A 111,174-nucleotide genomic window follows, 5' to 3' on the forward strand; every position below is an offset into this window, starting at 1 on the left:
TGCCCAACATAGCATTTACCACAAGTGCAGTTAATCCAATACACACCTTCTGTTGATAGCTTCAGTAATACATATATTTTTTTACCAGATATTCATGTCTGTTTTGTATGTACCGTGCCAAATCTGACTCGGATGTTTTGTTTTTCCAAACATCTGGCGAGTTTTTCTGCCATTCGTTTGAAACCATTCCTCTCAAAGGGCCACTGATTATTACTGACACCACTTTTAATTTGGGATTTAAGAGTTTATTCGTGGTTTGTGTTTTCTTTGGATTTCTGCCGGTATTTCTAATTGTTGACAAAGTGCAGTACAGTATATCTACCAATAACACAAATGTACAGCCTTTGGCGGTGAGATGTTGTCTCCCTCGCCTAGTGTGCAGGAGGCCGTGGATTCGATCTCAACCCTAACGATGCCTGCGCGTTTGGAATTCGCGTGTTCTCTCTCTCCCCGTGGTCGAGTTGATTTTTTTCTGGGTCCTCCGATATTTCCATGAACATTATTTGGCTCCTATAACTTCCCAGATATACGCCACTTCATATGTGGCTACGGCACCGCTTAAAATGAGCAGTGGCCTTTGAAAAAAAAGTTTATATTCGTAAATCCACTGCTGGATGCGGGCCTGCCTATACCATGCGGTGGGTAGTTTTTTTGACCATACTTCACCACGCTGGTCACTGCGTATTGAAGGTAGGCAGCAGAGATTTGGCAGCATGGCACAGTACAGCCAGAGACGTCCCTAGAGTACGGCGCACCAGGGCGACCGTCCCGGGCCCCGCGCTTTGGGTGGGGGGGGGGGGTAGGGGCCCAGCGCTTCCACATCACGTTGTTCGATGTAATACTTCTGATTTAGCTTGAAGGCGTCGGGGGAGGTCCACACAGTGGGATTTGCCCAGGGCACCGCACCCCACTATTGAGTTTGTGCCACTACCACCACTACAGTAACATCGCATTCGTCCCCCACCAACACTGCGCTTATAGCCGTCGGGCTATCGCGCATGTAAAATCCACCGGTGCAACTGCGAAGTCCAGCTAATATAACCCAGCGAGCAGCACAAGTAAAGAGTTTATCCTTGCACAGCGCTGCTCGTTATTTGTTGGGGTCACATCTGTGACGGGGGAAAGGTCACCCAAGCTAGCTATGTCCTCGACTCTAACGAGAGTCTTCCACAAGTGCATTATTCGGTCGGCGTATCAATGGCATTAAAGAACCCTGCACAGAAGTGGTTAAAATTAGTTTCGTAAATTTAGTATTTTTTTTAAAGTGAAAAAAAATATCGTGGGTAGTTTTTTTTTTCAAAACTTCGCTTCGCATTTTTTTAAATAATCGAGTGACGCGAAAATCGTCCCTTCCCGCGACCTGTACCTCGTGCATGCCGGACGTGACGTCACATTCCTCCCCTCCTCTCCCCCCTAAATTAGCCAGATGTCTGCACGTACACCACAGCCGCCGCCATCTTACGTAGGGAGGTGGGGTCCCGGGAGGGGAGGGGGAGCCTCGGGCCCGCTAGGCCGCTCCCGCGCATCGATACACGGGGGGGGTGCCCTCCCTACCTAAGATGGCGGGTTCTGCGTCACGTGCTGCAGAGACTCCCCCCGCCCTCGCGCGTCACTCGCTGTGGTGACCCCCCCCCCCCACACGGTGCGGACGCAGCAGCAGAGGAAGACGTCGAGGAGAAGAACGACTCCACACACACAGCACCGTGCCGACGAAACCTCGCCATGGCCTCCAGGCTGCTTCTACGAGCGTCCCTCAACGCCGGCCGTCGTGTCGCGGCCGTCGGGAGCGTGAGACCGGCGATGCGAGCCATGGCGAGCGGAGGTTGGTGCGATGTGTGGAGGACGCGGGGCGAGGACGCGGGCTTTGGCCTGCGGCGCTAGGCCGCGCCAAGGACATTGGCGCTCAGAGTGTCGGAGTCTGCTCGGTCTCGCACATTGGAGATCTTTCCCCCCCTACGTCAACTGGGGCAGGGTTAGCTGTGGGTTCGCCGAGCTCGTGGTTGTTGCTTGGGGGAGCGAGGCTTGCTGGCCGTGCAGGGAGGAGAGAGAGAGAGGCCCTGAGCGACTGGGCCCTCTGTACGGGGAGGTGACCTCTGAGTGATGTTGGCCCCCTGCATTGTGAGCGGGGTAACAGCGCGGTTGGGTTTTATTTGACTGAGAAAGGTTTAGTGGGACACTTGGTAGCGCGCCGTTGTCACTTTGTGTTGTTTTGTATTCAATTACGAGTCGGTAATAGGTATTTATTGTGAAAGTGTCGTCGATTGCCAGGAAGACCCTCAACCAGAAGTGGAATCACCATGGATGGTGGCTATTACTCATTGTTTATGTCTCCGTATTTGTAATTTATCGTGAACGACCAGCTATATATTACCCAGTATTATAACATTTATCAGTTATCATACATCAATTTATCCATTCTATCAATTCGTTTTGTCAATTTTCAATCCCGAGCCAAGCCCCTGCTGATGGTTATATGAGTTTGACCATACTTCACCACGCCGGTCAATGCGGGTAGTAAGTTGATGTATGGAAGGTCGTTCCATGTGCCACGTGCCACTGATGACCGCAGTGCCCTAATCGCGGCGCCACCGCTCCAGTAATATTTGTTTTCTATCACTCCACCTCCGATGAGCACGGTTGGCTACGTACGGTGCGAAAAAAGTTCAACATTCACAACGTACGTACACATTCGGTACAGTGGAAGGCGTGTCAAGCGAGTCGAGAGTATTTGGCTGCTCCACGTCATAAGCCACCTGGTAAAAAATAAAATAAAAACATGTCAACCCATTCGATTTACCCCGTATTCTTGTAAGGGAAATTAAGTTTGCAGGTCACAGTCTTTGTGTTTGTGTTTCTCCCTTGTGATGGGACTTTGTAGGATGAACGTTGGGATTTATAAGGGCACGGGGTGACCAATAATGTCTGAATTGGTCTGTAATAAGGTATGGCACTGACAAGGGGTTGACATGCACGGGATGTGACCACGTTGCATGGCAGTGATAGTCCACGTTACCCTTCGGCCGCCTGCCATTTTTCTTTATACACGTATTCGATAGTGTTTGGTGACGGCAATGCTAAAGTGTGTTTGAAACGTGGTGTGAATATATCCGCACACGGTGCACGCCGAGACATCGCCGCCGCCGCCCTCCATCTTCTGTGCCGCAGTGAGCGCGCGCGGTCATCGTCTGCGCAGACAAGGAAATGAAGCTGAACATTGTTGTTCAAGTGCCCACCCATTACAATGGTAGCAGGGATGCTTGCTTGCTTGCTGCAGTCGCCACCACGGTGGTTCATAGTTGGCAATCCAGTATGGGCTTACTGCACTTGCGATCTAGAGGTCGCCGGTTCGGATTCGATCACCCGGCGCGGAAGTTCAAACAAATGGGGCAAATTTATTAAATCCCAGATCACCGCCTCCCGCCGACTCAGCCTCCTGCTATCCAGCAATATAGATGAGTAACACCAATCGATATGCGGGTGGTGGGGTAAAGTGTGGGTACTCCTATCCCTTTCATGATTTCCGGCCAGCGTGGAAAAGTCGAGTAGTGGAGGTCCTTCCACCATAAGTGGCTTGAGCAAGAAATCTGCAATGGAAATGCCATTGCATGATGGGCTGTAGATGTACATCATATCCTCGTTTTTGGCACTGTATTATAATATACAGTATTGGAGCAATGTTTCTGGCAGCTGCTCAAGGTGATGTGTATTTTTGGTTTGTGCTTGTACTGCCACTGGCACATTAAATGCTATTGTAATGAATGGCTTCGGTTAGGGTATTCACAGACATGTCAATCTACTGCTGGATAGAGATAACTCGACTGCCGTGGACGTCTTGGGGTTTATTTGTTAATATTCAACCACACTAGTCAGTGATGGTTGTTGAAGCTGGGGAGCACGGACGAGATAGTGCAACTACCCTCTCCACTACAATTCTGCAGCCTATTGACATGTTATATGCATGGTGGTCACCGATCCAAATACTGAGATCTGAAACGATCGAGCGCGTTGCAGATTATTGTGCGTCTCCACGGTGGCGAGATGTTAACTACCTCCCCTGGTATGGAGGTCGTGCATTTCATCCCGAACCTGTCACCTGTATATTTAGAGTCTGTGTTCTCTCCGTGGTCGTGTGGATTTTTCTCTGGGTAAAGAAAAAGATGTATAGCTCAGTGGGTCTTACTGGTAAAATGAAAGTGTTTTGGTCATTGGCTCGGTTGGGGCATAATTGGTCTAAAATATGAAGAAACTGATAATTGAGAGAAAACGAGAGCATGGTTGCAGTCGACCTAATATTTCCATGCTGGCTGCTGCTTGTGCATTACCAAGGTGACTTGCAGTTTTTTTTACTATCCATGAATGAAACTTAGACTGATGAAGCATGTGGCGAATTACAGTAAGCAGCAGAGATTAACTCGTGTTGCTCATTTCACCATAGGTGGCATCCCCACTGATGAAGAACAGGCCACGGGCTTGGAGAGGTTGACCATGGAGGCTAAGAAAAAAGGCACTGTAAGTAACCATATAGCACCATTGCATTGTAGCTTACACCCAATTTTAATCACTTAATACAATTTTCGACATTACACAAAAAAATTAAGCTAAATTAATAAGCTGATTTGTCATCTTAAGTTTAGAGATAATAATTTTACATGCTCATTTATTAATATTAGGCAAAAACTAATTTAAAATTGTATTCGGCAGCTGTGACAATCTGCTAAATGTGATGTCATCTTGCGCTTATAGCAGTTCAACAATGCTAGTTTTAGTATGAGCAATATATTTATAGCATGTTGTCATACTGGCTATTAACTGTGCAAAAATGTATCTTTAAAAATGGACACCCTGGTGTGTGCAAGAAATTGCTATAAACCTTTTAGATGTTGCATTCTTTAATCACCCCACAAACACTTGAGCAATGATGGCTGCTTGCAATACAGGACCCCTGGAGCATTGAGCCACCCAAGACTTACGCAGGAACCAAGGAAGACCCACACATTGTGCCGTCCATTGGTGAAAAGCGGCTGATCGGCTGCATCTGTGAGTTTTAAGGCTATAAAATGTACACATTTCTTGTAATACCAAAATTACAATTAGTGTCTGTACAGCCATTGTCAGTTCAGGGTTTAAAATGGATGCCGCAGTTTGTTTTACTTCGTCTGTAATCATATAGCTGCATGGAAACCTCCATTGTGTATTTGTCAATTAAGAGTAGTTGAATGAATGTGGGAAAGATGCCAAGAATGGAGCTACCCATTCCCGGTTTGAGGTCGGTTTAACTTGGCTATGAATGCCCGACTGTGCATTTTTTTAAACCTCTTGTAACACATCGATATGGCATGCAAAATAGCACAGCTTTGGGTCCATTTGGTTCCCCTAGGCAAGATTATGTCTTGATTCCTGGCATAATTGAATCAACTAGGATAGTAAATCATACATCACTGGTGAACACAAATGGATCTCTTGCCATGTAGGCACACTTTAAACTGCCATGCTAAGGTAGTCGCCAAGCTTCAGATAGTTATTAAATGGTGCTTTCATTACAAACAGATAAAGTAATTGAACGTTTCTGTTTCATTGGAATAATTAAGTTAGGGCGACATTGTCAAGTCTTTCGTGCAATTTTTCCAAGCACTTTAATGTGGGTGTTTGGCATGGCCTGTGTTTCTGCAGGTGAGGAGGACAACACAGCTGTGGTGTGGTTCTGGCTGCACAAGGGTGACTGCCAGCGCTGCCCTTCTTGTGGTGCCTCCTACAAGCTCGTTCCCCACGAGCTGCCGCACTGAAAACTTCTGCGTCCCCCCACACAATCTACTCTCGCGTTGGTCACCGCCTCAATTTCATGGGCCGTCCCTATTTTGGCGTGGTGCCCTCCACAGCGATTGCCGCTAGTGTTGGTGTACACTTAAAACGGATGTATGTTTTGTCACTGTGACGTGAATTAAAAACAAATGTAATGTCACTCTCCTTTTGTGGCTCTTAGTGGTTTTTTTGAGGACCGGTTCATTTTGGATTGTGTTCAGGGAGGTGTTAAACATCCCACAGCTGTGGCTCCTGTTGGATTGCCACCACAAGAACAGTAGGCAAAGCATTTGCTGCATTGTACATTTCCACAGAGTTGGTTTCTTGTTCAGGTCAAACTGGCGTTTCACACATGCAGTCTTAACAGTTCAACAATATACTGTCAAGTAAAATACTGATACTGGTAGGAACCTCTTGGTTACACCAGCCCACAGGGGATATTGTCCATCGTGCAGAGGGGTGGAGGGGCTGGGTGGAGAGGCTGGGTGAGGAGAGGCTGGTCACCTCGTGGTGCCCTTATAAAACTCAACGTTTAACCGACTCACGCCGGCTTGTGCCCGCCCTCAAAGTCGGGCATATTTGCGGAATACACCACGCCGCCATTGACTGAGCAACCCAACGTTCCTATCAGCTCCCTCCGCAGGAATGTGTTTTCTTGGAAATCTAACAATAAACTTAATGACAAGATGACCACATTATTATTGGCGTTTCAAAAAATTTAACATTTATTTTAAAAAACCTTTACATTAAGTATCTTTAAACTTAAATGAAGTAAGATGGTAATGTTGCAGTATGACCAATAGTTGCTAAATAGATTGTTTGAGCTGTAAACAATTTACAATTGTACAATATTTTAAAGATACACTACAAGCAGGAAGTCCTTAAATCAGAAGACTAACACTAGCAGGAAAATAAATTAACTACTTTTATTCAATTCCATTCATCACAGTACTTTGAAACTGGCTGACCAAAAACACCATGATCGGTTTGTATTCCAAGAATACTGTGGAAGCTTGTATTGAAACAAATGCAATGGAATCGTTGAAATGAAATAGCGAATGCTTGTTAGGTTCGGACATGCACACCATATACACAATCCTATTTTAACACTAGAAAAGTTAAGCAAGGTGGTGCCCATCGGAGCCATTTATAGGGCAACAACATCTCGATTGAACAATGGTACGAACCACAGCAAGATTAGGAAAATAAGTGTTTAACCATAGCTCCTGTTCACAGAATTATATCAGAGGAATGATGTCAGCCATGTACATTGAAATCTATAGATAAACCTTTGATCAGTTACAGTATCATGGTTATTTTATTCAGCAGAATATGCAGTTCATAGCAAATTAAGTTTTGTTAGTATGCTCTACAGATTCAGCTATAGGGTGTGTTATGCATACATGAATATTCACCTTAAGGTTAAAACCCAGCCAATGTGAAGCTTGCATTGCCCCTTCACTGAAGGCACTATTCTCAACTACGCATAGCACATAGTGTTTGGTTAAATCTTTTGTATGTTAGGGCACATTTTCATACAGTAATTAAGGTAACTGGTCAAATGCTTGTCCAATTTGAAAGCAGTCAACCAGTCCAAATTACATTCTGTGTGCATATGTTTAAAACGCAGTGACCTGTCATGTTGCAGTCTTATAAATGTGCACTTATTTGTGGTTATTGCTTACTTATGAGAAAAGCTTAAGAGACTGATGCCTGGGGTAACCCGAACATAACTACGTGACCAAAATAGCCATTAATCTAATATTACATTAACAGTTGCAGCATGTTCAGGAATTAAAGCTTACAATCAGTTTAGATGGATGGTAATTTAATCCACAAGCCCTGCATTGCCCTTAAAGAATCCCAATTTGCTATGTCGCCATTTGGCTGTCAGGCCCCTCTCTATAAGTGAACTTCTATTTTTGGGGAATGCTTCATAAAAGTGAACCACATCCCAAGCACAGTGATATGCAGTGCAACAGCATTGTGTTTTAAGTACAAGAGCTTACGTGAGACAAAGAAAATATCCCAAATGTGTGCACATTAGGATGACCTTGGCTGCTCATACTTGTACATTTCCAGAAGGGGGGGCTAATTCAATGCAATTCATAGCGTGGGGGTGGAACATAACACAATGACGTACATGTGGGTATACTGGTATGCAACCGGAAGAAGGGGAAGCTAACGTTATGCTGCGACTTCTTGCTCATAGCTTGACGTTAAGGCTGGCAGTCACTTGCATGCACATACAATCAATACATGCGAACAGGAACCAGGGCTAGAGGGGCGAGTATTATGAAGAGCTGCAGACATTGTTATATTTGTGGGAACTGCATAAAATTAACTGGCATCAATCAAGTACAGCTGGTAAAATGCTTAATTACAACACGACAGCCGTGGCTCGCTGCAGTCCACAATAAACCTTGCGCTGGTGCCGCTTTGCTGCTGCGGTTCAGGAGGTACACACACGTTAACTCCAAATATGCTTTTCTCCAAATCATTTCAAATCCACCTTGAAACAGCCACAACATCGAGACTACACGCACATGGCGTCTGCAAGCATGAGGTCTATTGAATTGCCTCTTGTCTCCCGAATTCGATCTAAGCTTCAGCGTATGGTGCTGGCTAGACAAAGCAATACTGTTCCAAACCTTGCAGACAGCACAGACTTGACATTGGATTTGTTTTGGCAAGAACACGTTGTAGAGTTCTTGAGGTTAGCACGTTTAGTCGTTTGTTAGGCTAAGCTGAATCACATTCAGTAACTGCGTTTGAGCTCTTGTTCTTTTAAACCTGGTATCCTCAGGCTCAACTGCACATCTCGCTTGAGAATTGCACAACATTAAAGACTCAAAATAGTCTCCACAGGGTCCAGTGCGTCTGTCCGTGCTTACGCCAGGCTGAATCCCTGGTAATGCGTGATGGACTGAAGTAGTTTTTCCCTGAGCTGCGCTTTGCCGGAGAACTTGGGCAAGTCCAGAAGATTAAAACAGGTGTGAGCCACGGGTAGAAACTGCTCCCCACCACCTGTCGGCTGAATCACAATCTTGAGGCTCTTCATACCGAGGATGGGAATGCGATCGCTTCCAGTCAGGAACACTGCAAGCCATAAACAAGAGCAGGAATCAAACCAGGCATATAAAAAAACGACACATCCGTAAATAAATGGGACCAAATACAACAGGTGATATTTTAGGCAATAGATAGATGATCATTGCTACGAAGATATCTCCTACTATGAAGATCATCTCCCTGGCTATGATGTAGGGGCATTCATAATATTTGCTATGACAGAGTGATTGTCCAAAATGTTTACCACTAAAACACATGGATCGTGTTGCATCAACATTCTCAATATACCCTTAGAATTAGCTTTTGGATGGAAAAAAGGACCACAAATACGTACAGAGAAACTTCTTCTTGAGCTCCAGGTCCAGGTCATGGAACACCTCCCAAAAGGATTTGATTGTGGGGTGCCCAGCCCAGTACTCGCCCTTATATTCCGTGTTCTGAACAATAGACGAGGCGGGGGGGGGGGCGTTGTTACGAATATAAAACACTTGTGTACACAGTACATTCTGTATTTATGTAAATGTTGGTGTGAGCCACCTCCAGAAATTCTGTAAATGAGAACTGGATGTCGTAGTATTAAAGAGGTTAAAATTCAATTGCAGATTTAAATCGAGCACAATCCGAAACAAGATCTTCCATTCACTGCTGACGAACGCGTGTAGTTTGATTATTACACTTATTGGTAACTGGACTACGACCAATACAAAAAAATATCCATTTAAAGCCGTGATACACAGCAGCAGGTTTAGGACAATCATTGACAGCAATTGGTAATGGCTGTCGCGTATATTTTAACTGTAAAAAATATATCAGTTGCCTAAAGCTAAAGAAATCTCATCTGCACTCATTGTGGGAAACTGAGATTGTAATGTCCAAACACACCACTGACAGGTCACATGACTGCAAAGGTTACGCACTCTGTGGACAAATTTCTCAACAAACACACTTAAGCCTGTTTTCATCGGCTAGACAGGACTATGTCAATCATTCTAAACGTGTTACTGGTGGCAACCACTGGTGATAACCATCTGAATATAATCCTTGTGCGTCATGGCCTCTGATGCACCTCCAATTAGCAGAGTTGGCTACGTATGGTGCGAAAGAAGGTCAACATACATACACACTGCTACATCTATATTTGTTTTGAGCACTGAAAGTGGAATTCACAAAGTCAAACGCTCCGACCTTTTCCAGCTCAGCCCAGTCGTAGTCGGTGTTGCCGATCACCATAGCCATGAGCTCGCTCGGCTGGAAGAGCTGCAGCACCTTGCCGCCGCACACCTTGTGAAAGCCCGTGTGGAACGCCTCGAACAGCTGCTGCACCGACTTGTTAAAAATGTAGTCGACATAGGCGTTCACAAAGTCCTGCCTGCGATGCGACACGTCCACACGATCAACAGGAAAGCGTTTAACAATCCGCACTCTGAATTCAACATACCAACCTGTCATATAAGCATTTCTCATCCACCAGCGAGTCAGACGGTCGCGGTTACACCGTGTTACCTGAGCAATCTGTGTCTCTAAATTAGCTAAATAGAGAGTGTATGTGGCATCATTCCCGTCTCTGGGATTACACAGCTAAATTAATCTCACCGACACAAACAACTATGGAGAAGATATACTCGCTGTATAAGCTGCAACTGTGTCAGGCTCAGAGCCATTCGCCTGCTAAATACACCCCTGTTGATGGACGATTCAATTATGTTTCAAATCGTCGTCTGTCAATATGAGCCGTAATCACTGGGTAGGTCAGTAGGTATTATCCCTGGTGTCAGTCTCCAGCTGTAGGCTCAGCTCTGTCAACAGCCCAGAATTTGAGATGGCACAGGTCTTTGCCCTTGGCAGCACAATCATTATAATTTTTAACTCTGTTTTGTTTCTACTTTTCGCGTTTTAATCATTTCGTTGTATATGTTTTTTTCTCACTCTTGCATTTTGGTGCTGTCTGCACCTGAAATTAGTTCCTGACAAAGCTTGGGGGCGAGGCTCACCGTAAGAATAAACGTTTAGTCGTAATAATTGTAATGCCCTTCATTCGCCCTATCCAGGTGAATTCTACACTGGAATCTTGTCAATTCCATAAATGGGAGGAAACCAGAGATAGCAAGTACATGAAAGAGTAACAAAGCTTCACACCGATTGATTCAAGAATAAACTGCTCTACTGCTATCTCCTGAACCACTTTGCAGCTCAAACCGACACACCTGACATTCCCCATCAGTCTCCACCATCTAAGTGCGAGCCACTCAACTGCACGGTTTCCGAGATCTCATGAGGTCGGGAAAATTCTAAGTGATTTGGTAATGGGCCCCGCCATAGATTGTATGTATGTTGAACTTCTTTTGCACTGTACGTAGCCAAGCGTGCTAATCAGAGGTGCGGGGGAAGGACAACAAACTAAACACAAAAAGCACTTCGAAAGAAATTCATTTTCAATCTAGGATTTGCAAGTGCACAGCTCCAGTGGCTTCCAATTATCGGAAGGAAAGCGTTCCAGACGGCCGCAGAAGCGCAACTGAAAACGCGCGATGCTGTTAATGTGCAGGGTGCAGAGTAAAACGTTTTGAAGACGTTGCCCAAACGTTTCCATAAACACGTTGTCATGGCAGTGCAGTGACTGTACAGACCTGTTGGCATTGTTCACCACCATGTCCGACCCTCCAGGCACCAGTTCCTTTACTTCCATCGCTCCGAAGTTCTCAAAGGCCACCTGTCACAGCAACACATACGTGAATTACTGCCAATGAGCAAAATGTTCAATCGAGTACCTTTAAAATGAATAACCTCCTGCTTGAAAACATCTGGAATTGTCTAAATATATTTTTACCTGTTGAAACAAAAAATGGTTTCAAATGTTCTGTACTTCTCCAGATCAGCTTGAGAATTGCTTTGAGCCAGATCCTGATGAACACATCCAGGAAAACCCTGACTCACAGGACCCCGGCTACCCAGAATATGTACTTAGCCGGACTCGATTGGCTAGTTAAAATATATAAGTAAAATGTATATAAAATGCTAAAATATATAAAATGTAATAGGAAAAAAGCATGCTACATTATTTCGCATGTTACGTGATAACATAGAATGAAATGCACAAGAATGTGTAAAAGTTTGTGCTCAAAGCGGCCTGCTACACATATGCTATGGGGTTACCGAGTGGAATATACTCCGTGCTGGAGCAGACAAAGTGAGTCCAGGCCATCAGAAATCAAAGCCATCCAATAAACAAGGAGCATCTCAATGCCACCACCACACAGGCTCAAACCCAGAAAACCTCTGGCAATATGCAAAGAATCTCCATGAGGACGACAAGACCACCGAAGCACGATGGAGGGAAGCCTGGGCAAACACCAACCTGCTACAGAAAACCATCGTCAGCGATCCCACAATTCTCTAACCAGGATCTGACCTACTGAGGAAGATCTGGTCCTCCTTAAATTGGATCCGGAGACTCCATGGAAGATGTGGGGACACTTTCTCCACGAATAAAAAATTAACGATATCCAGTTTAACACGTAGGCTTTCGCGACCAATATTGTTCATAATCAACGATTTTTGGGTTTAGATCGCGTTATTTATAAATGTGCCGCAACCCTCCACCACCCGACACGGCCAATCAGTAAAAAAAGTGTCACGTTGACAAAAGACAAATAGTTCACTGCTTTAGCCCACCGGTGTGTTGAAGCGTGAAACCACAACATTTACAATTTGAGTACGACGTTTCGCTGGTAATTGCATCCAGCATCATCGGGCAATTCGCCAGAATGGTGAGGCTCTGCTGTGTCTCCCGTTCTTATATAGAGCAGCAGCAGGGTGACGTCATCATTAACTCATCAGGTGCAAAGATTTGAGGGGGGGGGTTATTGTAATTATATACTTGATTAGTAATAAGGCTATTGTTACGATGCGAGTTGTAGATTAGTAATCATTTGGAATGTGTTCTATTGTGATTATGCTACATTAATAATCAGTTAGTGCTTGTTTCCCTTATAAGGAATTGTAATGCATCTTATTTAATAATACGCTTCCAGGCCACACTAAGCCTGTAGCTGTCTGAGCGATTAAAGTTATTTCTGTTTCTCTCAATCTCAATGGATTCTCTAATTAGTCTTTGCCAGTAGTAACTAGTTTTACACAACACTTCAACGTTGTCAAAATCAATTGAGTGTCCCTGTTGGCAAGCATGTTCTGCCACTGCCGACAGTTGTGTTTGCGATAGTTTAATATTTCTCTGGTGTTCTTTTAGTCTTACACTAACGTTACGCCCTGTCTGTCCAATATAGCATCTGCCACATACACAATTAATCCGATATACACCTTCTGTTGATAATTTAGGTAATTCGTCTTTAGTGCACGTTACTAGTTGTTGAATTTTGTGTACTGTACCAAATCTTACTGTAATGTTTTGCTTTTGCAAAACACGGGCTAATTTGTCAGTTACTCCTGAGATAAATGGTATTTTTATTGTTTTAATAATCTGATCGCTTTCAGCAGTGTTGCTTTGCGATCGTGATTTGGCATTTAGTGCTCTGTTAATTTGAGCATTATTGTAGCCATTCTGTCTTAGTGCTTCTTTAACATGTTTAATCTCTCTCACTAGACTTTCATCATCTGACACTGTTTTAGCCCGATGTATGAGCGTCTTGATTAGAGAGGATTTCTGAGCTGGGTGATGATGCTTAAATAAGATGCATTACAATTCCTTATAAGGGAAACAAGCACTAACTGATTATTAATGTAGCATAATCACAATAGAACACATTCCAAATGATTACTAATCTACAACTCGCATCGTAACAATAGCCTTATTACTAATCAAGTATATAATTACAATAACCCCCCCCCCTCAAATCTTTGCACCTGATGAGTTAATGATGACGTCACCCTGCTGCTGCTCTATATAAGAACGGGAGACACAGCAGAGCCTCACCATTCTGGCGAATTGCCCGATGATGCTGGATGCAATTACCAGCGAAATGTCGTACTCAAATTGTAAATGTTGTGGTTTCACGCTTCAACACACCGGTGGGCTAAAGCAGTGAACTATTTGTCTTTTGTCAACGTGACACTTTTTTTACTGATTGGCCGTGTCGGGTGGTGGAGGGTTACGACACATTTATAAATAACGCGATCTAAACCCAAAAATCGTTGATTATGAATAACGATATCCAGTTTGCGACTGTGGTGCGACATCTCAGACCGCGCAACATCTCGTGAACGACTGCCCAATTGAATCATTCAACGGCGATCCGAAACAAAACCACGTGGCTACTTGTGAAGCAGCCGAATGAATAGCAAATGTCGACATCAGTTTGTAATCTGTTGCAATCCCCAAAAATTCCATACGAAGGAAGAGAAGACTAGAATGTGTTATATTGCATGTAACATAATATACGTAGCATGACATTTTAGTTACTCTCAAATGTTAGTCGATTGACATAAATATTATATAGGACATACAAACTTTAGATTTGTTCTTCTGGACAATAATATACAGATACACTACCACACTAATTCATTCACAGTATTAGATATACACATATACCATACAGTACACAGGGTTGCGGTTTCATCTTCACCGAGCATGGTCTTAGTCATCGATGCTCCAGTAAGACAAAACAAGATAACCTAAATCATGGGTGACTGGCAACCCAGACTCATCGCTCTGAGACTGTCCAAGTCGACCTGTTGTCCCCCCAGCCACCTATTTATTAATTCCTGCACACCTTTAACAGCAATTGGGGTGCGGGGCGCAACAGCCCCTCGATGGACTTGATGCTCAAACGCTGTAGCCCTCGCATCGGTGTGGGGGGCTGACGGAGAGGATGCACTCACCGTGAAGTTGAGGCAGAAGGTTTCCTCGACGTCATCGTCGGGGTAGTCTAGGAGTTGCTGCAGACTCCTGTGAGCAAGCACACGACAACACAAAAGGCCATCAGCCGTTGCTCACACCTAAGCAGCTTCTTGTGGGAGTGCCAGTGGAAGGTATGTTTTGTTGTCCTTCCCCCGCACCTCTGATTAGCATGCTTGTGGCTAGGCACGGTGTGATAGAAGTTCAACATGCATACATACATGTTATACAGCCACACACATCACGGCTGCCAGAGGCTCTCATTACAACTAAGGGTAAAATTGCTCTTAGTTTCACATTTATGTAACTGAAAATATGTAATGCCGTAAAGTCCTTTACCATGGAAAGTCTTAACGTTTCAAAACTTTTTAAAGGAGGATCATGTTTGGGATGTTGGTCAAATTCAATTTGGGCATAAAAAAAAAGATCTGATAAGAAATTATTCGTGTTATCTTTAATAAAAAAAGTATGGTGAAACCATAAAAGATGCATGTGCTCAATATTAGTTCCAATGTACCAGCCCGGTGATGTGAATACTACCATGCGAATGTGCCAGCCAGGTGATATGAATGATGCTGTCACATGCCGGCCTGATACAAATTGTGCCACGTCAATGTGCCCTGGGGGGTTGGGGCAGCCCCACCTGCCCACGTCGGGCATGAGCTCCTTGAGGTCTTCCAGCGTGGGCTCCACCTTGAGCAGCTTTTTGTAGAGTGCCAGTGGAAAGTTGAGGTCCACAATGGTGGAGTTGTAGATGGCCAGGCCACAGATAAGGCCAATTAAGTTGAACAGGTTGCTGTCCTCAAACGTCTGCACCACAGAGGACGGACAAACGAGGCGGCGGGTTGTGCGATTAAGTATTGACAGATGCGTGCGCGCGTACGTGTGACGACCTGAAGAGCGGCGAGAGACGCGTGAGAAAACACAGAAGAATATCCTGACTACCGTGACGCGAACGACGAGCGAGCGAGCGAGCTGGGCTCGGCCATGGATAGTCATTTTGTTGGTAAAATGGGCATCACATGGGTGAATGGCACCCGACAGTACTTGTAGCAGCCTCAGTACCCATCAGGGGAGGTAAGTATGGGGCAAGGCAGCCAATTTAGAAACAGCCAAAATCGGCAGCAGTTGGGGCCACACTCAAGTGAAGGTCATGATTGCTCGGGGGGGGGATATGAAAATACAGCAGAACCAAGGAACCAGCAAAGACAGTGAGCTCTGCATTGCTTATTGGAGTCGCTGCTGACCGATCTTCCCTTGCTCTGCTGGCCGTTCAACTGGATTATTTCTCAACAGAAAGCCACGCAGGATGCAAGTTTTAATCGTGTAAAAAAATAGCGAGCTAAAAAAAAGACTGGACATGCAGAGGAAAACGTCACATGTGGGGGTATGAGATCGCAAGCGGAAGCACGTGATTAAATTTTGCAAGCTAGGGGAAGCCTTAACCATACAGTATTGTAAACAGGTATAACCCGTAAAAACAAAGTTTTTCACTATAAATCCTTTATATGCGTGGCGGCTAGAGTCCTCTCGTCCTCTGGCTTGAGATGGCTGCAATTGGTAATTAAATATATTTTTGTCCTAAAAAGTGTAAAATTTAGGAAAAAATTTTCACGAACATATATTGTCACGCACAACGAGTCTGTGTGGAACATGTCAGCTCGATTGGATCACGGGAAATGGGTTAAAAAACGACCGAAAGATTTGCACGGTCCTAAGCAAGCAAGCAAACTTAATATAAAGTATTTAAAAATGGCATGTTGTTTTATAACCTGACAGGAGGGCATGACCTCTGACACGATGGGGATAGCAAGATTTGGATGCGAAGAGAATTGGGAAACATTTCTGCCCGGTGCCGTAGTTGCGAGCGCACCTGCTGTGAGAACCAGATGAGTCGCGACTCCTCATAGTACTTGAAGAGCCCATACTTGGGGTCCAGGAGGTCCTTCATGATGAGTAGGAAGAACTCCTTCCTCACTCCTCCCGCATCCACGGCATCCTCCCCATAGAAGATCACCTGGAGGGAGGGGGGGGGGAGGAAGGTGAACATCATTACGATGGTGATGACAACAACGATAATGATGAAGACGCGGACAGACCGCGCTCTGAGTGGTCACCCAAGGAATGTGCCGCTAACCTTCAGAGGCTTCTTGAAGTCAAGGTTCTTCGCCTGCTTGCGAAGCATCTCCAGCGTGTCGCCCACGATGTTATCCCTGCGCACCATGAGCACCAGGCAGGGGTTCTCGGGGTCGATGGGCATGAACATGCTGGAGAAGTTGCGGCGTGTCGCCTCATCCACGGCGACCTGCAAGCACGGAGATGGGGGGGGGGGAGTAGATGAGAGTGAGAAAAAAAATCACAACGTAGGTGTGCATTGGTGAGAAGCAGGCGCAAACGGGGGGGGGGGGTGGGAAGGCGCCACAGTTGGAGGGATGTTAGCTACCTCGCTCGGTATACAGGAGGTCGTGGGCTCGATCCTGACCTTGATGCCTGTATATTTAGAGTCTGCGTGTTCTCCCTGTGGTCACGTAGATTTTTCCTTGGGTTCTCTGTTTTTTTCTCCTCCACATTTAGAAACATGCGTTTTGAGTATTTGGCTGCTATAAATTTCTACATGGTAAGCTGCTTCATGGAGCTATCATTTATGGCTGGGTCACTTCTGAAAAAGAGCTACATAATTCAGTGCGCCATACCTGGTAGTTTAAGTTGAAAGATATTAATAAGTGGGCTAGTGACTGTGGCAGCTATACGTCAACGTAAAAGGGAGCCACACCACCCTGCAATGTGATTGGTTGGAAAGTGAGGCAGGTAATTTCGCAGTCAAGCCGGTGAAGAAGCGTGCACAAGCTAAGGCACAGGTAGACGTAGATGAGAAAGGCTAGAACAGGGGCCCCTACTGAAAGAGCTTCGACATTATTGTGTATCCCTAATGACAAACCAGTGACCCACAAAAACAGTAGGCCGATTCGCAAGTTACTTGTTTAATGTGTGTAAGGATTTGTTAAATTAACTGATGTTTCTTCAAGACAAACATGAGAAACTGTGGAACTTTATAAAAACAAAACTTAAACCATTTATTCAATAAATGTCCAATTCCTATAATTTTTATGTCATAAACATATGAAGAATGAAATCATGATCGTGAGCAACTAATCAAAAGGTACCTGCCATGAGTAACTGTGACAAGATTGGTTTAAATTTCCCCATAAATACCAATATATCTCTCACTCCTGTCGGGAAACAGCTATATGCTGCATGCATGTTAAAAGCTTCACATATCTGTGATGACCTTACTGACCACTCCAATACAGATATCAAACGAGTGGTAAAGAACATCACCATATTAAATAACTGAAGTGTGCATATCCATTTTACAGATGGCTGCACAAACATAGACAAGAACATGGAGCGTTCTCAATTACTGTGCGGACACAATAAGTGTCAAGTGCTCTATATATATATGGCATCTACCAATGTGAATGCCGACAGAGTGATACAGAATAAAGTAAACAAATAATTATTTACACAAATAACCAAATCTCAAGTCTGTTTTGGGAGAACCTTGCAAAAAATATTAGGCTACATCCTTGGGTATTTATGAACGTATTTTTCTATGGATGTGAATCCACATCTCCAGGCAAATGCCAAGAGAGGAGTGAAATCTACGTCACTGCGCTGCCTCCTAATCCTCGTTACCTTACAGACGGGTGCCTCGCAACATGGTGGTTCCATCTCACGAATCCCAAAGACTCCAGGCATATAGCAACATGTCTGTGCCTACGTTCAAATCACCCAGAATGTGCCCGATCTCATCAGATGTCGTAAGCTTGAGGCTGGATAGTGCATAGACAGGCAACCGCCAACAGAGGGCAGTGCATAAAAAAAAAACTCAATAGGTGCACTGTACTTTTATGCTCCCCACCTTCACCAGCCCACACGGGCCAGCGTATGGAAGTACAGTATGGCCAAATAACCCCGACGACCCACACAGCGTGGGGAAGCCCTCACCCAGCAGTGGACCGACAAAAGGGCCGGTAACATTTACAAGTAGCGCCATGCTGTGTACACGACCTCCAATTAACACGGTTGGCTACGTACGGTGCACAAGAGGTTCAACATACATACACGCAAGCCAGGCTGGAGTGGAGCACACGTGTAAAGCGTGCAGTGCGAGTTCTCAGGGCGTAGACAAACCTGCATCTGCAGGATGGCATCTGTCTGCAGAAGCGTGGTCTTGGCCTGTGCGTCGAACACAAACGGGAAGCTGCACAGCGTCACCGGCACCTCCTGCACGTGGGCCGACATCAACACGGGCGTTACAAGTTGCAGGGCAGCACAACTCAACAGCCACGCACTGCAAAACTTGAGATGAACACGTGTGTGCTACAGCAATGCCATTCAGCTAGCTGGTCAGCACCACTGCAGTCACACAGCCAGGTACAGCATCCTCTGGAGCAGACCAGCAGGAGCTTCACATCAGGGCAATGTAGATCATTCATAGATTGGTATTTTATGGACTCGTGATACTACAGCAATGCTGTGCAGTGGTCAGTGCGACAGCCAGGCATGGTGTAATTCAATGTGCTATGCAGCAGACAAAACACCTCAAACCTAACCTGGTGGGCACAAGCAGCTGGAGAGATGCTAACCTATAACCCCGTCATATATAAACATCTGCTTTTGTCTTTGGCTTCTATCCCTTTTGCCGCAGTACTACACACGTCACCCTCGTCAAAGAACAGTATCCCTTTTTGAAAATCACTTGAGTAGAAGAAGGGTATCACGCTGGCAGGGATCACCCTGAACCCAAGATGCCTCACGATTCATTCAGTGACTGTCTCTTGCCTCTCCTAGGGAGTTTGATTAACATTGCTTACCAACTGGCCTTTACAAAAAAAGCAATAAACATTTTAAATGACCAAGTAAACAAAGTACAAAACGTCATGCATACATAAGGATACCATAACACTTTCAAGATGCTTTGTCCTTGGAAGTAATACATTCGCAATGAGAACGGGAGCACACGCATCAGGCGTGCAGGAAGCAGTATGTTCATGGCTTGTATAGTGGTCAACCCAGGAGGGCATTCATTGGCCAGCAGTCACAGTACTGACGTTACATCTTTTCGTGCTGTTTTTTTCAAAATTTTAGACCCCCCCCCCCACCTTTCATTATTTGATCCGCTTTTCAAATCGGGTAAGTCCCGCATCGCAACACAAATGAACATGTTGGCCGTGTTCATATTGGATCATCTTTTCGACAGTTGCCATCATGCTCTCCCCGCCTTAATGAGGAAAAAAAAATGGACGAACATAGAGACAGAGGTACTGCATGAACTCTTTAGCTTTAGCTGGAAAGTGATAATTTCTTTTTTTTACAAACTTCTGAATACATTTACAGGTGAGATATTTAAAAAGAGTAGAGTTTTTGAGATGAAAGGGTGCTTGAAATGCAGCTGTCCAGCTAACATGAAGGGCTCTTGAAACACTACAAGCGAAAAGTATATATGCACCCAACCTAAAACCATGAGGAAATAGCAAAAGACCAATTGCATGAAAACTATAACCAAGTTTCAAATGAGGCCAAAAATACACCATCATAACGGGACACTTCAACACAAAGGTCTGTACAAGGCACAGAGATAAGAGGATGACTGGTGAGTGCACATGGCATATGACTGAGCAATGAGAGAGAAGAGTTTGCAGCCAGCAAAGACATTAAGATGATATGCCCTTTTAAAAAAGAAAAGTCTACAAAATGGATGGGGAGTCGAAATGAAGACATTAAATTGACTTAATTCTCTCAGGAAAATCCCAGTCAGGGAAGTGTGATGTGATACAAGTTACACTTGACCATCACCAACAAGGGGAGAAACTTAATTACAGGCAAAAGAAAGAGTTGATGTGAAAATTATCGTATGGAAGCTGGAATTTAGACTGATTATAAACAATAGCTTAGCATCCCGTGTGAAACAAATGATGAAATGCACGCGAGGATAAATCACGTATGGATCAGAATAACATGGCCAAAGAGGACCACCACAGAGATGTAGCAATGAGCATAGCAAGAAGCTCATGTGCAGTAGGGGAGATAGGATTGTGGCATCATGGGACCGTGTGAGATTTGCATAGTGTGGGCGCCGACATCCATCAGTGGAATGACCATGGCTGCTGATGATGATGATGATGACTAAAAATACGACAAACTAATTATTGTGTTGGATTCAGGCAGGGGAATCCAATGTGGATGGATTGCAGAATTTAATTACCCACATGGCTTCTGTCTCAATAATCCTTACCACACATTTCGTGCACCATGTTCTACTCTAAGCAGAGCTTGTGCGAGGATTGGTTCTAAAAGTCAGCGAAAAGTCAAAAAGACGAGTAGGCGAGCCAGCCACTTCTTGCAAATTAAGAGTGCAGCATTTAAGAACGATGTAGCTGAACCTTACGTACAGATAGGAGGGCATAGGACAGAGGCAACGGATGGCAGTACGCCCAAGCTACAAGTAGAGTTGTTTTAATTATTGAGTAGCAAACAATGATCTATTTTATTATTATTGTGTGGCCACTGTAAACCAGCACATATCCTAAGAAGCATAAATTGTCCATTATCTGGGAGAAGAAAACATGATATCCAATTGGTATGTTTGCACAATCCAAGTCAAAGGTCATAAAACAAGAAAAGTTATTTAATCCTTGCAGCTACCAACTCACTTTTCATGGTTTCACTGCTGTCGAGACCAAATAAGTGCTGGTTATTCCTTGGGTGCAAACTACAATTCATCCCTTGACCATTTCCCCCATCAGAAGAAAACAAAAACTTAAATGCTTTTTAAATGAACAGAACAAAAAAAATCTAACCAACCAATACGTTCATGAGCCAACATGCTTCCAGCCACATTAATCGGCAGGCATTCACAAGACTGTACGTGCGCGCGCAACCTCGTAGGTAATGAGCATTAGGATGTCATCTCGTGTTCCACTCATGTTCGTAAGGCCTTACAGAAAGGCCTGGCCATTGCTTACCTCAGCTACAGCAGTCAATTAACAACAGTACACCTGGGAAATTATAGTCTGGAACACCATTGGACCACACCTATTATTTAAACAAGAGAAAGCGGTAAGGGCCTTAATATGTACCAATGGGTTCGGAGCTATTTAATATTGGGCTCATAAGATAAGGGGGTTTTGCTGAACTGGTGAGCAACAACCAGGACGTTAAACTAGGAAGGACTTACCTCTGCCATCGCAGAGTTAACATCCTGTTAGAAACAGTGCAAGCAAGACACCGTCACGTGGAAGGGGAAACAAACAGTTAGATCAACAATTAGGTAGACAGCACGTTTTATAGATTACTGCAAGCAGCATTTCAGCAACCCGATTCACATGCAGCTGTTTAGTGGTTAACATTCAACAGCAGTCACCAGCAGGAGCAGTTAAGAATCGACAAACCAATCAGAGCCACGGTGAAAACAAGATTGTTGATCTGAGGTATAGCCAGCAAAGTGATGTTTTTGGATTAATATATCTTTTCTCTTGATCTCAATTAAAAATGACACAATAATTACATGGTTTAGTTGAGAAGAATGTCAGTGTTGATCGTAAATAATAGCTAGCACCAGATATTTTAATTGGACATTTTAACCAGTTGTCGATAGCAACATGAATGGATATACACTTATGAAAAACATTTCAAGTGCGCTGAAGTCCTTCAGAACCAACAACCTACATCACATTTTTTTATTAAGAAATTGAAGGACATGGCATAAGGAAGCGGTCAATCATTGTGCAGACTGACGTCTTCTTATACAAATCCATTGTTTGCAATGTGGTTTACATTATTTAAATACTTTTTTTTGCATTGCACCAGTTGAGAGATGTTTTTTTGCAGAAATCTCGGAATTCCTGGGCTAGGCTGATGGGTTAATCCAGTGTGGAGTTTTAACCTCGGCGTGCCACGCACCAAGCCGGCTTCCCAAGACAACAAATCGGTTATCTGAAGCTCGAAAGAGAAAGCGTACAAAGGATTTGACGAGTCAAAAAACACAGTACTGTATGTGGAGGAAAATAAAACCTATTATGTTGGCCAATAAATACTTTCAAGAGCTGCTAAGGTTATATTACAAACTTACATACGTGAGTTAAATATTGGAAAATTTCCATCGTGATGAAAAAAATTATATTCTCAACAGGCACAGAAAAACTGAGTAAAACCAAATAGCCTAAGAATGCATAACGGGTTTTTTTTCCCACCAGTGCAACTATTGCTGCGGGCTTTGGCTCAACTTCTACCTGCTACCATCTGAATTCACCTGCTGCCCATGCAGAGCTGCAGCCCGGCATTGTCCTCCTGTATCCACCTTCTCTGCACCGTGCCCTGCACTTGCCTGCCACTTCATTCCCGCTGTCTGCTGCTGTGAGCCGCACTGAAACTGCTGCCACCACCCGCTCGCTGCTGAGCTCTGCACTCGAGTGCCACCTCCATTTCACGCACTGTTCCTTGTCCCACGTGAATGCCATCCCACTTCCTTTTCCGTACCCTCATCCTTTCCACATTTCTTAGCATGTATTTTATTAACCTGAATTGCACACTTTTGAGTATCATTAGTTGATGATGATGCTGACAATTCGTAGATTAAGTCAATATTTGTCATAAGCAGTTATGGTAAACAGTGAACATATTTATTAGGTCAAGTACTAGGCATGTAGCAATGCATCAATTAAAACTGATGCTTTCGTTCATGAGGCAAGCATTGTTTCATGTGAACAAGAAGCGATTATTTAGGATTCATTAAAACTATATACAATGCTACTTGAGGATAACGTGATAAACAAAAACTGTACAAGCAAAATAAAACTAATGAGAAACAATACAAAATGGAGTTATACACACTAGACAAAGTTAATTATTTTATGAAATTGTGACCGAAAAATTCATAGAACTGCAGTGACAGGTGAATGACCACATGCCGATCAAGTACACCGTGAGGGTCAAGTTGAACGTAACAGCTGAAACAATGGAGTGAAATGGGCCCCCCGCTGTGAGGGATGCGAGCGGCGGTGTCCTGTAGCAACCTTACCACTCTGTAGGCCTGCTGCTGTATCCACGCGATGTAGTCTCTCCTGATGTCCACCAGATCGCAGATCTCCCCGATGTAAAACTTGTCGTACTGGATCACCGACGTCCGTGTGTTGGCCTGCCACAGTGAACGCCATGCATTTGCGCCTACGTCCTCTTACCATGTTAAATAGACGGAGGTTATTAGCGCGAGTAATCGGTGTAAGTATTAAGTCACGTGGTTTAAACAAGCCACATGATGACATTCTTAATTGTATTCTCTTGCAAGCCTGACGTAAACTGTGATGCTATTTATACCAATATAATATTGCATACAGATAATTTTTGTTCATAACAAACTCATAAATTGGAACTCAGGAGTGCACCACTTTTAGATATTAAAGTCACTCCCATATGGCAGAGCCTTGTAGAGCGACGGCCAGCTTGAGGAAGAAAGGGTGTCGTCAAGGCACTGTACGTATAAGTGAGGTAACTGGATTGCTGCAAAGACGCTCATAATGTGCATATACTCGACAACGAGGATGTAGTAAATCATGCTGAATGAAGGTCTCCCCAAGCCATCGCCATCTCTCATACTCCCTGGATCTAATCATTCACATTGCATCTGCACATGAGCGGATTTCATCACTCCATCCCCTCAATGCATGTACACTCTGGGTGCATTCTCTCCCCGGAATTCTTGTTTTTTATTTAAGGATGCTTAAATGCATGTCGGGCAACCTCGCAACAGAAAATATAGATGCTTCGTAAAGTACTAGATAAATGCAAACTGAAATCGTAGCTTTTCATAGCGAAATACTAGGATCCATATTTGTGTTACAGTTAGGCCAAATTTATTGTAATTAACCCTCCACCCCCCAAACAAGATTGTGACGTTCATAAAGATACCATTATAAGTTCCGATGTGTTGAGGAAATTCTGACCAATGAAGCTCCTCCTCACCGGTGGCTAAAAGACTTCTCATGACTGAATTAAACATCAACATATATACGACGACGTTTCGCTAAAGCTGCTTTGAGCATTTGAACCTTACGGCGGGACCCCGGGGTCCCGAATAAACGGAAGTCAAAATCGCAATTAATTAATTTATTTTTGGCGACTCCGTCCCACCGCGCACATAAACGCCGCAACCCACCTGGCGCGGATAATTCTGTTGTCATGTCATCCAAGCACAGCGAGGACGAATGCGCAACAGAAACAAAACTTTAAAACTTTGATTAGCGCACCGTCTAGAGCTCGTCGAGAGAAATAGATTGCTGAATCATTCGCCTTCAGACATAAAATGATGTCGCAACGCAGTTTATGCGATAGCCGGAGGCTTATGGGACCCCGGGGTCCCGCCATAAGGTTCATTTGTCGGTCAGCGAACTCGGAAATGGAGAGAAGCTGCTTCAGCTGACACCAACTGCCAAAGAATGGCCGCCCCGGCCTCTCTCGCGCTGCCCACAGGGCAGGCGTTCCTCACCCGGTGCAGGATCTGCAGAACGACGAGGGCGGAGCGCAGCGAGGCCTGGAAGATTGGCTCTTCGGCAGGAGGAACGCCCATCTTGTGCAGCTTGAGGAGGAACACCACCACGGCCTTGTAGAGCTCCACCAGCTTGAGGAAGAAGGGTGGCGTCAGCATGCTCCACCAGTTCTCTGCATCGGCAGCGCACGCAGACACAATCGGAATTGGAATGTTTATTTATTCTGGAGGAATCCCATGAGCTACAGAGTTCTCTTTCACAGATGTCCAGACACATGAGTGAGTCCTGCCCTCGCGTTCGTGGGGGTCTTACCGGCTGCTACCATCCATTATCCATGTCACGATTGGCGGTGCTTGTAGAAATTTAAATAGCGGCGCCGTTATGCCAGACGTGCTGTAGATAATTGTTTCTAACAATAATAGCTATACTGTTTTCTTTGATTGTCTAGTGACTGTGGCATAGTGGTGCTTTTAAGTTGGTTATTACCTTGAAATTGCAAATAATGAGCACTACTTTGCAGAATTTGGTCATATATAAATGTTTATTAACTTGGTCAAATTGAAAATAATGGGTGTCAGATTATATTACAATTAACAGGAGCCCACAAAGCATGCTTAAAGCAAATGACCAAACACAATGAGGAGAAATAAAATCACACACATTCATGTAATATCCCACAACATTGAAGGACAGGAGGATAAGGTGGCAATGCACATATGCCCGGGACTGCTGACATCTGATGAAATATGGGCTTCATGGCTATGTGAAACCACAAAGCAGAATATCCAAAGCCATGCAAGACTTGCTCATGGTTTAAAAGGCTCATCACTATACATCGCACCTGAAACAACGATTAGGCAATGTGGTCACCCATCTAAGACATATGTAGGCCCAACTTTGCTTAGCTTCCGAGATTTTACGAGATCGGCTGCATTCCAAGTACTTTAGTCAAAAGCTACGTTATGGGCAGTGCAGATAATATCAGTTTCAGTTTCATTTATTTGGTATAGCCCTGTGAGCCATTCGGCTCTTGAATCATATACATAGTCGTACTGTACGTCTATGCTTTCGTGTATATACTCCCCGCATTTACCAACCCAGATGAACCAGCATGTTCAAGTACAGTAAAATAATCCCCACAGACCCTACACGTTTTATGGAGAGGGCCCCCCCCATCCAGGTGGAAGGGCAGGCAAGGCCGGCGAGGTGAGGCGAGGCAGACTCACCGAGCACCTTGGCGGGCGTGGGGCCCAGCTTGGTAATGGCCATGGCGAAGGAGATGGCGAGCGTGGAGAAGTTACGCTCGTCATGCATCAGCGGGAACTCGGGCAGCACCAGGTAGAGCCGCATGGCCTCCACGTCCGGAGGGGCCGTGCTCAGCTGGGGGATCAGGTTCTTCTCCAGGCTGGCTGCCATCTGCAGGCATTAGCATTGCTCCATGTTACATCAAAGAGAATCAACCTTTGCTCGGATTGCCGAGTGGCTCAGGAGGCTAATTCCCGAGTTAGACGGTGAGCAAGCACCGCTGAGATTCTGGATTTAAGGCCCAAAGGCTGCCGGATGTCAAATCACGGTTGTATTATGTCGAGATCTTCACAGATTCAGCCCAGTCTCCAATGACAGTACAAAAAAAACATTCATACGCATAAAATATTTGCGCTTCTCCATACTATGCCAGGGGTCATGGCGGTAAACGGCGCTGCTGTCACCACACCTTACCATCACATTTTCCTTCCTTCCGCTAAATTCTACAGTTGTTGCATTAATTCTTCTAGGGCTGACACTTGAAGAACGGTTCACTTACAGTATCATCAGCACCATCTGGCTTTATATGCCTTCCCATGGTCGCTGACCTCTGCTCATCTGCTCTCCTCCATCCTGCACATGTCTCCAACCAATCAGTTTTCTTTTTCTGATTACTTCTAACAATGTTGCCATGTTATTTTCGAAACTTTTGAGTTGTTCATCCTTTCCGTCTATGAAATGCTCAGTATCTCCCACATACACCTGTAGAGTAAACACACAATCCTCTGTTCTAGTTTATTTGTTTTCCATCCACCTCTGATCCAACTGTAACACAGTTAAAGGCCAAGAGTGTGGACATTAGGAGTATAACGGCACAAATTGCACAATTCAACAATATATTTGGTTTTGATTTCCCAAAATGTTTTTTTATTGTGCAATGTTTCATTTCTTGAAATTAAGAAAGCATTCAGAAATCTTGCAGGGCATGAACACCATGTTACAGAAGAGAGTTTCAGAGGGTGTCTGAAAAGTCCGCAACGTGGCCTTCAGTTCTTGATAAAGTAGGAGCATTAACACACACACTCTTCTACGAGATGTCAAACCAATATGTTTATTCTCAGGGCTGTAATTTAGCTAAATTAAGTGAAAAATCTCATTTTAAATTACGTTTTTTTTTGCGTGCAGTTAATGGTGACCGGCCAAGACTACCAACTCTCTGGATACGTGAACCCCCTTTAAACATTGATGCCTTAACCAGGGATTCAAACAGAGCTTCTCAATAGTGCCAGCTCGGCACACCTCAAGATCAATTCCTAAGTTCATGTATCCATGCATAAAATTGGCTGTGTAAAAATACATAGTATTATTATTACTAAACATTGTATGCATTGGGCTCACATGACCCCTTGCATCCACTCAGCTACTCATGGTTGCTATATTAACCATGATGTTAACAAAGGAATCTGTTTTGAAACAAATCACATTCGGGAACCACAAATTGCTGGGGTGGATGAATCATTAGACCACGAGTGGACAAAGAGTAAGCCACTCATTTTTTTCCAGCTGGAGGGAGTTTATCCCTGTCGTTGTTGTAAGAGCTCTTCTGAAAGGATAGCATAGGTTGTTTTCTCGTCTCGTGTGGGAATATTATCCAATATGGTTTCATGATCCGTTGTCTGCAAGTAGCTATGTGGTAAATAAGAAAATCTCTCTAAATGGTGACATTGTAGCGCATCTTAATGTTAATGATTATAAGTACACTGCCCAAACAAGCATTTATCATCATTATACTAATATAAGCCAAGAATGTGTGTGTGTCCCGCACGTGACGTCACTCCACATGAGCCCCCCCCCGTCATTAATAATCATGAGCGGATGACGACGTGAGGCACCCCCCCCCCCCGCCATTAATAATCATTAGCGGGTGACGTCACTCCCCCCCTCATTAATAATCATGAGCCGGTCATTATTTTCGATTTCATATTTCAGATTAACTGCAATACACCCATCCTTGGACGGGCTATAGGCTACTCATAAATAAACATCATTACCATTTGCAGTCGTTGTTCCTAAGTGACATGCCGAGCTTTATTCACAATTAGACACTTCTTGGTCCGAATTTCACTTGAGCCTTGCTGACAAAGCAACCATTTAGAATATAATAAGAGTCAGGGAGCCTCTTATAGTAGAGTCAGGGAATTTATACCGAGGGCACAATAACCCATCAACTATCCTGACTCTTGGCACATAAACATTAATTTAATCTGGAAGAACGATTACTTCGTACCACTCTGTGCTGGCATCAACATTTGTTGATGGTCAATGTATAAACTGAACACTGCCAAAGAAATGTGGAATTTCCTCCACTGGCTCTGTACTGCTGATTTTGATGAGAACCGTATAATGTTGATTATAGTTTCGAGCTACAAATCTGATTCAAAGCTGTTTACAAATACATGTTTTTGGCAGAATGTTTCTATTAATAAGCACAAGAATAAAACAAAAACATCAGCACCTGCCAAGCAAACCTGACGATCTGTTTTGAGTGGTGAACATGCAACGTCTCTCCATGGGTATCCTACCCAACTCCCACGCTGTGATTAATAAAATATTCATCCAGTAGGGAGGCCTGATGTGGTTTCAAAAGAAATGCGTGCATAGGTGATGAAGCTCCTACCAGGTTTTTGCAACATGCGGCTGCTACCTGTTAAGAGGTGTCTACGACACAAGCAGCGCAAAAACACATTCAACATTTCCTGCAAAGGTTACACTCCCATTCACCGCTGTCTCTAAGCTCGTGTGTGCGCAAGTTGTTTTAAATGCATGAGTATCACTACTTCCAAGATAGATGTAACAAACGTATGACATTCTATTGCAATTAAGCTCGGTCTCTTAACTGCTTTTCATGAATACGCAAGCCAAATGAATATGTGCTGCTTCATTACCTTATTTCACATGTTGAATTTATATATTAATACCAGCATTGTGTTCCGTTGGTAATATATTACTCACATTAACTTTCAATTCATTAAATGTTAATGGAGGGAAGCAATTCTCTATTTCAAAGAATACCCACTATTTAATAATGAGAAATATATTGCTACTTGCATGAATGGCTGTTTAAAGCCAACATGGATTTATTCCACACGGCTATGCTGACAAAACTTTACGAGGTGCTTAATATAGAATAAGAAAAGATAAAGGTGCAGCCCTGCCATTTGCCTTTCATACCAGTCTGGCAGAAGGGCCTCAGCTCGAAAGAGTTTAGCCTACTCTTCCATGCTGCTCAGCCATCTTGGAAGAGGTGTGAGTACCCACACTGTACCCCACCACACGTGACCTGCTAGTCAACTAACCGCGGTGGACCCATTCATACTGCTGGTTGGACAGAGGCAGAATGGATCTAAGAATAGTTGCCCATTATTTCAACTGCCGCCCCGGGAAATCGAACTGGCGACCTCTGGATCAAAAGTCTGGTGTGCTCACCAGTGCAGCCACGGCGGCCATCCCCGATATAAAGTGCTCAACTACTAAAAACAAAACGTGGATTCATTAATGGTCACACATATTTCAATAAATGTACGGCGACAATGAAGATGTAACCGCAGCAGATGGCACCAGGGAGAAGGCGTCTCACCTGCTGCAGAACCTGCGTGCATGGGCTCTGCAGGAGCTTGTTGAAGGCACGGCGCATGGCATTCATGTCCAAACCCGCCACCTTCCCACTCGTTCTGTAGTGCTCGTCTGATCTGCAGCACAAGACAAAGATTTCCCTCATATAGCCTTGACAGGCTGCTGGGGCAAGTGCAGTTCGCGAGCACCTATGAAGGCCGGCACGGCAAACGAGATGAGGGGATGGGTGGCCAACACCACGCCGGACCACCTTTGTCTCCCCAGTGGCGATGTTTACACATGACACCAGGTAATAATTTGAGGCCGAGTCGACTTAGGGGAGGCCCAGGACCGGTTAGGATAATCGTCACTGGTGTCGACCATGAGCGGGAATCGAACCCAGGGTGCTAAGTTCGTAAAGCAGCGCGCTAACCGCTAGGCCACCGCTCCCCACAGCACACACACACACACACGTACGCACGCACGTAAGTGTAAATGCACACAGCCAAATTTAAAAGAACATCACCGCCTACTCGGCTTAACAAGAACAAAGATCCAACACACAGAGATCGATCAATCAACATCCCTTTCAAGCAGGAGACAGGCGATTAAGAAAACATTACCATTTTACAGGAGATGCCGACGAAAACCAAAGGCTGATGTAACAGACGATGTGATGACAGCGTGCATGTAAATATTAGGATACTAATTACGTGCTGTTACAGTAAAACAATAATATAAAAATGTAAATAAATAAAAGGCACAATGATGAATTACAAGGTGTGACGTTAAACACATTACCCTAATAATAAATTACATTAATTATGTATTCGCATGCAAAATTGCAATGCAAGGAAAACATTCTTTGAAAATAGCCAGCAAAAATATAGCGCTATATATAGAAACTATCACGCTTTCAATTTTCAATACAAGATGCAGTTTTAAAACAGGCATTAGCTTTAATAGCTTTTGTGCAAATTATCTATCCAATTCAATTGACTTCTGACACACATATATGTGAAAATGCCCTTTGGAGCTGCTTTGTTATCTCTAGAGAATCATGGGGATTAAAGGTGGGCTCAGTTTAATTTTATGCATTGGCAAATTAAAACACTGAGCATTCATGAGCTATACCAAAACACAAATGAGGGAGTCTGAGCTGGATATGTTGGCAAGCCATGTTTTACTCAGCGAGTCCTGGCATGTTTAAGCTAGCCAATCAACCAATATTTAATTTGCACACTGTTGCTGTTTAAAAAAATTGTTGTACATTACCCATAGGCCAAGAAGCTTCCGTTGATACAGCTTGGAGAGGAGAATATCATGTCTATCTCACTGCACAAAACAAGACATTGAATGCAAATGGGATGGTTAGTCATGTCACAAAAAATATATCAGCTATTCATCAGTTGTTTGGTGCACAGCTCATATTTTAGGCCATCAAAGAACAAGACAAAACAGACAGATTGCAGCTTAGCCTCCACCGTATTCATTTCTACATTTAGGAAAGTAAGTGACAAATCACAAGGAATTGTAAATGCATACAGTACAGTCAAATTCAAGCTTTCAGTTTGGTGTGAAGCAATGCAAGCAATTGACTGTACATGCCACTGCGGCTACATTGTCAACATTCAAATGAGATTGCTTGAATCAATTTTAAATCTGTTGCGATATCACCACCATGAGACAAAAGCAGTGTTTTGTGTCCCACACGGCAAAAACCTTGCAAGAATTTTTTAAAGATATTTAGTTCACATCATATAAACGACCACTTCATTATTTTATATTTTTGAAAAAACAAATTTAGACTGTGTCACTCTCACCAATGTGCTAAGTGAGTGGGCTAAATAAAGAAACCTTCACGTTCTTGCAATTCTCACGCTCACACTAGAGTGCTGAACCCAGTGCTGAACACAGCCACGCATGGCATTTTAAAAAGTGTCTTGTCATTTGTTACCCACGATCAACTCATCCATTACCTCAATACAGTCGCATAAGCATGGAAAAAATATGTATATTTGACATCTACAAAGCTAGAAACCAATTAATCAAAGGCAAGAGGGGCACCTTGAGACACATGTAAGTGTACATCTGCTTTATGTGCACACAGACCATGAAATTCTGCACATAGGAATTGGTAAATACATAAAATCAAATCTATTAACTATTAAATACCCTCTCATCGTATGAGAATAGGTTTTCCCCTTTTATCTGGCAACAAAACAGGTGTTAAGATGTTAAAACACCAAACTGAAACCTTTTATAAGGAATCATGTCTGCATTAACCACAATACTTGTGGCCAGAATGCAAACAAAAAACACTGATAATACATGCATGTCTTTGAAACTGATTGGTCCACACCAGAGACATATTTCTTTTGAGCCTCGTCTCAAACGGTGTTAGACCAGAGGACGCCAAAAGGTGTACAGCCACCCTCTCATCCTTAGAGAGCCATTTGGACACTGCTTTGAATATATAAGAGGTAGAACATAGATTAAAACAAATTTGCTGATTTTGTAGTTGCAGATGACATGGCCACATTAATTCATCTACACACCACATCACGTACGGACATATGAAACCCACACAGAATATGCTCTGCAATTGGCACATGCTAATTAGTCATAAAAATAAATTACAATTCGTGTGAATGGAGTTCACCAATGTAAAAAAAAAAATCAAAGGTAGTGCTGTTCTATTCAATGATGATAAAAAAAAACATTTTAAAATTTGTGTTGACGTGTTTCTCTTTCTCACACAAAACAACTTCTTACAGACTTTAACACAAATGTACATTTTAACAATTGTGTAAAACATTTCATTTGAACCCGAGCAGCTCCACGTACACTGCGCGAGAGGGCCTTACTTGACAACGTCGGATGGCAGCCGTCCGCTGGGCAGAGAGGCCCACTTCTCCAGCAGAGGGCCAGACAGCACACACACCTGCATATGGGGCTCCGCTTGCCGGAAGTCATCTGGCTCCACAGAGTCCTGCACACAACACCAGCAGCGTGCCACCGGGGGAGCTGAATAAGCAACATGCTCGCGTGTTTAGCCAGATTCTCGAAATAATAAGTTTAGTATCCGAGGTTTGGAAAAAAAAGTGAAACGCCGCTCAAATGCGACTGTGGTGTCACATAACAAATCGGTGGGACACAACATGGCTGAAAATCTGAACAACAAAAAAAATGATACAAGACCCTCCTTTAAAAGATGAAACTTAACGCTTCCTCCCTGGATGAACAAACGAAAGTGTAAAACTAAAACACAAGCAATGGCGTTTGCCCCCACTGAAATCTCTTGTAACATGAAAGGCGTGTGCGTGCCATGTTGATTTAGTGAGCCTGATTGGAATTCCCCTCAATGCAATCCAATGCAAAACAAAGCGTTACAGCGCTTGAATGTTAATCAATTGCATTCACCGAAATAGCTGTAAATCTACACTACTTGAGATTCTATAGATTCACACCACGAAACATATAGCTTCTCACACCACTCCACATTAGCTTCATACCACAAAACGCATACACACCAACAGACACAAACTCGCAAGTATATACACACTCACAAACTCCATTACATAAACATACTTGTATATACCAATAGAGCTACACCATTGTGTACATTTGTGTAAACCAATATATACACTGGTGTACACAAATAATTAATCACAAACAAACCAAATTATTTCCTTGTTCTTAGCTTAGACAAGGCCCAAAAGTGGTCCACACAGGAGCACGTGTCAAGTTCATTCCAAAGAGAACTGATATTTTCTGATGTCAAACACGAAATAAAACAAATCATAATTCTAAGCACAGGAACTATATTAACCAATTATTTAATGGAACTTTCACAAATTGATTTGGGAACATTCCAAAGAGCCTTATAGAGCAAAAGGACGTTGACATTTATGCGCCATTTAGTTTTTTATTCCAACCATTTTGTAGGATGGTGTTTGATTTACTCTTCCGTTTATTGAATTTAAGTCATTACAGAACGTTCAATCGTTCCATTCTCCATTTCGTTCTCCTTTCCGTGCATTGTAACAACCTCTGAAACCATGATGGTTGAAGTTGTAATACAATACATGGGTAATACTGTTGTTTTGATGAAGTTTTTCATTATGAAGCAAATGTTTACACCGTCTTATGTCACTCTCTCATCGCCTTTTGTACGTTTCCCCTTCAGGAACTGAAATTTACATGAACAAGCTCTACCGTTACCTCTGGAGGAAAGTAATGCGCGAAACTTTGATCTCCTCCGGCAAATATTCTCTTTACAATGCAGCACTCTTCTTTTTCTGAAAACAAAAATACGCAAGTCTTTCAAAAATGTGGAATGCTCCCGATGAGAGCTTTTACTCTTCAAGAAGAGGACAATAAAGATTTCATGACATGCCAACAAGCTGGCAGACATCTGGGCAGAAGGTATAATGAATGCTCGTTCGAAAAGCAACAAATAAAACATGGTAAACAAGCCAATTATCCTCCTGCTGTTTCAGTACCTTCTAATACAAGACTTCACGGGAGATCAAAACTTATTAAAATCAAACATTCATAACGGTATCCTTTGGTCCAAAAAATGTTTGCCGTTAAGAATTGAAATAAGACAAAATAAAATTTTCGCAAAGCAATGAAGTGCCCATTGCAGTATCTCGCACATACATGTCATGTCATCGCAGGACACGTGGTATCCCAATCCCCAGGGAGAGTCAGCCTAATCTTCCATGCTGATCAGATATGTTATTTGGATTACACATACCCACACTTTTCCCCAAAAGAAGCACTGAAAACAACCTCACTGCTGTATATGGGTGAAAGAATGCATCAATTCATCGATTAACTTTGATGCTGAATCTCACATACAATACATGCAACGGATGTCATTTGTAGAAATTGATCCTTTATGATTAGTACTTGTTGCACATAAAGGGCTTATTGTCATCTGTGTAGCTACTCGAGGCCGTTACTGACTGCAGTGTTAGAAATGTAACTCGTTGTTGAACAGTTGTGACTTGGAATAACGGCAATTCACTAAATCAATAGGTGGGTGATATGGGTGCGTGGAAATAAACGGACTATTTGCTTTAGGTAAAAAAAATTGACCCTTTCCAAGATATGAACTCAGACTCTGGACTGCGAGTTCATACTCACCTCTACAGCAGCCATTGAACAAATACAAACAGATGAACAAGACATTGGTGGTAATGGCATGCTTATCCTTTTTCAATTGAATAATAAAAACACATCACTTATCCCCTCAAGGTGCTTTTACGCACAGGCCACATGCTACCCTTACAGATCCTGTCGTTAGAAACCGCTAAGCAATTCTCACTTTGAGACAATCCTGACAAGCTGAAAAGGGATCTGGCCCCGAGTTTGAGAGTTCAGCACACAAAACCGGAAGCTCTGGGATGAAGTGAAATGCGGACTTGTGCGTGCCCTGCGAGCCCATACCAACGTTGGAGGGGCAAGGCCCGTTGTGTGGCATCCAGGCGCCCTGCACCGTGAACGGGCTCTTGCGATTGCTGGTGGAGCCTGTTCCCAGCTGACCATTCCCTCCCAGGCCGAAGGAGTAGATCCTCCCCGAGGATGGCACGAACGCCAGCGTGTGCTGCCTGCCAGCACAGTGCCCAGCTCGTTACGTCACTTTGCCGGGTGTTATCGTTGCCTCTCTCGTGTGTCACACAAGTCAGACGTCAGACGATGACAACAAAAAAACAATGCGGCAATGTAGCCTGTGCAGCACTGAATGCGTGATTCCAGCAGCTGTCCTTTCGTTCCTGCGGACAGCTGTGTCAATGTCTCATAAATGTATGATAAAAGACCAAAGACGGTCATTCACAAAAAAATATGCCATCCCATGATGGTGTCTTAACCAAATCAAATAAATGAAAATTACCCACTACAAAATTTAATTTCAAAAACTAACAATAGTAGAAATGTAATTGTTATTTTAAGGCTGGTGGCAATATTGGACTGCTATACTCCACTTAAGCTTGAATACAATATTTTGTCGCTTTACAGCCCTTCTACAACCCCAGTAAACATGGAACATTGGACCAATGTTGGTCCAACTTTGCATGTTTACTGGGACATTGATAAATGTACATAAGTTAGCAAAGATGGTCTATATTTTTAATGCAAGCACACACACATTTAATATACGACTGATATTTTCATTAATATCCTATAATTTAGTTTTACTTGGGAGGCAGTAGAAGGTGTACTTTTAATACAGCACTGCCCTCTGATTAATCCCTCGGTGATTAATGTTATACTAATTTACTGAACAGCTGATATCTCAGTTGGTAACGCACACACAATCAGGCCATGTTCCATGGGGTCAACAGTTCAGTGATCCTGTGGGACTTCCACAAAGGGACACCATCTGCTCTGCAGAAGTTGTCAAAAACCCTTTACCAGCACCGTCAGGAATGAGATCAAGTGTGAAGCAGAACTTACACCAGCTCTCTCACTCCCTCATCCCCCTTTTACTCTACACTCAACAGCAGCAGGGAGTCGAGCAGCCATCATATAACGAGAGTGGAGAGAGAGCACAGCAGCCGCCCCGTACCTGCCGCACGCAATCTGCGTGACGATGCTGCCCATGAGCTCAAACACCTTGCGTGGGTTGACCTCGTGGTTGGTGGAGTTGTGGCCCAGCTGCCCATAGCCGCCCGCGCCAAACGTGAACACCCCGCCCTCCTGCCCGCGGCACAGCGCGCATGTATTGTTAACGCGTGCAATCAATCGTACGTGAATACACGCCAATTAAATTCACCTGTGCATGCATTCACACGCGTGCGACTCCAGGCACGTGAACAGAGACGATAGAAAGCACAACATTAAGTGCTACTTGTTGACGTTTTGATTTGAAATCGTTCTACATGGAAGGTCACGAGGTGTCAATCATAAAGATAGAGGCTGCTGCCAATTTATGTTGGAAGATACTGGCATTCATGTTTGTATTATTATCAAGTTTGTGCTTGCATGTGGACATTTTTTCTCTCTATCTATTCATTATGAATTCGTGAAATAATTTTTTTGTCTTCATGCATTTTAGCCCCACAATTTATATTTTTAAAAAACGTCCTTGCATGCAAGGGACAACGATAATTAAATACAGGTGCAGAGCAGACGTTTACCCATTCAACTCATGACAGGTGATGATTTCAGTTACTATTAATGCTCACTGAACCAGCGTTGAGATTGAGGTTTGACTAAACTCCGCTGTGATCCGATGTGATCATGCACCTCGTGCTGCTTCTGTCTTATGGCTTCTGAAAATGTATTGGGCTTGAACACAATGACGAAGGAAAATTACATCAAATTGTGCATGGTTGCAGATGAATATAAACATCATTAACACTTCAACTTAAAGCTTTCATGACTGAAGGGATTCATGAATATGAATCCTTAACACTGCGATTAGTGTCGGAAAAGCAATAACATAGGGAGGATCTTAGACAAATTTTTATTTAAAGCTTTCGTGACTGCAGGGATTCATATTCTTGGTTCTTTCGGTAAAGTCACGTAGAAGGGAAATAATAAAATAATATAAATATAAAACAATAAAAATTCTCACGACGTTTCGACTGCAACAGAAGCAATCATCATCATGATTGCAATCATCATCAGGTGTGGAATCCACAGCAAGAAAATTTTCTTGCTGTGGATTTCACACCTGATGATGATTCCTTGTGTTGCAGTCGAAACGTCGTGAGAATTTTTATTGTTTTATATTTATATTATTTTATTATTTCCCTTCTACGTGACTTTACCGAAAGAACCAAGAATAAGTATCTTAGACAGTTTTGGTGTAATATTTACCCAGTTCAAAATCAGGTCACTATGCAATGCTGTGGCTACCTGCTTAACGTCTACTAATCAATTTTAAAATGGATATTTAGACAAGTGTCCCAGATCCACATGCAATGGTCTGCTGCTAGCTGCTCTTCCTTGACTCAATACATTCATTGCTTATAGGCAGACACAGGCTCAACACAGTAAACATCAGTAGATTACTTTTTCATGCCCACACACTTACAAAACAGTCAATCTTAAAACCCACTCAAAAAACACTCCAACCTAACATTTAAAAAATCCACGAGAACGTCCGTATAAAAAGCCTTGGCCATGTGCCAATGTTAATAAAGACTCCATCAATTCAAATCGTATCAAATAAAAGTTAGTTATTAAACACGCAACACTGTTCTTCCGTGCAGAATGCAGAGCATGCTGCCTGGGTTTTAACAGATTTCTACAGGGCCACTTGATATGCATAAGCACCAACAACACAAGATACCAAAATGTGGAAATCTGCGACTTGATTGGAGACTAAGTGGATCCCACAGTGAATGTTTTTTTTATATTATTTAACCAGCACCATCAAGATGTTTCCCAAGATTAAAACCCGGTGGTTCTGCAATGTGATTCACCTAGGGAGCTGCATCGCACAACCACAAAACCTATGCAGTCGGATCAAAACCAGGATATTCAGTGGAGCAAGTTTGATGGTTTCAGCCAGATCACCATTACCTGAGCTAACCCGCTATCATAGCATTAAGGAGTTATTTACAAATCATTTAACTTTAAACGGATATCCGAGTTAAAGTTTAAATATATTGTCCGAATCAGATTTCCCTTCAACAGAATGAAGAAGACCAATGCAATGATTGAGAGCCCTTTTGAAATTACATTGACTACGATTCTTTAGTGTCAACTTGCAAGGCCATTTCCCTTGCATGACTTTATGCTGACAATATTCATTCCACAAATAGACATCTATACTGACTACCCAATTGCACCATAACCCATCACCAGCATACTTCTTAATGGGGTGCAAAACTGGTGATATATTCACCTTGTGACACAGATGGCTATGTGGGCTGACGTCCACTCACAGAACATTGCCAAGTAAATGTTTTCTTGTGCATCTGCTGCTCTAACGCTGTGAAAGTTACACGTGAAAGAATTCACGATATATAAATACGGTCGGTGGTCCACCAACACACCGACCCTCACAGATGGCAGGAGATTCTCCAGTCTTCTGAAAATCTTTCCTATCACATGGTGCCAGCCTTCACAGATGCCCTCAAAAGACATCTTCTACAAGCTCGGCTCGGCATTTTGAATATTTCGGATGCATCTTCTGGAAAATCAATCTCTCGATGGAAGCATCGTCTCAGTAGACAGCCTGGATTCCTGGCAAAAAGGGTAGGTCGCTACACCCTTCTTCAAACAACAACTTTAATCATGGCCTTGAGGAGTGCGGTTGTCTCCACTCAGATGGAGAAATCAGGGCTCGTCTGTGATTGTCAACACTTATGCCATTGGGCTATATACGCTTAGCATACCTTAGTAAGAATAGCGGTATGGTCCTCTCCACAGCAGATATAAACAACTTTCTGTGTGCGGAGGGACTTCAGTAGAGCAGGGTAGCACTTGTCTGCAATGTGCACATACAGACAGACACATCCCCATAAGAATTCACAGACTGGTGCAACTGTTTTTAGCAAGCGCCTATTACAGCCAAAATGGTGCATACAATGGGTTGGTTTGGTCAAAAACCAATGCTGAAGTGCTGTGCCACTTTCCTTTGCCGCATAAGAAAAATAATAAAAAATGTCTTAAAATTTCCCAAATAGCCATATATTGTACTACGCTAGTGTCACAAAAAATATCAACACAATTAGTGTCAAGCAGTCACTGATTATATGTGACTTCACTGCATTGAACACAATAAGAAAAAATAGATTGTACTTTAATTTTTTTAACTCAGCTCAGTGAAGCTACATTACCACAATTATTAAATGGAAAACAATAGTCTGTAGTTATCCTATATAAATAAGTGTTCTGCTGCTTTCAGTCTGTAGGTATCCTGTATAAGTGTAATATTGCTTTCAGATAATGCACAGTGTATAACAGATTAGAAAAACGGGCTCCTAATAGTCACTGAGGGGCTATACTTTTACATTTTGTGTCATATTTTACACCGTAACATTTTAAAGGCCAGTTGGCTGAAATTTCAAGATTGTTCTTCCCTCTCTGTCAGTGACAAACTGTTGACATTCTGAATTAACCGGTGAGGTTTTACATAGTTTCATAGACATATGAATGTGTCACCACCATAATTATCCATGGTAAACCGACTGCTGAATGAAGACATCCCCAAAGCCACCGCCACCACCTCCGCTGATTCCGCCAAGTAATAACAATCCGCCTAGCAGCCGCACACGAACCGATTTCCCTTTAGCCAACCCCACGAAGCAGAACCCGCGACAAGCGCTGCCACCCACCGATCTCATCGCTGAGACCCAGCTGCCCGAAGTTGTTTCGTCCCCAGGCGAAGACGGCGCCGGAGCAAGTGAGCGCCAGGCTGTGGGCCTTGCCGGCGGCCAGGCGCGCCAGCGGCACACCCTGTAGGGTGTGCACGAGCTGCGCAGTCCGCTGGCTGCCCCCGAAGCTGCCCACGCCGAGCTGCCCATAGCGGTTGCTGCCCCACGTGAAGAGGCGACCATCTGTACCCCACCCCCCACCACACAACCAAGCAGACGTCAAGTCTTAAACGATGCCGAGCGATATCACACATTGCCACCACGTCCGCTCCGACACACAGGTGCGCCTGCAAAGGGCAGGTTACTGTATTGTTTTCACTGTTTCAATGTCACAATGAACCACAATCATGTGGCGATGTTCCTTAGTCGAGTTAATTTAAAAGAGATTTAGTGCGATAAAAAAGATAAGACGTGATTAAATTCACTTGCACAGTATAAGCCTAGTCAGATGTCTAGATTTTACAGCACAATGTGTCAGTCTTAGGAGATGTGCATATTTAGCTGCGAGATTGCTCACCCCTTAATTAAAGGGGAAGTAAGGATGATGAAGCAAACAAGCATCTGACAAGAAATGTTATTGCTAAATTTATTACGAAATTTTATCAATTTATAGACTTATCTCTTCAAGTGTATCATACATTTAAAAGGGCCGTATTGCTAATGATATGTTAATGATGATACATAATGGCCTACCATTGTCAAGTGTGCTTATTATAGGCTTCTTGAAGTTTACAAGCTATAAAAGCAAAATGTCAAATGACTGCTCATTTCAGACCGAGTTCACTGATGGCAGGCAATGGTCAAAAAATCGATTTCGCATAAGGTGACCGGCGATAAAAAAATAGACCTGTAACCGTCGGAGTTAAAGAGTAAAAACAAATACCATTGGAGTACTGGCTACCAATAAAATGCAATTATGTAGATAACTCGCCACGGTGGGGAGATGTTAACTACCTTGCCTGGTATACAGGAGGTCGTGAGTTCGATCGTGACCTTGACACTGGCATATTTGGAATTTGCATGTTCTCCCTGTGGTCGTGTCGATTTTTCTCCGGGTCCTCCGGTTTTTCCCTCCACATTTTGAATCATGCATTTAAGAGTATTTGACTGCTATAAATTTCCATGTGATACGCCACTTCGTTGAGTTATCATTTGTGGCCAGGTCGCTTCTGAAAAAGAGCTATACAGCTCAGTGGGCCTTACCTGGTAAAATAAAAATAGTTTAGCCTTGTAAATTAAGAGGTAAAGATAAAGTGTTGTCAGGATAACATACGGCCTCATTATAACAATGCCTATCAAGTACCCTAACATATGGGAATCGGGCTCATTATGGCAAGTCTGTAAAAATGAAACATATTACTTTAAAGTCACCTTTGCTTTGATGTATTTTTTTCGCCCCGAATAACATAAGAGGCGCAGGCAATTTGTGCCGTTTCACTTGGCATCTGTCTACAATTAAACTGAACTCAATGTGAAGGGAGGTAACTCTCCTTGTCAGCCAGCCACCCTTGTCAGAGTATTTTGACACATTCGGGGCAACACAAGACAGTGTTCTACATACATTATAATAAGAACGGATGGCCCAAGTGTCAACAATGCAATACATGTGGCATTCCTTAAGTCGATAAATTGTTGCCTTTTTGAATGGCCACTAATGGCCACTGATGGTTAAATACGGCGGCTTTATATCAAACCACGCATGTGTTTTGGCCACATGTACTGCACAGCCACGTCAGCACAATACACATATTAGAATAAATCAGTCTACATATATGCTCATTTGTTTCCATTTGGAGTAATGAGCCGTATTACCAGGCAAGTCAGCTGCAGAATAACAAAACGTGCAGCCGCTAAAAAAGGGAACACCAAAAACGTTGCTTGTAGTAGGGCCCTAGAGTTTCACCTGACACAGGAAGTTAAACAAAAGAATGTTTAAAAACAAAATCTTCCCAGATATGGTCTATAATCTCTACATCGTTGCAAAGTGTTATAGCAAAATTTCACATCAAATTTGAGTTTTGTTGTTTTAACACAGTTGTCATTTTAATTCACATTTACAGAGTGCCACTTATATCAAATGTAACACCCCAGTGGTACAGCGTACATCACTGCTGTAATGCGCAAGTACAGGAGTCGTGTTCATTTACATTTCCCAAGCAGAGGAGGTTATTCATCCTAATAACGAAGCCCAAGCTGAGACCAAGGTTAAGCATGGCCACACACAATCAACAGAATTGTGAATTATTTTCCTAACAATTTCAAAAAGCAATTGTGGTTTTTTTTCCAGGCCAACAGGTTGAACCTACAAGTCGACATGTCGATTTGTAATCTGGTCAACGGGTTTAAATTCTCTCTTGATTACACTATGTAACACAATTTTTGTTACTGGGTAGTAAGTGTTATCTTGTAATTGCTTATGCCTCAAAAGTACAGAAAATGGCTATTATTCCCCACAAACTTTGCTTTTATAACCAGGACAGTGATATTTTGAAATGTATCTATCTTCAATGAGAACACGGGCAAATGTGTGTCTTTTAGTTCAGAGTCAGAAAAAAAACCATATGAATCAAAATTAACATGCATTTATACTAAAGTAATACAAAAATTACTACAAAATATTTATAAGCGAGTAGTTTTTCGAGATTTACAATTATACTGTAAATAAATTTCACGAATCAGCCCCCAAATGTAGTCTCCCATCATGTTCTCGTTATACTGTCCTTGGTAACGGCATTCAAAGTCCAGTATATCTTAGTAGAAGCGCTCGCCTTGCTTGTACGAGTACGCTCCCATGTTCTCCTTGAATGTATCAAGATGAGCATCAAGGATATGGATATCGAGGGACATCCTATAGCCCATTGTGCCGTAGTTCTTCACCAGTCTCAACCAGCTCCACATAGTTTTTGCCCTTGTAATTGCCCAGGAAGCCACGGACCACTGCGACAAAAGCCGTTCCAAGCCGCTTTCTCCTTACTCGTGAGCTTCTTGGGGAATTCATTGCACTCCAGGATCTTCTTTATCTGTGGTCCGACGAAGACACCGGCTTTGACCTTTGCCTCAGACAGCTTAGAGAAGAAGTCTTGAAGGTACTTGAAGGCTGCTGACTCCTAATCTACAGCTCTGACAAATTGTTTCACAAGGCCCAATTTGATGTGCAGTGGGGGCATCAGCACCTTCCGGGGGTCCACCAGTGGCTCCCACTTGAAGTTGTTCCTCCCCATAGAGAACTCGGTCCTGCTGTGGCCAGTCCCGCCTGTGGTAGTGCGCCTTGTTGTCTAAATCTTTTGTCGTCATTTTTGTATTAGTTTAGTATAAATACATGTAAATTTAAATTCTTGTTGTTTATTTCTGACTTTATGTTACCGAAAAGACACAAATTTGCGTGTTTTCTCATTGAAAATAGGTCAATTTCAAAATATCACTGTCCTGGTCACAAAAGCAAAGTTTGTGGGGAATAATAGCCATTTTCTGTACTTTTGAGGCATAAGCAATTAGAAATGAACACTTACTACCCAGTAACAAAAAAACGTGTTACACAGTGTTATTAACACGAGTCTGGTAGTCGAAGAATGAAAAATATATAAAAGTATACGATTCGGCCGTGCACATAAATAGGCTGAATTATCTCTGACTTTGGAAGCTCAGTTAATGTCGTGGCGGCTAATACAGAAATGTCTGCGTGGCAAAGGGACATCCTGTAGCTCACTCTCGAGTCCAAGGTCAGCTGTTCTTTAACTGGAATGAGCCCCCAATTTACCAACCACGTGTGTATAATGTAGTGCTGGAACATTCTTAAGAGAGTGCTAGTGTCTTGTGAATAGAACGTTCAGTCTATTAATTTGTGGGTTGGGGGGTAAAGTAAAGCACCTATGGTATTATCTGTACGAATGACTCACTGTGTTCCAGTGTATGCAAATGTATAATACTCAGTGGATGTTGCTTATATAAATACAGAGAATGCAGCCATTATGCTGGCAAACATTAATATGATAGCTTTGTGTGATGAGCAACTCATCTCCTTTATAATCATTTAACGAGCCCTATTATTGCAAATAGCATGTGTTGTGATGTCACATTTGCATGGATAATAATAAAAATGACAAAAGCCAAGACCTTGGAGTGAATATTTGGTACAACAGATCAATTACAGACATGTTAAGGCTACATAGGAACAGCATGTACATGAACAGAACAGCAATATGGCATTTAAAATGTGAAATCATGCTGTATGCTGTCTCATTAAAATGCATTTATTCCACAGCACCGATTTAAACAACTATTCTGTGCCCTCGTATCATGCAAGTGCATTCGTGAATAGACCTCAGATACATGTCCGAGTCTCTGTAAACGTATTTGTGTAAGCCAAGCGTTTGAAGCTCCAGGGCAGCAAAGGTGGCCCCCTAATGTTTTGTTTTTCTGAACACATTAACAAAGAAAACAGTTGGAACATCTGGGCATGTCAGAAACAGAGGTTCACATGAATTCAGGTTGTACATTTTGCTTGCAAGTAGCATCCCAGATTCACTTAAGAAACAGTCTACCTGAAAATAATGACTCTACTTACCCGAGCTGAAAGCTTACTATTTCACATAGGCCAGTAAACAATATTATTAAATCAATGTAAGACTTTAAAAAAACAGTATATATGTATGATAACAATTCTGATGAATAACAAAAAATTGCATGATTATTTATGAATCACGATTTATCCAAAAGAATGTGGGTTTTTTTTCTTTCTCCACAGCATTGCTAAAGCTCAGAGAGAGGAGTCACGCTCTGGAATCTACATTGACAAAGTGCATTCTAAAGTGGTCAGATTGGCGTTGCTAAAAATCGAATCTCTACCAGCTTAACATTCTCAGTAAAGCCAGCACACCTTCCTCTGCATGCTGTGTTGATAAAGGTCCCATGTAAAATATTATTCTTAATTTCATCCCTGAGATTTTTTTGTGTAAGTTTTTCCTACTGTTTATATGTGGTTTTGTAACCTGCAGATGAAAGAAATTCCACTGTATTTTGACCATGCCCAACTTGACATGCATTTTAGGAGTTTAGTGCTGGCATCACGGCGCTTTGAAAAAACTGTGTGGGGATTAAGCCCAGGGTTATTCCTGCTTATACTTCCCAGCATGTCACAGTTATGATCTAATTGGTAACTTAACCTAAGCGTAAGTAAACCTTGAAGTGTAAAGATTAGGTGCCTTTGCAAATGTACCTTTTGCGAGCGCCAGCGAGTGATGGTGTCCGCAGGCTACCTGCACAATTGGTACCTCTGCTAATGTCTTCACATGCCTGCAACACAGTAAATGAGAATAACGACTGAATCTAATCCACAATATAATGTTCTACAGTTTCAAGTACAGTAATTGAGGAACACAAAGGTGACTGGTGGCCAGCAGAGATTATACTGGCACACAGAGAGGCCTTAATTTAAACAAAGATTGCAAAATAAAGCTGAAGCACATCTTCAAGTGGAGCTATCCGATGTAAAGTGGACGTCTCAGAGCCCGTAGAGGTATTCTTCACATGTGCACCGTGTCATGGCGTAAGCTTGCTATGCTTGATGCATAAACAACCTACCTTGCCAGTGAAAAATGTATGATCATGAATTTAAAGGAAAGAGCAAAAAATAAAGTCATTGTTGATAATAATAGTTTATTTTTCATAAAGCGACTTTCATACCAAGGCATCTCACGGCACTTTACGTATGATAAAACGTAGTTTATTAAAAACATCTTGGTAATTGGAAGATGATGAGATCTTCTTAAGCAAACAGACTAGTCTGAACAATCCTATCCATTGACGAGCCAAATGGACAAATTGCTTTTCATCACTCAATGTCCTTACAAGCGAGTGTCCTCATGAAAGTACCAACATCAGTTCCCAGCTCTCACTTGTAAGCGCAAGGCAGGAGGCTCGTACCCACCTGGGCACACGCACTATCTCGTCCGTTCCTGGCAGACCGAGCTGGCCCTCGGATGCCTGGCCCCAGGCAAAGAGCTGTCCCTTGTCGTTGAGGGCGAGCGTGTGAGAGTCTCCGCACGCCACCGCCACAATGGTCTGAGTGTCCAAGGAACTCACCTGTTCTGTAGTCGCACACGCGCAGACACAGACGTACGTGTTAGAGCGCGCTACTGTCAGCTTCAGGGAAACACAGCCCGGCGTGCACTTGGTTAATAAATAAATAAACTGGTAAGCAGTCTTCGGTCCTCGAGCTCAGTCCTGGGCCTTGAGACCAGCTTGGACATGTTCTCAGCTCCCGTGCCTGACCTCCGCCTCGGGGGTGTGGCCTCGGTCCCAGGGCTTGGGTTAGAGGCACCAGCCTTGACCCTGGCATTAACACTAGAAAAGGCTCCCAACCATGGCCTTTTGACTCCCGAATTTTGATGAGTTTCCTGGAAAAGTCAATTCCTGAACAGTGCAGACTGTACACAGGACCACACAATTAAAGGAATGCAATTGTCGATTTAAAGCTTTCGTGACTGCAGGGATTCATATTCTTGGTTCTTTCGGTAACGTCACGTAGAAGGGAAATAATAAAAATAAAACATAATAAAATGAAATTCTCACGACGTTTTGGCCACAACGCAAGCAGCCGTCCTCAGGTGAAGAAACAGAGCTGTCGGAAAGACAGCGTCATTTTATTATGTTTTATTTTTATTATTTTATTATTTCCCTTCTACGTGACTTTACCGAAAGAACCAAGAATATAAAGGAATGCAGTTGTAAAATAATTGTTCTATATACGACAGTGGGTGGGGATGTTCTACAATCTTGATAACAAATTTGTTTTGTGCCAAGATGTAAAAAAACCCATAAATAAATACGAACAAGACAATAATTTTATCAATTACTGCTCTGCCAATTCCAAGTATCTAAAAAAAATTCATTAATGAAGCCACCTTACAAATACGAATAAGAAGATATGTACAGTACATTGTAAAAAAGATAAGAGCTGGAGAAAAGGAGATACATGCATGGACATGAGAAGTTTAGATAATAGAATGGGAACGCGTTGCTCGGTTAAAAAGGTACAAGGGCAAAACCCGCGGTAATTTTCTTTCTTCCCCACACTGGAATCCAACAATCAAAAACCAATTAAACTTGTAATAAAAACAGGAGCGAGTCTAACGATTATTGCGCATGGCAAATACGCTCAGGAGATAAACGCCAATGTCGACGTCTGATAGCCATGAGAGAGAGGATTTGTGTAGTTTTGCGATTCCTCTGTTGAAGGAGCTCAGACTACAGTACGTATTTATTTCGTACAACTTGTATTGAAAATAGGTATCTGTTGTAATGCTGCGATGTGGATCTGCTCTAGATGGAGTGTTATTGAAATTCACTCGACTCTTACGATACTAAATTACACTGCAGTTTCACTTCAGACAATAAATCTATTGGGATCGTATTGCTTATTTGTACAATAACGGACTACGCACTACTTATTTTGCCAAAAGTGGATGGAGCTAAAATTTACAGAAACGTACATTTCCTTCTTTTAGTGGTCATGTTTTTAGTTAATAAATTGTTGCATTATGACAATGTATTGATTAATCTTCCCAAATTATGAAAACAAAATCAAATTTAAGGAAATTATTGTGCTACGCATCTTATGAAACATGACCTCAGGAGCCTAACACAAACGTGCTTTTTAATGTTACAGAGTACCTTTTCTAAAATCATTACCTCAATTAATCACTTTTTGGCATTCAACGACGTGGGTATAGAAACACACAATAGATTACTAGCTAGAAATAAACAGGCAACCCAAGCAAAAACAAAAAGCATCCCGAGTTTGCGTTTTGGGTTTGTTTTTTTCACCCGTGAATTAATTCATGCATGCGTAACACTTATGACAAATGTGTTTTGGCTGTTACGGAGACAAGCCATTGTCCGAGTGATTATGAAGCACTGAAAGTTTATTGCATTAGGTAACTTGTGAGTGCTTGCATGCACAAACCTGCAGACACACAGACCTACTACGGCTGCACCTACACGTGGAGTCAGCCGTACGTGGAGGGCAATTTTTCTCACCATTATACAAGATACCCACACGTTAAGTTGTGTGCAGCGCAAAGTAGTGCGCAACTTCCTTTGTTTCACCCAGTTCCTTACCCATGTAACTAAATAAAAGAAGTCAAAAAATCACCTGACACTAACCAAATGCTCGCAAACTCACTCACCAGATGACACCCACCAGACACTCAACCACTCAAGAGACACACACTACACACAAACACTCATCGTGAACCGCACACTTGATGACGGCGGACAAAAATTCGGAAGCCTCAATTTAAACGTTTACATTTTCCACTTACATGCACCACTTCATTACATGAACCACTTCACGTTTGAGTTGTTCGCGCCACTTGCCCCGGTGGCCAAAACCGAGTGGGTCGATTGGTCCAGCATTCGGTGAAAATTTCGAATTCAACCAATCGTGGTGGGGGGAGGCGAGCGGAGGCCAGGAAGATAACCTTTAGCAATGACGGATCGTCACTGGAAATCTGATTTGTCAGTGACAACAGACAGACATGGGATGTGCAGCAGCAGTGTAATATTTGGACGATGAGCAAGAGAATTAAAATTTTTTAGACAAAAGGGGTTTCACTATCGCTCCCGCTGACAGAACAGACTTGCCGAAGTGATACTGTGCATACCCTTTGTTGTAATGCTGTGGACTGAGCAAACCTAATGCTAAGTTATGGTAACTTATACTGGATACTGCATACTTTTAAACACTGTTTATAGTTTAACATGTAGACTTTCGCAACCAATATCATCCATAAGAGGTTTTTTGGTTTTGATCGCGTAAATATATAAATGTGTCGTTAAACCCGCCACTACCCGACACAGCCAACTCGTAAGGGTTGTCACGTAAACAGAACATGCCAATTCGTCACTAGTACAGCACGCCGGTGTGTTGGAGAGCCACGCATAAAACCTAAAAATAGGTCAATATACAGTGAGTATGACATAGTTTGTAAATAAACAACATGCATTTCACAGCCTTTGGAGACACTGGTTTGCTGATTTGTATTCGGCACGAGCTGATGATGAAAAGCAACCACCATTAATATTCAGAGAACTCAGATTCTCTATTTTCCAATTTCCTGGAATTCAACCAAGATTAGAATGCATTTTTTTCAATAAACATGGAATTAAAAAGACTACATGCCCTAAATATGTATTTTGCAGCAGTGTCATTATAGTTGCGCCTTATTAAGTTCACATAAGCATATTCAGGCACAACTACTGCGAGATACAAATACGACGAGCCACATTTTAATCGTTGCAACATGATGCAGAGAGTGCTGGCGTGCATTTTCATGCTCAAAGAGTGTGCACAACGGCCATGTCAATATCGGTTAACCCAATGATTTGTGGATCGGTACAACACACATTCATGTATTGGCTGTACCTCACGTGCTCACACGCAGGGAAGACTTAGTCTGCTTACATTGCACATTGAACAGAGTGTGTCATTTGCACTGCTCACACGCTATTTAAAGTTCACTTACGGAGCCAGTGCTTCACACGCTGTAGATATATTCCACGTAAATTTGGTTACCAAAATTATGCGAATTGTACTGTTGTCAGATTTGTTGTGTCGTAAATATATATATTCAAAGCAGACAGGAAAAATTATGGATCCAGACATATTTCGGAAACATGTCTAGAAATACTCAGCAGTTTAAACCAAACCAATGGGTTTCTAATGATAAATATGGGACTGTGTTGTTTAAATCCACATTTATTCAAGGACCACTGATGATTATGAACAATGAAGATAGAAGGATGAACGCCACATGACGGATTAAATATTGCCGGATGAATAAATGACTCGCGAGGAGTGGATGGAAAATGTAAATAGATTATACTAATGCCAAATAAAACAATAACAATGATATACCCCCCTTCATGAGAGGTTTGACTTAGAAAAATAAACTGTGAGAAAATGTGTTCACGGTTCCATAGACCAGTTTGGAACACCAGGGTGCTTACAATGCTTTATAATAAAAAAACATATCATTACCAACGAAACGGCATCCATTTCCCGGAGGGAGGTTAGCATTGGGGAGCATTGTTATAGTTCAGCGGTTTTAAGTAATTCCCCAACTTGCACTTATGACATTAAAACACATTATCATATTGAATCTAACAAACTCTCTCATATCATAGAAAAAATTTGCCGATTCTTGAGTAGCAATGTAGATCTATAATAATACAAATTTATAGTCCACGGATGGATGATTATGAGAAACCGTATTACCATATTTCACCCAGCTGGTCAGTTGGTAAAGTGGGGGGGGGGGGTAAGGTCAGGATCGCATATCAGTCGCCACTGATGTTAGCCGTGACCGCGTATCAAACCGAGGTCGCCGGGTTTAGAGCAGAGGATGCCAACCACTGCATCACCACTGCCTCTACTGCCCAAAACATTTTAAGTTTTGTTGTTGTTTTGCTCACGCAATTATGGTCACGTAAAAAAATGTGCTATTGGCATCAAAGACAAAGACTCGTGAAAGCGGAACTTGTAAAACCCTGACACCAATGGCACATACGCCAACCAACTGGTGGCTTCAACAAAGAGCTCTCAAAAGCCCCTTGGGGCTCACCGAGCTTCTTGCGAGTCTTGTCGTGCCCCAGCTGGCCCAGGTCGTTGCAGCCGCAGCTGTAGACGGTGGCGTCCTCCATGAGGAAGAGCGTGTGCCTCCGGCCGCAGGCGACCGCCCGGAGACCTGCGGCACGGCCGCCGCTGCTGCCCGCGAAGAAGGTGCAGCGGCGCGGCTCTTTGACGATCTCCTCGTCGATGCCGCCGAGGCCCAGCTGCCCGAACGACGTGTTCCCCCAACACAGCATCGCGCTCCGCGGTCTCTCGCCTGCGCCTGTTGGGGAACGCGCAACAGCGCCAGTGGGTTAAAGAAAACAAACCTCATGGCTGTCGCCATTGCCCGAGTCAAGTGGGCGAATGCACACCATGGCAACGCGTATCGGCATCTACCCACTGGCACCAACCCCTAGGGTTCCCCTGTGCAAGCCAGGTGTTAACTATTATCTTTCAACTTGGTTGCAGGTTAAGTATATATTTTAGTGTTTTGTAAAATAGTCACTGTGATGGGCAGGAAAATCTCCCTGCACTTACATAACACTGCTTTTATCAAGATAAATCGATTTTAAAGCTGTTTTGATAGAGCTGAAGCATTCACTGTCGTATGCATAGCATAGTCACATTCTTCCGAAGCATATACAGGAGAAATCTTGACTCAAAGCTTTCGTGACTGCAGGAAAACATATTCTATGGGTCTTTCGGTAAAGCCACGTAGATAAAAAAATAATAAAAACATCACGACGTTTCGATCGCAACACAAGCATTCGTCTTTTCATGTGCAGTTAAGTCCATGTTCCTCTGTGTCTATTGCTTGTGTTGCGGTCGAAACGTCGTGATATTTTTATTATTTTTCTATCTATGTGGCTTTACCAAAAGCCCCTTAAAACATGTACAGGGGATTTAATGTTGAGATACACCTATGAGGTTTGTGGACAGTTTAAGCACCATGTTTAATAAGCACGAAACAGTTTTACAATAAAATAAAAACGCTGGCAAACAAAAAACGATGCTTGAATGGAATAGTGCAACACTAATATAAAATAAATTCCAAGTATAATTTTTTTAATAACAACCAATTCCTGGAAATGAGGGTATATGACCTCACTTAAACAAACCGCGTGTAAAAGGAAATCTTTACACGGTTGGCATCCATGCAAAAACATAAGTTTAACCCATTGTTATCACCAAACCTTGCATGCGTTAAAATGGCCGCGTGTGTAAACTAGCCAGATTGTTTGTCTTCATCATTTAAAAAAACGTTTACATTATATGGTTACTTAAATGCTTCAGCAACTAAAAGCGCCTGACATTGCATCTCATCTCAAACATGCGAATGGCACTCCCAGTGACAGCTGTCCCGTGTGGCGCGAGGTGACTTAGCACTGGCCTGCAAGTGGGCATTAGTCTGCCAGTAGGGGGCAATGATTGCAACGTGTAATACCAAAAATTTCACAAACTCAAATATTCCTCTTGCTGTAGTGTTAGAAATACTATAGAATGGAGACTTTCTAGGTATCTTGGGAGTGTTATGATCTAATTAAATTGAGTAATGATCTATGTGACAAATGTGATTTCACAGTATAATAATTACATTACGATGACCTCCCCCCTGTAAAATCATGTGGATGTGCTTATTATAAATGCAGCTGTAAGCGGAATGATTAAGCTGTAACCTCGTGCGGCTTCCCTTTGCATACAATCGGTTTTTAGTTGAAAAAATAGCAGGTCACAACCCACAAAGCTCTATTAATATTTGTGAAACATACTTATAAAACTATTGAGTTTCAGTACTTATGGATTCCTTACACCCAATAATGCTATAAAGTAATTGAACAAAGTATCGTTTATGTACTCAATACATAAACACACGTTAGGAATTACATTAAATGCTTAGGCGTTGTATTTGAGTTATCCCCACTGCCAAGGTCATGTTTAGTCTTTCTGTTGGCATTAACAGTGTAGCGTTACAGTAGGTCTTATTGTTTTGGTAAGAATTACTACGGTTGTCAGTGCCATGTTTGATGTTAAAGCTTAAATAAATACCAGCACGCATGAACCACACACAACTCCACTCTGCAAACACTGGGGATGGTACTATGTAGGATCGTGAATGAATGAAAATGAAACCCTTGTACATTTTGATCCCGTTTGCTGACAGCGCATTCGGTGAGCAAAAAATGTGCCCGAGCAGTGCCTGGCCCCAGGCTAGGAAGCCTAACTCCCATCCCACTCCATCACACAGGGACACCAATCGATCCAGCTGGCCAGAGAGGAGAAAGCCCCAGCATTTCAGGACACCAAGTTATTACAGAGTCGATACGAAAATTATTTCGGCTGCACTGGCAGATCAAGCCTATACACGAACTCATGAATGAAGGCAATTGTAAGTTAAACTGTCAAAATATATCTCAGTAAACCGAATACAGTACTTGTGTTTCTGGCAATGGCACTTCTTTGGGTAATCCAGCCCATTAGTCATTATCCAAAAATGTCAGTAGACATAAGTCAAATTCTACAAGTATATAGCTTTTGAACTTTCCAGGTGTGCAAACGATTAATGTGCTTCTCTTCTCATCCTTCGAAAAATAATTGCAAATCGTTTTTTTTTAAAAACACGTAGGCTTAGTTTTTCTAAGCCTACGTGTTTATTCTCACAAAGAAGCTTCACATTAGCAAGGTGCATTAACGATGGCATAAAAACTCCCCGCTTTCCATTACAAGGACATGGTCCGAATACCTCGCAATACAATTTTGAGCAAATAGCAAAGGAAAGTGATTGTTTTTCTCCAGTCAACGTCAAGGAGGCAGGAGTTAACGGAAGTCACGCTGCACCTTTTGCATGCATTACCCTGATATTGATATGCACAGCTGCACAGCTGCACTCAATGTGAATGGGTATCAGAACCATGGCAGCATTATTATGCGATGAAAATAAAACCTTTAAAAACACAATACATTTATATCATTAGACTTCCTTTGCCAGTACCAAAATATTATAATAGGGTTTTTCCCATTTTTTCTGACATTATGCATTTAGGTGCACGGACCTGGCCTAGCAGTCGCGTGTTTGTTGCTCCGTGCAGAGGTTACCGGTTCAAATCAAGTGACAGGCCTGAGTATTAATGCGGATTTAATAGCCACGATATTAAAACGCACCGTCTGCTTACAGTGGACGTTAAAGATTCCCCGACGTAATCCGCAAAAGTAGGCCATTGTGTGTCACGTCAGAGTCCAACATTTTCCAGATTCAAATATGACCCACAAATTACTCAATTGGAATCATACAAACAGATCATCACCCCCTACCCCCTACTGGCAGACTAATGCCGTTTTGCAGGCCAGGAAACCGAGTCAGCTTGTGCCCATAGGGACAGCTGCCTCTGGAGGTGCCCTTTCAAATGTGTTTAGATGAGGTCTTGTAAGCAAGTCCCCGCTCAATGCGGGGGTTGCGTGCCTGAAAATTGCCACATTAAGCAAATTCGTGTTAAGCAGGAGTAATTCTGCCATAAGAAATAATGGTAAGGGTGGGAGTGTTGTTCCAGCCTGTAATTTTATTGTTTTTTATGTGACATTACACTGCTATACATGTTTCTTTAAAAATTATGCTGTTTTAATATATTATTTCTGTAAATATGCTATTTAAATATAAAGTGCGTGGACAGATTTTTTTTTTACGATAAAGTTCAAGATTGGTGAGATGATGTGACGCGCACAAAGATGCCCCAGAACATAGGGCGCTATATCAAGATAAATCGTTATTACCATCATTATCATAATTGTACATGAAGGCATCATCACAGCCGATGTTAATAATCCCACCACAAATGTCTATAACATTGCGGTTATTTGGGTTTAATGAGACACTTCCCTCCCGATGTTTGTGGATGTCATTGGATGAATGAAAGTTTATAAACATCAATTATTCACTTTGTATAACAATCACATTTTATTATGCACATTACAGCTGGGTAATTCTCACCATTCCTAAACTGGATTTATATCTAAGAATGGAATAATAATAATTCAAGCCAGTATCAACCAGCTAAGTACAGCCGTAGCTTAACTATTTGAACAGAATTACAAAAGAATCCGATTCCAATGGACACATCCACCAAAGAAGAATCCTTGTCAAAACCCCAATTAAATTAAACAGATTTAATATTTGAACATGGCCAACACCAAAATAAAATATTACAGGAATTGTCTAGTACTGAATTGTATATACACGTGCCGAATTGCTAGAATCTGGGTCGATACCAGCTATCCTGTATTGACCAGAATTGCTATTGAAATGTATGACATAGGCATCAGCCTATCTGCTTCAATGGTGATTCCACCAAGCTGGTGGTCAAGCTCCAGGAGTCCCTCTTAAAGTAAACGATTTAAATTTATTTTGTTATTTTACCAGGTAACGCCCACTGAGCTATATAGCTCTTTTTCAGAAGTGACCTGAACACACATGATAGCTCAAAGAAGTGGCTTATCATTTGCAACTGTATAGCAGCCAAATACTATTCACACATTTCTCAAAGTGCAGAGAAAAACCGATGAACCTGAAGAAAAATACACGTGACCACAGGGAGAACATGCAAACTCCAAATATAACAGGTGTCAGGGTTGGGATCGAAACCACGGCCTCCTATATAGCAGGCGAGGTAGTTAATATTTCGCCCTTCCTTGCCTGAAGAGCATGTCAGGTTCCACACAGCCCAGTTGGCCAGGATTCCACCTGTACCCACTAGCCTATTAAGAATCGTATTCCATTCTAAGAATTTACTTACAATTCCAGGCTGGAAAATATGTTAATATACAAGGTTATGGTCACTGGCATATTGATGGTGCAACTGCATGCATCGTAATACAATGTAATGGTGTCAGCTGCAGACTGATGAGATTGGAAACGTATCCAAGAACAAAATTCCGCTTCAGAACATAATCGGTGCTTGTACAGCGTCCACAGCTCATGCCAAGTTGTAACTCCAAAAGCATAGCTTGTAAAGACAGAGACAATAAGACCAATGGGGGGCTGGGACATGACGTGCAATAGCCACCACTGGTGGTGACAGCATCTTGACATGTCCCATGTAATGCAGGAGACTAAGTGCTGTCAATACATTGCACTGCCCACATGTCTTAAGTGCAGCTGTTCGATCTGCCATCAGAAAGACTGGAGTAGTTAAGGAAGCGTGATGACATTTTCACAATGTTTCTTCGTCATCACCATCATTGGTCATGATCTATCCACTGCTGCCTGAAAGGCATGATGTGGACATCCTGGGATGCCACATTCCACATCTCACTCCTGCACATGAACCGATCTCATCATTCAACCTCTTGGGCATGTTCGGTCTCCTTTGAGGACACTCATCTTGCTCCCCTATACTTGCATTTAAGTGCAGACATTGTGAACGATTACATTTTAATCGCCAAATGTGTGCCTCAATGCAGCCCTCAGCAGAACTGCTGACAACTTCCCATTAGCCTAACACCGAATGTATAAATAACACTATGTAACACAATTTTTGTTCCTGGGTACCAAGTGTTATGTTTCAATTGCTTATGCCTAAAACGTATAGAAAAAAGCTATTATTCCCCACAAACTTTGCTTTTGTGACCATGACTTAATGTGAACGAAAGACACAAATGCACACATTTTCTCATTGAAAATAGGTAAATTTCAAAATATCACTGTCCTGTCACAAAAGCAAAGTTTGTGGGGAATAATAGCCATTTTCTGTACTTTTGAGGCATAAGCAATTAGGAAATAACACTTACTACCCAAGAACAAATTCTTTTTTTGTTACACAGGTTATTTCAGAAGAAGAATCAAGGAAGACCAAGTGTTTTGCATCAAGCTTTCAACCCAGCCATGTGTCTGATGTTGGCTAGTCAGGGTGATTGTACCGTCATAAGCGATTTAACATAGTGTCACGATTATTAACTTTGTAAAACTATTCCCCAAATCTTAATTTTATTCTGTCTCCAGTTCGACACGGTTTAATTCTGTAGACATCATGTGTGTGCCTTGTATGCAATGGTCAAATCAAGTCACTCTGTTCGTATTGTGTTTATTAATATCCTGTACTCCTACGTCTACCTGCTGTGCCACCATCACCACGTTTGATGAAATTCGTTGCGAGTGACCGAGGGTCGTGTTTCAGGCTGCATTACCATTGGCAGATAGACATGTGACCTCACCTCACCCTCCTGGTCAGTGTGGGTTGGTGAATACATCTACCTGACATGGGGGCTCTTACCTGGTTATAAATAAAATACTCGACTGAGAAGTGAAGAACTTGTTGCGTTGCCTCGTTTCATATAGCTCTTGCCTTGCAACGTGGTAATTAGGGTGAAGTGGATGCATATAAATCCTGCAGGCATCGAGTTCACAGCTCGACCAGAATGTGAGATACAGTCCAGTGCTTTTAGTTGTCAAGAAAATGCTACCATACATGTTTCACGTGACCAGTTGCATGAAAGACAAGAGCCTCCACATTTGGGAAAAGCACATACAACTTATTTTCTCCAATTTGAATGTCTAGCAGTGAACAACTCCGAAGAAAGCACCTATCTGTATTCGTCATACCAAGTTTTGCTTCAGATCAGAAGTGAGATATATTACAGGACAAAGAAATCCATGAAGTTCAGAAAGTTATGAAAGAAATGTAGATAAGTGTGAAAGGAATATGTATGAAAATAAGTATTGAACACTGGACCACTGCAATGAGATGGTATATACGGTTTTCTATGTTTGCAGCAGCTTATTTATCACATGGCTATGTAAGCACAATAAAAAATTACTCATCCAACGCAAGATGCAGGTGTATTTAGATACTTCATAAATACAAATGTGTAAAGAAGAGTATGAATAACAATGACAATTTCTACTCAAGAAAGCCTCCCTTAGCCTCAAGATTCTAATTCAGGAGGATCCTGCATTGAAAAGAATGAAAATTTAAATTGTATGAAATGGTTTTCCCGTGTAAGGTGAATTGAATAATCAGAAATAAATCGCACATGAGGCAGATAACAGACAATTCCGTACAGATGGTATCACAACCCACTTACAGCCGTGCCATCTCCTAGAAGCCTTATAGCCCAGCGGGTTGTGGTTTCACTGAAATGGGTATGCTGTACCACACACAGGTTTTCATGAAAATAGATTATAGCATAATTTGGATAGAAAAAAGACAATGAAGCTTAAAATCTAACAGTAACAATTAATTTATAAGGTGGAGAAAAAATATATGCTTTCACTCATACCAACACATATATTAGAATGGTTCAAACTATGACCAGCACCTATTCACATTCTCATGGCAGCTTTCAATACATAGGGAATAGAGCTCTTTTTGTCCTCGGCAATATTACAGTGAGTCGCTTAAAGCATTAAAAACCAACAGACAGCGTGTTCCATCCTGCAAAGGAAATGTCACCAAGTGACATGAGCCATCAGGTGGAATGACAGCAGAGGGAAAAAGATTCCGCGGTGTTATCAGCTGACATTGCACAGTTGTATAGAAACCTTATAGCAATAATAAAAGAGACAAAGATCCCTGTATAACCTTAACAGACTTTTGGGACAATTGATGTTAGCGGCGCAGTCAACCTAAGCGAGGCCCAGGACTGGTACAAATAATCGTCAGTAGTGTTGACCGTGAGCAGAAATTGAACTCGGGTGGCCAGTTTCAAAGCAGTGCGCTAACCACTATGCCGCCACTCCCCAAAATAATGGTGATATCTACACACACAAATATAATGCACACCAACGTTCTTAAAATGAAAGGCTTTGAGGTACACCTCTGTATTGGAGTTAAAATACTTATACAAAGCTTTTATAATGTAAGCAGCACCGGATAAAAGTGCAGCTTTCGCAGTAAAGTATGTGATGACTGGCCAAGGCAGTGATGTCAGCTCATCTTTCCAGAACTTTCCTTACCAATACGATTCCATTGAAAGGGTACTTTCAATAAATGGTGGAAGGTACAGGATGCTTCTGATTCAATTAAGGTGGCTAAAGATCAAAGTCATGGAAATAAATCCTAACAGATAGATATTGTATGTATGTTAAACTTCTTTTGCACTGTACGTAGCCAACAAAAATGAAGACATCAGACTTTAATGAAATACACGCACAGTATGATTATGCTGGGCAATAACATGTGTTATGATACATACATAAAAATGTTGGAAATATACTGCGTACATAACAAAGCTGTTTAACTTGATTATTCTACAACCATAATGTTGTGGCTAATTAAAGTGTGAGAGCAAATCTATACCCAAGTTTATTTCCAGAATAAAAAAATGTATGCTAATTTGAGAGTACATTTAATCACTACCATAGTATATACTATAAACAGACAGCTAATATCTATAAAATAAACGTGAAGCAATGTATGAGAACTGTACATTAAAAACAGTATAAATTAACCACGAGGCACACGTAAGCATTCAACACCAAGCTTTCAGGCTCTAGTCACTCTCATTTATCATCATCAGCCATAATCTATCCACTGCTGGAAAAAGGCCTCCACAAGCCACCACCACCTCTCATGCAATAATCCATCAAGATCCTGGTCCATCTCCTCGGTGGACGGCCTCACGGGTATGTTCCCTTCACAACCACTGCCATTAGCCTCAACCAGGAGTCATAAAATCTTATCGTGGATTATCCTGCTCCAGTCCATTTTTAATAACAGTAAATGTCAATGTCTCTAACCAATATATGTTGTCTTATCCATGTTCTTACTTTCGTCTCAAGTGTGATTCCAAGCCAGCAACCCTATATACACGTTCAACCTTTGCTGCATTTTCTTTGTTGGTGTACAAACTTTGTTTTTTGCTTTTCATTATTAACTTCAGTATTCCAAAAGCAGGCAAACCTTCTTTCTCCTGCCTCTTCATTTCATCCCCTTGGCCCCGATCCAACAAACACTCGTTTAGAAAACAAAGAATACATTTTTCTTGCATTCATCATGAGACACACTTTGTAGGCTTATATTTTTTTTCAACAATTCCTTGTAGCCGTTTAATAACAGTTTACGCCGTCATTTTTTAAACCCAATGAAATAAACATCTTCCAATGTCACTGTGAATAACTTGGTAAAACGACGTCTCATTGTTCAACTCGGCTTTGAATGTTGCTATTTATTTAGCATAATTTCAATGTAGCCGTTCTATTTTTGTAAACCGTTTTTTCTCTTCACGATGATGAAATTCCACAGCAAAGTACCATTTTTTTAAAATAGAAGCTTCATTTTCACAGAGTAGTTATTATGGTCCATCATCAAATATATCCAGTAATGGGCTTTGCAGTCCTGATTCATTAAATTTTCTGTATTAAAGCAGGAGAGAACCTGTTGGATGCCATAACCTCTTTAATAGGGAAGAACTGGGAAACATTTACTTCATAGGCATAATTATTTAGGAGTCAAATCCAATTTTGCCAACTGAACCATGACTCTGGAGCACAATGACAGTCAAATGAATGGTCTTTAACATCCAATTTACAGGAGTGATCTTTTGTAAATCCACCACGTAAATTACCAATCAACTTTCGAAAAAAACAGAGCGCTGCAGCTGCCCCGATGCCACATACATCTCCTGAGTCACACCACCCCATCTCCCCATTGCTACAAATCAAGAAATGGTTGAAGTGTAATTTGTCCATTTTACCAAGTAAATAGAGGAACAGATGGATGCGTTTGACTGATGTACCATGAGGATAGAGGATGTCGCCGTATAAAGACACCCACAAAGAAGTATTAAATGTGTTTATTTGGCGAATATATAATTTTTTAAATAAAAAAAAACTGATTATTACTTTGCTATTAGAATTAGACCAAAACAAACCTCGAAATCTAAATGCCAAATTTGATTCCAAGTAAAAAAATAATCAAAAGTTAGAATGCATGAACTCAATTTCAAAACAGGGCAGTTTTAAAACAAACAGGCAAGAAACACCAACATTGCCTCTGGCGCAAGTTAACTGGCTTGGAGTTGTTGGGTAAAGTGTGGACCGGTGCTCCACACTTTCCCAAACAAGATACAGTAATTATACTGTAGTAACAATACAAAAAGCATACTCTTAGTTCTTTCGGTAAAGTCATGTAGGCAGGGAAAATACAAATAAAATAAAACAAAACACGACGTTTCGGGCGCAACACAAGCGTGACTTTACCGAAAGAACCAAGAGTATGGATCCTTGCAGTCACGAAAACTTCAAGTCTAGAATAATACAAAAAGCAGTGTTTTATTCTCCATTGTAACTGTGTAGGGAACACACACACTATAACCTGGGGTGTTGGACTTTCCCATTGCTACGGACCAGTCTCTCCATAATAAAAAGACACTTCTAACCCCACATACACACACTGCAGTACAATGATAACAACAATACAACTGCTATGCATAATACTGCAGCCAGGGATACACAGTACCAACACAACACCATTCACCCGTCAGCTTACAGCACACGAAGTCGGCGTGGGAAGAAATAGGAGGGGGAAGCTTCAAGCAGGTCACAGCGAGAAGAGATCAGAAGAGGGATTGAGGGGGCCCAGGACTGGCACCAAGAGACCAGAAGTGACATCCAGTGACACCAGGTAGGGCAAGGGAGCTAAAGTGGTGACGGGGATCAGGAAGAGGACCGATTGGCCGTGTGGAATAAAATAAACCGAGAGGACTTTAATCTTGATTTGAAGCTTTCGTGACTGCAGGAATCCATACTCTCTGGATCTTTCGGTAAAGTCACGTAGGTAGAAATTCTAATAAATCACGACGTTTCGATTGCAACACAAGCAATCATCATCAGGTGGGAAAACCACAGCAATATATATTTTTAGAGGACTTTCCTTATTTTATTTCCACTTCTTTAACATAACAAACTAACAGAGTATCATTATTTGTTTAAACGGTGTTCAATACAACTTGGCCTCCAGAGGGATAAGCCACAAAGACCATGGAGAGAAGACCCAGATGTGAGGTCAAGAGGTCAGTCTCAAGATCACAAGAACTACGAGGTAAGAAGACCAAGCCGTAAGACCACGGGCAAACACCGAGAGCAAGAAGTGAAACAATAACCGAGAGCTCCATCATCATCATCAGCGAGACCAGCAGCGAGTCCGTTTCGCCCCGAATACCCAGAAAAGCGCCACTCTCCACCATCACGAGGAGGTGGTGCAGGTGGTGTCTGGTCCGTGTCGGGATGTAACCAGCTGCGGGCTCGGTTGTCCGGCTCAGCTCTGCCGTGTCGAGGCGTTCCCACCACCACCACCCCACCCCCAATGCCACTTACCCGTCCGTCCGTCGGTGCTCTGTGCCGCTCTCTCAGCAGCCGCATGCAGCAGCTTAGCGGCGGTGTTGGCCAAGTCGGTCGGGGCAGAGCAGAGCGAGTGACCGAGCGCGGTAGCCACCACCACCACCTCCCCCCGTAGCCACTGAAGATGCTGTCGCCGCTCGCTCCGCTATCTCCGCTATCACCGCCGTCTCCGTCTCCTCCTCCTTCGAGAAGCAGCGGCTGAGACGCGGGGACGCGCGCACGCTTTAGACGTTTCACGCCGCGATTGGCTAGGGGGCGGGGTTAGGGGCGGTGAGGAAGAGGGCGATGACGTCACGAGCGGCGCGATGACGTCATGTGTGTTTTTTGTTTTGTGGCGTTACGGGAAAGCGGCGGCGTGACGTCACGCGTCGCTGTGTTGTGTGAGAGTGAGAGGCTTGGAGTGCACCTGGCCTGGCACAGGCGCCGTGGTGATGTTAAACCATCGTCAGTAGTGAATGTCCGGTGTTGGAGGGGTGGGCGGAGTTACCCTCCCCCCGCTCGTCTCCCCCTCTACCCCCCTCTCCATTGCCCCCCCCCCATCGCCTCCCCCCCATCGCCCCCCCTCTACCGCCCCCCATCGCCCCCCCTCTATCCCCCCCCATCGCCCCCCCTCTACCCCCCCCATCGCTCCCCCTCTACCCCCCCCCATCGCCCCCCCTCTACCCCCCCCATCGCCCCCCCTCTACCCCCCCCATCGCCCCCCCTCTACCCCCCCATCGCCCCCCCTCTACCCCCCCCATCGCCCCCCCTCTACCCCCCCCATCGCCCCCCCTCTACCCCCCCCATCGCCCCCCCTCTACCCCCCCCATCGCCCCCCCTCTACCCCCCCCATCGCCCCCCCTCTACCCCCCCCCATCGCCCCCCCTCTACCCCCCCATCGCCCCCCCTCTACACCCCCCATCGCCCCCCCTCTACCCCCCCCCATCGCCCCCCCTCTACCCCCCCCCATCGCCCCCCCTCTACCCCCCCCCATCGCCCGCCCTCTACCCCCCCCCATCGCCCGCCCTCTACCCCCCCCATCGCCCCCCCTCTACCCCCCCCCCATCGCCCCCCCTCTACCCCCCCCATCGCCCCCCCTCTACCCCCCCCATCGCCCCCCCTCTACCGCCCCCCCTCTACCGCCCCCCATCGCCCCCCCTCTACCCCCCCATCGCCCCCCCTCTACCCCCCCCCATCGTCCCCCCCCCTCTACCGCCCCCCATCGCCCCCCCCTCTACCCCCCCCATCGCCCCCCCCTCTACCCCCCCCATCGTCCCCCCCCTCTACCCCCCCCCATCGCTCCCCCCCTCTACCCCCCCCCATCGCTCCCCCCCTCTACCCCCCCGCATCGCCCCCCCCTCTACCCCCCCATCGCCCCCCCTCTACCCCCCCCCCATCGCACCCCCCCTCTACCCCCCCCCATCGCCCCCCCCCTCTACCCCCCCCATCGCCCCCCCCATCGCCCCCCCCCTCTACCCCCCCCATCGCCCCCCCCCTCTACCCCCCCCATCGCCCCCCCCCCTCTACCCCCCCCATCGCACCCCCCCCTCTACCCCCCCCCATCGCACCCCCCTCTACCCCCCCCCCATCGCCCCCCCCCCGCATGTTCTCGAACGCGCTGGTGAATGGGGGAGCAGTGGCCGCTGTAAACTTTATTTATTTACACGCCTTCTTTTAACTCTGTTGTTGTATCCTCAAATCTTGTAACTCAATTTTAACCCACTTCCCAATGTGGTATCGACTGCAAACTTGGTATATTTGTCCTACTGATGACAATACTATATTCTCTATCAGTCACCGGGCTACATCACCGGACCTCTTAAGGATATACAGGGACTCCTCTACTTCCGAACATTCCACTTACAAACTTACAGAAATACGAACAAACCCGGAATGTCCAGTTGCCTGTTCAGACAGTCATACGTTCAACCACCGCACAATAGATGGCGGTGATGGCATCTACATCTACAGAACACGAAGAACCAGTGGCATCTACAGATTATACAACTTTTGAAGCCATTCCCCGTGGTTAGTCTCCATGCCCTACAGCATGTTTGGAATCTACAAGTGGCTTATCTCTGGAATCTAACTCGTTCGTAAGAAGAGGAGTTCCTGTATGTTTTTGTTCGGAGATGTTTCTCGCAAAAAGCGTAAACACGGACATGTGCTAAATGTAGGTTCTCTAGCCCGTCTCGAATGTCATGAGCTTTTACAAACACTAGTTACTATGTCATCATCGTCTTTTGCATGGTAGTGGGGAAGTGCCAAACAATGGCTTGAGACATCGATTTTGTAATTCACATTTGTGCTGTTTTGCATACTGTAAATGGTTATTAGATTACTGCACAGTTTAGATATAAAGTTGTAATCCTAATCTACAATTCACTGCTGGATGAAGGCCCTCTCCACGCCATGTCGGTCATGGGACACGAGTGACCATACTTCACCATGCTGGTCAGTGCTGGTTAGTGAATGGGGTTGTGTAGGAATAGCTCAGACAATTCTCTTCAATTACATCATCCATGGCCAAGAATCCTACTCCGGTCGCGGAGTTTAGATCGCAGTGCGCTAACCAGTGCACAACAGCTCCACTCTGCTACCGTGGCTTGCTTTTATGGCTTTATTTAGGTGAATTTCGATACGTTTTTTGGTCTGGCCATGTTTGTTGTAGTACAAAGTTAGACTGATGGCCTTAATCTAAGTTGTCTTGTGGTTGTTGTTGTTTGACTTGCATCCCACTGGGATTTTTGCACAGTGTTGGTTTACGGTGCTTTTTCTGCAATATTTTGCTGTCTTTTCTTGGATTTTCTGTTTGCACTTAGTCACATAAGTCACTTTAAGATGTTTTCTTGTTCATGTTTTTGTTTGTTGCGGTTGCACCCTATTCAAGAGCCGAATGGCTCACAGGGCTATACCTAATAAATGAACTTGAACCATCATTACAACTGCAAACATTGCAGCTCAAGAACGCTGCCCAGAAGCTTCTTAAGTTCAAAACGGAACATCCTCGAAAACTCGAGCTATGCGATTACATCAGAACGTGTTTACGAGTGAGGCATCATAGCTCAGGGGTGGAATTAATATTCAATGTGTCACGTCTGAGGCAATGTGTAAAGGCATAGCAGTCATCCAGCAGTGGATTGCGAATGACTGGACACCGATTGACGGCGTGACTTGTCAAGGACTGTGTCGGCATCCCAGGAATGCGAGCTGCATCGTGTTCAGCCGTGGTCAATCCACTGCTGGATGAAAGCCCCTCCACTTCCCCCGCAAGTCGCCTAGGTGTAAGCTTCTGGTTGAAGTTGCTCATGTAATCAAATGACAGAACGTTTCGCAAAGTTAACTGCATGTAAATACGTAACCTATAACTGCACGTAACAGTCCACAACCTCATCCTCACCCCGATTCCATTGTTACGATTGAATAATAGATATTTTCAGTTCATTCAAAGGGATTGCTATAATGTTTTGCTTTGGGATAATTATCAAAACGAACAAGACAGTACAAATGGCATAGCTAATTAGTCAGCATAGATAAGACAGCAAATAAACGACACCTTGATAGTTGCAGTACAGCGAGACGAACAACACAAAACACACGTGCCAAACAACAACACAAACGAGCAGGGCTTTAATTTCAGCTGCAGCTGTCCGGGGCCGAGTTCTGGAAAATATTTCTTCGCCCCCCTCCTGCAATGTCGGGGGTTCGATGGGTTGAGTGGGAGGGGGGCGGGACATTTTCCACGAGTAATTAAAGCCTGCAACGAAGACGGCACTAACAAGACGAACACATTGGAAAAGACAATTACAAAAGTCGGCAAAAAGTACCAACTAGGCAGGCTGTACAAACGAGACAAGACAAAGATGACTAGACATACCAGACGGGTGAAATCGTAAAAAAACGACGCAGTACGGAAGAGACTGCATATCACAAACGAGGCCGAGACAGAACAATTCAAGGGGAACGCGCCGAATCTACACGTACACTCATTCAATGCGCATCTTGAACTGTAAACATCAATTTAGTCATTAAAGTGTTGCATGCCTACTTTTCCATTATATGCTTCCCATGTACATACTATTCTTATCACACACACACCTTGATACTTACACAAGTTGCTGTCAACTATATAAACACCTGTAACTTCAGTAACACTCAATTTAGACTAAATGAAAAATGTATACATTCGCATGAAATGTGTAAAGAGTTTATTGAACTTCAATGAAAAACTGCATTACAGCTTACACATGTTTTTTAATCTCTTAAAAAGTAGAAAATTGTACTTAAGCACGTATGAATCAAGAACGTGAATGTTTCTGGCAGTGATTTCATAAGCCATTTCATGCATGTAATTTCACTGCTTTCACATGGCATACAAATGTAAAAACAAATACACAGTATCTTAAAAAAACTGCCATGCCAGATATGTATTAGAACTACCCTTTATGGTTTGAGGATAATATTAATTTAGTGGAATATTTTCTCTCTCTAAATATTTATATTAAACGATGATATACCGTTACAGCTGAATGTTCGGTTTAACAGAGTGCATTTGGCGTTGAACCAAGGAGCCCTTAGTATTGTAACATCACTTATTTAACTTTACCAATCAACAAGGTCAGATAACTACACAGCTACGGACTGAGTGTGCCAACAACGAGTCATTAAAGGCAATTAAATATCTAAAACACAGTACTAAATTTGTTGCTAAAAGTATTTCCGGAACAATTTCAAAAGGAAATGTTATTTAACTATTATTAATTAAAATCGTAGATTTTAATTGTGTCGCTGAAGGCAAATACATATAGATTTTTCACAATAATGTGTCGTATTATTTGCAAATGTATTTTCCAAATAATAATCTGAGGCTAAGCTACAAGCCATTTTGCATGTCGTAGTAGTGAGGGATATCAATAGATGCTAACAGCAGTCAATGAAGATGTGCAACTATGCATGCATGCATTGTCCACACTGCAAAAATGCAACTCCCTGTCAGTACAATCCTTTCACACATAGCAAACGTGTACAAATAACTGCATTGTAACATCCGAATGAGCCTCAGGCTCCAACATGAGCCAACTTGCCATTCTATCACGAGCTCTTTTTACATAAAAATAACCAATTTAGTTCAAGAGGTCAAAGGATGCCCTGGATTGACATCAAGAACTATAAGGGCAAAAAGGAAGCCGTGAAGCTGGTGAAAGACAGGCACAGGTGAAAATGTTTCATTCAGCCCAATCGTTTCTCACAGAAGACAGCAGGGAATCGAATAACAAGGTTGTTCAAATGTTTTGAGTAGTTCAGGGACCAAAGCACTGAAATAACACCTCTGACACCTGGGCAGAAAATTAAGATTACACTGGGTAATCAAGTGCAATGAGTTGATGGTCTCAGCCTGGTCCCAATGCCTGCACAAATAATTAAATTTATCTGGGGGTTTCAATAAATTTGGCTAAATTACAGCTCGATTTGATTTCCAGGTGACATGTACGTTTCAGTAGCACGGCACGTGGGCAAGTGCACCCTCGACTGGATAATGGTCTCTTTAAAGGGAATTGTAAAGCAGTTCGAGAATATCTTCTGTGGGCCGTTATCTGCGTGATTTTAATAAATACTATGAATCAAAACATTCAACGGCAATACCATTGGAATAAAATTGGAAATCGGAAAAACATACTGTTCATCAGTTTTTGCATGCAGTTTCAATTGGTTGATTACAGCTAATTAGAATATGAATCATAGCCTACGAAAGATGTAAAGACTGACTCTTCCACGATTTGGTCATGATCTGATTCACAAATTACTTTTTTGGTGGTGCTTCTAAATATAAAGTATCAATGTTCTATAGCGGTGTAAACATACGCGAGTGAAAATAAGCTATTACCACGTGCACAATTCGATTGTAAGAATACATTTTAATGAATGGAGCATTACTACTGCTTACACTTGCATGAAAAACAGCACGTTTCGAGGAATGTTGTTTGTCCGAAGGTGCATGTAAATTAAAGTTGGGGTTGCCCCACGTTAGAGGTCATCCTGAGAGATGGCTATGGGACATGTCCATTGATCTCGGAGTAGAGATGCAGGAAAAATGGTCCACCAATATACGAAACAACTTAATCGAGGATGATTCATTGCCTTGTAAAAGAAACATGCACGCAGAACAATGCACAAGTTTCTACTTGATAAATTATAACTTTGTTTGCATGCTAATAACAAATGTTGCTAGCGCATGTGATTAATTGCGCACACAGCATTTAATACATAAACATGGCAGCCGAGTATGCATCGTAACGAGTCACTTCACTTGGCGACCGCAACCGCCCGCAGTGGCGCTGTATACGGCACAGCACTAACCACCACTTCACGATCGCCGAGACTGGAACATACGTGCACTTTAAGGTTCATGCCAAGGCCAAATCGCTGAATGTACTTCATTTGAAAACGTGAAAGTTTGGAGCACGTTTAACCCACTAAACTAAAGCACCTTAAATGGGCACAATACATATATTTAGAAATAAAAATATAAAATAAACTTTTTAAATGCTACTGGAAAGGGTTAAAGTTGTGCAATAAGTTCGGGAAAAATATTTTGTATATTCTATACATTGCCACAGATTGCAATAATTTACAAATAAATACTAATCTTACAATAAACAAGGAATGTAAATATAGCTTACATAAGTCCACATCACAGGCTCCCAACATTCTTATTTCACTTACTCAACAGCAAAGTATTAAAGTTTGAATGTTTTTCAAATATACAGTAAATGTCTACTTTGGCAAATCTGCGCATCAAAATATAATTAAGGCCTGTGGCTGAGTGCATAACAGACCTTATCAGTGACAATTTTCCTGAGTTTGTACTGGTTAGGATTAAAAACTGAGAAAATGTCACGTGAGATATTATTTGCAACTAGCCACTGAAGTGGAATTGCATGCTTATAATGTGAGATGTATTAATGCAACGTAGAGATAGGGAAACTATTAAAGAAACCCAATTCCAAATTAAATGTCAGATTTAAAAGGTTTGTATAAAAAAACTAGCCATGCAAAAAGTTGCAATTTCAAATCCTAATAATTGCTTGCAAACTACTGTCTTGGGTCAATTTCAATACGATTCAATCATTTACTTCAACAAAAAAAACACGTTTATAGGTACGGAATCCCTTTGTTGGTTATAAAATATATATATAAAAATGTATATTGGTAATGGTGTAACATGCAAATGATGTTCATGATTTAAATGTCAACATACAAATCAAAGCCAGTGTTATTTGCCATGTCTCTTGCATACAAAACTTGTAGAAAGCTTATATAAATTTACAAAACCAACGAACATTTCTAAAAGCTCCATGCCTGATCATTAGTGGCCATGAACACTCGTGTTTATCGACTCGTAAAAAAAATCCGCACGTTACCATTTTCCATTTCTGAAAAGGTGTGCTCAAAAAATGGTCCCAAGTCATGTTACCTTTCACCATCATCAATAATATAATCATACGTAACAGTGGTGTTTAAGATAACCACCACTCTCTTGTCAACTCGACCCTAGGAGGCACCTGCTTGGCAGTGATGTCCTGTTTCTTCCGCTTTGTATGCGCCGAGAGGGCGTGTCACTTTCACGAGCTGACAACCACGCGATGTACTTAGCCTCGGAGCGGCTTTAAGAACAACCCATCCTTTTCGGGATAGTTATTCCCACTCCTCAGATGTGTTAAGAATGCCTTTGGACCTGTTGTTGATCATAATGGCTTGTCTATAACAGCAACACCTGCAATAAAAGCACTCTTGTTAATGATAGTGTGCATTTCAGTTCAGTTAAACAACACCGTCTTACATATGACGACTGAAGGCAATTATTTCTAAAGCAACTGCAAAAGATATCCAAAATGATGATCAGATGCGTCTGGCATTGAAATAGTTGCGACAAGCCGAAATTGTAGTAATCGTTCTCAGAGATGCAGAGTTTGGTCATATAATTGCTATGCAACTGCCTAACTACTGCCTGTTTAGGCATCAGAGTGCGCAGTTACCAGCGTAATTTCTGTCCAAGCACTAACCAACACAGCAGTGTAACTGGCCTGTGTATTCATGTACATGCACCTACACGATGGCTAAAACATAACATTAGTTTAACATGCAAAGGGCCCCAGAGCTTTCTAATGCGAACACAAATGACACCTTAAACAATGCGTCAGGCCTCAGTCCACCCACACACTGACACACACTGGTCACTAATTAGGAGATTTAAAATGTTTTCATTACAATTAGGATGCACCAACGAGATGGGAGGAGAGGCATGTTGAAGAGCTCTGTCCACCACTCTTCCCATCCTCTAAATACAAAAAAATTCGAACCTTCCCACAGTGGAGGTGAAGAGCAAAAAAACCCCTTAAATTGCCCCACCGGACGCAAAGGCCGCCCAGTGGAAATCTGAACCTCCACGGCTTAAGCTACAGCCTTTCAGCCAGAGAGAGCATCCCCCATAAATGGGAAATTTAACTTGGGTGTTTTCGATAGCTTGATAGTTGAGAGCGCTGCTTAAAGCAAAGGCTCTAAGCAACCGCTATTTGCAGTTTTGGCAGAAAAACAAAACTAAGGGGGCATGGGTAGTGTCGGAAGTTACGTAGGTAGAGTCACGTCAGGGATTCTGGTATGGGAAGGTTCCGTTGCGCTCTAAAGGGATGGGCGGGGTGGTGGTGGATGGGGAGCTCTTCTCTCTCATCCTGCCTCTCTCTCATCCAATTGCCATTTCCTAATTTGAAATAAAATGAACTTTTTTTTCTTTCAATTACAAAAACCAACAGCGTTCCTCAGCAAGAACAGTTGAGTGGAGGCCACGAAGTTCGTGTAGGATGGTAGCGTGGTATGTTGCATAACTGTGAACCACCATGTAAACGTAGACAATAAGTCACCTGCATAACTGCGGCCTGTGCTCATGCTCACGGGCAGCAGGGTCCACGAGTCCGCGCTGGGGTTGTAGAACTCGACTGACGAGAGGTTGGATGAGCCGTCGTCGCCGCCCACCACAAACAGCATCCCGTTCACCGTGCACACGCCTGCCAGGGCACACGGTGGCGAGACGACACAAGGGGTTCATCACAGCGTACGTTCACGGTATTACTTTTATTAACCTGGAGTCATTTACATTACTTCAGCTTAACCTGCTATTTAGGTAATTCGCATGTTTGGGAAGTATTTTGAAACATAGCTTACAGTGCCAAGAAAAAGTTTGTGAACCAATTTTCTGAGGTCCTCAGAGATTTACTTTGATCATGGCATGACTTGTTTCCACACACCTGTATGGTGAAGACCAAACTCAAAAATCGTCTGATCTTTATATAGGGTGGGGCCTCCCAAACTCATCCCTGAATATCTACCTAATTATTTAAAACACGTGATTTCATTATTCCCTTAATTGAGCTAATGAAACCAGGAGTGTACTTACTTTATCACCTTAAATTTTCACCTTAATTTCTCATTGTTTGTTTAATTCATACACCATTTCATTTCAAAAGACATGGAATTGGTTAATATAAACCCTATTGGATATTTGAACCTCATGGCGGGACACCAGGGTCCCGAATAAACGGAAGCCAAAATCGTAATTAATTTATTCATTTTTGGCGACTCCGTCCCACCGCGCACTGTTTTTCTTTCCCATCTTGTTTGTTCCGCATGTTCTGAATGATAAGTGTCTGCTCCATCCGTGTGCCGCTACCGTGCAGACAAGGTTGCCGAGGTTAAGTATGACGCAATTCCACAAAACCCACCTGCATTCCGCCGGCACATGTTCATATCGGCCACCTGCCGCCACGAGTTGGTGGGCGGGTTGAACACCTCTACACTCTTCCGGACCAGTGGCCCATCGTGTCCACCCACCGCAAAAAGCAGTCCATCCAAAACACCAACACCTGTGTCAAATCATATCGATTATTGTGTTTGTTTTATTCACACGTTTACCAATTAACATCACGTAAACTGTACAGTACTAACCCTACCATCATTTAATACTGGAGATAACATCAGAGATGTGGTTTATAGTGTGTTAATGTTTGGTAATATTTGGTCTTTATAACTGTGGTATAATTAGTGAACTAATATACAAAGGAATGATGTAAATTATATAATTGGCTTCATATACATTTGGAATTCCTAAGACACCAGGATGATTGTATTTATTTTGTTCTTCTGAAGAATTTTTTTTTATTTGAAATACATGCAAACTTCACACATTACGTGTCAAAGCTACGTATTCAGAAATCAAGAAAAAAATGTAAGACTCAAGATAGCCTTAACAGATATTAATGATGCACTACCCTTTTTCATTGACTATAGTGTTAATTGCATGAAAATTTGTATTGTTGTTGACATTTCCTACTTGATCACGACATTAAAAGTAGAGCTCACTCAAGCAGTGGGCACAAACATTTGCGTAATTGCCCATAACATAAAACCGAAGATGACAGTAACAAATTGCACATTCGTAATCACAGATAGTAACATTAGATTTCCCAAAAGCCTGCAAATGTGCAGGCGCTTGAATTGCAGTGGGGATTAACGTCACATTAATTGGCAATTTAAGAAGAATAAAATCTGTCACATTTTTCACATCTCATGTGGCTCAGTTATATTGCAAAATCTTTAATATGTTTTCTTGAGATACTCAATACTAATTCCTTACAATCACCAATACAATATCATTGTTTTAAAAGTACATAGAGGTTATTCATCATAATTGATAATTTTGTATTTCCAAAGTAGGACATTACCTATCTATTTTGTAAATATCAAGTAAATGTGTTTCAAGTTATCATAAGGGGCCATCCATTTCGTACTTTCGCAAAAATCTGTCAAAACTTGACCCCCCCCCCTCCCTGTACGCACGCATACTTTTTACACCCCCCCACCCGCGTACGTACGCTTGACGCACCCCCCCCCCAATCCTAAAGAACACCCGATATTTAATCCAAGCAGAAAGGATCAAGGATTAATAACATTAATGTGTGTTTAAGCAAACAGATAGTCCACCACAAGACTATCTAACGCATTTAAAGGCCAATGTAGACAAATTAATTATTATCGATACTTCACACCCCCCTTTCCTTTCCTATGCACACGTAAATTGTCAGTAGACCCCCCATATGCAAGCTTACACATTTAGGTTAACCCCCTCCTGCCTCCTCCATACGTACTAAATGGATGGCCCCTAAGTAAAGCTTTTGCTGAAGGGTGCTGGAACAAGAATGCTTTTAAGTGTTATCACATTGCACGTGTGAGGTTTCCTGGGGTAGTCCAGTTTCTTCCGACATGCAGAACATCTAAGCAAACAAGTGAAAATTAAGCTCGAGCTTCAGGTGAGTGAGCCTTTCCTGAATAAAATAAATCTGTTACTGCAGGTGCACAAATGAGACGCAATCATGTATTACCGTACCAGCTCCACTGCGGCGAGTGCTCATTTCTTTTACGTACGTCCACTCATTCGAGATTGGGTTGAATGCCTCCACAGAGCCCAGACACTGGCGAGAAGCTCCATCATAGCCTCCCACGGCATACAGAATGCCTGCGTTCAATTGTCATACACACAGAGACAACGATCTTTCTTAGACTGCTAGAATTAAACTTAGTTAACACTTTTTTTGTTTCGATTTAAAGCTTTCGTGACTGCAGGGATTCATGTTCTTGGTTCTTTCGGTAAAGTCACGTAGAAGGGAAATAATAAAATAATAAAAATTAAACATAATAAAATAAAATTCTCACGACGTTTCGGCCACAACAGATGACAGTATATAAAGATACTGATGGAGCCAGCACCATGCCTATCCTGTCTGCTATATTATCTCTCTTCTACAGCAAGTGGGAACTCTGTTGGTTTGGTTCTTGCACCCTTCTGGGCCCCAAGAGCTAATTTCCCCACAGCAGCCCTGCACGATGTCAAACTAATCTCATGGGATCTTGAAACCCCGATCCCCACGCTTGGTTATTGACCCACCAACTTTAGAGCTCGGATGATCCCAGAACCAATTGTGAGGTCAAGGGGTAAATGCTGAAGTGAGACGCAAACGCCGTTACAGCACTCACTTGATTCAACTTCCAGGCTTTGATAGTAACAATATGAAAAAAAATTACACCTCAAGAAAACTTTGCAAGAAGAAAATATACATATTCTTGGTTCTTTCGGTAAAGTCACGTAGAAGGGAAATAATACAATAATATAAATATAAAACAATAAAAATTCTCACGACGTTTCGACTGCAACACAAGCAATCATCATCAGGTGTGAAATCCACACCAGCGATGTTGTTGTCGTGAGAAAATTTTCTTGCTGTGGTTTTCACACCTGATGATGATTGCTTGTGTTGCAGTCGAAACGTCGTGAGAATTTTTTTTGTTTTATATTTATATTATTTTATTATTTCCCCTCTACGTGACTTTACCGAAAGAACCAAGAAGATGAATCCCTGCAGTCACGAAAGCTTTAAATCAAAAAAGAAAATATACATTAAGATCGTCTGGACCTTAATTCCCTGACTGCAGAAGGTATAAAGAGGAAGAGTAGCAGGTGGTAATAGCACCAAGCCCAAAGAGCCTTGGCCCTGGAGAACCTGGTTACCAAAAGTCATGGAAACAAGGCATTAAAATCGCGACTGAACCAGCGATGTTGTTGACGTGACACACCAGCCACTTATTTTTGGCTGAGCTAACATGCTCCTGCATGACTGCGCCTAAATTAAGCAGCCAATTCAAATGAAACAGAGCCATGATAGAAGTTATTCAATGTGACCAACAAGGTTGGCAAATGCTCAAAACTGAGAAAATTAACTGCTGTACAGTGTGCTACATTCCACACTGCTGCTCCAAAATGCACGCACACACAAACAGTTTATTGCTTTGGATAAATGTACTTGTGCTTAAAAATGTAAATCTGGAGAAATCTATGACACAACCCAAGGCTAACATAATTGCAGCCTGGTACATTTGGAATTCTGATGTGACTCTACAACAACAACACCTATATGAATCACCAGGATTGAGTCATGCACTTGTAAATGCCTCAGCCACAAGTGTGAATATGGAAAGCCAAACATAGTACAGACAATTCTCATCACACTGGAAAGGGTAAACAGCTGCTGAATGGATGTATTGCGTTTTGGAAAGAACGGTCTGTAAAAGCATTAATAAAGCATGATTTTAAACCCATTCCTCTCTACTAGGGCCTTACACATTTCAGAACTCAATTGTTCTAAAAAAGAAATAAACCTGATATCCTTAAAATGAACAGTTCACACAAATATGTGAAATGGAAATAAAGATGCCCGATTTTCATGACTTTGTCCTAACTCATGGTCATGCCAGAACAGACAACACTGCACATCTATTTATGAAGTAAGCTACATATCGACGCAAAGCATAAAGTATAGCTCCAAGCGGGGGTAAATAAAAAATATATATGATCAAGTACCGAATGTACCTGGGTGGTTGCTTTCACAGTAAATCTGACGTTACACCATTTCTCTCGTCGTTTTTTTGCAAGCGGTCTCAGAGTGTTATGAAAATGCCCGAAGGTCAGACATTCGAGTCTATCTGACAAGAGTAAGATGACAGCATCGTGATGCAATGCAGGGCAGACAGGCACAGTGGAGAACGAGGTACAAATATTAACTCAGCCAAAGCACAGGCAGGGGACTAGGGAAACAAAGTGGTACCCAAAGAGTGCTCACGAACACAGGCAATCAAACATTATTTTAACACTGGGGGGGGCATATATGTATGTTGAACTTCTTTCTCACTGTATGTAGCCAAACACTAATCAGAGGTATGGGGGGAGGACAATGAACTAAACACAAAAGGCAGTTTTAAAAAATGAAAACAGCAACTTAAACATACACCGACTCATGTTGCCATGCTGCTAATTCAATACAATTATCAAACAATCAATGCCAAAGCTGGGTGATGAATGTTAATGTTTTAAGCATTTAAGCAGCAGATACATTAAAGAATTATACACATTGACAGCATTTCCTAGTGCACATTCCGCCTAAAGATAATATCCTAGTGTAGCAAGTGGGTGCTAAACCTTGAAACCCCTTGAAAACGAGACAATTTGATAGTTTAGCAATTGCTGATCACTGTACAAATACACTCAGGACAATAGCACAGGAATAGCCTACTTCTGTGACCAAATGACAACAGATAATATTTTAAGTGCACACAAATTTGCAAAAATAACATTCAACTGTTCATTTAACTGATGTGCAAATATCAGAACAGCTACATATGCATGAACCACCATTTGAAAGTGAACAATGGAGCCATACAGAGCAGCTTGCGATGTTTCTTCTGTTATTCTTAGCATCTAGGTTGGTTTAGTTAGGTTGAAGAGACCTTGGCATTTACAATTAATCATAAGGCTCCTAATGATTGTCTTGTGTGACTTAGACAAATTGCAGTGACACGCAGTTCTTAAATACACTCGATATTAAGTTGAACCAGAAACAATAGCAGTACAAATGAGACGGCAAAGACGGGACAAAAATGAATACATTCTTCAATCGAATTGTGACCCTGAATCATAACAATTTAACAAATGGCTGTTAAGTTCCCATCCATACACTAATCTCTTACCATGTGGTTCTGTGGGGATTATTGGCTGTTAGGCATGTGATGAGTGATGATGTTGTGATATGGCAGGGATCCACATTTGAGGAGTGTGGCTCATTATGAAACTTACATGTTATCATATTTATTGCTATTGCAGAAAATAGGGATTAACATTTTATTTAAAAAAAAATGCACTTGCACATGAAATGTCTGGATATCACAACTAAAGGCTTTAGTTTCATATAAACCTCATATTTGCAGAGGAATATATGACCCCTGATGGAATATACAATTATCTGCCTAAGGGGGAAACTAACAAGGCAACTGCTGAGGAAGGCTTGGAACCTTCAATGATTTGCTTTATTTTTGGTTGATTCAGTGTAAATGCCTCAAAATACTCCCATAAACATTCAGCAGTACTCGGCTGTATGTTTTTTAGCTGTCGGTATTTTTTGCTGTAATTATGTATATAGAGTTGGGAGACGCCAACATAAACGGTCATTTCTATGGCCAAATCTGTATTTAAAATCTCCATTTGATTGATTGGGATTCCTACCTAGTCTGTAAAATTTACCCAATTACACTACAATTCCAAGGCGTTGATGAGGCAAGATGAGAGGACTCATGGAGCCTGGCTGGCCTAGTGCAATGGCCGTTGAAACATATGCTCGATATTGAGTTAAACATTTTCAATTGCACACTGGCAGGTTTCGGGATCGACCACCAGGAACGCCACTGCGACCTTGTGGATTACTATTCAGACCACCGTGATTTCCACTTGGCACCACCTGGCTGAATATTTGGCCCATAAAAACCATCGGGACTACCACTAGGACCATTGGGCCCACCAGGAGAAACACATGGACTATTGCTATTGGGCCAATTCCATGCACTAGGCATCGGCCATACGTATAAATTACAATTTTGGTGTACACCACCAGCTGGAATAGGGACTGATACCATGACAGTGAGTTTGAAATGTTCACTCCTCTCTACGTGATCCACCAACTTCTGCCTCCGAATCATTGGATTATAGGTGTGGACTAAAGCTCCAATATGCAGCATAATAATATATTCTTGAATTCAATTGTCACTTATCGATTACAATTCTGTAAAATGTCAAAAACTAAAATTTTGTGAATCGAATTGTAAATACATGGTTAACAAATATCAACGACATGCTTCCTGCAACATTAAAAATAATACATTCACATTGAGATAAAACAAGCATCCGATTAGCCATTCAGAATGTGACCCAATTTTTATTGGGTCACAGTCGGATCCAATCTCAAACTGTATGCATTTCTGAAGTGTTTCCAATTTTTACTGAAGAAAGTGGGTTGATCCAATTCTAAAGCAACCAAAGCTACGCCCCCCTAATCAATATTACTATAAAAACCCCGCAAAACTTGAGTGTAATTAATGCCTTAGATTCATTTGCACAATATAGGGGACGATCTGCATTCGTCACGCCAGTTATTACCTCCGACGACACCTACACCCACACTGCTGCGCCGGGTGTTCATGGAGGCCACGTGCACCCACTCGTTGGTCTTGTAATTGTACGCCTCCACCGTCGCCAGCCCTGGAAAACAAGCCAGCAACAGCCTTGCAGTCTTCAACGTCTTCTCACCGATGGACACATGACACTTGTCTGGTTAAGCAGCACGCCTTGAAACAGATTGGCATATGTGTGTGGTTACATTGTGTTGTACTGCTCAAATGATTGCTTTGCTTTTAACCACTTTATGCAATCTTAAAAGGGATTAAAGTATATGCATTTAAACGTGAATGCAAGCTGACTATTCAGACAGATATATCTTCACACAATGCAATTAACTAAGTGAATCGCAAAATTCACTTTCTCGTGCTGCCGAAAAGGCATGGTTAGTCCAGGGTACAAATGTCATTAAGTATAAACAGATTGTCCAAAATTGTTATTTTTAATCATCTTTTCACTTGATATTAAAACAAAAGGATAATTTGCAACATAAAATGAGCCAGTATTCAGGTCATGGTCCCGCCAATACAGGTAAAATAATGATCAAAATTCATTGCTGCAAATTACATACAATATATGGACCTCACGTGATGGGAATAATCCGATACAACCCAGCTTGTGAATAAGTAACTCTCACGATGTTAGTTTTCCCACATTGGATATAAACACAAGGCATGAATGAGTATGACATGCAGACGCAATGTTTATTTAAACCACATGAGATCCCAATGAGACTATCAATATATTTTTAAACAAAGACCTGGGTTATAAAAGCATGCATATAAAAAACCGGGTAAAGCAAATACAGTGCAATTACAAAACCCACACAAGGCAACTATGGAAGATAGCTTGGGACATTTATCTCGCTAATCTTGGGAACTTCAATGAGTTAATTTGGTGTGGCTGATTCAATGTAAATGCCAAAGATCATTGACCGAAGCCACTTGCAGTGACCCATCTGAGTGTTGAGTCTTGGCCAAGGCTAACATTACTGGTCTTAGTTGTGCACAAAAAGTGTAAGTAAAGCAATGTCTAACCAATGTTAAATATTTCAGCTTTGGAAGCCAAAATTAACATTGGCTACGGTTATAATTGGATGGCCTATTCTTAGAACATTCGAAGCCGAAATGGTGCTGAGCAAAGTGAAATGAACAGGCACCAATGGGAGCTACTACTCTCTCACCGCCACCCCGTGCGACACCCCCGTATTTTGCCGTTGTGGTTCTAGCCGCTTACTCACCCGTGCTGCCGTCGAAGCCGCCCACGGCATACAGCACGCCATTGAGCACGGCGGCACCCAGCGTGCTGCGCCGGTCCTGCATGTTGGGCGCCGCCAGCCACACGTCCTTGGCCGCGTCGTACACGTCCACGGTGCGCACGCGCAGGGAGCCGTTGAAGCCACCCACCGCATACACCATCCCGTTGAGCACCACCACGCCTGTGTCAGCATGTACAGGTAAAGACAAAGATCCCCCGTATAGCAATTAAAAGAATGTTGGGGCAAGTGCTGTTAGTGAGCACTGATGAAGGCCAGAACACCCTTTTGTCTCCCAGTGGTGATGTTTACACACCGAAACCAGGTACTCATTTGAGGCCGAGTCGAACGAGGGGAGGCCCATGACTGGTTCAGATATTCGTTACTGGTGTTGGTCGTGATGCGGGAATCGAACCCGGGTCAGAGTTCGTAGTGCAGTAACGCTAACCTGGTACACTACCGCACCCCACACGTGCAGTCACACACACACATACGCAGAATTACTAAATTAAACCCACAGACTAAGTCAAAATTCTTACAGGTTGTTGACCAGACTAAGACTAGAACCAAAATCTAAATAATGAGTACTAAATTAACAATACTTCACTGCTAGGATGCCGAGATGTTAGATGCATGCTGAGGCCTATGCATAAATAACTCTGTGGCCGTAAGGTGGAAATGAATAACAATGAACTCGATGAACTTATGCAGTGTGGTAAAACTTTTACAAGGGCTGTTAATGAGAGGTCACACCAACTGAGGGTTGTGATAACTGTATTTTGTAGACTCATGTTTACGTACATTATATTTTATCGATAAACATCTTCATACTATATTTTACATCAATTGGGGCTACAATATTGAATAATAAAGCAGTACATTATTTGTTATGCTCTTACATTTTTGCCTCGGTTGAAACATATAAAGGCTCTAACGCAGTTACAAATCATAGTTACTAAATTATTTGTGCACTATTTATATAAATTTTACAAAAATACTTGCAGCCGCCTTTTTGCTATATCTCCCACAATTGTCATCTATAATAAACTTTTAGCATTCAACTAATTCTAAAAATGTAGTTAATTGTGTCGTTCAGATGGACAAGAGTCAATGCAGTTAGTGTATTCTCCAGTGCGTTTTTCCCATCAACCCACTGAAGTGAACATTTTGGAGCCAGTAAGGGCGTTCCACTAATTTTTTCTCAATCTGCAATGTAGTGTGCGCTTCTTCAATAGAGGAAGAGCAAAACTACACAAACTTTCCGGAAGCCCGCGTGGCTATCGGATCTCAACATTGGCATTCATCTCCCGAACATATTGCCAAATTCAAGAAAATAATTGCGTGCAATGAATGTTGTTGCACTTAGACATGTGTCCACTTAAGAGCACCGAGCATTTCAGTTTAATTTCCTTCAAGGCAATCACTTAGCTTCTTAACTGCCCAGGGTTAGGCTATTTGTTACTTGGATGATAATGGGCAACTAACAACAGCACAGCATTGTAAAATGTGCTCTCTGAAAATTAAGGCTCTCAGCAAAATGGTCAGTTTATAATGTGATGTTGGAAATGGCAGCACACGCTGCATGCTGTTAATTTATATGGTTCGCCAGAAAAAAGATGACAAAAAATGTGTCTTATTCCAGTTGACTGGGAGGTGAGAAGGTAATACTTTTGCAATATCCTCCACCTAAAATATGTCTGAGATTGTTTTACTGAAAATGCTGTTGAACTAGTCTCAGCTGGCATAGATATTAGACTATACGAACACTGAAAGCAGAGGAGAGTCTGGTGCATAGATACTTGCAGTGAGAGTGCTTCACAATGATCTCTTTTACAATACCTTTCATGTGAAAGTTGTAATATCCGAGTTGTACAGCATGTAAATCAGAAAGTGACCCAAATGCAAGGTTTGATGTTTTCAAAATTCTCAGCGTATGCATATGTAAGCATACACTGATGTTGATTTGTTGTGATAGAATATGCTGGCAACTTACGATGCACTGAGCAAATATTACAGTATTAATTTTTCTTGGTGAAATTGAACAAACATATTTTTTTTATGTCATCAAAGTGGTACATGTAAAATGGCAAGAACTGCACCTTATTGAAGTACTGTCACTGAAAAAAGACAAAATGGCAGTGAAGTAGAGTGAATAAGACATATAATTGGTAAACAGGCTGATTATATCTTTGAAGAAGTAAAAACATATGAGAGTAAAAAAAAAATTGAACATGATGAGCAGAAAGTGTATAAACCAGTTCAGAATTAAACAGACTGTGCATGGATCAGAATGTGACCTAATAAAAATCACGGTCACATCCTGATTGACTTTGCATGATCAGCTGACCCAAAAGAATGATGTTAAACATTAAACCCAAACTGCAATACAAAATTAATGGGATAAAGACTCCCACGAAGTGCATAACCCTGTCCCCCTAATGTCCAGCATTGCTGTAATGAACCCAAGCAATGGCTTGGGTTCAATTCCCAAGTGACGACTGTATTTTTATATATTTATTTAAAAGTCATACATTACACAATGCTAAAACTGACAGATAATATTAATTAAAAAGCTTTCTTTGCTCATGAAATTCTAGACTAAGCCCTAAAATCCCAACACAGGGCATCTGACGCTCCACGTTACAGTGGCAGTGGTCGTCATGGGATGTCAATAAACAAATTTGCTTCTCAGTCCAAGTGCATTCTTTTAACTTGCATACGTAAATAGTTTAATGTTTCTGATATTATTTAATGGAGTACTGAATAGTATATTATCATACAGTTGTTAAAATGAAATCCCGAGAAACAGATCAGAAAATGATTTTACCCCAGAATGATAAATTTAACAAATCATGGGTCTTATCCAATCAAGATCAGAATTCTATTGGAGGTGCGATTGGCCCAAATGTGGTCAGATGCAATCACACACAAACCATGCACCCAGAGTGACCAGCTATTTTAAGCCTACGTCATCACTTCTATGCCACAGGATTGAGCAAAATCTTGAGTGCCAGCATTGAATAAGTTGATTGGTTGATTGAGTAAACGTGCGAGTAGGTAAATCAGAAGGTGAGAATAAGCAATGATATGAGCAAGTGAGTGAATGCAGCATTTCAGTTTAATTTGCTTCAAGGCAATCACTTATAGCTCCTTAGCTGCCTAGGATTAGGCTATACGTTACTCGGCTGATAATGAGCAACTAATAACAGCACAGCATCGTAAAATGTGCTCTCTGAATATAAAGGCACGTCAGCAAGTGTGCCAGTGCTTTGGTCGGTGAGCACACGTATGAGTGAGTGGGTAAATGAGTCCGTGAGCAAGTGTGCATGTGTGTTCTGCTGACCAGCCCTGCAGCGCCTGGATGGGAGTTCACCCACTTGGAACCACCTCTCCTCCTTGAGGTCATAGCACTCCACACTTCGAATTGCCTTGGGGGCTTGGCCACCCACCACAATCATCACCTGAACAGATAGGGAGAGATGCAGAGGGAGACAAACACAATGTTAAAAAAAAAAAAAGCTGAATTTCATATTGCTTTTTGTGCTGTTAATTGATTCCCGTTGTTTTATGTTCCATGGTGCTGGTTGGGTCTCATTTAATTTTAAGGTAGGTACCTTCATCGAGTAAATCTTTGATTTTATTATCATAGTCCTCACGGGGCATCATAACGGTCGATCGACCCTTATCAGCAGCAAGGATTTGGATATCTTTATTTGCTCTCAATTCTCTTAAGGCGTTTTTGCTTCACTGAAGTTAATATTTGTTTTTGAAAAATTCTGTGAACACACTTCCATTATGATATTGTTCTTTAGCCTCAAGATTACTTCGTCAAAAGCATATTAATCTCCAACCGTATAACCTACATGCCGGTAATGTATAATAACAATGCTGCACACAGCACCAAAAAAATTGATTCATAGACAAGCGATTCTCTGCATGTATTTGTGAGCATAAATAATCTATATCAGTTGATGATTCTTAGAATGCTGCCCCCATCTGTTCATCCAGCGGTATAAATTAATTTCAGTTTTCAGTTTCATTTATTTGGTATAGCCCTGTGAGCCATTCAGCTCTTGAATCGGGTGCAACCGGAACAAACAAAAACATGAACAAGAAAACATCTTAAAGTGACTATGTGACTATGTGCAAATAGAAAATCCAAGAAAAGATTGCAAAATATTGCAGAAAAAGTACCGTACACCAATGCTGTGTGCAAAAATCCCAGTGGGATTCAAGTCAAACAACAACAACCACAAGACAACTTAGAATAAGGCCATCAGTCTAACTCCGTACTACAACAAACAAACATGGCCAATACACCAGTCAATTGGAATGTCTGGTCAGCATGGAAGAATAGGCCAAATACCATCTGAAGGGGCTCTCTCTAGAGCTCACTCCATTGGAGGCCCTTCCGCCAGCAGTGATGTGAGAAAGCAATTGTTTGGCTGCACCTTTATCATTATTTCCTAGTCGGTGAATGGATGCACACCGTTATACCCTAGAGCTCACCTTGGGGAGGCCCACAGGTGTGCGCGGTCGCGTGCGGTCCGACTTCATGAGCGCTCGCTGCTCGCTCGACAGCAGGTGGTACTTCATGGCCTCGATGAGGAAGTCCTTACATGTGCTGTTGTTCTTCACCAGACTCTCTTCCTCCACACGCTGCAGGGTGGCAGCACAACCCACAGCACAACCCATTGAAACAGCTGCAGGAGGACAGCGTAAACAAACGCATTGTGCCACAACACTGATAACCCCCACCAACACACCAATACTTTACCTTATTTTCTTGCATGTTATTTCAGGTGTTCCTTGCATGACACCCAACAGACTGTCGCCTGGTTATAAAGATGCTGATGGACTCTTTAACCCTGGGGAAGCCCACTGAGATTCAATATGTTTGGCAAGACGGAGGTGTAAATTAGTATGGAAGGTGATTTGTTGTTTATGTATCGTTTAAGTATGATTATGGATTTGTTGTCCGCTTATAGTATCAGTTATGCACGTACTTTTTTTGTATAACTAAAATATATTGAAGACTGAATCCTCAATCAATTATAATGCAATGTATCATTAAGTAGACTGTAAATTGACAAATAGCGTAACTATTATCATGCTTGTGCCTTCACAAAATGTTGAAATGTTTAATGTACACATGGAATGCGGCAATTTGCTGGATGGGCTTACTTTGGGATAGAAAGTTTCATCATTAATAAAAAGAACCCTATGTAGCTACATGAAAGCTATTCTGTCAAGTCAGTGCCTCCACTCGCGTCAGTCCTATTAATCAGTCAGAGAATTCCGAGACTACATTCCCAAGAAACAATATAAAACCTCCCCTAGCTGCTTTTACAACCCAACTTAAATAAACATAGATCAGAAAGCAAGAAGCTTAGCAAAGCCTTCGCCAACAATAAGACAACGTGCTTATATATTGAGCAAAAGCAAATATATTTAAATCTTGACTTAAAGCTTATATATATTATCAGCAGCTCTCTCGCGATATTTCTCACCTGATGACGATTGCTTGTGTTGCAATTGAAACGTCGTGATATTGTTATTATTTTTATTATATTTTATTATTTGATCCATCTACGTGACTTTACCGAAAGACCCAAAGAATTCAGATATATTTAGTACTGTAAACAATGTGTGCCGATGACCACACCATACCAAATGAGCCCAATCCCATCGGACTTTTAAAGCAAAGCAGCAGTGCTTGGATAGGTGACGACTAGCAACAAAATAGGTGTAGTGGGTAATGTTGGCAGCAGAGGGCAGTGCAGCACAATCTTTTTTGTTTTCTGTACTCCGCCCACCTTCATCAACCAGCACTGACCAGCGTGGTCAAGTAAGGTCAAGTGGCTTTCACTGCTTGCACAACAGTGGGGGAGGCCCTCACCCAGCAGTGGGTTGATAAATGGGATGTATTGCACATGGACTGTGGGCTATGGCATCATACTTGCTGCTAGATTTGATTCTTTATACATGTTATGAAATAAGTCAAATAATATAACCAAAAACAGCAACAAATAGAATGACACGGTTAGTTGCACGCAGTGTGCACCTGCCAGTCCAGAGCAACAGATCTCACACACTACCCAACCTGAATTGAACATATATATATAAAAATCTATTCTTGGTTCTTTCGGTAAAGTCACGTAGAAGGGAAATAATAAAATAATAAACATAAAGTGTAATACAATTATCACGACGTTTCGGCCACAACGCAAGCAGCCGTGACTTTACCGAAAGAACCAATAATATGAATCCCTGCAGTCATGAAAGCTTTAAATCGAAATATATAAAACTGATGTGTTTTTTATTGTCGATTCAATAGCCACAACCTGTAAAAAAATCGACATGATGTTGAAATTCAGCAAATATTTTTTTTTATACTTGAACATTTTTAATACCTATAAAGCATCAAAGTGCAACAAATATCACGCCATATTTTTGTGTCATTGTAATGCTCCCCCTGCCGGACAAGATGCCATTAAGTGGCTCTGCAATGTGTTATATTATTTGGTCCTTTCGGTAAAGTCACGTAGAAAAAAAATGAATAAAAATTAAATAAAAATAATTAATGTAGACTGTAGCCTGGTTCTTAATCGGAGTGAGTGTACTGGTAGTCTATAATGTAGACTGTAGCAATGGTTATTAAGCTGGGCGAGTGTACTGGTCTATACGGTCTACTTATTCTTGGTGAGCATTTCTGTGAAGTCCTGGGGGAGGGGAAATCCCTCGGCATGGAAAACATCGTGGGACAAAGTGGGGATGACCCTACTGAAGCTGCGGTGTCTCAAATATTGGAAGAAGTCATCTCCTGTGAGTGGCTGGCTGAGGTGAAGTACTAAAGGCGATCCAGAGTCTGAGACCAGGAAAGGCACCAGGCAGAGATGATCTCCCAAGCGAAATGCTGAGGGAGGGTGACGTTTGTGCAGACTGCCCTACATGACATCATAACAGTCTGGACCACTGGATGGGTTCTGCAGGATTGGAAGGATGCCTTGGTGGTCCCACTCTTTAAGAAGGGGGACAGCACAGACTGTAACTACAGGGGCATCTCACTCCTCAGTGTGCCGGGAAAGGTCTTGGCAAGGATTATTCAACATCGCCTTGCCAGGCACGCAGAGGAGAGGCTTGCGGAGCCCCAATGCGGTTTCAGGAAAGGGCAGTCCTGCACAGATGCCATATTTTCTGTCTGTCTGCTACAGCAGAGGTGTAAGGAATTACAACAAAACCTACATCTCTGCTTTATTGACCTGGCCAAGGCCTATGATACCATCAGTATGCCTGGGCTCTGGGTTATTCTTCATGCTTTCGGAGTCCCTGACCCTCTGCTCACGATCATTAAGGACCTTCATGATGATGAGCGGGCCCAGGTAAAACTACGTGGCCGGGAGTTGGAGCCATTCCCTGTTCACCTTGGGGTGCGACAGGAATGTCCTCTGGCTCCCACATTATTTAACATCTTTTTCGACCACGTAGTTCGTGAAGCCTTCGATGGCTATACCGGAGGAATTTCCATCTGGTACAGATACAATGGGAGGCTGATCGATGCCCGGGTGCGGTCAAGGGATGACTCCCTATTGGTCAACCACGTAATGTATGCCGATGATCTGGTAATTGCCGCTCACTCAGAGGAGGAGTTGGAGGCGCTGCTGCTGAACCCGGAGAGTGCTACTAAGGGGTGGGGGCCTTACCATCAGCCCCACCAAAACTAGGCACCTGCCTGGGTATTTTGTATCATCGGACACTCCACCCCCACAACTCCCAATTGGTGATGGGGTAGTTGTGGAGAGAGTGGAGTTTCCTATACCTGGGCAGTGTGCTCATGACCGGCTCCGGTTTGACAGCAGAGGTCCCACTCTGAAATCAGTCGAGAGGCATTATCTTTTCATCGGTTGCGAAACACTGTGTGGAAGCTACCTGGTCTGTCGCTCCACATGAAGCTTCAGGTCTTCTCGGCCACGGTCATTCCCTCCCTTCTCTATGCTTGCGAAACGTGGACCCCCCCTAACGGACATCTTTGCCAGTTAGAAACATTTAGGCTGGCCTGCCTACGATCCATCCTGGGATTAACCAGGCTGGATTGTCTGAGGAGCTCACAAATCCTTGAAAGATCTAAACAATGTCCCATCGGTGAGCTCCTCTGGCAGGCAAGGCTGCGTTGGCTGTGTCAGATAGCCCGCATGCCCAGTCACCGCATGCCTAAACAGCTTTTGTTCGGCCGGATAGAGGGGGCTAAACGGGCGCGATGTGGTGCAGGAGGATGTGGAGCTGAATAGACTTGCCGATTACTGGTACCAGCAGTGTCAGGATCGGCCTCTGTGGAGGAGGCTCGTGAAGGATGCTACTGGGCAGTTGGAGGCAGTCGCCCTCCAACAAGAACGGAGGGCTGAGGAGCAACGCTCACAACAACGAGCGGAGCGCTGGGTGGCTAAAGCACAGCAAGTTGGCACAGGTGGTGCATCAGCCAGTCATCTCGGTCATCTCAGTCAGTCAACCCGTAGCACCTGGGTCTGTCCCGTGACCTCCTGTCAGCGGGCGTTCGACACTTCACGTGGCCTCAACGTGCAGAGCCTGGTACAAGCTTCGTGGTGACATCACCACCACTTAGTGGCGAATAGCGGCTGTTATTGTTGTGCCCATAGCATTTTATTGTATTGATAACTGCCACTATTGGTTGACACTCAAAACAATGGAGAGAGTGCCTCCTACTGATCAGCCTGTAATAGTACAGCCAGAATATCTATGCTCAATGGGATCCCGACCGCCAAGTACTGATTGGACCTAAGCCGGGTCAGTGCTTGAAAAGTATGCAACCACGCCTTATGTAGACTAATAGCAGACCAGAACAATTGCTAAAATGTATTTGCAATATTTAAATTAACTGCAAACAAATGCTTAATTGCTGCTGAAATGAGCAACATTGTCTTTGAACTTCCAATGAACAATCAACCTAAATGTTTTGAATATGTATTAGCCCCACGTAACTTTTATGCACAAAACTAGCCCATGAACCGACAGAATACAAATACGAATGAGAGAATATTGAGGGATGCCTGTGTTTGGATACCTATAGTTGTTCTCTTTCCAGTTAAATCAGCAGAGTAATGCAGGTAGATTTGGGACCAGGCTGTTAGGTTGGATATAAACACTGCAGTAGAAAATCTGGAACGTGAGATAGTATAGTGGGAGGGGAGCTCCTACCTCAAACTCATTTGACCAGTTCAGAAATTAGGGGCTAAACATTCCAAAAATATAGTACGCCCTTTGTGTGAAAATTGTGGGTACACACATTTATATATTTACATAAAATACGTTCATTGCTGGTGATCATATTACCATGAAGTGTGCTCCACTGATGTTCAGATACATGCTGCAAAGAATGAGCAGTCATAGAGAAGAGTGAAATTTGAATCCAGAGGATGTTAAAGCCTTCTTGGGTTAGTTGCACTTATTTTTTATATATTATATTATTTTATTATTATATTATGTTTTATTTTTTATTATTTTATTACTTCCCTTCTACGTGAATTTACCGAAAGAACCAAGAAGATAGTTGCACTTAAACTTGCATATTATGTGTTCGCATCACAGATGACTACCGCAACATGGTGAGATATTTGATGTTTGGATTTTACATTGGCAGATAGGGAAGTCAATCAATGGGGGACTTCAGAATTACCCCTATTGCTCTGTAGGTATGTTGACCTTCTTTCACACCGTACATAGAAAACTATGCTATGGCAGGTAAGAGTACAACTAGTCAACTGTAAGAATGAAAAATGAATTTTTCTATTGTAATTTAAAAGCAAGACTCGCTGGGTAATGTAGTCAAATGTGTCTGGATGGTAATCTACCAGTTCTGGAAGTACCGAGCTAGGGAACATTGCTCCTCTGCTGCCAAGATGAGTGCAGTGCTCGTCAACGGCACCAAACCATTTCCTACAAAAAGCCAAATTGAAATTTGGGCCAGCAGCCTGTGTTCATTTAGAAAAGCTGTTTGCAACCATTTCCTCATGAATTCCTTTGGCAGCAACAATAGATTTAAATTGGTTTTAAACTGTTACTGAATCACATGCAGTGGTTCTTATTTTAAGGCTTTCGAAACTAGATCCCCTCGGGTTTTCCATATCTAACAATAAACAGGACTAGTGTAATCAATGTGCACTGATTTATTTCATATAGGAGAAATGAGACAGATATTAAAATATGGACTGCATTTGATTTACTATTCCTGGATTTTAAATCCACTAGTTTAATTAATATTTTTTTAAAATATTTCCTCCACATATCTCTTGCAAAGAAGATATATCTTCATGTTATGTTACCTGGTATAAATGAAGGAAGCTTACATATCGACCTATTTTTTTCCCTATCTCATCACTTATATTTTCAGTTGCTGGAAAACTTTTGCCCGATTGAGTGAAGAGAGTGTATCAGGTAAGGTGTCACAATTTTCATCCTATGCACCCACTAAGGTAAAGGTTAACATTTGAACCAATCATCAGATAGGTGAAATGTGTAATAACCTAATATGCAAGGGAATTATACAGACTGATTCATTTGGAAAGGTGAACCAGAGGAGATGCCATAAATAGAGTTCAGAAGCCCCTGCTCTGCAAATATTGACGTGCTTCCTGGAGAAGAAAAAGTAAACCCATGAAACGTTGTGTTAGAAGTACGGTGAGTCCTCGCTTAATGCGTGTTCACGCAGCACATAGTCACCATAAAGTGGTTCTTCCACCAGGGAACAACTTTTCGCACAACATAGAACGTGCACCGTTATAACACTGTTTCTCAGCGGTTAACAAGGAACTAGTTTCTTGAGTTGCACATCTGAGCGTTAGGATACAGTATGCAGAATGATACAGTAAGGTGGCGGTGTACCCTCAGATATTTGTCCTGCCATCTGACTGTGTGTGTGTGTGCGCGTACATTGTATCTCGACAAACTTTAGCATTACATTATTTATGGGGAAATTGTTTTCGCTTGACGCGGCACTTTTCAGGAACCCATCTTCGGCGTTAAACGAGGACGTACTGTATAGGAAATTGAAAAATAACACCAATGCTTTCAAGATGAAAATAAGCAAAAATTAGAAACAACCAGTGGGCAGGATTATTAAAACTTATTAAGAATTGTGTATGAAGATACTATGACCTGGCCAAATTATTGTAAAATATTTTTTAACAAAGTACTTATTTCTATTCCAGGATATATTCCTTTGTGCAATCATAGGAGGTTTGTGATATTGTTTGTCACCATCTACAAAATAGGCTCCGGGAATTGAGTTTTCTACCATTAGATAGGAAGCTGAATAATGTATTACACTCCAAGATTAGTGTTTTTTTACCATGGCCAATACCTATGTAGGTCAGCATTCAGTTTTAAAATGCATAGGAGCCAATGACCCATTTATAAATTAGAAGACACTTTTAGCAACACCCAAGACTGTCAGGCATTGCCAGTCAATTGAAGATTGTGCCAGAATTTAACTTTTGGATTGGTCTGAAAACAGCTTTGTACTCTATATCTTTATAACCTTGCTTTTATACCAAGCTGACAATCGTATATTAAAATCGTTTCTTCACAAAAGCCAAGATAATGAGTGCTGGAGATATGCTTACCCACCGGGCTGACACAGATACATGCAAATTAAGTTGGGAAAGTTTCTCGAAACACTTATTTGTGTACATACCGAGTTGCAAGGATGCCGACTATCCTATTAAGTGTGAGAAAGATACAGCGCTACCGCAAGAGAACACAAACCCAATTTTTACGGCTCAAACGTAACGACAAGGCACAGGAATAATGGGGCTTACCTCCACCAGGTACTCGCGAGAGAGCAGAGGCAAACGCACATTCTCCAGGAGGCTAGCCATCAGCTCCTGTCGCTTCTCGCGGTCGTGGTTCACCCATGCCAGTACCGCTTCAAACACCTGCAGAAAAAGTCACGTCACCCACAGCTGCCTCTCCAAACCAATGTCAGGCACCAGCATCATCATAAGCTCCTAACGCAACAACCACTGATATCCCTTTCCAACAGATCTCACCTGAACAACCTCTATCACAATCAGCAATATAATAATATATCTCCAGAAAACGGGCTCTTTATCAGGAGGGTTCTCGACTGGAATGATTGGTGAATTCATTTCAAAGGAGTACTTTAGAGGTGGGTGGGAGTAAATCTAAATATCCATAAAAATACCATGCATTTGAGAAAACAACACTCAAAGGTCAAAAGCAGAATGACAAACCCATCTGCTGTACTGCTATCTCCTGGTCAACTTGCAGCCAACATACAGGGTAGTGTCAGAATTATATGTGATCCACCAACCCTTGCCTCTGAGCACTGGATTAATGATGGGAGACACCAAAACACATTCCTGCGGAGGGAGCTGGTAGGAACGTTGAGTTGCTCGGTCAATGGCCAGGGTCAACGGCGGCGTGGTGTATTCCGCAAATATGCCCGACTGTGAGGGCGGGCACAAGCCGGCGTGAGTAGGTTAAACGTTGAGTTTTATAAGGGCACCACGGGATGACCAGCCCCTCCCCACCCAGCCCCACCCCTCCCACCCCCCACCCAGCCCCACCCTCCCCACCCAACCCCTCCCAACCCTCCCCACCCAGCCCCTTCACACCCTCCCCACCCAGCCCCTCCCCACCCTCCCTTCCCCACCCAGCCCCTCCCTCCCCACCCAGCCCCTCCCTGCACGAAGGACGAACACTATAATCCCTTGTGGGCTGGTGTAACCAGAGGTTCCTACCGGTAACATTCTAGAAATATAAACAATACCCACTCCTACCAAAAAACCCAGATATTATATGTAAATTTTTTATAACAGCTACAGTCGTACCTTTTCCTCTGAAGGGACCATCAGTCTGTCGCTGGCGATGAGGTCACAGACCTGCTCCACCGATAGTGAGAGGAACTCCTCTGCCTGCACCACGTCAGAGAAGTGCTGTTCTGTGGACACGCAAAGCGGGGTGAATGTTAGCAGCTCACATACCCAGAATACACATTGTCAGTGGCTCAATATACTGGTAGTGTGTTAACAACGTGTGCTGGTGTTTACATGGGTGGTGACATGGCCCAGCAGTTGTGCGTTCATCTCTTGTTCGAGAGGTTAGCGGTTTGAATCCGGCAAGATGCCCAGGTTAAGATTGCAGGTTTATTAACTCTAACAGATTCAGTCTGCTTCATAGTAGACGCTAAAGATCCTGCAATGGAATTTTAAAAGAGTGGGCCATTTGTGTATCGGCACCAAGGCCCAATTTGAATATTGACATTCCGAATACTGAATTGGGATTACACATGGCAACACAATGTAATAGTACGGTTTGGAGATGAGGTTAAGCTTTTGACAAAGTACAAGACTCAAGACTGGCTGTTTGTTATAATATAATTCCTCACACATAGAGAAGGCTTTAGTTTTGCTGATCAGATTTGCATTAGCTCCATATAACAGTGAAGATCCCTGCCACGTTCAAAGCACACCACCTGGTCTACTAAAGCTGAACGTTCATCACACATCAAGGCTTTTTCTGGGTTGCTCTACTGCTGGGAAACATGCTTCTGTACGAGTGCATAGCCTAGTGTTCTTAGGTCTTAATGTGCACAGCACACAGCAGGTGGGATACCAATGCAGACACACCCAGCAGGCCCACTGGCAGTTGACACATATAGCAGGCATGTCACTTTTAGGCATGGCTATTTTAAACTTACAAAGCCATCAACTTATTAAGTCTTTTAAAAAAATCCACCTTTTCAAAGAGTAAACTTATGATGAATACTTGTAATACTCACAGGGAGGTTTAAGACAGCCTTGTTCCTCCCTCCACCAAAACCCATGACTACACTTTTTAGCAGAGGGCAATGTACAGTTTTGGTTGCCTGTGGCTGAACTTGAATCTCTACATGTGATGGCACTGTGATTGAACCAACATACACCAGTGTTCATAAGAGTTTTTTTGGGTTAGATCGCATAAATATATAAATGTGTCATTCAACCCACCACCACCAAAAACAGCCAACTAGTAAGGGTTGTCATGTAAACAGAACATGCCAATTCGTCACTAGTACAGCACATCGTTGTTTTGGACAGCCAAGCGACAACATTTACAATCTGAGTACGACGTTTCGCCAGTAATTAAAACTAGATCTTGACTTAAAGCATTCATGACTGCAGGAATTCATATTCTTTGGGTCTTTCGGTTAAGCCACGTAAATAAAAATATCACTACGTTTCGATCGCAACACAAGCAATCGTCATCAGGTGAAAAAAATCTAGCGGGAGAGCTAAGAGCTGCTGAAGCAGGATGTTATATAGGTTTGAGATGGGTGTAGCCCAAGGGTAAGTGGGCGGGGTTAGAGATGAAATTTGCGTGTAAATGTAAGATCAGAGAGCTGATATACCTCCACGACTATGAAGCTGTGGAGGTGGCCATTGTATTGTGAGAGATTAGCATGTCACTGTTAGAAAATCACCACAACGGTGACTGTGTTAATGAGACATTTAGCCTGTTAATGTAAGATTAGCATGTCAATGTAAGAAAACCGGACGCCACCGCCACATTGAGGAAAACAAAGCTGTGGAGGTGGCCATTGTATTGTAAGAGATTAGCATGTCAATGTAAGAGAACCACCGCAAATACAGTTGTATTTGAGAGTATTTAATATTTCTTTGGTGTTCTTTTAGTCTCGTGCTGATCATTCGTCCTGTTTGCCCAACATAGCATTTGCCACAAGTGCAATTACTCCGGTACACATCTTCTGTTGATAGCGTCAGTAATATATCTTTTGTACCAGATATTCAAGTCTGTATTTTATGGACCATGCCAAATTTGAACCGGATGTTTTGTTTTTCCAAACATCTGGCTAGTTTATCAGTTACTCCCACAATGTACGGTATTTTTAATAGTTTTAATTACTTGGGCAGTTTCAATGCTCGTGTTATTTGATTTGGTCTTGACATTCAATGCCCTGTTGATTATTGTATCATTGTAACCGTTTAATGTTTAATTTCACTTCTCAGACTATCACCATCTGACACTTTGTTAGCCCAATGAATGAGCGTCTTGATAAGAGCAGATTTCTGTGCGGTGTGTGTTGTATACTAAACCCTTCTTCCAAACTTGATATTTTTATATATTATCTTTTTACTTGATATATAATGAATGAAAACACCCCAAAGCGCAGCAAACTGCAAAACACCAGGGGTTGTTAAGTAATGAACTGGAGGGAGCAAAGATACCCAAAAAGGCCAAGGAATTAAATTATTAAATAAGTGGGTCAGCTCAAGGCTGTGTGCACAGGGGAGGGAGCTGATTTAAACAACCCTGCACGTCTGAACGTGAGGGGGCCTTTGACCTGAAATTAAGAATAACACTCCCAGAGCAGAAGGTTGGGTGGCCACAGTGAGACGAATAAGAGTGTGGTATATCTCTCAAGGATGCAGACTCAGCAACAACAAGGCTGCGGGGGTCACCAGAAGTTCGCGTTCGCCTAGTTAAGCAAAAAGCTCAATTATTCTGTATTGCTATTAAAGTAACGTTAAAGTCGGAATTTAACAACAGGGTAGGCTAAAGTTATTGATATTCACACCCACTCCAATTAAACCAGGCCACAAGTTACGCCTACTGAACCATCACCATCATTAAGTCAATATGAAATGTTATTTCCATACTTTAATACTTTTTATACAACTCGACCCGAAGCATATGACAATCAGAACCTTCCTAAGTCAAAATTGAATCGCACCCAGACAGGAGCGAATAGTCGATATAAGGTTGAAGAGGGAAGGAAATTAAGAGCACGGCGAACTGCAAACGTAAGCAAAAAGCCGGGAACGACACCAACCCAGCGACCCACCAGCCCAGCAACAGCGAGTCGGGCTTCGACAGGCCATAAAAGTAGAAATAATAACTCCCGGGGTCAGGGGACATCAGAAGAAGCAGGCAGACAAAAACCAGAACTGACTCCAAGGTTCAACCGCCCTCACCTACAAGGAGTGACGGAAATTAATGAGGCCTTGAGTTAACGGCGTCAGCTGGACAGCAACAACAACGGCGAGCAGAGACAGGGTGAGGCAAAGACTGCGGGGCTATGAAATGCAACTTCATGTCAGTAAAGCCCTGATAAACAAGTTAAGTTAAAGACATCACAATACATAATATCGTACATAACATCAATGTTAACGCTATTCACCGTAAACTATATTCCGCTTATATAACCATGCAGACACCAAGGAATACGAATTCCTAGGATCAAGAAACTTACCCCTTAACCTAAGATATCGGAAATAAATTAATAATAATAAGCCTATGCATGAAAAGACAAAAGTAAAACTTATGAAAAGCCAGGATAACGGGATGAATCACCACCAGGTCGAATATAAAATACATAATAAAAGAGCGATGTTAAACCCAGGGTCGGAGAGAAAGGGAGATCCCGGCCGTCTTTGTATCCCCGCAGCGCGGGATAAGAGTGTGTATACGCTCGGGGAGGCACCTCCACTTGGGTCAAGCACCACGATGGGAAACGGCAGACCTTAGGTTACATACAGAATCATAACTGTGAAATGGTAAGGGACAAATGTTAACTTAAAACTTTTTAACCATTTCTTTGTGCATCGGTGAGGGTCGGAGGGAGTGTTGCCCTCCCTCCAGGTCGTGCAACACGGACAGAGACGCCTGTGAGACGATTTGTAACGTCTGTGTTTTGGTTCATGAAGAAGGCCAGACAAGAGATAATATCGCACCCAGACAGAGAGACGACTGTGAGGCAATTTGTAACATCTGATTGTTTGCTCGTGGATTTTATGGAGGGAGTATGACAACGGAATATACCGTGGGTGATGCACACAAGGACATACGGACGTACGGACACACACATGGACACACCTACCTACGGACAGATCCTGACACAGCAAAAATCGAAAGAAACCCCGCCTTGTGGGCAGGACCCAAAGGGATTTTTCGGCATAAAAAGAAAGGACCCTGAGCATTGGAAAGCAGTTCGACCGGGAGGGTCGACTCAGGAGCGAGCTGCGACCAGCGGGTCGGCTCGACTCATCTTCAGCTCGACCGGGAGGGTCGACTCAGGAGCGAGCTGCGACCAGCGGGTCGGCTCGACTCTTCAGCTCGTCTGGGACTCAGCCGAGTTCGATCGGCTCACCGAAGCCGGCTCTCGGGGCTCGACTCAAGCGGCTCCCCATCTCCTCTGCAGGCGGGCAAGACCCGCTTGACAGCTCAACTCGGCCTGCGTGGGTCAACCTCTGCCGCGTCGGAGGTCTCTGCAGCTGACGGTCGCGGTTTGGCGACGAGGCTTCGTGCTCACCCTTGGTCGACGACCCAACACTGCACGCTGCGAGCGAGCTGTGGGCGCCACCTACCGACCGGGTTCCGAACTACGACAGCGTATCAACAGGCATCCACCAGTTCACCACGGTGACAGGGGAGCGACTGATACGTATGACGCGCACCGCCCCCTCACCACACGACCACCAGGCGTCTGTTTGACATAAAGAACCGACTCCGAACACTGACTATTCAAGACAACTCTTACCACTCAAAAACACTCGAACCCATAAGCCATCCGTGGCTGTGAAGGCATCACAACGAGACCGAGTGATGGCCATCCGTCGTTTATAAGAGTGTTCGTAATTTTTATCTTTAATATTTAGTGGGCTGTACTCTTAATCGCATAAATTCCCAACAGATCCATCAATACGAATTGATTCTTGGCACCTCCTTCCGCCGAGCCACGCTCACGTGGGGAGTGGTGGCCCACCAGATCCTTATCAGGTGATCTGGTCCCCAATTAGTAAACTTGGTATAAGATAACGATCTTCGGGAAAGGAGCACCGTCGCAGGCCCTTACTCCGAGCCATTCTGTTGTCAGATAACCTGCCGATGTATCTGTTGAGATTGGTGCCTTTAAGAATAATAACTGTTTTTGATTGTGTTTTTTTTATCGCCGTATAATCTTTCAAGTATCTTTCAGTCATAATCGCTGCACGTACTCGCATCCTCTACAGAATATTAAACTGTCCCGTGACCCAAGGTGCTAACAACGTGATAAGGGTTGCATATGATCAATAAGGAGTGCGGTACTGCGTGAACAATATTGAGTAATCATTCATTAACGTTAAGGTTTTTCTTAGCATAGTATTTGCATATTTTCACGACTCTCTCTCTCACTAACAACCATCGCGTTATGCGGGATCCATGTGCCGTTGTCAAAGTGAAATCAGACAATCGTTGATGATACTGTATTGATGCCGTGTTGACGTTCCGGGATTGAGAGTTCGCATACTATATCATAGTTGAGGTTGAATTAGTAATAAATTGATTAATACAGAAGTGGTTGTGTGATTCGTTCCTGAAATCTATGCATAAGATCTGCTTCTGCGTTGAGATCTGAACTTGGTGACCTTAATAAACACACTAATACATACTCAGTAAATGTTAAAGCGATAACGGGGTGAACCGGGGACCTAAAATATAAGCGAGAATGAGACGAACCTAGACAACGATGCCGAGTTAATCTAAGTTAATCTTGCATACTTACACCACACCTGCATAACTGCATACGATTAATTGCCTTATTCCGATCGATAACCCACCCTCGTCACCGAGGCGGGGTCTGGTTATCATAACGACTTGCATTATCATAATTACACCCACTCGCATAATTACTACGATTACCTCTCGAATTGGCATAATTAAATGTGCATAATTACATAAATTAACATATTTCCGGATAATTACACATTTGGCCAAATTTCATTTGATTATTATTATTTTCACTGAATATTCATAACCCACATATACAACATAATAATTTCACCCACGCACGCATACAACATAACAAATTTTGATAACCAACATATACAACAGGTGATAGTGTGACTCTGTATTCAGATAGGCATTAGTGTGCATTTTCTCTCGGTAAACGCTGTGTGTTATTTTACCATTACGTCCCCGTCCGAGCAGAATACAGAATACACCAGTGTTACAGTTGATGCATCTTACAAAGAATAATAACTGTAGACTTAATCGTGTCTTTACACGTTGTCTAAACAGGTTGTTTTATTGGTATGTGCAGTGACTACAAATGAGCTAAGACTTCTCAACAAAGCAGTGCACATGAGCACATGCTTAGGTGAATGTTTTAAGTAAAATTCCCACCTACATTTTCACCCCATTTTTTATCAACCCATTAATAGTAAGCCTGCACAGTATTGTTCAATAGAGAATTAATCATGTGCACTACAATAATAAATGCTGAAATAACTGCACCCACCTATAATGTACAACTGCAGAATGCCCATTAAAAAAAGACAATTCATATAAGGTTCACTATGCTTGCTAATGGGACACAGCAAAAAAACATTTGGATGAATGTGCACATTTGTTCTCAGTCAGCTTTCAAAAATACGAGATTATATGTTTTTGAAATGGCTTGGGACTGTTAATAGGGCTACGCTGAAGGAGTGCAAGGGTGTGAGAAATCGGCTCTTCCTTCGGAAAGTAATTCCTATATCCTAGGCAAAGAAGAGTGTAAAATCATGGCAGTCAAAGTGAGAGGCAGAGATATAGAAATAAAGACTTGTTTCTGGATCAGCCAACATGGTAACACTCTACTGTCATGCACAAAGCATAAATAATGAAACAGACCAATTAACAATGTTCATATTTGGAGGTAACAGCCACCAACGTCATTAGACCTTCACCTTCACAAAGAACATAAGTGTTGCTTTTTTGAAATGTAGCTCAGACTGATGCCCTCCTTATTCAGCACAAAGAAATCTAGCATCACCAATCAATTCGGGAAAAAAACCATATGGTAAGTGGCATCGCAAACGTTGGCAATGATGCCAATGTATAACTGTTATAGGATCTTGCTGTACTTTTGAAAATAGTCTGTATGTCATGACAATTCATTATTAATTTCCATAAACTCAAAAATGTCCTTCTGGCAATCCAGAAAAAAAATCCACAAACTTCACTAAGATCTCACAGAAAAGTGTGTTTCAAGCTAGCATGAGACATTTACCTTCTGTTAATTTAACTTTATTCATCTGGGGTGCCTCCTCACCTATATGGCACAATGTATACAACATTCCCAATTATTTTAGATTACAATATTCAACCCAGTTTATAATTAAAAACATATGAAGCACCTAAAATGATTGGCAGAGCTGATTCTCTGATGGTAACGGCTGAAATTACACATTCCTTCCATGGAATCAGCCTCTATTTAACGAACCCACCTGCTGTCTTTCTACCATATGGTGCTCACCAGGTGGTGGCCGTTTCACTGGTCCTGGTGGGGACGATGAGCCGAGTCATCTGGACTGTGATTTGAACTCATAGCCATTTACAGGTGTTCTTTGATTTACGAAAGGGATACATGGTTAAAAATAAACCACGTAGAACGACATTGGTAAATCGGAATTACTTTTCCCCTTAATTTAATACTAAAAAATGGTTATGTTTTTCAGACAGTCATTCGAACTCTAATCCAAAACTAAAAATATACACCTATATCACTTTTAAAAATACAAAAATCATTATAATAATGACATAATTATTAACACAATTTAATCCTAATTCATTTAAAACATAGATAACCTTTTCAGGGGAACTCACCAAAAGATCTGCATGTTGGAATGACTGGAAAGGTGATGTGGAGGCATTGCTGTTGCACTGTTGGGATATCGTGGCACTGTTGGGATATCGTAACACTGTCGCGGATGGATGACGCAGCCTCCCGGGTGGTTCTTGTTTGACCTCACGTTCAAGTGGAAATTAGTTTTTGCTAATTGAAAGGTGTCCATAATTTGTCAATTAGGTCTACGAGAAATTTCGTAAACTGAATGTTCGTAAATCGAGGGATAGCTTTACGTGGAAGCCTGCTTCTCTCATCCAAGCTGAGCCATCCAGACTGTTTTATTCACTGTATTTATCACACGCACACATGCGCCCATGTAAACACAGTCAATACAGGCGCGCACCTTTACTTCATGAAATTCATGGAGAAAGTTAAAAGGCAACGGACCGGCATAGGTGTTGGCGTGCTGCAGGAGGTCAGAGCAGGCGTGTATGTCGGCGAATGTCCGGATGCCCAGGCAGTTGGACGGGTGCAGCTGTGACTGCAGAAATTCACAGCAGGCATCCCGGACCTCCGGCAGCTGGAGTAAGCTCGCTGCAGGCAGCAAAATCTGAAGAGGGCAAAGTGACAGCATTTGGTGAAAAATGATAAATCACCCTGATCGTCATCCAAATGCTGGGTGATGCCCTTACACAAGTTTGGTTTACAGATACCCAACTCTTCAGCTTGGCACAAAAGGCATCTGGCCTGAACAAGCAATCAAAAGCAATGATTAAAAAGTGCTTGCAAGGAGGTATACACATTCGGCCACTGACATAACACGTCATTTTGCACAGAAATGGGCAAAGGGAACACATTTTGTAATTGTTCATGCGGCACAAACTGGGAGTAGGGAATATTTTTTTTATTAAGAAAAATTAATAGGAGCAAGAGGGATGGATTCGAGCCATCCCAGCTTAGATATAAACTTAATTAATCAAATTTTCATCGTGGAAAAGCTATACTTCACAATACGAGTGGAAGAATGATGTTTTACTGAGAATTCATATTTTTCATTGACCAGTGCGCTTAGTTACAAGTAACTGAAAATTATACTTTTTGATCTTCGATCAGATGGATACTCATTATTTGCATGTTAAAATACAGTTAGCGTAATATTTAGGACTTTAAACAAGTTAAAATCCTCAAATGTATCTTTGCGGAAAAAACGTTTTTCATGAAAGCCCCACTGTCAAAAAATTGTCATAAATAAAATCCACCAACCAAAGCTTCAGTGATACCAAAATGCAAGCTCAGTGGCTACAGGTGACGCCCTTGGTCCTCACCTGCACATTGTCTTCGGTCACCTGGATCTCCGCTGTGTACACGTAGTCAATGAGCAGGGCAAGTGCTCGGCCATCCACTTCTTTGATCTCCACTTTCTGCGCCTTGCTCTCCGCCATCTCGCCTGTACATCAAGCATCGCTTGTTACAGGTCCTCAGCAGCGCTAATAAGTGCTTCTAAAACATGTTATGTTGTTGTCCTTAGATGTGACAATGAAAGCGTGACCCAGATATCCTCTGTGACTGGAATGTCTGCTCATTAGTAGGCGACGTTAAAATAGGTCACCTTATTTATACACAGAAATTATAGCCCAAATAAAATGTTATTTCGACTTGTAACTATATATGGCGATTATTCAGAGGTAAAATCCACAGGTGATATGTCCATGTACCCGGCATAGGCAAAATCCAAATGGCCTGCCAGTTCTAATTAACATCTTCAGAGCTAAATTTAAAATAATCCCAATTGCAGAGACATGGATAGTGCCTAAGACATATATTACTTCAATGGCAAATGCCATACATTGCACTGAAACTATTTACTTTATTTAAAATAACGCCTACTTATTCAGTCCAGTACAGCATGATTTAGTTTATTCAAGTCTCTGCCAAAACTCTAATAATTACTTCAAGTGGATTTAATATTTTCCATTCTATATGCAGTTTGATGTGGGACTTTCATGCTTCTGTAGTATTTTTGTAGTATTTCATTTACAGTTGGTAACCGTTACCCAAAACAATTTAATCTATGCACTTGTATCACACCTGTGTGCTTGGAACAGTTAAGTAAAAATTATTTTGAAATGTGTTATACAAACTATATGGGTTGATTTGAAGCTTTCGTGACTGCAGGAATTAATATTATTTGGTTCTTTTGGTAAAGTCACGTGGATAGAAAAAAAATAACCCAAGAGTATAAACTATATGGGCTTTCACTCGGCAACAAAATACTCGTGAGATTACAACACTGCAACGGTCACTGAAGAGATAAACTAGTCAAAGCACCGGATCAACCATCCAAACTGGCCTATGTGGAACGACTGTGTTAAATGCAGCAAATGTAATGTATTGAATGTGGCATATCAACTGACCATTGATGCTAAATTGTGAAGGTGGATTCCCAGCATCCTCTTACTTGTGAACATGGCATGAAAGTAAGGACTGCATGAGGCCAGTGCCAGCTTGTGAGCAGCCACTTCTGTCCCATCAGCTACGAGGACGACATCGCATAGCACACCTTGCCTGTGCGACAAGTAGCAAGCCCATAGACATAAAACATGGAAATATACAATTTACAGGCATGCAAGTGAGGTACTAATGTATGGTATAACTTCTCCGATTCAATTTGTTGTAGGGATGGAATCCTATTTTGGTGAATATGCACAAATTATTCCTTTCCATATAGTGCACACAAACACAGATAACAGGCTGAATTTGCAACCACTTTTGCGTCATTCGTCTTATCCTTGCAAAGCCGTAAATAATTAACACGGGAATTATAGGACTTTGTGCGGATTGATTTGGGAGCATGAATAAATGAGTTTTTCACTGATTGGCATAACTTAAACTGCATTCACATAAACAAAGTATGTTCTTTTGGCATTAACAAATATATCCAAAGAGCATATCTTGCCTCCTCAAGCTGTTCATGATCTTGAAGGCCTTCCTCATGTGCGAGTTGCTTTGGTACATGGGCCAGCACGAATTCAGGCCCGTGCTGTTGCGTTCGTGCTCCGTCATGTCATCCTCAGTCTCCCCCAGCGAGCCGCGATCCATGGACATGATGCCCGGCGCCCGGGTCAAGGGGACATCCACGTCCATGAGGCTCCACGAGGATTGCTCAACGCATGGGTCGCGGCACCACGCAGCTCAGAGCCAACTCTATTTTCCCCACATGGATTATCTTAAAGAGGTTGTGGATAAACACAGCTTAGTCTTGGTAATGCCAAATGAAAAATATGAGGGGATGTCTAATTTTTTATCTTCTTAGTATAATACAGCTATTTAAGAATGCGGTATTTATTTTATCCTTTGAATACAGTCAAGTAGAGTTTTTGTTCTGCTTTTATTCTGAAACAGTTGCGTGCAATGAAACAATACTTTTCTTACATAAGTACTCTAATGCCTACTATCTGCTGTGCATGAGACGATCTCCAAGTGGCATTACGAGTCTTCACCTGTTCCCCCACTTTGAGTTCATGGTCATATCCTAAAAGAAATGGAACACGACAAACACAAGTCACACATTACTGCTCACCAACTCAGACCAGCCCTTTCTATGTAGTATTTCCAAAATACATGATCTGGTTTAGACTGGAGAAATTGGTATATATAGGGAAGACATGTTTTGATTCAATACAAGCCAACTTCAGACTTGTTTCAACATTCAGGGTCTGATCAAGAGTCAGCTTACTTCAACCAATGCTGGTAAAGTACTCAGTTTATAGGCAAGGTCCCTTTCTATAAGAAAACAGTCCTAGTTCGACGCAAAATGATATAATACATAACACAAAATAACCATTAAGCATCATTGAGAAATTTAACATTAGATCTTAGCTGCATGGCTGTTAAATAATTTTGACGTGAAACATACCACTACTGCACACTGCTCTTCACTTTGATCCTTACTGGACACATACGTTTGCAGAACATAATGTGCTGTGGTAAAGCTCTGAAGCATCACTGAGTGGCTGGGAAATCAAACACATAACGTCATGCAAAATGGCTCTGTGGCACGTGTTTAACAACTAGCCTCATAAGGTTTAAAAAAAAACACCAAAATAGATTATTACAAAATCATGGAAAGTTGTAAAGTATACAAAAGAGTAAATTTTATTGACCATACTTGTCCTGTAAACCAGTAATTTCCAAGCTTTCTGAGCAAGTGGATCACTGCCAGCCACCATGCGGGGGAAAAAACGTGTTTTGTGAAACAAAAACCACATCTGCAACGGTTCTGTAGCCCACTTCTCATGGCATTGCGTCACCTTTGGACTACAGACCACAAAGTTGGGAACCACTGCACTAAACAATGCAATCTATCAAACATGACGATTCGTGATCATTTTGAAATTAAATACACCAGTTCCAGAAATATAATACAAACCAAAGCCAACTGTCATCCATAAACTGAAACATTACAAATTAACAGTTTTTGCTTGCCAATAGGGCATCATGTCCAGTTAAGAGTAATCTGTCACTAAGTATTACTAGATGTGGAACGCTCCAAATTTGGCCGTAAAGTTAGCACAGATTGATTTACTACTACATTGTCACAAGCTCTCTCAAAATCCATACATATTCACACTGCAGTGTATTTCTAATTTTACAGGCCTGCATACAACGGGACAAACGTTGTATTCAAGCCAGTGACCCCCTGTATCCAGAGCCAAGTGCTTCTGGGAACCTCGTGGCCAACGTAGTTATCAAGTGATTGTTCTGAACTCCAGACAATGTACATTTTAAACGAGTTATCCACCACATCAAGTCACAGAACTTCTCCACGAATGCAAACACTGCACTTCTAGGGCAGTACAACCAACGCAATTGACATTGCCCCAGGAGGGACCTGTGCATGCGAGGCGTGTGCCGAGTTTATTTTTTTCTCCTGTTCAACGATTTAGCTTCGCGTGAACTTCACATCACTTTACTGTTGACATTTTGCGATGGAAAATCAGGGGTAATTACTCCGCCGCGTCAGCAAAGTTATTATCAGGTTTTGCCACGTTTAAACTTTACAAAATGAAGGCGAGCTCGTTCACTTTCATGCGCACACAATGGAGTCGACTATTTACCACGTTTACCAGGTTTATTGTTTTACAACATAACCTGTGCTTAGGTTACCCTTAAGACGCCATCTGTTGCGCGAAGAAATGCACTTAAAATTTACTAGATTCGTACAAATAAAAGTACAATAAAGGTTCTGCTTTATGTACGCAAAATGATTTAGTTAATCAATTTCTGCAGTTGACCGAAATATTTATTTCCAACTCAAGTTTTTTTTTTATTTTAAAAGTGCACAAACACTTTTTACAATCACCCCCACAAACATCCAAATCTGTCGCCAAACTTTGATCCCTCATCACCTTAACTCTCTCCATGCCGAAGTAATTCTATACCTGCTGTTGTATGAGATCACTCAACTGTCCACTGCTGCATGGTAACTGTGCCATTGTTATTAAACTGTTAGAATATTCTCAATTCATTAGTCCCTGTCCAATGTTGGACGTGTTTTATTACCTGTTAGATGTCACTTTCTATCCACTACTGGATTGGATCACTTTATACCCACTTCTGTATCATTCTCCACACAATTCAATATTCTTCAAGGTATTATTTACCTGCTGCTGGGCAACATCATGTTCTATCCACCGCTGTAAAGCACCATTCTCTATACACTGCCATACCACTGACTTACTCCGCACCCACAACTATCAAATAAGCAATAGCGATGCTGGATAAAGTTTCTCTACCCCACTTCAAGTCTGTACATGCACAATTCTTTCAGCGGAGAACATCAATATTCGAATACCGTTCTCTATCCACTACAGTGAAAGTAAAATTAGAAACACTGGTGAATAAGTAGCATTATACCCACTACTGGATAAGTAAAGTTCACTACCTGATGCAGTACTTTTACAGGATAAATATCAACACAAACACTAATAATAAAGAGTTTAAGAGTCGGCGGAAAGCCTGAGACATCACAATATTGGTATTACATAATCAGAAATACTTTGTAGAGTACTGTATTACGATTCTCTACCATTGTTGGACGGTTCAATATTATTGCCGAACAATGAATGCAAGCACCATTCCTTAGCCACTGCTGGATGCCATACGTGGTTGTACCACTGTGCTCACTTCTGCCTATGGAGCATTTCGTAAAGTTGGGCGACAGGGCCAATCCAAATCCACTGCTAGCTTCGACAGGCCAATGGGTCGAATGACAACACAAATCTCGATTTGCAGGCTGGCTGGAGAGGCCAGGCCAGGCCCTGGTTATCCCAGAAAACCTCACTCCAGCCATTCCTGTCACTGCTGTTTCACGGCGAATGACAGCGACATTCTCTGTCCGCTGCTGGCTGGAGAGGGCCAGGCCACCCCAGAAAACCTCACTCCAGCCATTCCTGTCACTGCTGTTTCACGGCGAAAAACAGCGACATGCCCTGTCCACTGCTGGCTGGAGAGGGCCAGGCCAGGCCAAACCCAGAAAACCTCACTCCAGCCATTCCTGTCACTGCTGTTTCAATGCGAATGACACTGACATGCCCTGTCCCCTGCTAGCTGGAGAGGCCAGGCCACCCCAGAAAACTTCACTCCAGCCATTCCTGTCACTGTTGTTTCACGGCGAATGACAATGACATTCTCTGTCCCCTGCTGGCTGAAGAGGCCAGGCCAGGGCAGAAAACCTCACTCCAGCCATTCCTGTCACTGCTGTTTCACAGCGAATAACAGCGACATTCTCTGTCCCCTGCTGGCTGGAGAGGGCCAGGCCACTCCAGAAAACCTCACTCCTGCCATTCCTGTCACTGCTGTTTCACGGCGAATGACAGCGACATGCTCTGTCCCCTGCTAGCTGGAGAGCCCAGGCCACCCCAGAAAACCTCACTCCAGCCATTCCTGTCACTGTTGTTTCACGGCGAATGTCAGCGACATGCCCTGTCCACTGCTGGCTGGAGACGCCAGGCCAGGCCACCCCAGAAAACCTCACTCCAGCCATTCCTGTCACTGCTGTTTCACGGCGAATGACAGCGACATGCTCTGTCCCCTGCTAGCTGGAGAGGCCAGGCCACTCCAGAAAACCTCACTCCAGTCATTCCTGTCACTGTTGTTTCACGGCGAATGTCAGCGACATGCCCTGTCCACTGCTGGCTGGAGACGCCAGGCCAGGCCACCCCAGAAAACCTCACTCCAGCCATTCCTGTCACTGCTGTTTCACAGCGAAAAACAGCGACATGCCCTGTCCACTGCTGGCTGGAGAGGGCCAGGCCATCGGCCCAACACCTCCACGAAAAACCCCGCGGCGCGCATCTCGGCAAACCGCGCTCGCGTTTTGGCCGCTCGACCACCGAGGGCCTCGTCTCGTCTCACGTGGAGGAGGAGAAGAAGAAGATGAAGAGGAGGAGGAGACCCCCACCCCCCCCCGGAACATGCGTCGGCCCAGAGAGAGAGAGAGAATGAACGTAGAGCTCACTTTGGTGTCGTTGCCTTCCCTCACCTCCACCCCACACCGCCACCGCCGTCGCTGGCCGGACTTATTAAACATTGAGCAGAGAGGGGCGCTGTGGCTGGGCTCACCACCACCGCGACGACTCCCAGTGGCTGCTGCCGCTGTTGCTGAGTTCTCCGGACGGCCATCTTACCAAGGGACAAACGCGCCAGTCGTCATCGTCTTCGTCTTCTTTATACGGCCGCTGATGTAGAATGGAGAACGACAGCTGCAAGGTGACAATTTGCAGGTGGTCGGCATCAGGAGCAGCGGCAGTGGTTATCGCTGCTACTACGACGGCGACGGAGCCGGCATTGACAGCACACGGGCGAGGAGACCGGTCCAGTTGCATTTCTAAAACGAAGTCGTTCCCCTACAATCATGGCGCCCAGAGTTTAACGGAGGGTTGTCGATTTAAATAAGACGTCGCTGAAGCGGTCATCTTAGCAAGGGGCCGAGTTTATATCTCTCACTCTCTTAGGTTCTTTCGGTAAAGTCACGTAGGTAAAACAAATATATCTCTCTCCCCCACCCCGGTGGTCTATTCGATTTTACTTTCGATATTTCGCAAGACGCGTTGTACTAAATATGTTTTTTTTAAAGCGAGGTTTATTTAAAACAGAAATTAATACGCGAAGGGAAAATAATGTTAGGGGGTTAAGGGCCGTCCATAAATGACGTCACGCGATTTTTGACGATTTTTGACCCCCCCCCTTCGTCAAAAGCGTCACAAAAAGTCAGACCCCCCCCCTCAAATATGACGTCACAAAGCTCTGCCCCCCCCCCCCCAAATATGTATAAAACATGCTTCAAATCGCTTTAAACTATTGTCATTTTTCTTCTTGGTTCTTTCGGTAAAGTCACGTAGAAGGGAAATAATAAAATAATAAAAATAAAATAATAAAAATTTCATCAAATGTCATTGTAGTGCGTATTTAATGTGGCGCTGCACTCTGATGTTGTTGGAGAAAATATTTATTAAAAAGTATATTCAATTAAGTAGAACGTGTTGTCTATATTTATTTAAAGTTGCGCATTTTAATGTGACGTCACATTTATCCCCCCCCCTCGTCACAAATGTCTGACCCCCCCCCCCAGGTGCGTGACGTCATTTATGGACGGCCCCTTAACTAATTGGGAAGTATATTCTTGGTTCTTTCGGTAAAGTAACGTAGAAGGGAAATAATAAAATAAAATAAATATTACAAAAATCTTGCTGTGGATTTCACACCTGATGATGATTGCTTGTGTTGCAGTCGAAACGTCGTGAGAATTTTTATTGTTTTATATTTTTATTTTATTTTTATTTCCCTTCTACGTGACTTTACCGAAAGAACCAAGAATATGAATCCCTGAAGTCACGAAAGCTTTAAATCAAAATTTAATTGGGAAGTCACAAGACATCTGGACCACCCTGAACATTGAGTGTAAATGCCCCCCCCCTTACCAACATGGCAACTAAGTTGCCCTGGCTACCACTAACAACTTAGCAAGGGACAACCTCCAGTCTACTTTATATTTTATCCATCTTTGACTTCATTCGAGGTTTTGGTTCCTGATAAATGTTAATTAGAACTGTGAAAATGTGAAATTTGGATCGTTAATGGTAACTAATTAAAGTGTTGGTTGTGTTTTTCTTATAAGGAATCGCAGTGCTATCACAGACTACTTTGGAACATATAAAATTACGTTTCAATATCTGACATCTGTCTGTTATGAGGCAGTATATATTTTAAATGGATCTACAGTAGTGTGTTTCTATAATTTGTATTTCAATGTTACAGGAGTGGCTCTTGCTGGGCCTAACCCGACCGTGACGTCAGGAGGAGCTTCCCCGTGTATTGAGGAAAACAATACATGGCAAGAGACGTTTCGGGCAATGGACCTTTCTTCTTCTTGGTTCTTTCGGTAAAGTCACGTAGAAGGAAAAAAAAAGTAAATTAGTTTATTTTTATATATTTTTTTATATTTGTATTTTTATTTCTTTTTATTTTTTTTTTATTATGTTTTATTTTTTTTATTTTATTATTTCCCTTCTACGTGACTTTACCGAAAGAACCAAGAAGATGAATCCCTGCAGTCACGAAAGCTTTAAATCTAAATGGTCCTTTCGTCGTCGTCACTAAGGCCAGAAGAGGCGTCATCCCCGCGTACTGAACGCGCGTCTCCCTGTACGAATATGGCAGTGCGGTTACCACGGCGACCGCTGCTTGAGTCCCCTTGGCAACCGTATTCCTCGCGCCCATTGGGCAAAACCGTCGCGCTCAAGCCAATCGCAGTCGTGAACTCCGCGTTGTGTCACGCGGATCAACCAATCGCGTCGGTGGTGGTTGGGTGGGGGGGGACAATTCAATTCTGAGGCACGCAGCGAGCACGTGACCCACGTGGCTTTTGAGCGTCGACTGAAATGTAACGACGGATTCTAGATTTGAAGCTTTCGTGACTGCAAGGATTCATAATTCACACTCTTAGGTTTTTTCGGTAAAGTCACGTAGGTAAAAAAGAATAATAAACAAAATAATAATAAATGTAAATAAATCAATTGATTTATTTTCATTTATTATTTTTCTAATAAAAAACCTAAGAGTATGTAACAACGGAGTTAACATTACATCTGGTACCGTATTACCCCTTAATTACAGAATTAAGTTAAGATCGAGTACATGGTTATAATTAATCGTAGTATTATTTAAAATAGGGGTATTCTCCCTCCCTTGCCCCCCAAAAAAGCAGTTTCCTGAAGACCGTGTTGTGTTGCGATCGAAACGTCGTAGTTATTTTTTGTTTTTTTCTTTGAACATATCTACGTGACTTTACTGAAAGACCCAATAATATTAATTCCTGCAGTCACGAAAGCTTGAAGTCAAGACTGTATTGCGTGTTAAGTTATTGGCGAAGTGATGAAATACAAATACAATTCTGAAAAACGCTGGGCTCTCAAAGTATTTAAGTAATCGATTAATCTACCGATTATCGATTTAATCTCTCAAGACTGATCAAATAACAATAAATACGTATTTAGCCTTATTTACACATGGCGTGTTGCATTATCTATGATCATGATATTATCCGGCCCCTTACCCAACCCACCCCCCTCTCCCTCCACATAATCGGATAATCGAGTTGAGTGGACGGCCTTTCCAGGAGGTAAAGTGTTGACATTGGGGTTATGGATGTTAGATTAAAGGCAGTGTTTATTTGAAATGTGGGACATTTAAACACTGCTATTGTTAAAGGAATGTACAACTTGAGTAACCAGCTGTCATGGTCT

At 42.6% G+C, this 111,174-nt stretch overlaps 3 protein-coding genes across 9 annotated transcripts; 1 reads left to right on the forward strand and 2 right to left on the reverse strand.

The window, feature by feature from the left end:
- The first annotated feature begins 1,622 nt into the window (after positions 1–1,622).
- On the forward strand, positions 1,623–5,964 carry COX5B (cytochrome c oxidase subunit 5B). The gene is made up of 4 exons (XM_078859727.1): positions 1,623–1,822; positions 4,436–4,509; positions 4,938–5,037; positions 5,671–5,964. The coding sequence occupies exons 1-4, from the start codon at positions 1,723–1,725 to the stop codon at positions 5,781–5,783; spliced, it is 387 nt and encodes a 128-aa protein (XP_078715853.1). The 5' UTR covers positions 1,623–1,722; the 3' UTR covers positions 5,784–5,964.
- Positions 5,965–6,713: 749 nt separating this feature from the next.
- Positions 6,714–62,646, reverse strand: HERC4 (HECT and RLD domain containing E3 ubiquitin protein ligase 4). 2 transcript variants are annotated; one of them, XM_078859725.1, is made up of 25 exons: positions 62,381–62,646; positions 51,089–51,358; positions 46,393–46,552; positions 45,682–45,758; positions 40,428–40,649; positions 39,486–39,577; positions 36,704–36,834; positions 35,584–35,744; positions 34,351–34,427; positions 32,994–33,118; positions 31,402–31,461; positions 30,152–30,263; positions 26,496–26,685; positions 25,269–25,441; positions 23,805–23,921; positions 21,963–21,986; positions 18,917–19,009; positions 16,860–17,027; positions 16,596–16,739; positions 15,366–15,532; positions 14,707–14,773; positions 11,499–11,581; positions 10,057–10,240; positions 9,206–9,308; positions 6,714–8,898 (listed from the first exon to the last, which is right to left on the reverse strand). In XM_078859725.1, exons 2-25 carry the CDS (start codon positions 51,330–51,332, stop codon positions 8,690–8,692), a joined length of 3,183 nt encoding a protein of 1,060 aa, XP_078715851.1. In that variant the 5' UTR covers positions 51,333–51,358; positions 62,381–62,646; the 3' UTR covers positions 6,714–8,689. The 2 variants fall into 2 exon arrangements, with proteins under 2 accessions (XP_078715851.1, XP_078715852.1); XM_078859726.1 differs by lacking the exon at positions 21,963–21,986.
- A 3,992-nt stretch (positions 62,647–66,638) lies between these two features.
- On the reverse strand, positions 66,639–107,953 carry LOC144934179 (kelch-like protein 2). 6 transcript variants are annotated; one of them, XM_078859733.1, is made up of 15 exons: positions 107,889–107,953; positions 103,326–103,901; positions 102,828–102,934; positions 101,695–101,816; positions 100,817–100,979; positions 92,610–92,719; positions 91,575–91,691; positions 84,253–84,402; positions 83,087–83,204; positions 79,729–79,926; positions 78,471–78,572; positions 73,821–73,949; positions 72,160–72,300; positions 71,302–71,445; positions 66,639–70,157 (listed from the first exon to the last, which is right to left on the reverse strand). In XM_078859733.1, exons 2-15 carry the CDS (start codon positions 103,511–103,513, stop codon positions 70,129–70,131), a joined length of 1,818 nt encoding a protein of 605 aa, XP_078715859.1. In that variant the 5' UTR covers positions 103,514–103,901; positions 107,889–107,953; the 3' UTR covers positions 66,639–70,128. The 6 variants fall into 6 exon arrangements, with proteins under 6 accessions (XP_078715859.1, XP_078715854.1, XP_078715858.1 ...); XM_078859728.1 differs by lacking the exon at positions 66,639–70,157 and having other exon boundaries at positions 70,168–71,445; XM_078859732.1 differs by lacking the exon at positions 66,639–70,157 and having other exon boundaries at positions 70,168–71,445; positions 107,913–107,940.
- Between the last annotated feature and the right edge of the window lie 3,221 nt (positions 107,954–111,174).

The sequence above is a fragment of the Lampetra fluviatilis genome, chromosome 9, assembly GCF_964198595.1.
Source record: "Lampetra fluviatilis chromosome 9, kcLamFluv1.1, whole genome shotgun sequence".
Classification (NCBI taxonomy): Eukaryota; Metazoa; Chordata; class Hyperoartia; order Petromyzontiformes; family Petromyzontidae; genus Lampetra; species Lampetra fluviatilis.

Coding starts and splice junctions, on each gene's coding strand:
- HERC4 (XM_078859725.1), bottom strand. CDS start 51,332: ATGCTGTGTTGGGGGAACACGTCGTTCGGGCAGCTGGGCCTCGGCGGC. Junction 34,428..35,583: donor GCCTTGCCCCTCCAACGTTG/GTATGGGCTCGC, acceptor TTTTGTTTTCAG/AAAAAGAAGAGTGCTGCATT. Junction 14,774..15,365: donor CTCATGCCCGACGTGGGCAG/GTGGGGCTGCCC, acceptor GCTTGCTCACAG/GAGTCTGCAGCAACTCCTAG.
- COX5B (XM_078859727.1), top strand. CDS start 1,723: ATGGCCTCCAGGCTGCTTCTACGAGCGTCCCTCAACGCCGGCCGTCGT. Junction 1,823..4,435: donor GCGAGCCATGGCGAGCGGAG/GTTGGTGCGATG, acceptor ATTTCACCATAG/GTGGCATCCCCACTGATGAA. Junction 5,038..5,670: donor GCGGCTGATCGGCTGCATCT/GTGAGTTTTAAG, acceptor GTGTTTCTGCAG/GTGAGGAGGACAACACAGCT.
- LOC144934179 (XM_078859728.1), bottom strand. CDS start 103,513: ATGGACGTGGATGTCCCCTTGACCCGGGCGCCGGGCATCATGTCCATG. Junction 79,927..83,086: donor ATCCAGGCGCTGCAGGGCTG/GTCAGCAGAACA, acceptor ATGCTGACACAG/GCGTGGTGGTGCTCAACGGG. Junction 71,446..72,159: donor CATGTGCCGGCGGAATGCAG/GTGGGTTTTGTG, acceptor GTGCCCTGGCAG/GCGTGTGCACGGTGAACGGG.